The sequence below is a fragment of the Pelophylax lessonae genome (genome assembly GCF_965119305.1).
Source record: "Pelophylax lessonae genome assembly, chromosome: 10".
NCBI classification, from domain to species: Eukaryota; Metazoa; Chordata; class Amphibia; order Anura; family Ranidae; genus Pelophylax; species Pelophylax lessonae.
In genome coordinates this window covers 232,581,350-232,725,528 of record NC_138777.1, presented here as the reverse complement: position 1 = coordinate 232,725,528, position 144,179 = coordinate 232,581,350, and the positions used below count along the sequence as shown (strand labels likewise).

Sequence of the window (144,179 nt, the reverse complement as noted above, 5' to 3'; positions counted from 1 at the left end):
GTCTTATCAATCACCATCAGGCAGATCAATGAAACCGAACAGCTGATGAGGCATATAGCAGAGACAAACAGGTTGGCCGTGTGAGAGCAAGTTCATGCAGCAAAGGGTTTAAACAAATAAATGTACAGACCTTGGATGGGTTCACTCAGTTCATAGCAGCGTTCACCTACAACGCTCTACATGACACATGGCAATCAAGGCTATACCTTATTTTCATGCCGCATGCACGCCAAAGCTGAAGGATGGATCTTCTTGGCTCCTTCCGGATATATTGCTCTAAGGAATATCCATAGCCTCCGCAGTGCCAGCAGATGCTCCCTATGTTACGCCAATGTGAACAACCCTACGCCTCAAAGGAAAGTCCCAAGGCAGCTTCCCACATCGACAGACTGGCGAATTTCAGCCCAGGGGGCAAGTACAAACCGGAGAACCGCGGTGCAGCGACCCAGCCCCCTCCCAGTTTCCCTCACCCCCTTCCTCTCTCCAAATCCTCCTCCTGACCCCCATTCCCAACTGAAGCTCCGCTCCAGATAAGCTCTACTTACTGGCTGAATCCGGGTTCCAGACCTGGCCAGCAGGGGGAGGTGTGGGGGAGCTGGGACAGCTCAGTTGGGGATGGCCGGGCCAGAAGGGTCTCCAGTGAGGCATGGAACCGGCCTCTGCTCAGGCACAGTTTACACCATCCATGCACTGGGAGGAGGCCTGCGCTCTGTCCTTGTCTTCATCCCACACTCAGTAGGCCAGCGGTGGGGATGAAGACAAGGACAGAGCGCAGGCCTCCTCCCCCAGCATGGATGGTGTAAACTGTGTCTGAGCAGAGGCTAGTTCCATGCCCTTCTGCCCCGGCCAGCCCCAACCGAGCTCTCCCACACCTCCCCCTGCTGGGGAGGTGTGAAGGCAATGCAGCCTTTTTTACGGGGAATCAGAGTGGCCCAGGGGGCAATTGCCCCCTGTCCGAGTCCTCTCCTGCACGTGGACAGATCGTATGGGGTGTGACTGGTGGCGTGCGCACACCTACATGATGTCAACGCATTTCACCGGAATCACAGCTTCTTCAGGACGTAGCACCCCCCCCCAGCTGGGATGTGTTTAAATACACCTTTACGCCCAGCTTGTCAATTTAATTCAAAGGGGACATATATCGTTTTTCACAAACATCAAGTAAAACATCCAAATCCTAGCAATCACCAGACGTTCATAATTGGCGGATGGACATGCACAACATATGCCCACAGAGATATACAATCAAAAACTATAAAGTAAAAAATAGCAAAGCAGGAAAACACCTACGGGACTTATCCTCCATAATAAGTAAGTATACCTCAACTGGAGACAGGAGGCCAAAACTGAATAGAGTAATTGATTAGCTAGTCCAACAATATCTGTAAATTAAATTCTTTATTGAGGCCATTGGGTGCAAGAGTTTTTAATTTATAAATCCAAACATTTTCTTTTTTGTAGAGAATTTTATGAAAGTCATCCCGTCTATTACTTAATCTAAGAGAAGGAATACCTTTTACTTTCAAGCCAGAAGTACTAGTTACACAGTTACATAGTTAGTGAGGTTGAAAAAAGACATCCGTCCATCCAGTTCAACCTATGATGTGTGTGTGTTTTTGCTGTTAACCGTACATTGTATACCCCTGTATGTTGTGATCTTTAAGGTGCCCATCTAATAGTTTTTTGAAACTATCCATGCTCCCTGCTGAAACGACTGCTTGTGGAAGAGAATTCCACATCCTTACCGCTCTTACAGTGAAGAACCCCCTTACGTATTTTAAGGTTAAACCGCCTTTCCTCTAGTTTTAGTGAGTGGCCACGTGTCTTACTGTATTCCCTTTCTCTGAATAGGTTTTTCCATATGCTAGGGTTGCCAGTACAGTATTTGTACATTGATATCATATCCCCCCTCAATCGTCTCTTCTCCAGAGAGAATAAGTTCAGTGCTTGTAGTCTTTCCTCACAGCTGATGTCCTCCATTCCCCTAATTATTTTTGTATTTTTGTTGCCCTTCTCTGGACTCTTTCCAGTTCCAGCACATCCTTCCTGAGGACCGGTGCCCAGAACTGGACAGCATACTCCAGATGTGGCCGGACCAGAGTCTTGTAGAGCGGGAGAATAATCTCTTTATTTCTGGAGTGAATCCCCTTTTTTATACATCCCAGTATTCTGTTGGCTTTGCTTGCAGCGGCTTGGCATTGCATGCCACTGCCAAGCCTGTTGTCTACCAGTACCCCCAGGTCCTTTTCCATCCTAGATTCACCCAGAGACCCCCCCCCCAAGTGAGTAGCTTGCTTTCTGGCTTCTGGCACCCAGGTGCATTACTTTACACTACTAGGTTGATGAAATTGAAGGAAGTGCTGTGCTAAGGGACTGTCTGGTTCTTTCTTTCTAATATCACTGAGGTGCTCACCAATGCGGATACGTAATTGGCGCTTAGTTTTGCCTATGTAAAATTTATTACACGGACATTGTATACTGTAGGTCACTCGAGAGGTGGCACAGTTAATCAAACTTTTAATTGAATAAACATGCAAACTATCCTCATCAGTGAAAGCCCCAGTTCGTTCAACAAATGTACAAATTTGGCAGGATATCATCAATGTAACGTACCCACAAGGCCACTGACTTAACAAAAGAGTTCAGTTTATATACAACTGTTTCTTCCCACATGCCCAAATGATGGCATGTGTAAGATGGTGCCCAGGGAGCCCCCCATGGACGTGCCTGATATCTGTTGGTAATTGATCCCATCAAACTGGAAGAAAGTTGTTGTCAAGTGCAAAACTTAATAGGTCTATAATGGATTCATTCTGGTGGGCCATCTCCGGGAAACACTTCTGCAGAAAATGATCAATGGCTTTTAAACCCCAAATATGAGGTATTGACATATTTAGTGATTCAACATCAATGCCCACCAAAATCCAGTCTTCCTCAACAGCAAATTCATCCAGCCTGCAGAGCACATCCTTGGTGTCCTTAACAAAGGATTTTAATGAAGGCACCATTGTTTTTAATGACTCATCCACATATGCACTTTCAAGAGGGCCATTTGTTGCAGATACAATTGGCCTCCCTGGGGGGGGGGGGGGTTAAAAAAATCCTTGTGTAATTTAGGGATCACATATAAAACTGGGGTATTGGATTACTGTACCTTCAAGAAATTCACCTCCTTTTTAGTAAGAAGTCCCACCTCTTGAGCCATGTGGTGCTTACAATTACGTTCATCCACTGAAGATTTAAAGGGGGAGGACTCAAGTTTAACATAGACATCTTAGTCTTAATAGTGCATAATAACCACATTTCCTCCCTTATCACTATTTTTTTTAAAGATAATCCCCTAAGCTTGATTTAATTCATGCAGTGCCAATCTTTCAACTCTAGAGAGATTGTCAAATCCTTTATATTCCCAATCATTTTTCTTGAGATCATATTTTACCTGCTCGAGGAACTGATGTATCCATCCATTTTTGGAGAGGGGGGTCATTTTTTTTATATTTTGATGATTAAGTCTACCTGTCTCAGGGCAAGGGTGTTGTCCTCATCTACGTACTTCTCATCCAGAGTCCCTTCATCTCAGAGGGCCATGAGGTCATTCAATGCCCTCTGGTCATCCTCCGAGAGAGGTATTGACACTCTTTGGTCCAGATTCCTCTGTTCATGTAGATGACGAAATAAAACCTTACGTATAAACAGGCTGACCTCTTGTAAACAGCCTTATGAACCCCTAATGCCCCCTGCACAGCTTTTCTTACCCCTACACCCCATGCCGTGTGTGTGTGTATGTATGTATGTATGTATGTATGTGTGTATATATATATATATATATATATATATATAATGTGTGTGTGTGTGTTTGTGTATGTGTGTGTATATATTTATATATAAATATATTTATATATGTATATACCGTGTGTGTGTGTATATATGTGTGTGTGTATATATATATATATATATATATATATACCCTGTATGTGTGTGTATATACAGTACAGACCAAAAGTTTGGACACACCTTCTCATTTAAAGAGTTTTCTTTATTTTCATGACTATGATAATTGTAGAGTCACACTTCAAGAGGGGTCACCTGAAATGGTTTTCACTTCACAGGTGTGCCCTGTCAGGTTTAATAAGTGTGATTTCTTGCCTTATAAATGGGGTTGGGACCATCAGTTGTGTTGTGCAGAAGTCAGGTGGATACACAGCTGATAGTCCTACTGAATAGACTGTTAGAATTTGTATTATGGCAAGAAAAAAGCAGCTAAGTACAGGAAAATGAGTGGCCATCATTACTTTAAGAAATGAAGGTCAGTCAGTCCGAAAAATTGGGAAAACTTTGAAAGTGTCCCCAATTGCAGTCACAAAAACCATCAAGCACTACAAAGAAACTGTCTAACATGCGGAGCGCCCCAGGAAAGGAAGACCAAGAGTCACCTCTGCTGCGGAGGATAAGTTCATCCGAGTCACCGGCCTCAGAAATCGCTCAGATTAGAGACCAGGTCAATGGCACACGGAGTTCTAGCAGCAGACACATCTCTAGAACAACTGTTAAGAGGAGACTGTGTGAATCCGGCCTTCATGGTAGAATATCTACTAGGAAACCACTGCTAAAGAAAGGCAACAAGCAGAGATTTGTTTGGGCTAAAGAACACAAGGAATGGACATTAGACCAGTGGAAATCTGTGCTTTGGTCTGATGAGTCCAAATTTGAGATCTTTGGTTCCAACCACCTTGTCTTTGTGCGACGCAGAAAAGGTGAACGGATGGACTCTACATGCCTGGTTCCCACCGTGAAGCATGGCGAAGGAGGTGTGATGGTGTGGGGGTGCTTTGCTGGTGACACTGTTGGGCATTTATTCAAAATTGAAGGCATACTGAACCAGCATGGCTACCCCAGCATCTTGCAGCGGCATGCTATTCCATCCGGTTTGCGTTTAGTTGGACCATCATTTATTTTTCAACAGGACAATGACCCCAAACACCTCCAGGCTGTGTAAGGGCTATTTGACCAAGAAGGAGAGTGATGGGGGGCTGCGCCAGATGACCTCCACTGTCACCGGACCTGAACCCAATCCAGATGGTTTGGGGTGAGCTGGACTGCAGAGTGAAGGCAAAAAGGCCAACAAGTGCTGAGCATCTCTGGGAACTCCTTCAAGACTGTTGGAAGACCATTTCAGGTGACTCCTCTTCAGGTGACTCCTCTTGAAGTGTGACTCTACAATTTTCATAGTCATGAAAATAAAGAAAACTCTTTGAATGAGAAGGTGTGTCCAAACTTTTGGTCTGTACTGTATATATACCGTGTGTGTGTGTGTGTGTATATGTATAAATGTAACATGAATATATATATAAAATAAAAAGGAGCAGATTTAATGAACCACTTGGTCTTTTTTCTGCCGTCACTCTCCTATGTTTCTTCCATGCAGCACTCGTTGGCTTACCAAGCCCTTTTTTAAATAATTCCAAATATTTTGCTTCTAGATAGGAAAGTCCATGCTGTGGAGTGGGGAGTGTTCCTCCTCCGTGTATTGTGTACAGGGATCACCCGCTGATCTCCGCTCACTGTTTTTTTTTTTTTTTTTGGAACCTGCCTAAAATAATCCCATTTTTTTCAGAGCAGAAACAAGCTGGGTGCGTCTATGGGAAACACAGATTCCCATACAATGTATCAATTGCAGTGCAGATTACAATGTATCAACTACAGTGAAGGGTAAGCCAACTGTCATTTTCCTCATTCCTCACAACAGTTCATTCTCTTTTTCAGGTCTGACTATGGTGGACTCTGGGCCCTATCCGAGCGATGGGGAGGGTCGCCCCTCCAGGAAACACAGGCATGACCAGAGGAGCGATCGAACGGGTGCACAGGACAGGGATACTGAATATCACCATGGACACGGCAACGGCAGGAACCGGGAGGAGCGGAGTCAGAACAGAGACAGACGCCAGGGCCGCGAGGACCGAGGAGCGCGCAGACCCAGAGAAGATGTAGGGAAGGAGCAGAACCGCGAGGAGAGGGGGCAGAGCAGACAGCAGAGAGACCGGGGAAGAGACAGGGAGGACAGAGGGCACAGCCGCAGTCACCCCGAGAAATCCCGGTATAAGGACAGAGAGGACTATCAGTCCGAGAAGAGCTACAACCAGCACCAGGGAAGAGATTACCAGTCAGAGAAGAGCTACAACCAGCACCAGGGAAGAGATTACCAGTCAGAGAAGAGCTACAACCAGCACCAGGGAAGAGATTACCAGTCAGAGAAGAGCTACAACCAGCACCAGGGACGAGAAGACTATCGCAGGGAGAGAAGCCAAAACCGATATGAGGAGAGGGAGAGACAGCATGTGCACTACGCAGACAGTCTAGACCGACGGAGTTATCCAATGGACAGCAAAGTCCCATCAGAGAGGTGAGTGCAAGACCCAATAACTAAAATGTAACATAGTTCAGTCCTGGATGATATACCTGCATTAGTTTTCTTTTTCTCTGCACGTTCTCAACCTTAAACTGGGTAGAGGGTTCTTTACTGTCAGAGCGGTAAGGATGTGGAATTCTCTTCCACAAACAGTGGTGTTAACAGGTAGCATCAATAGTTGTAAAAAAAACTATTCGATGGGCACCTTAACAATCACAATGTACAGGGATTTGGGATATTCTATTGACATACACAAGCACACTCACACATCACGGGTTGAACTGGATGGACTGGTGTCTTTATTCAACCTTACCAACTATGTAACAACTTCAAAAGAAATATTAGAGACTGTAAAAGTGTACTCACTTCAGAAAAAACGAAACAAAAAGTCAACTAACACTGTACACTCAATGCCCTGACTCTCTGCCCCCTTCCACCTGGATCACATTGCTGCCTTATACACACAGTTCTCCGGCTCTCTGCCCCCCTCCCCCTGGATCACATTGCTGCCTTATACACACAATGTTCCGGCTCTCTCACCTCCTCCCCTCGGATCAATCTGCGGCCTTATACACAAAATACTCCGGCTCTTTGCCCCCACCCTCCCCCTGGATCACACTGCTGCCTTTTACATACAATTTTCCCCTCTCTCTGCCCCCCTCCCCCTGGATCACATTGCTGCCTTATACACACAATGCTCCGGCTCTCTGTCCCCCTCCCCCTGGATCACACTGTTGCCTTATACACACAATGCTCCGGCTCTCTGTCCCCCACCCCCTGGATCACACTGCTGCCTTATACACACAATGCTCCGGCTCTCTGTCCCCCTCCCCCTGGATCACACTGCTGCCTTATACACACAATGCCCTGGCTCTCTGTCCCCCTCCCCCTGGATCACACTGCTGCCTTATACACACAATGCTCCGCCTCTCTGTCCCCCTCCCCCTGGATCACACTGCTACCTTATACACACAATGCTCTGGCTCTCTGCCCTCCTCCCCTCGGATGAATTTGCTGCCTTATACACAAATGCTCCAGCTCTTTGCCCCCAGCCCCCCACCCTCCCCCTGGATTACACTGCTGCCTTTTACATACAATTTTGCCGCTCTCTGCCCCCTCCCCCTGGATCACACTGCTGCCCTATACACACAATGCTCTTGCTCTCTGCCATCCTCCCCTCAGATTAATCTGCTGCCTTATACACAAATGCTCCAGCTCTTTGCTCCATCCTCCTTCTGGATCACACTGCTGCCTTATACACACAATGCTCCAGCTCTCTGCCCCTCCCCCTTGGATCCCACACTGCTACCTTATACATACAATGCTCTGGCTCTCTGTTCCCCTCCCCCTGGATCACACTGCTGCCTTATACACCCAACGTTCCAGCTCTCTGCCCCCCTCCCCCTGGATCACTCTGCTGCATTATACACAATTCTTCAGCTCTCTGCCCCCCCCCCCCGTTCACACTGCTGCCTTATACACACAATGCTCCGGCTCTCTGCCCCCCTCCCCCCGGCTTACACTGCTGCCTTATACACACAATGCTCCAGCTCTCTGCCCCCCTCCCCCTGGATCACACTGCTGCCTTATATAAACAATGCTCCGGCTCCCCTTCCGCTCTCTGCACTACTCCCGGTGCCTCCCTCTGAGTTTACAGGAGCTGGAACTACAGAGGAGACATCAGGTATCAATACGCTCTGGCAATATTGACTGTCAGCCCACACAGAACAACACCGGAAAAAACATTGGGCGGTATACATCTGCCACAATGCTCATTTGTGGCAGAACCCCTGGGGACCACCAAAATATTTTCGGGGACCCTCAGTGATCCACAGACCACTGGCTGGCAACTGCTGGACTATACCTATGTGGCCCGTTTTAGACAGCAGCTTGGACACAAACATAAGATTAATATTCCTTCTTGTTTTTGTTGCCCCGTAGATCGTTTCCTCCCAATGGAGACCAGATGCATGAGCTAGAATATTATGAAGAGTCGGGGGGTGGAATCCTGGACTGCCACAAGTGCAAATACCTGTGTACGGGACGAGGTAAGGAGGACGAATTCTTACTGCTGCCATGTGATCTGAACATAATGTGATGCTTGCACAGCCCCATCTCCCTCCCTGCAAGTCCTAGCCCCATAGGTTTCTAATTACTGTCTGTGCTGGTCCAGCTCCCCTGCCCTTCCACCCACCTCCAAACATAACCTTTTTTGTAACTACCAGGGGAGGATAATATTCCCCTTCTATAAAGTGTCACTTGAGTCCAGGGCTGCTGACATCACATCCAAGATGGTGGCACTCAGCAGTAGTCTCTGGGCTTTTTGAGGGTTGAGTTTTCCAGGGTAAATAAAAAACATGAAATATAATAAATGCACATATACTATATCTCACAAAAGTGAGTACACCCCTCACATTTTTGTAAATATTTTATTCTATCTTTTCATGTGACAACACTGAAGAAATGACACTTTGCTACAATGTAAAGTAGTGAGTGTACAGCTTGTATAACAGTGTAAATTTGCTGTCCCCTCAAAATAACTCAACACACAGCCACTAATGTCTAAACCGCTGGCAACAAAAGTGAGTACACCCCTAAGTGACAATGTCCAAATTGGGCCCAATTAGCTATTTTCCCTCCCCGGTGTCATGTGACTCATTAATGTTACAAGGTCTCAGGTGTGAATTGGGGGCAGGTGTGTTAAATTTGGTGTTATCGCTCTCACTCTCTCATACTGGTCACTGGAAGTTCAACATGGCCCCTCATGGCAAAGAACTCTCTGAGGATCTAAAAAAAAAGAATTGTTGCTCTACATAAAGATGGCCTAACCTATAAGAAGATTGCCAAGACCCTGAAATTGAGCTGCAGCACGGTGGCCAAGACCATACAGCGGTTTAACAGGACAGGTTCCACTCAGAACAGGCCTCGCCATGGTCGACTAAAGAACTTGAATGCACGTGCTCAGCGTCATATCCAGAGGTTGTCTTTGGGAAATAGACGTATGAGTGCTGCCAGCATTGCTGCAGAGGTTGAAGGGGTGGGGGGGTCAGCCTGTCAGTGCTCAGACCATACGCCGCACACTGCATCAAATTGGTCTGCATGGCTGTCGTCCCAGAAGGAAGCCTCTTCTAAAGATGATGCACAAAGTCCGCAAACAGTTTGCTGAAGACAAGCAGACTAAGGACATGGATTACTGGAACCATCTCCTGTGCTCTGATGGGACCAAGATAAACTTATTTGGTTCAGATGGTGTCAAGCGTGTGTGGCGGCAACCAGGTGAGGAGTACAAAGACAAGTGTGTCTTCCTACAGTCAAGAATGGTGGTGGGAGTGTCATGGTCTGGGGCTGCATGAGTGCTGCCGGCACTGGGGAGTTACAGTTCATTGAGGGGACCATGAATGCCAACATGTACTGTGACATACTGAAGCAGAGCATGATCCCCTCCCTTCGGAGACTGGGCCACAGGGCTGTATTCCAACATAACGACCCCAAACACCTCCAAGATGACCACTGCCTTGCTAAAGAAGCTGAGGGTAAACGTGATGGACTGGCCAAGCATGTCCCCAGACCTAAACCCTATTGAGCATCTGTGGGGCATCCTCAAACGGAAGGTGGAGGAGCGCAAGGTCTCTAACATCCACCAGCTCTGTGATGTCATCATGGAGGAGTGGAAGAGGACTCCAGTGGCAACCTGTGAAGCTCTGGTGAACTCCATGCCCAAGAGGGTTAAGGCAGTGCTGGAAAATAATGGTGGCCACACAAAATATTGACACTTTGGGTCCAATTTGGACATTTTCACTTAGGGGTGTACTCACTTTTGTTGCCAGCGGTTTAAACATTATTGACTGTGTTGAGTTATTTTGAGGGGACAGCAAATTTACACTGTTATACAAGCTGGACACTCACTACTTTACATTGTAGCAAAGTGTCATTTCTTCAGTGTTGTCACATGAAAAGATAGAATAAAATATTTACAAAAACATGAGGGATGTACTTACTTTTGTGAGATACTGTAATCTTAGGGTAAGATTGTTGTTGAAATGATTAGTTTGGTGACAGGGTCCCTTTTAAATGTCTCCGTATTTCTAATCTAATGCACTCCTTTATACGCCAGTGGTTAGAAGAAAAAAGTTGGTGTCCATTAAGACTCCCTCTTGGGCCATCCATGTTGGCCCGATTATGGTTATTTCTCTTGCTGCTATGCGAGTAGGGATGAGCTCAGGTTTGGTCCGAACCCACAAGGAAGTGGTCACTCCCGCCCAGCCACCTGGGAACATGGCATTCCCCGTCCTACAGTTGCACGGTACAAAGTGACAGATATGCTTGCCACATCGTTGACCCAATATGGCCACGTGGCTTTGTTAGGTCAATGTCATTGCCATGTGGCCATATTAGATCAATGCTAATGCAAGCATCCCTGCCCCTGGTATGTACATAAAGCTGCAGAACCAGGAATACCCTGGCCACTGTTGAATGGGTAGGAGTGACTACTTCCTTCTGGGTTCAAGTTCGGGCCAAAACCAAGCTCTCCCCAATGTGGGAGCATCAAAGGAGGCAATGAGATTGATCTACTAATGCTGGGGTCTCCAAACTTTCTAACTAAAGGGACAGTTTACTTTCTTTAAAAACTTAGAGGGGGTGGATTGTGGTCAGTGGGAGTAGAAATGCCCCAGCATCAGTTGGAGCAAACCATTTTTTAGGCTTGGTGGTCAGCAGGAGTAGAAAAAATAGTAATAGTGCCCCATCATTGGTGTCAGTGGGAGGAATAGTGCCCCATCATTGGTATCAGTGGGAGTAACAGTGCCCCATCATTGGTGTCAGTGGGAGGAATAGTGTCCCATCATTGGTGTCAGTGGGAGGAATGGTGCCCCATCATTGGTGTCAGTGGGAGGAATAGTGCCCCATCATTGGTATCAGTGGGAGTAACAGTGTCCCATCATTGGTATCAGTGGGAGGAATAGTGCCCCATCATTGGTATCAGTGGGAGTAACAGTGCCCCATCATTGGTATCAGTGGGAGTAACAGTGCCCCATCATTGGTATCAGTGGGAGGAATAGTGCCCCATCATTGGTGTCAGTGGGAGGAATAGTGCCCCATCATTGGTATCAGTGGGAGTAACAGTGCCCCATCATTGGTGTCAGTGGGAGGAATAGTGTCCCATCATTGGTGTCAGTGGGAGGAATAGTGTCCCATCATTGGTCTCAGTGGGAGGAATAGTGTCCCATCATTGGTCTCAGTGGGAGGAATAGTGCCCCATCATTGGTGTCAGTGGGAGGAATAGTGTCCCATCATTGGTATCAGTGGGAGGAACAGTGCCCCATCATTGGTATCAGTGGGAGTAACAGTGTCCCATCATTGGTATCAGTGGGAGTAACAGTGTCCCATCATTGGTATCAGTGGGAGGAATAGTGCCCCATCATTGGTATCAGTGGGAGTAACAGTGCCCCATCATTGGTATCAGTGGGAGTAACAGTGCCCCATCATTGGTATCAGTGGGAGGAATAGTGCCCCATCATTGGTGTCAGTGGGAGGAATAGTGCCCCATCATTGGTATCAGTGGGAGTAACAGTGCCCCATCATTGGTGTCAGTGGGAGGAATAGTGTCCCATCATTGGTGTCAGTGGGAGGAATAGTGTCCCATCATTGGTCTCAGTGGGAGGAATAGTGTCCCATCATTGGTGTCAGTGGGAGGAATAGTGTCCCATCATTGGTGTCAGTGGGAGGAATAGTGCCCCATCATTGGTGTCAGTGGGAGGAATAGTGCCCCATCATTGGTGTCAGTGGGGGGAATAGTGCCCCATCATTGGTGTCAGTGGGAGGAATAGTGCCCCATTATTGGTATCAGTGGGAGGAATAGTGCCCCATCATTGGTGTCAGTGGGAGGAATAGTGTCCCATCATTGGTGTCAGTGGGAGGAATAGTGCCCCATCATTGGTGTCAGTGGGAGTAATAGTCCCCCATCATTGGTGTCAGTGGGAGGAATAGTGCCCCATCATTGGTGTCAGTGGGAAGAATAGTGCCCCATCATTGGTGTCAGTGGGAGGAATAGTGCCCCATCATTGGTGTCAGTGGGAGGAATAGTGCCCCATCATTGGTATCAGTGGGAGTAATAGTCCCCCATCATTGGTGTCAGTGGGAGGAATAGTGCCCCATCATTGGTGTCAGTGGGAGGAATAGTGCCCCATATTTGGTGTCAGTGGGAAGAATAGTGCCCCATCATTGGTGTCAGTGGGAGGAATAGTGCCCCGTCCTTGGTGTCAGTGGGAGGAATAGTGTCCCATCATTGGTGTCATGTCAATGCAATTCTGCCAGTGCTGTGCGGAGTCCCTCTGGTAGGGTGGCGGATGGCACTTGTAGTATTGTTGGTAGACATTAGATGATAGAAGAATAAGTGGGGTTTTCCAGCATGCTGCACCCTGCGATTTTAGTGTGTGGGGGGGGGGTTGGGTATGCTCCTTGTAACCATGCCCATGCTTCTTGTTGCGCCTTGTATATGGTGGTAACATGAATTGTGGATTTTATAATGGACTGAACCTTTCAGCCAGTTCTAAAGGCAAAACATTTGATTTACCTTCATGCATTCTGTGTATTCGGGTAAAAACCCGTCATGTGCCTCCCTCCCCTTCACCCCTAATCCCTCACCCAAGCCCCACGTTCCTGGTTGGAAATGTCAGACAGATTCCCCATTGTGTGCGTAGAGCGAAGCCTTTCTTCACATTTACAAACCTTGCTCTGATTTATGGTAAAACAAAAATTGTATTTCAATCGTTCGATAAAGAAAAGATCGCTCTCTCATTGGTATAATTACCCTAAAGAGGACCTGTCACTTTGCATTGAAAACAATGCTGCAGAGGAGGAGAAAGGACACTTTGGGTCTTTTTGTTGGGAAGATTATTTGTGAGTTATGGAGATGAAATCCCGGTTCTCTTTGCTAGGAGGTTAGGTTGTGGGAGATTTAGGTGTGATGGCTGCAGGTGTTGTGAAGATCTTGGTGGAGCTACAAATAGAAAACCTGAGTTGCAGACTCGCCACTTCCCACCAAATTTCTGTCTGGGTCCATCTTTTCCCTGCCGCTTCACAAGTGCCAGCTCACCTAAACCTAACCTCCTAACACAGCTTTGGTAACATGTATACATAAAGGGTGGAAACTTAGTCCCTCTCAGGCCAAACTGAGGTCATCACAGAGACCATTGAGGTCTTACTGTGTCAGAGGGGAGAGCCAAGCGGTCACCTTGATTCATTTCCTCCAGATGTAGGGTGCCCCATTGGATTATACACTATATTACCAAAAGTATTGGGACGCCTGCTTTTACACACACATGAACTTTAATGGCATCCCAGTCTTAGTCTGTAGGGTTCAACATTGAGTTGGCTCCGCCCTTTGCAGCTATAACAGCTTCACCTCTTCTGGGAAGGCTGTCCACAAGGTTTAGGAGTGTCTATGGGATTGTTTGACCATTCTTCCTGAAGCGTATTTGTGAGGTCAGGTACTGATGTGGGAGAGAAGGAATGGCTCGCAGTCTCTGCACTAATTCTTTTCAAAAGTTTTCTATTTGGGTTGAGGTCAGGACTCTGCGCAGGCAATTTAAGTTCCTCCACCCCAAACTCGCTCATCCATGTCTTTATGGACCTTGCTTTGTTCACTGGTGTGCAGTCATGTTGGAACAGGAAGGGGCCGTCCCCAAACTGTTCCCACAAAGTTGGGAGCAAGAAATTGTCCAAAATGTCTTGGTATGCTGACGCTTTAAGAGTTCCCTTCACTGGAACTAAGGGGCCCAACCCCTGAAAAACAACCCCACACCATAATCCCCCCTCCCAAATGATTTGGACCAGTGCACAAAGCAAGATCCATAAAGACATGGATGAGCGAGTTTGGGGTGGAGGAACTAGACAGGTCCTGACCTCAACCCGATAGAACACCTTTGAGACTGAAGAATGCAAGTCAGGCCTTCTCGTCCAACCTCATTGACCGACCTCACAAATATGCTTCTGGAAGAATGGTCAAAAAATCCCATAACTTGACGAAGCGCATGCGCCGCGAAACACTTCGTCACGACACCATTCCTCCCCTCTGCGTTCCAGGCGGGCTCTATTGGCATCCTACTCCGGTCCTGCACTTCCACCTTCGCACTGTTGTGACGTCACACGGGAGTGCCGGTGGGACCCGGCTTGGCTCCTGTACGTCTGTGGCTTCGCGTGAGTGGCTGTCAGCCTGTATATCATGGCGGCCTTGTTCCATCTTGCTCCACCGGTCTAGTGGCCATTAACCCATTCACATCTGGACCCACTGGCCTGGTACTGTATCAACCTTTTATGATGAAAGCTTTTTAACGTTATTTATAATAAAACTGCATTAAGACTTTCTATTGGCTCCATACATCCTATATGGAGGCAGGGTTCAATATCCCATCCAGATAGCGCTGTCTCACCCTCTGCTTGCCGATTTTAGTAATTCCCATAGACACACTCCTAAACCTTGTGGACAGCCTTCCCAGAAGAGTTGAAGCTGTTATAGCTGCAAAGGGTGGGCCAACTCAATATTGAACCCTACGGACTGAGACTGGGAATGCATAAAACACGTGTCAAACACAAGGCCCGCGGGCCGAATCCGGCCCTCCAGGCCATTTCATGTGGCCCCTCACACCTCTCCTAGATCTGCAGTGTAGCTCCAGCCCTCTTTTGGGCCTTCTCCAGACCCTGCAATTTCTGCTTCCCAACTCCGCACCCAGCTTCTTCCCAGCAGCAACACAAGGTAAGGGGGTGCACTTTGATGTAAGGGAGGGTGGGGGGGGGGACTCTTGACATCTGATGTAAAGGGGGTGGGATACTCTGGATATCTAGTACTACAGATACAACCGGCCCTTTGAGGGCAATCATAATGCTGATGTGGCCCTCGATGAAGTTAAGTTTGACACCCCTGCCATAAAAGCTCATGTGTGTGTAAAGGCAGGCGTCCCAATACTTTTGGTAATCTAGTCTATGGCCAGTTGGCCAGCTCTGATTAGAAGGGGAGGGTTGTCAGTGGTGACAATGTGGCTAACCCTCATCCTCTGATGATGCAACCATGTGAGGCTGCTGAGGGTGACAACTCTGCAGTGTTGTCACACCTTTGGAGGAATAGGGAGCCACAAGCAGGATCACTGGGTGTTTATTCATGTTACTCTAATTTAATTTGAAAAGTGCTTTTATTGTAAAGAGTCTTTGCACAGATTTTTTTTCAACAGTTTGTAGGGTTGTTCTTTAAGAAGAATGGGATCTTTAAATGGTAAAAAAAAAAACTTAAAAGTAGAACTAAAGACAGAACTTTTTTTAGTGTTGGATAGAGTGGAGAGGGATTCGACCCCCTGTCAATTTTTATTACTGTCTGTGCCCCCGTTAGGGAGATTCCCCCTCTCTATTTCTCCTGTTTACCTTTATCACTGAGAGTGAAAGTAAAAGAAAATCCCAAATTTTGGGTTGTCCCCAGAAAAGTAATAAAGGGAAAATCTTCCAATGGGGACACTAGGTCTGGTGACCTGGGGGGTCCCCAAGGAATTCCCTTCATTTGCAGGGATTTGCTCTCCGTTCCTGTTTTGGCTATGGGACCGGAAGTGAAAGGGAAATCTCCGCAAATCGGACAGAGATGGTAAAAAAAAAAAAATCTGACCGGGGTTATAACTAGGGATCGACCGATTATCGGCAAAGCCGATGTATCAAGGGCCGATATGCACTTTCCCTGATATATCAGAATCGGCCCCGGAGGTTACCGATATTTCGGGAAAGTGCTTGTACCGGAGTGATGGCTGCAGCTAGAGACATCACCCCGGTACCGGCGTCCATAGCCGACGGTCGGCTGTCTTGTAATGACAACCGATGCGGCTGAGAAGCAGCTCGGCTGTCATTACAAGGAGTTGGAGGGGACGTTCCCCCCACCCCCTCCCGCCGCCTTCCGCGGTTTGCCTGGGTCTCTCGTCCCACCGGGAGACTCGGGCAACCAGCATGCACGGCCACCAAAGACCCAATCAAAGCCGCATTCGGCTCATGAGTGACGTCACTTCCGGGTACTGTCTGGCGCCAGATTAAAAAAAATTAGCGTTTTGAATGCTTTTAAGTGCAGAGGAGGGATTTGGGGTATTTTATACCCCCAGATCCCTCTACAAAAGTACTCAAAAAAAAAAAAAAAAAATGTTTTAAATGTACAAAAATATCACCCCATATTGGCCAATACTGATATCCATTGGCCAAAATATCGGTATCGGCAATGAAAAACAATATCGGTCGATCACTATTTATAACCCTCCCTTGCTCTATCCAAAATGTAAAAATACTTTTGCCTATAGTTCTTCTTTAATAAGAGGGGGGGGATCAGATACAAACCTTACTTTCCACCACCCCACCCGGCAGGATTTTTGTCTATTTCAAAGTGACAGGTTCTCTTTACGACCCTTAATTTGACACTGATCTAAACTGCTGTCCTCCCTTCTTACTCTTTCCAGCATGCTGTCAGCTTGTGGAGGTTCTCCTGAATATGCTCATCCTGATCTGCTGCTCCGTATCCTACAACTCCACGGGGGGGTACACAGGCATAAGCAGCCTGGGAGGAATCTACTATTACCAGTTTGGGGGGGCTTACAATGGCTTTAGTGGTGCGGATGGAGATAAGGCCCAGGCGTTGGACGTTGAGTTTTACAACTTGAAGCTGCCTTCTGTCAGAGCTTCCATGGCCTTTGGGGGAGCCCTCATGGCCTTCTGCTGCTTTCTTGTCCTGCTTGGGGTGCTGCGGGTTCCTTGGCGGTGGCCGGTATGGCTCTTGGTAGAATGTGTCTTGGATATCGCCATTGCTGTAGGCTACATCCCCGCTCTTTATTTCTACTTCCAAAGGCTACAGGAAGCTTATAATTCTCAAGTGTGCAAAGACCGTGAGACTCTCTATAGCAGTAAAGGGTACAAAGGCTTCTCCTGTGGTTTCCATGCCGCTGACATTGCTGCTGCTCTCTTCGCTTGCGTGGCCATCATTGTCTTCTGCATGAGCGCTGTCCTCGCCATTAAGGGCTTCCGGACTGTCCGCCAGATGAAAAAGAAGCCAGTCGATGTGCTTGAGTTTTAGCCTAAATAATCTGAATTCTGTAAATTAGGGCTGGACAAATCTACATGGAACTTAGGAGGCAGCTGGGCCAAACTAAGAGTCATTGGGCAGGCTTAAATCACACCAGTAACTTTATAGTTGAATATATTATGGCAGCTCTTGGAGGTTAGGTTATAGTAGAGTTAGGTGTTGGAATGAGGTTATGAGAAGTTAATTCGTGGTTAGAAGACTAGAGAGAAAAACCAAGCCACGTCTCTTTTTCTCTCCAGCTGTCTTCTACATCATCTCTGTTCCTGGTGTATCTAACTTTCCCAGGACAAACTATGAGAGTTGGAACCTTTGTTCTCTGAAGAAATCCTTGAAATAGTGTTCGGGTCTCGGGGAGCTCACAAAAATGATTATATCTACCAGTTCATGGAACACTGGCCATGCCACAATGGTGGCCAGTGAGAAAAAGCCCTATAAACTGGTGGTCAGTAGGAAGAATGCTCATTACAATGGTGGTCCATGTAGTGCCCCTGGGGGTCAATTTGATGAATACTGTTTACAATGGGGGCCAGTGTAGTGCCCCCGGTACAATGGGGGCCAATTTGATGAATACTCATTACAATGGTGGCCAGTGTAGTGCCCCCAATACAATGGGGATCAATTTGAAGAATGTCCATTACAATAGTGGCCAGTCTCGTGCCTCTGGTACAATGGGGGTCAGTTTGAAGAAAGCTCATTACAATGGTGGCCATTGTAGTGCCCTCGGTACAATGGGGGTTAATTTGAAGAATGCTCATTACAATGGTGGCCAGTCTAGTGCCCCCGGTACAATGGGTGTCAGTGTGAAGAATGCTCAATACAATGGTGGCCAGTCTAGTTCCTCAGGTACAATGGGAGGCAGTTTGAAGAACGCTCATTACAATGGTGGCCAGTGTTGTGCCCCCGGTACAATGGGGGCCAATTCGAAGAAAGCTCACTACAATGATGGTTAGTGTTGTGCCCCCAGTACAATGGGGGTCAATTTGAAGACTGCTCATTACAATGGGTGCCAATGTAGTTCCCCCGGTACAATGGGGGTCAATTTGAAGAATGCTCATTACAATGGGTGCCAGTGTAGTGCCCCCGGTACAATGGGGGTCAATTTGAAGAAAGCTCATTACAATGGTGGCTAGTGTAGTGCCCCCGGTACAATGGGGGTCAATTTGAAGAATGCTCATTATAATGGGTGCCAGTGTAGTCCCCCCCCGGTACAATGGGGGGTCAATATTAAGAATGCTCATTACAATGTTGGCCAGTGTATTGACCCCGGTACAATGGGGGTTAATTTGAAAAATGCTCATTATAATGGGTGCCAGTGTAGTCCCCCCCCCCCCCACGGTAAAATGGGGGGGGTCAATATGAAGAATGCTCATTACAATGTTGGCCAGTGTATTGACCCCGGTACAATGGGGGTTAACATGAAGAATGCCCATTAGAATGGTGGCCAGTCTAGTGCCTCTGGTACAATGGGGGTCAATTTGAAGAATGCTCATTATAATGGGTGCCAGTGTAGTCCCCCCCCCCTCCCCCGGTACAATGGGGGGTCAATATGAAGAATGTTCATTATAATGGGTGCCAGTGTAGTTCCCCCCCACCCCCCCCCCCGGTACAATGGGGGATCAATATGAATAATGCTCATTACAATGTTGGCCAGTGTATTGACCCCGGTACAATGGGGTTAATTTGAAGAATGCCCGTTACAATGGTGTCCAGTCTAGTGCCTCTAGTACAATAGGGGTCAGTTTGAACAAACGCTCATTTTACAGTGGTGGCCAGTGTAGTGCCTTCCGGTACAATAGGGCTCCGCTCCAAGCAATTTTCCCACAATTCTCTGGTGATTCACATCAGTACAGGGTGCCGGTGCCAAGAGAGCCTGTCCGAGCTCAGTGCACACACTGGGGTGAAGAAAATGGGACGCCACACTCCAAGACAACGGCTCAGGTGTTGGAAAAAATTAACGTAGTTTTAGCCTGACTCATCCCGAGCCACACAGTCACACCCTTTGATGAGTTTTGCTCCAACCCGTGTGAGGCAAAACGCGTCAGTAGGTGTGGCCTGGGGCAGTCCTTGGAGTGAGGCATCTCATCTTCTTGACAAAAACCTACTTGTAAACACATTTTTGATGAACAAAGTTCAAACTTCTCTGTCCCCCAACCTTTTCTTTCATAGTATTGTGGTTACTGTTTACTGGTGTGCTTTAAGGAGCTGCATGCTTTCATTGATGACAACAAAAAAGGTCCAAAAAGTCAGCAATTGCTCAATATTGGATATTTGGTTCCTGGGATTTGTCCAGCCCCATTGTAAATAAATGTAAATGATATGCTGGAGATCACAGCCCTTGTTTTTTAGCATTTGTATTAAAGCAATAAAGATATTATTGTATACAAAACCGAAAACTTGTTCACTAATTTATTCAGCATAGAAATTATAACGTTTCAATCATAATGAGGAGCACAGGGTAGAATTCATTAGAATATATGTATGTAGTTGCAATGTGATTTTTAAAAATTTTTTTTCTCACCTGAATTTTGGTGACGCACCATGTGTATCGCCTAGCTTCAATTCTTTATGTAGGAAAATCAAGCAAATGTACAAATATAATCTCTCACTTTATTTCCTTGCTCTTGCTGTCCTTTTAAATCTGTACTAGCCTCATCATGAGTCTTACTAGGTTTCAAATTTTATTCTGTTCATTGATAAGGTTGTCTCAGGGAAATTACCAACAGGATCCATTTAGATTTAGAAGTTTTCCAGCAGGAGAGGACTGGAAACAATTGGTCTGGGGGAGGGGCGAACACGACCCGCTAACTTTCATCGTATGGGGTAAAGAAAGTGTGCAGTGATTGTTGGGAATGGTTTATTGTGACGCACCTTCACATCTTCCAGCATTTGCTTCCCTTACAGCTCTCAACATGAAATTTCAGAGCCACAAAGGCAATCTGTAGTGGAAGACTTCCCTCTGTCGGATACTCTAAGAAGGGGGAAATGGGGGGTCCTAAATAATGTCCAGCATTTGTTACTGATTCCAGATCCCGCTCTGATCAGTGACCTAAAGCTGAGTTCCAGGTATGGATATCTTTATATACCGTATTTACTTTGTTTCAGCTTGGACCAATGTAAGGATGTATGTGCCATACATGTGGGATCCCTCTAGATCAGGGCTTATCAACCAGGGTTCCTCTGCAATCTGTCAGTCTCGGGTAGCTGACGGGTAGATCATGCCCCCCACTGCTGACACATATACTGTAGAGCGACGCAGGGAAGCGGTTGCGATAGTGCTAGTTGTGGCATGCTGTTCTCGGTCACCCCCTCCTCCCCATCTCAGGTGCCTGTTATGTGACATCACATGGGATGGACAAGAAAGGAGGGGCCTGCGGGGAACAGCATGCCACAAGCAGATCTATTATAGCCGCTTCCCTGCGTTGCTCTGCATTTGAAGGAAACCGCTACCATAATGTTCCCCCCTGTACACTGCTTATCTTAAAGTTCCACCCAGAATTGAGCATCTGTGCAGAAAAATGCCAGCACAAGTTTAGCAGTAAATAGATACATTTTAATATTGATTCTATTTATTCTATTGTCTAGTGAAAAAGTACCACGCTAAATCTATATAAAAACCAAACAAACTTTAAGAGCCGGTTCACGACTTTGGGCGACTTTGAAGTCGCCCGTGCAGCACGACTTCATCGCGGCTTGCAAACGACTTCTCATAACAGAAGTCAATGCAAGTCGCTCCGACTTCGCCCAAAAATAGTTCAGGAACCTTTTTCTAAGTCGGAGCGTCCAGGCAGCAAGTGTTTTCCATTTGAATGAGTTGGAAAGGCGGGGCGATGATATCACACTCTCTCCACCTCATCTAATCAGAGAATGTTTTGCTTTCATTGAGAAAATGCAAAGCATTCCCAGAATGCACAGGACCCAACACCTAGTGGAGATCACTGGAGTAGTGGTGTCTAATACGATGCTTTCCAGTTTCTAGAAGGATCCCACAGGTATGGCACATACATACTTCCATTAGTCCAAGCTGGACCAGTCAGGCCACATCTGGAGTATTCCGTCCAGTTCTGGTCACCAATCCTCAGAAGGGTTGTGCTGGAGCTAGATAGAGTTAAAAGAAGGGCAACTAAACTAATATGGGGATTGGAGGACCTTAATAACAAGGAGCGACTACAAGCACTAAACTTATTCTCGCTGGAGAAGAGACGCCTGAGAGCGGACATGATCGCAATTTACAAATACCTTAATGGTGATCCCAGCATAGGAAAAAACTATTCAGTCTCAGGGAGTGTAATAGGACACGAGGCCACACATTGAGATTGGAGGAGAAGCGGTTTAACCTTAAGCTGTGTAGGGGGTTTTTCACTGTCAGGGCGGTAAGAATGTGGAACTCTCTTCCACAATTGGTGGTGTCAGTGGGGAGTATTGATACTTTTAAAAGACTCTTGGACATGCATCTCAAAGAACACAATATACAGAGACATAGGAAGTGATTGTCGTCACTAACACTCAAGCACTTACACAGGTTGAACTGGATGACCTATTGTCTTTATTCAACCTTAACTACTATGTACATATGTAACCAGTGTAACTGTAAAACATCCATACCTGTAATTATTCTTTATTGGGAAAGTATCCAGCCACCAACCCAACATATTTCATTAGTACTGTCCTGGTGGGGCCTCAACGGCCAGGTCATCTCCTGGTTCCCAGGTTAGTTCACGAGATTGGCAGGGATGAGCAAGAGCTTCTGTTTGTGGATTGTGGGGTTTGTAAATTTTCCCCTCTCCCTCCTTAATTTTGTTGGTGAAAATCTTTCATTACATAGGGCACATTACAGTATTGGTTTCCTTCATATGCAGAGCATGGCAGGGAAGCGGCTGTTATCAATCTTCTTGTGACCCTATGTTTTCCATGGCCCCTCCTGTCCACCCCAGGTGATGTCATACAAGCACCTGGGATGGACAGGAAGGGAGGAGGGGCCAGTGGGAAACCGCTTGCCACAGCTAGCACTCGCACAGCCGCTTCCCTGCCTAGCTCTGCATGTGTTAGCAGAGGGGATGCATTCTCCCCGTCAGCAGCCTATGACTGATGTGTAGACTGCAACGGAACCCCGATTAAGAAACCCTTGACTAAATTAATGTCTAAACTGTCCTAACTCTCCTGCTGCCCTATAGGTTTAGACAACGGGTGAAATTTTACTCTGGTCTCCTTTTAGTTTGACATTGGTCATGTGGTATTTACCAAAGGGGTCCAAAGAAGTTAAATATGTAGGCAACGCAACCAACTGGGCAATCTTTGGCTGAAGGTCATATTCCTAAACCCAATCTGCAAAAAAACCCCATAACAAGTGCTGTGGAATAGTTCACCAGGAGGGTTACAGTAGGTTTGGACATTCATTTCGGCTGTATGGCCTCTGGAAATTCTTAGCTGTAAAATTTAGCTGAAATCAACATAATATTCTTTTCCTGCTGTATACTTTCTTGGTCTTTTCATAGCAAGCGTCCAGCAAGCAGTTTTGCGCACATCCCTGATTGATGGGTGTCATGCTGCAGGACCTGGAAAGCGGGTTCTTAGCCTTTTTCTTTCTGTCTCATCTCAGGTGTTCTGCAGATGTTGGAGGTGGTCCTCAACGCTCTGGTACTGATTTGCATAATCTCCTCCTATTTCGTCCTTTCTGGGTTCAGCTCCAGCATGGCAAGTGGTGGCTTTGGAGGAGGGTATTACCCATTTGAGGGCCAGGAGCTCCAACAGGTGCGTCAACTGGACCAGGAATTCTCACTGCTGCGGTCCCCCTTGCTCTATGGTGGCCTGACGGTGGCACTTCTGATGGGGACTCTGACACTTGCCATCCTGGCCGCGGGATCCAAACATCTGCTTAGCCTCTCTGGCAGGTGGCTCGTGATCGAGACTGTTTTCAGTGTGGTGGCCTCTCTTGCTTACGTTGCTGCGGTGGGGGTGTTTTTACACTTCGCCCTCCAGATCAATGCCACAGACGTGTGTAAGAAGCGAGAGAGACTGTACGCCAGAAACGGCCTGACCTGGATGAACTGCAATTTGGCGGGCACTGATGGAGGCGCAGCAACATTTGCCATCTTACTGGTTATATTATATGGTGTCAGTGCTGTGTTGGCCATCCGGGCCTACAGAGAGAGGCAATCTCTACAGCAATAACCTTGAAGGCAACTATGGTTACAATGATGGTAACTGCCAATCTGGCTTATGCCACAAAGGTGATCTGAACAAATATGGTATCGGGACATCCATATTTTATACATATATATGGTTTTTATGCTATAATATTGAGGCACATAATACTAGGACATATTTATGAACGTTGACATTTCATAGATGTGGGCAACCTAAATTGAACTTCAGGAATTCTATTACTTTGGTCTGGTATGGCTTTATCGAATTACATCCGCTAGGCCTCTGGGGATCTTGAAAATCACTGTAGAAGCCCACGCTGCAATGAGAGCCCTTGATCTCCCTTCTGCACACCGATATGGGGGGGGGGGGGGGGTCACTTGCTTGGCACCTCCACCATTCATAGAACGCATTGTATTTGTTTAATGAATACAAGCCATTGGATTAGGTGGAGAGGAAGGGCAATGTCGTCACATTCTCCACCTTGTCCAATCAGAGACATGAATAAGCATTAAGGGCTCATTCACAGAACATTTTCTAAGGTAGTTCTGACCCTTGCAAGGCACTGTGCATACATTGGGGTTGATTTACTAAAGGAGCGGAGCATGTTTACTTTTCAAGGGAATTTTCACTTCGCTTTGTGAATGTGGTGAAAAACTACCCCACCCGATCTCATGCAGGGAAACGGAATTTTGGCTTGCACACGATTGGATGATGGAAAGTCAGCAGAGTTCCATCTCATTCACTAAGCTAAGGGAAAATTCACTTTGCTAAATGACCAGCCTACCTGCCTTTAGTTAATTGACAACATTGGAGTGTTTTGAGCCATATGGCTGTGGGCGGGGTACTTTAACAGTCCAATATTATCTGCAGTGACTGGGTCATGGCTACCTTTGTTCTATATCAGCCATTCTCAACCATTTCAACACAGAGGAACCCTTGAAATAATTGTCTGGTCTCGGGGAACCCCTGCTAAAAATGAAAAATCTACAACTCATGACACCTTAGTGTGACAGTCAGTGGGAAGAATGCTCCTTACTTTTGTCATCATTGGGAAGAATTACCCCCTTGAAGATAGCTAAAAGGAACAATGGTGTCATTGGGAACTTATCTGAGAGGCAGAAATTGCCTATTGCTCAAAGAACCCCTAGCAACCTCAGGAGGAACCATGGTTGCTCAACCTGTAGCCCTCCAGCTGTTGCGGATCTACAAGGACCATGAGGCATTGCAAGGCTCACAGTTGCAAGCATGACACCCCCCCAAAAGGCAGAGACATGATGGTAGTTCTGCAACAGTTGGAGGACCACAGGTTGAGCACCCATGGTCTATATCAGGGATCTCCAAACTTTGGCCCTCAAGATGTTGTAGAACTACACGCACCATGAGGCATTATAAAACTCTGACATTCACAGACATGACGGGAATTGTAGCTCCTGAACAACTGTAGGGCCGTAGTTTGGAGATCTCTGGTCTATATGGACAGCAGCCAATGGAGTGTGAACAAGACCCAGATCCTCTAACAATATGATGGCCACCGTCATGTGACTGGTTCCTAACAAATAGATGGACTGTGTTCTCATATTTAATCCCTTCACTTAGAAACGTGGTAAATATGTACTCCATACAAAACTGATTTGTCTGAATGAAAAGCGAAGCCCAGCTTTTCAGCCAATAGACTAATGTCCCAAGAGAGTTCTCTATTTCTAAGGAGAATTGATCACACAACATATGTGCCATGCGCCTTCTAGTGGAGAACAGTGGTAAGAACCCAGAGGAATCTCTTTTGATTCAATTATTGTAATGCTGCTTTTGATGATCTGTTTTTATCTTTTAGATTTAAATTGTTACTAAACCCAGGACTCTGCATTCACTATATCTGATCTCCCCGGGACTCTGCATTCACTATATCTGATCTCCCAGCACTCTGCATTCACTATATCTGATCTCCCCAGGACTCTGCATTCCCTATATCTGATCCCCCCCAGGACCCTGCATTCACTATATCTGATCCCCCCAGGACTCTGCATTCACTATATCTGATCTCCCCAGGACTCTGCATTACTATATCTGATCTCCCCTGGACTCTGCATTCACTATATCTGATCTCCCCAGGACCCTGCATTCACTATATCTGATCTCCCCAGGACCCTGCATTCACTATATCTGCTCTCCCCAGTGCTCTGCATTAACTATATCTGATCTCCCTAGGACTCTGCATTCACTATATCTGATCTCCCCAGGACCCTGCATTCACTATATCTGATCTCCCTAGGACTCTGCATTCACTATATCTGATCTCCCCAGGACTCTGCAGTCACTATATCTGATCTCCCCAGGAATCTGCATTCACTATATCTGGTCTCCCCAGGACTCTGCATTCACAATATCTGATCTCCCCAGGACTCTGCATTCCCTATATCTGATCTCCCCAGTACTCTGCATTCACTATATCTGCTCTCCCCAGTGCTCTGCATTCACTATATCTGATCTCCCTAGGACTCTGCATTCACTATATCTGATCTCCCCAGGACTCTGCAGTCACTATATCTGATCTCCCCAGGAATCTGCATTCACCATATCTGGTCTCCCCAGGACTCTGCATTCACAATATCTGATCTCCCCAGGACTCTGCATTCACTATATCTGATCTCCCCAGGACTCTGCTTTCACTATATCTGCTCTCCCCAGCACTCTGCATTCACTATATCTGATCTCCCCAGGACTCTGCATTCACTATATCTGATCTCCCTAGGACTCTGCATTCACTATATCTGATCTCCCCAGGACTCTGCATTCACTATATCTGATCCCCCCAGGACTCTGCATTCATTATATCTGATCTCCCCAGGACTCTGCATTCACTATATCTGATCTCCCCAGGACTCTGAATTCACTATATCTGATCTCCCCAGGACTCTGCATTCACTATATCTGATCTCCCCAGGACTCTGCATTCACTATATCTGATCTCCCCAGGACTCTGCATTCACTATATCTGATCTCCCCAGGACTCTGCAGTCACTATATCTGATCTCCCCAGGACTCTGCATTCACTATATCTGATCCCCCCAGGACTCTGCAGTCACTATATCTGCTCTCCCACAGTACACAGAACATGGAAATGCAATCATTTTAGTAAATATAAACTGCTAAATACCTTTTCTCATCAGCAGTATATAGCAGTCTTCTATCAGTGTCTGGTCAAAGCTTGTAGGAGGAGTTTTCATTCTCCTCTGACTATCCTATACCTATGAGGCTGCAGGACCCCTGACCCTCTGTCTGGACAGTGCTGATTGGCCCTGTTCTGATCACATGCACCCCCCCCCCCAAAAAAAAAAACCCAAAAAAAAAAAAAAAAAAAACCTCTCTAGCAATACACACCAAACTGAGCATATGCAGAGTGACTCCAAAGGCTCTGTCTTATTGGGAGGTGGATTGGGGACAGTGGAAAAAGGGGGAGGATCAGAGAAGACAGGATCAAACCGCTTTTATACACAATGCGGAGGATTAACCCCTTAGGTTTCACAATGAGTATACCAAGCATGCTTTACCACATATACAGACTGATTTTACTGTTGTGGGTTTAGTAACACTTTAAGTTAATATGTAACTTTTCTGTTTAAAGTAACATTTCTGAAAGTCCTATAACATTTCATGAATGCTGTTAAAATATGGAGAATAAATGGCATACAATGCTACTACTTGTGGCCTTACCCAAGCAAACACATAGGCCTCATGTATACAGGCGATTTGAGGCTTAAATTATGGTCTGTCATGAAATCCTGTCCAGGGAGATGTGAGTGGCATATACGGCCAGCCATAGAACTTAATGATAGCGGTGATTTAATTACCTACGGAGCATGAATCTTTTTTTATATTTTAATTGCTGCCTATGTTCCAGTTTAGGCTGGTGCCATGATCACTGCCCCAGGTTTTCTGTTGCAGGGTGGCTCCTTTCTCTTGCAGCGGCCTATGGAGCCACCCTGGCATCCAGGGACTAGAGTTGTGTCTCCCTGCACTGTGTGCATCAATAGTAGTCTGTAACCTAAGATGGCAAAACATTCCCTTGCTCCTCCCTCCTCCAAGCCAACAGACTAGCTCCAAACTGCACTGACCACGGTTCAAAGTGAAGTATGGGAATCTTTTTTTATTTTTGGGAATCATACTTACCTAGGTAGATGCAGCGATACCCCGCTGGCTCCAAGACTGGGAACTGAGCGATCAAACACCACCAATCGCTCAGTTCTCAGGGCTCCCTGAGCAGAGAGCTGGTCACTGTCAGTCACTGGCTATCTGTCCTGCCCCCTCCACGCTCACTGGAGCGCTGGGCTGTGGAGGGGGTGGGAGCGGCCAGCTCAGGCTCTCAGCGGCTCGCTGAGAGGGTGAGCCAGGTGCCGGTCCAGGCATGTGGGTGAATCTCAACCATATGGCCCGCTCTGTGACTTCAGCCCGCTGTCAGCTGAAAACGGGTCACAGGAGTGCAGAATGTGACCTGTGGATCATAGGAGTGCAGAAAAGCCAAGCAAGCTTTCCCTGTACTTTTCCTTTAACTCTTTCTGGTAAAGACCAGAAGTTAAGGGAAGAAGCACAGAGAGCAGGAACAAGAATCACTGAAAGTTGTAAACTGTAAAAGCTGGGGTAAGAATCTAAACAAATAATTTGCTAGATGTTTTTCTCTTTTAATGTGCACAAAAAAACTAGGGTAAATACTATTTTATTGGCTGTGTGAGGCCGTACTCGGGTATATGCCGATGTTCTCATGCATGCATAGATAACCTATTCCCGGAATGCAGAATTCCTGCATGCACAGGCTTACGCCAAATACCTGATTATGGCCGCATACAGCCAGTCACTTCTATGGAAAGCTGTACATACCCCACCTGTGGCCCTCCGGGCAAGGAAAACTGCCAGGATTTTTTTTATACTTGACCATATTGTAAGCCTCAAACTTTCCATGTGCAGGAGGCCATAGTAATATGTAAACAATCTTCTACAATTTACACCTTTCCCCAGAAGACGTCTTTTGATGACAAAATGCGTTGGGTGAAGCCTCCAACTGATGTCATCATGTTCCAGGAAATGGATGTCTATGCAGGCTCAGTGATTATATTTTTACATGCACTTGTTTTTTTAATCCTATGTGAATGCAATTCTTTACATAATAAAAGTATTTTAAAAAGTTTTTTACACTATGTAGAGGCTCTTCTTCTCTTGCCTTACATGCATGACTATGCTGTGAATCGGGTTATGTGTATCCAATGGACGGTGTTCCTGGTCAATACTGAGGGTGACCCCAATGTCCAAGGAGATTATATAAGTGCTTTGTGACCACTCTTGATTTAAGGGGGTCATGGAAAGCTGGTAAGTGTGTACCCCGTTATCCCTTTGGGTGATGGTGTTTAGTTGTGGCACTTTAAGATATCAGAAAGAAACAATTCTTCACTTGCCAGCACATTTTGGATGGGATTCTTCATATGGACATTTCCTATTCACTTATTATACACTGCTTAACAAATGAAAGGAATACTGTGAGAACACATCAGATCTCAATGGGGAAAAAAATCTCATGCTGGATATCTATACTGGTATGGATTGGGTAATGTGTTAGGATCTATACTGGTATGGACTGGGTAATGTGTTAGGATCTATACTGGTATGGACTGGGTAATGTGTTAGGATCTATACTGGTATGGACTGGGTAATGTGTTAGAATCTATACTGGTATGGACTGGGTAATGTGTTAGGATCTATACTGGTATGGACTGGGTAATGTGTTAGGATCTATACTGGTATGGACTGGGTAATGTGTTAGGAACTATACTGGTATGGAGTGGGTAATGTGTTAGGATCTATAATGGTATGGACTGGGTAATGTGTTAGGAACTATACTGGTATGGAGTGGGTAATGTGTTAGGATCTATACCGGTATGGACTGGGTAATGGGTTAGGAAGGATGCCACACCGTTTGATGGAAATTAAAATTATCACCATACAGAGGGTTGAAATCAAGGACGCCCCAGAAACCAAAGTGAAAAAATGATGCGGCAGACTAGTCTATTTTGCTGAAATGTCATTGCAGCAACTCAGAATGGTCCTCAGTAGTGTGTATGGCCCCCCACGTGCTTGTATGCAGGCCTGATAATGTCGAACATGCTCCTAGTGAGACATCGGATGGTGTCCTGGGGTATTTCCTCCCAGATCTGGACCAGAACATCACTGAGCTCCTGAACAGACTTAGGTGCAACCTGGTGGCGTGGGATGGACCGGAACATAATGTCCCAGAGGTGTTCTTTTGGATTTAGGTCAGGTGAGCGTGGGGGCCATGCAATGTTGTCAATTCCTTCTTCCTCCAGGAACTGGCTGCATCCTCTCGCCACATGAGGCCAGGCATTGTCGTGCACCAGCGTAGGGTCTGACAATGGGACCAAGGATTTCATCCTAATACCTAATGGCAGTCATGGTGCTATTGTCTAGCCTGTAGAGGTCTGTGCATCCCAAGACCATCACTGACCCACCACCAAACCGGTCATGCTGAATGATGTTACAGGCAGCATAACATTCTCCATGGCTTCTCCAGACCCTTTCATGTCTGTCACATGTGCTCAGGGTGAACCTGCTCTCATCTGTGAAAAGCACAGGGTGCCAGTGGTGGACCTGCCAATTCTGGTGTTCAATGGCAAATGCCAATCAAGCTCCACATTGCCGGGCAGTGAGCAGAGGGCCCACTAGAGGACGTCAGACCCTCAGGGAGTCGGTTTCTGATTGTTTGGTCAGACACATTCACACCAGTGGCCTGCTGGAGGTCATTTTGTAGGGCTCTGGCAGTGCTCATCCTGTTCCTCCTTGCACAAAGGAGCAGATACCGGTCCTGCTGATGGGTTAAGGACCTTTAGTAACTGCCTGTCTCCTGGAATCTCCTCCATGCTCTTGAGACTGTGCTTGGAGACACAGCAAACCTTCTGGCAATGACACGTATTGATGTGCCATCCTGGAGGAGTTGGACTACCTGTGTAACCGCTATAGGGTCCAGGTATCTCCTCATGCTACCAGTAGTGACACTGACTCTAGCCAAATGCAAAACTAATGATAAACAGTCAGAAAAGATGGGCAGGCCAGTCAAGTTCCTCCACCCCAAACTCGCTCATCCATGTCTTTATGGACCTTGCTTTGTGCACTTGTGCGCAGTTATGTTGGAACAGGAAGGGGCCATCCCCAAACTGTTCCCATAAAGTTGGAAGCATGAAATTGTCCAAAATGTCTTGATATGCTGATGCCTTAAGAGTTCCCTTCACTGGAACTAAGGGGCCAAGCCCAACCCCTGAAAAACAAACTCACACCATAATCCTCCTCCGCCAAATAATTGGACCAATGCACAAAGCAAAGTCCATAAAGACATGGATGAGCAAGTTTGGGTTGGAGGTCCTGACCTCAACCCGATAGAACACCTTTGAGACTGGAGACTGCAAGCCAGGCCTTCTTGTCCAACCTCAGTGACTGACCTCACAAATGTGCTTCTGGAAGAATGGTCAAACATTCCCATAACTTGACAAAGCGCATGCGTGCAAAACGCTTCATCACGACACCATTCCTCCCCTCTGCGTTCCAGGCTGGCTCTATTGGCATCCTATTCCGGTCCTGCACTTCCGCCTTCGCACTGTTGTGATGTCACACGGGAGTGCCGGTGGGACCCGGCTTGGCTCCCGTAAGTCTGTGGCTTTGCGTGAGTGGCTGTCAGCCTGTATATCATAGCGGCCTTGTTCCATCTTGCTCCACCGGTCTAGTGGCCATTAACAAGCAAGGTCAGTCAAGTTCCTCCACCTCAAACTCGCTCATCCATGTCTTTATGGATCTTGCTTTGTGCATCAGTCCACATCATTTGGTGGAGGGCAGATTATGGTGTGGAGGGGTTTTTCAGGGGTTGAGCTTGGCTGGGGCCAAAAAAGGTATTTACCCAGATCAACTGGATTGTACTAATTAGTGAAGAACCGCTGTCAAAAAAAGAAGATTTCTGATTGGTTGATGTGGGTCCCTGCAGTGTACTTGATCTCAGTAAATAGGAGTCTCTGGCTGCACTCCATAAGTTAAAAAAAAATAACAGGCAATACAAATTAAAAGAAACACAACACGAATCAGGTTCAGTTTTAATTTAAACATAAATTAGGAATTTCAGAACGGAATAATCAGCAAGGGTTTCTAGGAAGGGCAGCACTGTAATAACAATTCAGGGAAACCTCTTGGGTGGGGTTATTTTTTTTTTTTGTTTTTGTTTTTTCCTAGACCAGCAAAGCCTATAAATCAAAACTTGTACATATATACACATTTATTGCTTTTGCTAAAATAAAATGTACAAATAATGGCTTTAGAGGCTCTCACTTCTTTGGCTTCCCCCCAATGGGGCAGTGTCACAGCTGCTATGATTGGGTCATGGTACAAGCACCGCCCCCGCGGTGCAGGCTCCCTTCAGAGAACCATACACCATTTCCTTTATGAGCAAACCCATCATTGAATGTTCATTGTTCATAGATTCAGCAGGGATCTGGATGCTTCATAGCACAAAAAGAAAAGAAAAGACAAACATTGACACGCTCTGCAGTGCATTGGTAAATTCAAGATTCAGTGCTACAAGGAACATTGTGTTATACACAGTCCGACTCTCACACAATGTACAGCAATCTGCTTCAGTTACATGCAATGTAAAACCTCTCACTGCATGTCATTTCTGGAACATGGCCACAAAATCCCCCCCCCCCAAAAAAAAACGTGCTCACCAATTTAAAGAGGACCTGTCCCTTTTGAAATAACTTATTAATTTTACAAAGGTCGGGAGAAAGAAGCTGACACATACATTTTTTTTTTTTTACATGGCAGGCCTATAGTCAAGTGCCCCGCCTATTAAAGTTTTAAAAATAATCTGTCAAGATGGAGATATGGGAGATGCAGTGGTGGTTTTAAAGTGCACGCTTCTTGCTTGGGAGGTATAAAGGAAAGCTGCCTGGAAAATGCATGCATGTAAGAAGTACTGCCAGAGCCACTGAGAGATTGTCTACATAGCTCCTCCCTCTTCTGATCTTCATAACATATGAGGGAGATGTTCTGTAGTCCAGCAGGGACCAATTAGCCAGGGCTGATTATGCTGATTGGGATGCCAGCAGTGGCTGAATTTATAGTTTGCTAATGCAAGTTAGGAGCTCGCCGGATTTCTGGCAGGACCACCAGGTATTTTTCTGTACTGGCAGCGCTTTTAAAGAGACAAAAATATAGGGAAATGCGAATAGCACGGGTTTTCTTTTATTATGCCAAGACCTACACTTCAACCACTTGCAGGAAGGTAATTCAATAGGCTAGTGTCAAACTGGTGGCGCCCCCCCCAGCTGTTGCGGAACTACAAGTCCCAGCATGCCTCTGCCTGTGTGAGTCATGCTTGTAACTGTCACCCTTGGAATGCCACATGGGACTTGTAGTTCCGCAACAGCTGGAGGGCCGCCAGTTTGAGACCTTTGGGAGCTACTCAGAAGGTGTCTAGATGCTCAAATCTCTAGCAAATGATTGCAAGAAATACTAATTGACTGCGAAAACAAATGCAACAATTGGCTGCCTATGAAAAAAAAAAAGCTAAACAAGTAGCATGCAAATATAATCTTGGACCATTGAAGCCTAGTGTGGTCCTTTGAAATAATGGCAAACCCTGGCACACCAGATGTTTTGGAACTACATTTCCCATGATGCTCATGCACTCTGCAGTGTAGTTGAGCATCATGGGAAATATAGTTCCAAAACATTTGGGGTGCCAAGGTTCGCCATCACTGATCTAGAGGATGTTACTGCTTTTTGTATAGTTCACTCTATAGGAAGCCTATTGATCCACCTGTTTATTGATTATCTGCCACTGCTACTGATTATTTGCTTGTGATTGTAGTAGCATTAGTCGAGCTGCTATTTGTCCCCTATTTTAGCTCTCCCCTCATGCACACAGGCGTATGGAAATGTTGGCTGTATGCATGCAAACATTTCTGCAAGGTTTGCATACATACAAGTGTATATAGCAAATGTGCCTTTTGGTTGCAGGACACTAGGTGGCTTTAGCTGCCTACATCCTAGCAACGAAGGATGCTAGTTGGTTAGATGCCACCTGTATCCTAACAACCAAGGGTGCCAGTTGGTTAGAGCCACCTGCATCCTAGCAACAAAGGATGCCAATTGGTTAGAGCCACCTGCATCCTAGCAACAAAGGATGTCAGTTGGTTAGAGCCACCTGCATCCTAGCAACAAAGGATGTCAGTTGGTTAGAGCCACCTGCATCCTAGCAACAAAGGATGCCTGTTGGTTAGAACCACCTGCATCCTAGCAACAAAGGATGCCAGTTGGTTAGAGCCACCTGCATCCTCGCAAACAAAGGATGCCAGCTGGTTAGAGCCACCTGCATCCTAGCAACAAAGGATGCCTGTTGGTTAGGGACACTTGCATCCTAGCAACAAAGTATGCCGGTTGGTTAGAGCCACCTGCATCCTAGCAACAAAGGATGCCTGTTGGTTAGATCCACCTGCATCCTAGCAACAAAGGATGCCTGTTGGTTAGATCCACCTGCATCCTAGCAACAAAGGATGCCTGTTGGTTAGAGACACCTGCATCCTAGCAACAAAGGATGCCTGTTGGTTAGAGTCACCTGCATCCTAGCAACTAAGGATGCCTGTTGGTTAGAGACACCTGCATCCTAGCAACAAAGGATGCCAGTTGTTTAGAGCCACCTGCATTATAGCAACAAAGATTTCTAGTTGGTTAGAGCCACCTACATCCTAGAAATGAAGGACACTAGGCGGCTTGAGCCACCACCTGCTGCCTAGTTTCCTTTGTTGCAAGAAAGCTGCCTAGTGACCTCTGTTGCTAGGATGCAGGTGGCTATTGCCACATAGCAGACTCTGTTCCTTAGGATGCAGGATTGCTGCCGCTAGTACGAAGGCACCAACCCCTGGCTCTTGTGCTGCAATAGACATTTGTATGCATCTAAGTTTTAGAACAAGCATTTAGATGCATACGGGAAAAAACACTGATACGTTTGCTCCATGGGGTTTTGGGCTTTTTTTTTTTTTAAACACCCCTGAAGCATCTAAATGGCAGAATGTGAATGGGCACTACGGCTATCATATAGCTGGGTTCGGAGGAGTGGGTCCGATGTAAAAAAGGGCCCGTTGCTCTGCAAGAGAGATCAATGGAAAAGGGGGATAGGGCAGGTGATTATAAAGCCTCTTATTTTGTAGGCCATTTAACCAAGTGACATTAACGTGACAGTCAGCACTTTCATTCAAGTTTAACATCTCCATACTGGATTTTTTTTTAAGTTTTCTTCATCAGGCCTCAACAAAGCCGCTGAAAGTTGTGCCAAAGCTAGCTGTACACAAGCTGAAACCTGTGTGTACAAAACATAAATGTCTCCAACAGGAGACCAAATATCCGGGTATGTGAAATATTCGGCAATTAAAGTATGAGCATACGAAACATTTCATCCCTTCCATTAAACCGGTTGCTTAAAAGATATGTTAAGTCAGAAAAACTTAAAAAAAGTGTAAGATGTGGTTTCTAGGGCAACATTTTCTTTTTAATCACTTCTAGGCTGGAAGGTTTTGCCCCCTTAATGACCAGACCATTTTTTGCGATCTGGCACTGCGTTACATTAACGGACAATTGCGCGGTCGTGCGACACTGTACCCTAATTAATGTCCTTTTTCCCCACAAATAGAGCTTTCTTTTGGTGGTATTTGATTACCTGTGCAATTATTATTTTTTGCGCTATAAACAAAAAAAGAGCGACAATTCTGAAAAATAAAACCTAATATTTTTGACTTTCTGCTATATAATGGCGCTTTTCCACTGCATGGAACCGAACAGTTTGGCTCGCTTTTGCGATTTTCCACTGCATGGTACGGTGTTGGAACGATTCAGTACGGCGGCGCTTTTCCACTACATGGAACCGAACGGTACGGCTCGCTTAAACAGTACCACCTCGGTTGTGGTTCCAAGAGGGCCGTACCGATACCATATCCCACAATCCTTTGCATGCAGCCTTGACTGTTTGTCACTACTAGCCACTGATCGGTCAGAGTTTACCAGGAGGGCCAAGATCTACACAGAACTTTAGAAGGGGAGCCAAGCTTGAGTTAAACAGCAAGGACAAGATCCACACCGAACTTCAGGAAGGGAACCAAGCTTGAGTTTACCAGGAGGGCCAAGATCTACATAGAACTTTAGAAGGGGAACCAAGCTTGAGTTAAACAGCAAGGACAAGATCCACAACGAACTTTAGGAAGGGAACCAAGCATGAGTTTACCAGGAGGGCCAAGATCTACATAGAAATTTAGAAGGGGAACCAAGCTTGAGTTAAACAGGAAGGACAAGATCCACACCGAACTTCAGGAAGGGAACCAAGCTTGAGTTTACCAGGAGGGCCAAGATCTACAGAGCACTTTAGAAGGGGAACCAAGCTTGAGTTAAACAGGAAGGACAAGATCCACACCGAACTTCAGGAAGGGAACCAAGCTTGAGTTTACCAGGAGGGCCAAGATCTACATAGAACTTTAGAAGGGGAACCAAGCTTGAGTTAAACAGGAAGGACAAGATCCACACCGAACTTCAGGAAGGGAACCAAGCTTGAGTTTACCAGGAGAGCCAAGATCTACACAGCACTTTAGAAGGGGAACCAAGCTTGAGTTAAACAGGAAGGACAAGATCCACACCGAACTTCAGGAAGGGAACCAAGCTTGAGTTTACCAGGAGGGCCAAGATCTACACAGCATTTTAGAAGGGGAACCAAGCTTTAGTTGAACAGGAGGGCCCAGATCTACACAGAACTTTAGAAGAAGAACCAAGCTTGAGTTTAACAGAAAAGCCAAAATCCACACAGAAATTCAGGAGGGGAACCAAGCTTGAGTTGAACAGGAGGGACAAAATCAACCCAGAACTTTAGGAGGGGAATCAAGCTTGAGTTGAATAAGAGGGGCCAAGAGCTACACAGACCTTCAGGAGATGAACTAAACTTGAGTTTAACAGAAGGGCAAAGATATACAAAGAACTTTAGAAGGGGAACCAAGTTTCTCTTACGTCCTCCGACAGTCGCCGCCTCTTCATATTCGTCACATATGGGGTATTAGACTTTGCTCCGAAGGAGTAGCTAGGCAACAGAATATGTTAACAATAAAGCTTTAACATATCCCACCCTCAAGGGGTGGTCCCCTCAGTCAATACCCTCCTACTTCCTGCAACCATATCTCAGTTTTAATGTCTAGCTTGTCAGGAGTGGCTGGCTCTCTCTGTGCTGGGACTTTTTGTCCCAGACTCTTTCTTCTTTTTGATATTTTGTTTGAGTTTTCTCTCTACCTTTACTTAGCTGTTATTTTTGTCAGCATTAGTTAGTTCTTCGGACGAAGAGGATCATGCGGACTGGGTCTCGGGCTGATCCCCCTGGTCGCAGGTCGTGGGTCAGTGGCTTCCCAGTCTGCCATCGAGCGTTCAGCCAGGTAACGCTCCTGGCACAGTGAACGACCCATCCCTGTTCGGTGCAGGGATGATTGGTGAGGTGGCTACCTCACCGGACGCTGTGCGGTTTCTGAACCGCCATTGTGTGCGTCTTGAATTGCGACTCTCCCTGCCTCATGTGCAGCGGCTTGTTCGCCTGTGCGGGTTCCCCACGCCATGTGAGGTAAGTGTATCTATGTGGGGGCCTGTCTGTCTGGGGGGGGTCTCAGTCTGGGACTGTGTAACCTGCCTTTAATCACACTGCTTGTCTCCCTATCTCTCGGCTGCATGCTGTGGGCTGCAAGGGGGGGGGGGAGCTGTATGACACTGAGTATGTCAGGCTGGGCAGTGTGAGGAGCTGTGTGCTGTGGGGCATGTTTTTAATGGCATGTTGGGGCATATACAGCGATCGCTGCGGCGATCTAACATGTATCCATATAATGGGATAATATTGTGTGTGATTTTATGCACTGTGGAGCGGCGATTTCGGCGCCAAACGACGCCATTTTACCGGCGCCCGCTCCGGCCGCATGGTTTACATGCACGGCGGCCATTTTCTTGTAGCCTCCATAGGCTTACATAGAGCGCCCTGGCAGCATCACTTCCTCTCTCCTGGAAGCACCGATCGAGGCAGCAGCAGCAGCGGAGTCTCCTCAGGTTTTATCCTTCTATTCCTGTGTTCCATTGCCTGTATTCAGTCTGTATATTCCCTGTGGGGGTCTCATTGTGCCTGAGTGTGGTGCGGTGGGCTGCGCTTGCCGCGCTTGCTGTAAGGGGGCAGTTAACCCTTGGTTGTCTGGCATACAGGGGCAATGGATTCTCAGGAGGGCAAGTTTCCCACAGTATTGGTGGAAAGCCAGGGGACCGCTGTTTCCCCCCCAGGGGGGGATTTAGCCACTATTGTGGCTGGCCTTGCTGCACAGGTGCAAATGCTGGTGGCTGCTCAATCTACTAAACGGCCCAGAGTTGCTCTGTCCTCTGATTCTGAGGGTGAAGGTGATGGGGCTGTTCTGGCGGGGACCCCCCTATCGGGGTCCCGCTCCTCTCTTGATCTAGTGGGGTCTGAGGTAGAGGCTGAAGTTGAGGGGGTTGATAATTCTCCCCCTGGCTCGCCTGAAGAGCTTGCAATCATGGATGAGTTGATTGCTTCCATTAAGCAGACGCTACGTTTGCAGGACGAGGTGTGTCCCCCAGCTGCCTTGGCGGCTTATGGGACGCAGAGAAAACGCAGGACGCCGCAGGTTTTTCCCTGCAATGCTGATTTTCAGCGCGCTGTTAAGGACCAATGGCGCGATTTGCGCAAGCCTTTTGCGGTACCAAGTAAATTTAAGCTGCGTTATCCTTTCTCGCCTGCCACTGATGAACGGTGGTGTGTGCCTCCGCCAGTGGATCATGCTATTGCGGTTTTGAACAAAGCCACTGCGATCCCTGCAGAGGGATCCCCTGTTTTCCGTGATGCCACGGATAGGAGACTGGAGTCTCTTGCCCGTCATACTTATTCTGTTACGGGTTCTATGCTAAGGCTCTGTTTGCTTCTCTCATGGCGGCCCAGGCGATCGCAAGTTGGACGCAGATGCTTAGGCGCGTCCTAGTGGCCGATTCGGCCTCGGCGGCGACCCTGGATATGGTGGATCAGATCCACCAGGGTGTCATGTATCTGTGTGATGCGGACCTGGACCTGATTCCGTTGGCCGCGCGTGTGCACAGCGTGGCGGTGTTGTCTCGCCGCCTGGTTTGGTTGAAATGTTGGTCGGTGGACCAATCTTCACGTAAAACCTTAGCCAATCTGCCTTATGATGGGTCTCGCCTTTTTGGGGAGTCCCTGGATGTGTTGATTAAGGGGATTACCGGGGGTAAGAGCACTCTCTTGCCCCATTTCCCCAAGGCTAAGGGGGCTTCTGGGAAGAAGCATGCTCATTTTCGGCCCCCTCAGGGGTCCTTTCGTGCCTTTCGGCCGCACTACAAGGGCAAACCGTTCAAGGGCCAGGGCTCTCAGAAGAAACCCTGGTCTGGGAAACAGAAGTCCGGCCAATCCGGACCTGCGGCCCATAACAGTTCGGCCTGAAGGGGCGCCCTCACCCAGTTTTGGGGTGGGGGGACGCTTGCTCGGTTTTCTTCAGCCCTGGTTGGCCCGTGTGCGGGACAGATGGGTTCTGGAAATCGTTCGATCTGGTTACAAGATCGAGTTTCTCTCTCGGCCAGAGAGCAGATTTTTTCCCTCAAATCTACAACTGTCTCCAGAGCGTCTGCGGGATCTGCACCTGGCGGTGCGGGACCTGAGGGCTCAGGGAGTGGTGGTTCCGGTGCCTCATCGGGACAGATTTCGGGGGTTTTATTCCAATCTGTTCACCGTGCCCAGAAAGGAGGGCAAGGTTCGTCCAATTCTGGACTTGAAAGCTCTGAACCGCTCTGTGCGGGTTCGCAAGTTCCGCATGGAATCCCTGCGCTCGGTGGTGGCTGCCCTGGTTCCGGGGGAATTCATGGCCTCCATCGATTTGAAGGATGCGTATCTTCACATCCCCATATTCGAGGGTCATCAGAGATACCTTCGATTTGCCATTGCGGAGGATCACTACCAGTTCGTGGCGTTGCCCTTTGGGCTCGCCTCGGCTCCGCGGGTCTTCACCAAGGTGCTTGCACCGGTTCTGGCATTATTGAGAGCCCAGGGCATTTCTGTCCTGGGGTATCTGGACGACATTCTGATTCGGTCTGCGACCAGTCAGGGTCTGGAGAAGGACCTGTCTGTCACGATGCAAACTCTGCAGGAGTTCGGTTGGACGATAAATGTTCCAAAGTCGACACTGAGTCCGTCGGTTCGTCTTCCCTATCTGGGAATGATACTGGACTCGGTGCAGGCGAGGGTCTTCCTGCCGGAAGACAAACTCTGGACTCTTCAGGAGGAAGTCAGGTCCCTCAGGGACGTTCCGAACTCGTCTCTGCGGACGTGTATGAGATGTCTGGGATTGATGGTCTCGGCTTTCGAGGCGATTCCTTTCGCGCAGTTTCACACGCGGGGTCTCCAGGCGGAGATCTTGTCCAAGTGGGACGGGCGACCTCAATCTCTGGATCTTCAGATCTCGTTGAGTCATCGCACCAGGGAAAACCTTCTGTGGTGGCTCCAGTCCCCGTTGGTGTCCGGGGGCAAGTCGTTTCGTCCGATCTCGTGGACGATAATCACCACGGATGCCAGCCTGTCGGGCTGGGGTGGTGTTCTGGGCGTTCTGTCCGCCCAGGGGACCTGGTCGGAGGGGGAGTCTTCCCTCCCGATCAACATTCTGGAATTGCGTGCGATAAGGCTCTGTCTTCATCGCTGGACGGACCGGCTGCAGGGCTGCCCGGTTCGGGTGCAGACGGACAATGCCACGGCGGTGGCCTACATCAACCACCAAGGGGGCACCAGGAGTGCCCGAGCGGCTCGAGAAGTGGCCGACATTCTGTCTTGGGCCGAGACTCATGTCCCGGCGATAACGGCGGTTCACATTCCGGGAGTGGAGAACTGGCAGGCGGACTATCTGAGTCGCCAGACCCTGGATCAGGGGGAATGGTCTCTCCACCCGGCTGTCTTCCAGATGTTGTGCGCGAAGTGGGGTCTTCCAGATGTGGACCTGTTCGCGTCTCGCCTCAACTGCAAGGTGAAGAGGTTCGTGGCAAGGACGCGCGACCCTCGGGCAGACGCGTCGGACGCGTTAGTGGCCCCGTGGCATCAGTACAGGCTGATGTACGCGTTTCCACCGATTCAGTTGCTGTCCCGGTTCCTTCGCAGGTTACACTCGGAACGCAGCACGGTGATTCTTGTGGCACCGGACTGGCCTCGCCGGTCCTGGTACGCAGACCTCGTGAATCTGGCGGTCGACGCCCCCTGGCGTCTGCCTCTTCGGGACGATCTACTGTCTCAAGGACCGATTTACCATCCTGCTTTACAGTCGCTGGCTTTGACGGCCTGGCTGTTGAGACCGAGGTCCTGAAGGAGAAGGGTCTCTCTCCAGAGGTTGTTCATACCTTGATCAACGCGAGGAAGTCTTCCTCGGGAAAGGTTTATTACCGTACTTGGAAGGCCTATTTTGCCTGGTGTGAGTCCAGGGGGTTTTCACCCCGCACGTACTCGGTTTCCCGTGTGCTGTCTTTCCTTCAGACGGGTGTCGATCAGCGTTGGGCGCTGGCTACGATAAAGGGTCAGGTGTCTGCGCTGGCCGTTCTGTTTCAACGCCCCGTGGCTTCCAACTCCTTGGTTGGCACTTTTATTCAGGGTGTGCGGCATCTGGTTCCTCCTAGGAGGGATCCCTTGCCCCCTTGGGACTTGAATCTAGTCCTGTCTGTGTTACAACGTGCTCCTTTTGAACAGATCAGGGAGATCTCGTTGTCTATGTTGTCCAAAAAGGTCGCCTTTTTGGTGGCGATCACTTCGGCTCGCAGAGTGTCGGAACTGGCGGCTTTGTCCTGCAAGTCTCCGTACCTGGTTGTTCATTTGGATAAGGTGGTCTTGCGACCTAATCCTTCTTTTCTGCCGAAACGAGTTTCGGAATTCCATCTTAACGAGGATATTGTTTTGCCTTCGTTGTGCACGAAGCCTAAACATCCAAAGGAGGTGAGATTGCATTCTCTGGATGTTGTTCGGGCGATTAGGGTTTACCTTAAATCGACTGAGTCTTTTCGAAAGACGGACTCCTTGTTTGTTCTTCCAGAGGGTCCTCGGAAGGGCATGGCGGCTTCCGCCTCTACCATTGCCAAATGGATCAGGCAGACCATTGAACAGGCCTATGCCTTGCAGGGGAAGGTTCCCCCTGTGCCTGTGAAGGCGCACTCTACTAGATCTCTGAGTACGTCTTGGGCCTGTCGTCATGGGGCTTCTGTAGCCCAGGTGTGTAAGGCGGCGACTTGGTCGACCGTACACACTTTCACAAAATTCTACAAAGTAGATGTTCAGGCATCGGCGGATGCGTCCTTTGGCCGCAAGGTTCTTAGTGCGGCTGTTCCCTAGGGTCCCTTGTTGGGGACTCCTGGCTGTTGGGATAAGTTTTGTATCCCCTGGTTTTTTGTCTTTTCCTGGGTTGTTGCTCCTGTTGAGCACTTATTTTTGCTGTTGCCCAGCTGGTTTCCTTCCTTTGGTAAGGTTCCTTTCTTTGATGTGGAGACTGCGTTGCCTTTCGGCGCGGATGCGTTTCCCACCCCTCATGTTTGCACTGCTTTGGGACGTCCCCATATGTGACGAATATGAAGAGGCGGCGACTGTCGGAGGACGTAAGAGAAAACGGAATTTTTGTAAAATCTTACCTGTAAAATTCCTTTCTCTGAGTCCTCCGACAGTCGCCGCCCCCGCCCCTCTTTTGGGGTTTGAATGTATACTCTACTGCTATTCCACTAAAACTGAGATATGGTTGCAGGAAGTAGGAGGGTATTGACTGAGGGGACCACCCCTTGAGGGTGGGATATGTTAAAGCTTTATTGTTAACATATTCTGTTGCCTAGCTACTCCTTCGGAGCAAAGTCTAATACCCCATATGTGACGAATATGAAGAGGCGGCGACTGTCGGAGGACTCAGAGAAAGGAATTTTACAGGTAAGATTTTACAAAAATTCCGTTTTAATATTAACAGGAGGGCCAAGATCTACACAGAACTTCAGGAGGGAAACCAAGCTAGAGTTTACCTGGAGGGGCAAGATCCACACAGAACTTCAGCTGTTTAGATCTTTGCATCTACATATTGTTTTTATATGCAGTTTTAGTGGGGAGACTTCTGCTGATGTATTTTTTTCATTTGCTCATCTTTAATTGCCCAAGATAAAGTCAGATTTACATTTTCAAAGCCCAGCCATGGTGCTGACTTTCAATGCTTTGCTTGTAAAAGTCGCTCTTGTCCCATTGACAGTCAACTGACAACACACTATACCTAAAACTGCTGTTAGTCCACCCTGCTACACACACAAACCAACAGTCCACTCATTGTAAAACATTCACTCTCCCATCAAGTATCTGTGCATTATTTAGAAATTTTACATGAAAAGAAAAGCTGAGTATATTCTAAGTGATCAGCAGTGACAGACAGCCATACATATCAAGCAATTAGTGCAGCTTGGACAAATTCATAGCAATATCGCCAACGGAAAAGACCCCGTCCATGGCAAAGGTTTCAGCCTACATTTTCTGATTCTTTGCCGTCTTCGGGCAGGGACAGGAAAAAAAAGTGCATCTAGAGCTAAAAAGACCTCGTTACCTTTTCTTCTGATGGGTTCTGGGACAGTGGTTAACGAAAAAAAAATTCAAGGAAAGGGTTGACCTCTTCCTTTATAAATAAAGTAGACATCTCTTTGATAATTTAGCTTTCGTCAAGTTTGTGACTCCCCCCCCCCCCAACCTCCCAATATAGCTTTAAAAACTATCATCAGGTATAACAGATATTCATACAATTCAAATACTTTAGACAGTAACGTGTGTATCAATCAGTACAGCTTCACAAGGAATGTACACAAAAGCCAAACCTTTTAAATGTTCTCGGCTGTTGTGATACTGTTTTCCCCGTTTGCTGCCTCATTTACAAGAATAATTGGGGGGAAAAAAAATAAAATTCATTTAAAAGTGCTTAAGAGATAAGCGGCTTTGATGCAGCAGATCACGAAGGTCTCTGTTCTCTTAGAGAAAATAAGCAAGGCAAGCGCCTTGGTCAATGTGAACCATAGAAAAGTTTATGAAATGTTCCTTGTTCGTAGCTTATTAAGAAGTCCCCCAAAAAGGGGGAGCTTGCGTCAACCATGCTCCGTCACATCTGCCCTTCTGCTCAACCGTTGCCTTCCAAAGTGCTTCTTCAGCCATTAACGATTCACGGGCAAGCAAGTCAAATTTTGAAGCACTGACTTCTGGGAATTCAATCTGAACAGTCCAGTGCTTTAGGCGTTGGCAGAGGGTGACTTGGGAAAGTGCAGGATTCCAATGAGTCAGCCCGTTTTGGCTTTATCAGTGTTGAGTAAAGTGGAAAAGACCAACTTCTGGATCTTGGGGTCTACAGAACCAACCTCACTGTGATATTTCTGAGACATTTAGTGTTGGGAATACTGCTGTCCCAGACTGTGGCAAAGGGACCTTAAATCCAGGCTTGGTAGTGATATGTGGAAATTATCCTTTCAGACGAGTTACTGCTGTCACCAGCCTACAAGCTCGAGATGTTCCTTCAGAGAATCCACCAGAGGATACAAGTCAAGAAATACTGTATCATGAACCCTTTAGTGGATTTTGCATGGAAACATGGTTTAAGCCCAGTCAAAGTAGACCTCCCAGCTCAGGTTGTGAATAAAACCAAGCTGTGGTTGGGGTCTAAACCTTGTCTAACAACCAGAATAAAGGAATTAGTCTTGAGTGGAATTTTTATTTTTGCTGTTTGTATCCAAAGCCAAACTTTTTTTATTTTTAGGTATGGTTAAGAGTGGGGAAGAGTTCAAACCTCTTGCTGCTTTTGATTGATGTCCATGTCCCCACTGGGAAAAACTGGATTTTTGTAAGAACTTACCGTAAAATCCTTTTCTGTGAAGTCCATTGACAGACGCAGATCCTGTGCTTCTTCACTATTGGGTTATGCGCCACCTACAGGAGTAGACTAGGCAGTGAAAAGTTTTCACTTGACACGCCTATAGGGGCTGTCCCTCACAACATTACCCCAGACACTCTGTGCTCTCATATCAGTTTCATAGCAAACAGTGAAAAGAAGACACAACCATCCCCAAAATAGAAGGGTGGGTGCTGCGTCTGTCAATGGACTTCAGAGAAAAGGATTTAATGTTAAGTTCTTACAAAAATCCAGTTTTCTCTATCGTCCATTGACAGATCCTATGCTTCTTCACTATTGGGACGTCCCAAAGCAGTATAGGCATGAGGGGTGGGAAGAATACAGCCAAAACTGTTAACATATTTCCTCAATATAAAAACTGAGACCGAAGTCCCAGCAGGAAACCTAGGTCCTACTCCTTCACCAGGCAGCAAGAAACTGATATGAGAGCACAGTGTATCTGGGGTTATGTTGTGAGGGACAGCCCCTATAGGCATGTCGAGTGAAAACTTTTCACTGCTTAGTCTACTCCTGTAGATGGCGCATAACGCAATAGTGAAGAAGCATAAGATCTGCGTCTGTCAATGGACGATAGAGAAATTTACACTCTCTTTTTGTCTTGGTGATCATAGCCAATGGGAATGGAAGGTAAGGGCAGATTGAGAAACTGGAGTTCAAACAAGGAAAAAAAAAAAGACTACTCCATAGGGATGGGTAGCCAAAAAAACAGTTGGCAACCAGCTACCCTATGTTGGTGATGCTGCTGAGTGTACAGACGAAAGTGCTCCATCTAGAATGCAAACAAGAAAAGAAGACCACAGCGCAAACACTCCATAGTGTAGTAAATGTTAAAAGCATATAAATTTATCAAACAATAAAATTCCACTCACAAATGTGACTGATAACAGGTGGGTAGTGCGGCAACCTTAAATCTGAAGCCTCTCCAGCCTCAATCATAGGCAAAGAACAGCATTAAAGTCAAGCACTAATACTGCTGTGGGTTCCCCTGGGTGGCATCCAAAACTAGGAAGAGTGGCCAAGGACACAAGGAAATCCCCCATCTGACGTCACACCTCCAATATGCACAGTCTGGAACATGTTTTGAGGCATTAACAACTCTTCAACAGAGGAGGTGCATATCTGAGGATGTCAAACAAGGGAGTTCCTTGTGTCCATGGCCACTATTCCTGGTTTCAAATGCCACCAAGGGGACCCTACAGTAGTATCAGTGCTTGGCTTTATTGCTGTACTAAGCCTGTGGCCAAGGTTGGAGAGACTTATCATTTGAGGTTACCAGCTATGATGTTTAAACAGAGTCCACACTACCTGCCTGTTATCAGTCACCTTATAAGTGCAATTTTATTGTTGATAAATGTATATACTTTTAATATTTACTACACTATGGAGTGTTTGTGCTGTGGTCTTCTTTCCATGTTTGTATTCTAGATGGAGAGACCTCTCCTGCACACGCAGCAGCATCACCAACATGTCTACAGGACAGGAAGTTAAGGTCAATCTCTCAAACGGGACACATAGAAAATGGCTGGCAAAAAGCTTTAAAGTGCATTTTCACTAGGGGTGAACAAAAATGAAAATTCATGACCGAGACCGAAAATTCAGGATGCACTTGGCCGAAAACCGAAACAGAGTTTTTTTTTTTTTTAATATCTTTTTATATATAATTGTATTTTATTTGCTTTTTTTTTTTCTAATATCATGAATTTAAAAGAAATTTATTTTTGACCAAAATGAAAATTCAGGACCGAAACCAAAAATTCAGGATGCACTTGGCCGAAAACCAAAACAGTTTTTTTTCTTTAAATATCTTTTTATATAAAATTATATTTTATTTGCTTTTTTTTTTTTTTCTAATATGAATTGAAAGGAATTTATTTTTGGCCAAAATAAATATATTCAGGACCGAAACCGAAAATTCAGTATGCACTTGGCCGAAAACCGAAACAGAGTTTTTTTTTTTTTAATATCTTTTTATATATAATTGTATTTTATTTGCTTTTTTTTTTTCTAATATCATGAATTTAAAAGAAATTTATTTTTGACCAAAATGAAAATTCAGGACCGAAACCAAAAATTCAGGATGCACTTGGCCGAAAACCAAAACAGTTTTTTTTCTTTAAATATCTTTTTATATAAAATTATATTTTATTTGCTTTTTTTTTTTTTTCTAATATGAATTGAAAGGAATTTATTTTTGGCCAAAATAAATATATTCAGGACCGAAACCGAAAATTCAGTATGCACTTGGCCGAAAACCGAAACAGAGTTTTTTTTTTTTAATATCTCTTTATATATAAATTGTATTTTATTTGCTTTTTTTCTAATATCATGAATTTAAAAGAAATGTATTTTTGACCAAAATGAAAATTCAGGACCGAAACTGGAAATTCAGGATGCACTTGGCCGAGGGACGGAAGCACAGTGGGGGGGGCAGGGGAGCACAGAGGGGGGGGGGGGGGGCAGGGGAGCACACAGGGGCCCAGAGACAGCAGAACACAGGTGAACTAGATAGGAGGAGTGGCAGGGGCAAAATAAAGAGGAACCAATCTCCTCCATTTCCCTCCTGCAGCTACAGGAGGAAAAAGGAGGACAGTGATTTCTCTACATGCTGCCTCCGCCACACCTCCTGTCCAGATGTAGAGTAGACCTGCACAGGCCCCCTGGATTATGGGGCCCGGTTGCAATTGCAACCCCTGTAGTTACACCCCCTGGGGAACATGTAACTAATATAAAGTAGGTGTAATCCCAATTTGGCTTCAAAAGTGGAAATACCCTTTAACCATACCCTACTCTATTCAAAATAAATTAAACTTTGGCTTCAGATATAAACCAGATGCTAGGGAGCAGCTTTTGGAGATAGCAATTCAAAAAAAAAAAATACATGTTCTTTGAGTCTGAGTGTGCTTTCTATAAGCACCAATATAACGCATTTGTTCTAAAAGGAACAATATGTTCAAGTGTGTTTCTGGACGAGGATAAAAATAGAATTCAGAAGACCTTTTTTTTTTTCTTGTCCAACGATGGCCCCCCTCCCCCCCGCTTTAGGAACCATCTTCCTATAATATGCCAGTGAAGGCAAAGGTCTTCAGGACGATTCCCAAGGACCAAGCCATGGTTGAGGGCGTCATCGCTTCACCCAGGGACCGAGCCATGGTTGAGGGCGTCATCGCTTCAGCAGATCCATTTCGTTCAAAATATAAATATTTGGATTTGATTCACATTTGTTCATTGGCTCAACAACCAGGAATTTAAAACGTGTTAATAAATTAAATGCACAAAAAAAAAGCTAAACAAAACATTTGGTGTTAAAAAAAGGGAGGGAGGATTTGAGAGGTATGCTGTGATTGGCAGATCCCTCAACCATGTAGAGGCTAAATAAGCGTTTTCATCGTTTCACAGAAAAAAAAAAAGTTGCACCTTTTTTTAGCAAAAGGTTCAGTAGTAAGAAGGTTTTTTTTTTCTTTGTTCAAACTGGCAATATTTAGGTTGTAAAATGTGCAATTTGTGGGATGGCGCAGACCATTGATCCTGGGGGGTTTCGGAGATCCATGAGGTCACAAGGCAGTGTCGAACTCCTCGGGGATGTGGATTCTCTCTTCTGCTGCCGACTCCAGATCGTTCAGCTGCTCCCTCACCTCGTTTTCCAAGTGTGGAGGAACCACAAACTGGTCCTCAGGGTCCAGCTGGGAAGGAGCAGAGAAATAGCCAGTTTTTCTCTTTGGAGCTTCAGAAGCGACCTCGATTAGGTTGAGCATTTCTTCCAGCGGCACCACAGAGCCATTGGAGTGCTTCTTCTTATATAAACTCAGCCCAGACATGGAGGAAGGCAGTTCATCCTTCTCTTGGCTTGGGTTGTGGTTTATGGTGTTCTGTTGTAGAATCTGCATTGAAATTCCACAAGCGTCCTCCTCTAGACTCTGGAAAGTGCCAATACCTGAAGGTTCTGGGGAATGTTGCCTGCTGCAGTGAATGTCCACCTCCACCTCCAGCCGGCTGCCCATGATGAGGCCCTCAGCCTGCAGCTCATCGTCGCTGTCCAAACCATTTTCCGACTGGTTGCTGGAGAAGGTAGCGCAAGACGGCTGCCGCTGAAAAGTGCTGGCTGAGGGAACGGGGTGCAAGCTGCACCTGCGCTCGGGACGCAGGATGAGACCTCCTTCTAGGCTGACTATAGCGTGCTCATCTGAAGCCGTAGATCCAACTTCACTACTCACCTCCGACACGGACATTTCGCTGCTGAATTCAGAGGCGATGCCACTGCTGGAGGATGGAGTAACTGAGTCGGGAGACTCTTTTGTCATCACTGCGGAAGCCAAACCGGATGGATTAGGTAACGTCAGTGTGTGCATCTCACAAGTGCAGGTGTCCTCTCCAATAGTGAGACACACCACCAAAGCGGCTACATTGTCCTGGCAGCCATAGCTTTGCGCCAAAGTACAGAGCTTCTTAGCAGCGGCCAGCGGATCGGGAAGGTGGCGGATGGTTTGAACGGCCTCTGTTGCCGGTACGTACTCCCACAGTGCTTTGCTCCCCAGGATTAACATCTCATCCTGCACGGTCAGTGGCAGCGTGGTGATATGAGGGTCTGGGAGCACCCACGGATGTAGATAGGTGCAGCCCAGCAGACGGGTACAGCAGGTGACACCATTTACCTTGTTATCCTGCAAGACAAAGACCAGTTAAAGAATGGATTAGCTGAGAGAGAAATAATGGTCTGTTGCCCGTAACAACCAAATTCCTAAACCGATGTCTTAAGAGCATGAAAGGAAGGATATGTGTCATGGACTTACAATAGTGTTTGGCAGCTTACCTGTCCCATCATGTCTGTATTAGAGGCCATACTTCACTTCTGGTTCCTTTTTATCATCTCTCCTTCCTGTTCCTGCCCCACCCCAGGTCATCACAGGAAGTCTATATTAACCAGTGCACTGCAGGTCTGCTTTGCTGTTCAACAGTGCTTGTTAGTTGTTTCCTGTCTGCCGTGTGCTTGATCTACCTTTCTGTGTACCGACTTTGGCTTGTCTCAGACTATTCCCGTTTGCCTGTTACCCTGACCTTTGGCCTGTCCCTTGGTTACCTTTGTCTGCCTGTTACCCCGACCTCGGCTTACCCATCACCATTCCGTGTGTACTGAGTGGCTGCTTCCCTTCTCTCCCAATGGAGCGTGACCCGGGGGACCCCAGGGGCCGCGACCTGGGCCCAGCTGCAGCCAAGTCCATCCTCAACACTAGAGGCTCTGGTGAACACCTGCTGGGTCTTAGACTCCGCGCCCTGGGGAATCTTGGGCTCACGTTCCGGTCCATCCGCAGCAGTCTGCTATCGGGTTCACTACCTTGCGATGCACCCCTGCCTCCTACAGGGTGCAGTTGTCACCTGGCCACAGGTGACCTGACAATATGTTTACAAAGTATAAATCTCAAGATTCTGTACTTCTAGGAATTCGGCTCCATTGTAAAAAGTGAAGGCACACAATGAGTTGCATGACACCTCTAGCGCTTGGCTCTATTATTTATATCTGACAGTTCTGTAGTACACTCGGAAGACGGCTATTGCTCTAGTTCCGGGACAGTGATGCTGATCTTTCTGAGCTCTGCATCTTGAACAGAAGAGTTGCTGCAGTTCCTATGCCCACCCCTCCCCTCCTGCCCATTCACAGAAGCCTTTGTATTATGTGAAAAAATTTGCAAAATACAAAGGCTTCTCTGAATGGGCAGCAGAAGGGAGAGGTATATCTGCTCTATGTGCCTTTCCCCTCTCTCACAGTCTCCTGAGTGCAATTCCCAGCAGAGCAATAAACTTGTTAGATATAAATAATAGAGATAAGCCCAGGAGATATCATGCAGCTCCTTGGATTTAAGATAGGCCATAGACAGCGCAATTTTCTTTCAAGCAACCACGATTCCCCCATTAACACAGACAGTGTGGACAGGGGAAACCCTCCCGCCGAGCAATTGTCCGCTGGGGGAAGACAATGATTATCGCTAGCGGCTATAGCAGCCGCTAGCGATAATTGTCGGTGTATAAAACAGGATGGTTGTACCCAAGGTGATCGATTAAATTAGCCTGCCCATACATGGTTCGAATCTCGGCCAGGTCCTGCTGAACTATGGCCGGCCTAACTCAAAGTGCGCCTTCACTTTTTAAAAGTGGCTGAATTCCTGGAATTCAGCTTTATATATAGAAAACTAGTGAGCCTCAAACTTCATGGACATCCTGCCTGCGCTGCACTGAAATCCCAAGCAATTCTGTTTTCCCTAAGTTCTCCCCAGTTGGACTACAGAACAACCCCCCACCCCCCAAAACCACCACCTTATCACAGTATATGAAGATGAGGAGGGGGGGGAGTTTCTGTGGTCTAGCAAAGAAGAGCTAAGGCAGAGATGACAACACTGCTTGGGATTTCAGTGCAACAGGGGTAATGTTATCAGCTCACTACAGGAAATAAGGAGCTGACTGGATTTCTGGCAAATTTCTGGGTTGTTTTTTTGTTGTGTTTTATTTTGCCCAGACATACAGTTTAACAACTATCGTTGTATAGAACAAGGGTCCCCAAACTTTCTAAGCAAAGGGCCAGAATAGCCCATTATTGGTGTCAGTGGGAGGAATAGTGCCCCATTATTGTTATCAGTGGGAGGAATAGTGCCCCATCATTGGTGTCAGTGGAAGGAATAGTGCCCCATCATTGATGTCAGTGGGAGGAATAGTGTCCCATCATTGGTATCAACGGGAGGAATAGTGTCCCATCATTGGTATCAGTGGGAGGAAAAAATGCCCTATCATTGGTGTCAGTGGGAGGAATAGTGCTCCATCATTGGTGTCAGTGGGAGGAATAGTGCCCTATCATTGGTGTCAGTAGGAGGAATAGTGCCCCATCATTGGTGTCAGTGGGAGGAATAGTGCCTCATCATTGGTGTCCGTGGGGGAAATAGTGCCCTATCATTGGTGTCAGTGGGAGGAATGGTGCCCCATCACTTGTGTCAGTGGAAGGAATAGTGTCCCATCATTGGTATCAGTGGGAGGAATAGTGCCCCATCATTGGTGTCAGTGGGAGGAATAGTGGCCCATGATTGGTGCCAGTGGGAGGAATAGTGGCTCATCATTGGTGTCAGTGGGAGGAATAGTGCCCCATCATTGGTGTCAGTGGGAGGAATAGTGGCCCATCACTGGTGTCAGCGAGAGGAATACTGCCCTAACATTGGTGTCAGTGGGAGGAATAGTGCCCCATCATTGGTGTCAGCAGGAAGAATAGTGGCCCATCATTGGTGTCAGTGTGAGGAACAGTGGCCCATCATTAGTGTCAGTGGGAGGAATAGTGGCTCATGGTTGGTGTCAGTGAGAGGAATAGTGGCCCATCATTGGTGTCAGTGGGAGGAATAGTGGCCCCATTATTGGTGTCAGTGGGAGGAATAGTGGCCCATTATTGGTGTCAGTGGGAGGAATAGTGCCCCATCATTGGTATCAGTGGGAGGAATAGTGCCTCATCATTGGTACCTGTAGGAGGCATGTCACCCCATCATTGGTATCTGTAGGAGGCATGTCACCCCATCATTGGTGTCTGTAGATGGAATGGTGGTGCCTCAAGGGCCAGATAAAGACAAGCAAAGGGCCACATCTGGCCCGCGGGCCACAGTTTGGAGACCAGTGGTGTAGAACAACAAAGCAGAGCCTGCATATAGAATGGGCAAAAATGGATGCCCCTATGTACATACTTTGACAAGTTATACGTAGAATTAGATCTTAAAGTAATAACACATACTGATAACAATACTTACATCAAGCTGATGTCATCTACAGTTATCTAAAACATTTTTTGGAAAACTCTGTACATAGCCTTCTCAGGAACAGGTAAGAAATGATTCTGCATACCTCGGTGAGGATTGCCTTTTGCTCCTTGATCCGTAAAAGTTCCTCCGGACATTGCTCCAGGCTAAAGACTCTGGACAGAGCCCGAGGCTGCCCATTCCGACACAACACGGCCTGACAAGTCCCAACGTTGGCAACGGTCAAGGAGAAGCTGTGATCGGCTGCACCACGTCCAACGTAACACAGAAGGGCAGAAGAGCCCAGTTTCTGGCCTGCGGTTCCCAGCTTTCTGTGGTAAGAAACAGAAATAACCGATTACTGCAATCACTTCCCGAAACATGCTGGAACCCATCAGCCTATTTGAAGATTTAAACTAAAAGTCCAAGGTATGAGCAGGCAGAGGGGGAGAGAGATATGTGTTAGGAGGGGAGATTGAGGGGGGAGAGGATTTGTGCTAGAAGTGTGCTAGGAAGGGTAACTTTGGGGGGATTTGTGCTAGAAAGGGGATTTTGTTTTTCTTTTGGGGTGGGATTGTTAGGAAGGGAGATTTGTGCTAGTATGGATGATTGTGGGGGGGGGGGGGGGGGGATTTGTGCTAGGAAGGGAAATTTGGGGGGGGGGGGGGTTTGTGCTAGGAAGGGAAATTGGAGGGGGGGGGGGATTTGTGCTAGCAAGGGAAATTTGGAGGGGGTGATGTGTGCTAGAAGGGGTGCTTTGTGCTGTGGGGAGGTTTTGTCCTTGTGGGGAAAGGGGGGGGGGGATTTGTGCTAGTAGGGATGATATGAAGTAGTTTGTGCTAGGAGGGGAAATTTGGGGGGGGGGAGGGGGATTTGTGCTGGAGTGGCGGATTTGTGCTTGTGGGGAAAGATTTGTGCTCAAAATGGGTAATTTGAGTGGTAGAGGATTTGTGCTAGGATGGGTGATTTGGAGGGGGGGGGGGGGAGTAATGTGCTAGGAGGGGAGATTTGGGGGGAGGAATGTGTGCTAGGAGGGGAGATTTGGGGGGAGGAATGTGTGCTAGGAGGGGAGATTTGGGGGGAGGAATGTGTGCTAGAAGGGGGGAGATAGGGGGATTTGTGCTGGGCGGAGGATTTATGCTAGGAGGGGAAATTAGGGGGGATTTTTGCTGGAGGGGAGGATTTGTGCTTGTGGGGAAATATGGGGGGAAAGATTTGTGGTCAAAGGGAAAATTTGAGGGGTAGAGGATGTGTGCTAGGATGGGTGAATGGGGAGAGGGGGTGGTGAGAGTGGGGAATATGTGCTAGGAGGGGAGATTTGGGGAGGGAAAGGATTTGAGTTGTGGCTTTTAAAGGAAATCTATGCTTAGGGGGATAGCATGCAGACTAGCGCTTTATTTATTTTTTTTTGGGAAGGGGGGCTTTGGCATCTTCGCCCTGGGTGCTAGATGACCTCGTCCTGGGTGGGGGAGTTTGCTTTAAATAATAAATTAGTGCTAGGTGGGGTAGGGGGTTATTATGTCTGTTCTAGGAGGGGAGAGAGAATCTGTGCAAGGGGATGATGTGGAGGGGGGGGGTGGGGGTTTGGGACGGTGCAAGGGGATGATGTGTGGGGGGGGGGGGCTTGGGACAATGCTAGGAAGGGTACCTGGGGGGGGATTTGTGCTAGTAAGGATTTTTTTTTTGGGGGGGGGGGGGGGATTGTGTTAGGAAGGGGATTTGTACTAGCAGGGATAATTAGGGGGAATTTCTGCTAGGAAGGGAAAATTCGGGAGGGAGGTTGTGCTGGGGGAAGGATTTGTGCTTGTGGGGAAATTGGGGGGCGGGTTGTGTTGAAGGGAAGGATTTGTGCTAGTAGGAAATTTGGGGGAAAGAGTTGTGCTCAAAAGGGAAATTTGAGGGGTACAGGATTTGTCCTAGGATGGGTGAATTGAGGGAAGGGTGTGAGAGTGGGGGGTATGTGCTAGGAGGGGACATTTGGGGAGGGGGGGCAATGATTTGTGGCTTTCAAAGGGAATCTATGCTTAGGGGGTTAGCATGCAGATTAGTGCTTGATTTATTTGGGGAAGGGGGGGGGGGGATTTGGCATCTAGATGACCTTGTCCCGTCACTGGAAGGGGGAGTTTGCTTTGAATATGTGAGCTGTCTTCCAGATTTCCCATCTATGAAGAGATGGCGGCTCACCTGTGTGACACCAGGAATGTGTGGCACATGAACGTTCGGTCGCAGTTTGACTGCTGCAGTTCCTCCAGCAGCACATCTCCCATAGTGCACTGCAGCAGACGTGGCACCTCCTCGTTCTTATCCCCGTCAAACATGCCGTACAGAGCCTCCACGCCATCGGCAAAGTCGCTCACCGCCAGCGAGGAGACGCAGAGCCTGCAGGAAGGACGGACAACGATCAACATTGCCGCAGTCACTAAAAAACAGAATTTCACATCAAAGACGATAACGGTACTCACTTGTTCCGCTGCCCGGACATCTCTGCTAAGCCGTGATTGCAGGAGATGGAGGACGCTGGTAGGTCAGAATTTGGCAAAGGTTTGTTGTCGATTTTCAGGATGGGGATGTGACTATACAGAGAGATCAACAGAATACGAGATTTATAAAAAGTTTTACACTGACTAGGGGGGTATGCCTGTTGGTTTTACGAAAATAAATAAAAGCTGTAAGCACCCCTGTCAGTGGTAAATGGTTTTTCTCAACCATCTAACTGCTACATCCAGCCCCAACCATGGCACCTACACCATGTTGCTAGGGGCTTCTAGCGGCAATACTGATAAAATCTGTGGACAGTGATGTCCTACTACCTGAAGATGTCATGTAGCTGATGGTCCAGCACCAGGTCAACGTTCCCTTTCAGGTCCAGCTCGTGAAGGACAGGGGGCAGGCTCTCCGGGGCCGCAATCTCCACCAGGCTGTTACAGCTCAGGTCAACCAGCTGCAGGAACAAAGAGCAGCAACATCTCATGCCATAGGCCGAGTGAGTGACAATGAGATGACACCATGTACACAAGTCTACAGCTGTAGCACAGCCTGCAGGGGGTAAGAGAGGGGAAGGGAGGGGGAGACATAAAAGGGGATCAGAGCGAGAAATGGACAGCTGGGAGAGGTCATGTAAGGTTGGAGGTGGAGTAAGACCTGGATCAGTGGCAGGTTGAAGATCTCTGGGAAGACGCTGAGGCAGTTGGAGTGGGCGATGAGCGTGTGCAGCCGCTTGCAGTTGGACACCGTGCTGGGGATCGACTTCAGCCGATTACCGCTAAGGTTCAGCTCCTCCAGGAGCTCCAGCTTGTTGAGCTTGCTACAAAAGGACAGATTATGGTTGAGGACACTAGAATCAGAACCAGCATGGCTACAACATTTTCTATACAATTGTCTTCAAAGTAGACCTTCTGACTTATAGTTGTCACCAGTTTATGGGTAGAGCAGAAATATCTGTATGAGGACACCAGTTCCAATGACAATGGTCTGAGGTTTGACTAACATTTATTTTTAAGAAGATGATCTCCACTCCCTTCCTGCCACATTGCTGGAAGTTACGGGAGATATTCCTGATTGGGTCCCATTAAGCAATAAATACTTGGCACAGGTTATAACCCTTCCACATTCCGGAAAACTCTCAAGTTGAAGATTTAAATTTAGACAAAGTAAGTGAATTTAAAGAAGGGCAAATTCTAAATCTGGATTTGCATAATGCATTGTGACTCTTTAAAGAGGCCATTTGAATTACCCCTTCCCCACCTCAACACCAGTGAGTTTATCTATTAAGAACACAATGTGTGGTATGGACTATTGGTATAAGACAGCTTGGTTTCCAAACTGTGGTCCACGTGCCAGATGTGGCACTTTGCTTGCCTTTATCCGGCCCTCGTGGCACTATTCCTCTCACAAATATGAGGCACTATTCATCCATCTGACACCAATGATGGGGCACCATTCCTCCCATTGACACCAAGGATGGAGCACGTTCCTCCCATTGACACCAAGGATGGAGCACGTTCCTCCCATTGACACCAAGGATGGAGCACGTTCCTCCCATTGACACCAAGGATGGGGCACCGTTTCTCCCATTGACACCAAGGATGGGGCACCATTCCTCCCATTGACACCAAGGATGGGGCACCATTCCTCCCATTGACACCAAGGATGGAGCACATTCCTCCCATTGACACCAAGGATGGGGCACTGTTCCTCCCATTGACACCAAGGATGGGGCACTGTTCCTCCCATTGACACCAAGGATGGGGCACTGTTCCTCCCATTGATACCAAGGATGGAGCACATTCCTCCCATTGACACCAAGGATGGGGCACCGTTCCTCCAATTGACACCAAGGATGGGGCACCATTCCTCCCATTGACTCCATGGATGGGGCACCATTCCTCCCATTGACACCAAGGATGGGGCACCATTCCTCCCATTGACACCAAGGATGGGGCACCATTCCTCCCATTGACACCAAGGATGGGGCACCATTCCTCCCATTGACATCAAGGATGGGGCACCATTCCTCACATTGACATCAAGGATGGGGCACAATTCCTCCCATTGACACAAAGAATGGGGCACCATTCATCCCATTGACACCAAGAATGGGGCACCATTCCTCCTATTCCTACTGACCACCAAGCCTGCGGCATTATAAAAATGGATTCTGGGACATTTTTTACTCTTAATGGCCACAGTCCAGCCCCCTAATGTCTGCTGGCACTTTGTTTAGAAAAATTGGATGCCCCTGATATAAGTCCATAATAGAAATACAAGTTCCCATGGTCTCACCTGGCTGGGAAGGTCTCCAGCTGGTTATAGGCCAGATGTAGGACCCTGAGGTTTGTATGGATGGTCAGGAAAGGAACATACTGGTCCGTTAGTTGGTTGTTGGTTAGGTAGAAAGCTTGCAACCTGGTCCCACTCTCCTCTCCACTAAACATCGACGGGAGGCTCTCCAGAATGTTTGCTGATGCGTTCAGAAACCTGAGACTGACAACAGACACTCACGTAAGTGGACACTTGGAAAGTACAACAGATGTAGAGGTACGTACCACAAATGAAAGGTTGAACACGATGTCTTTCAGAAAAATTTCTAGATAGAAGTCTGAATAATATGAGGAAACGCCTGTTCAGTTAACATGAGAGATTTCCCCCTAGTTTGGGGAGATTTGCTCATGCATTCCCGTGTTATCAATGAGGGGTAAGTACTCCAAGGGGACACAGGCAGCAATAAGAACATAGAACCCTTCACAATCCCATCCAAAATAATACAAGCTGTAAGAGTAAAGAGAGCCAGAACATTGTAAAAAGTCCTGCTACGGGAGTACCCAGGAAACCAGAAAATTGTTATCTGTCCTCTTTCTAATATAGTGCTACCCTCGGAGGAGCTGCTGGTAGTTTGGCCCTATTTCCCTCCTCAGAGCTCACACAGCCAGGCACACAGCATTTTTTTATCTTTTCTTCCACTGGCTCAAAAGATCAGTCTAGAGTTTTTTTTTAAAACACTAACTTGGATAGGGATGAAAGCAAGGAATACCCCAGAACTGTAGGACTGCACAACCTGAGGACTGCTTGACTTCTGCCTGTGAAGTACAATATTCTGGCAGTGTTTCACATGCTTTGTGATATGCCTTTAAATGTTATATGTGAATTATTCTTCTGCCCCTGGTTCCTCCTCTCACCTTAGCTCAGTTTATCCTATACAGATAGCTCCACCCCTTTGTTCATTTTTCCCAGTAATGCATCTCAGCCTCATGTCTCATGGAGTGGATCACATTATGATCTTTTGACCTATCCGAAATTCATTGTTCTAAGATCCTCACAGTTTATGGATTAAACTTCACAAGATCTTCAAGGTGTCGTCTGGATCGAGTCACTGTCTGTTAATTCAGCTAAGACTGAGAGTTATCGCTAACTCATCACAACTATAAGTTACAGAGATCACACTTTCAATGCTTAGACTGGTGAGGCAGAACAGGCAGTATTGCACAACTCCTGGCTGTACTGGACTTGCAAAAGAAAAATCCTGCAGAACTTCTTGCACTGATAGTGGCCTGTACTCCCCTTAGGAGATCAAGGCACCCCGCTGTCACTTCTCCTCTGTAAAGGGGGGTCAATTGTCCACTCAGCCACAGGATGATTGGACTTTTTCCCACCAACTTCTTTAGTGCTCAGCTCAGTCTATGGACACAGGTCCAGAGCTGAGACCCCCATTATCTTCTCAAGGGTTTCTCTAGTTTTCTCTGCCCTATGAACAGAGCTCCTGCACAGGGGTCTCCTCCTGTAGAGACAAGAAAGGGTGAGCACCTCTATGTGTAATCGGTAAAATAATTTATTGAAGTCTATAAAGGGGCCACTCACATGTAAGTAGCTAAAATAGGCTCTTCATTCTGGTGGGCATCTGCTTAATATTGTCAGGACACTCACAACATGCTGGGTATCAGCCATACAACCGAGAAGGAACGGCAGCCACTCTCTTCCGAATAGTAGGCTGTCAGAAAGTCAGTGAAGTGCAGAATGGAATGCAGCACCGACCTAGCGTGAGGATGTCACAAGACAGGGAAGGTGCAAGCCGGTTAGCTTGAAAAAGGAGTGCGCATGCCCGGAGGTGGGACTGCGCATGCTCCGAAATACATTGCACTTTCTCATCTGGTGAGGTCATCACGCTACAACAGTGCTGCGTTCCATCCTGCACTCCACAGGCTGATAGCCTGCGACCCAGAAGAGAGTGGCCGGCGTTCCTTCTTGGCTGTGCGGCACCCAGCCTGTTTTGGATGTCACGGCAATACGAAGCAGATGCCCACCAGATCGAAAAGCCTGTTTTAGCTACTTACATATGAGTGGTCCCTTTATAGTTTTTAATAAATTAGTTTACCTATTACACGTAAAGGCACTCTCCCTTTCTTGTCTCTGCATATCATTCTACAGAGCTGACTTCCTCTCTGGATGAGCTTGTCCTAAGTGAATGGACTTCATAACTGGATTTAATAAGGATTTTTAAAGGACTATTTTCCTTTTTTTTTTTTATATTGTTTATGTGTATAGAATATTAGCCTGCGCCTGTTGTTAACATTCCCCATGTGCCTACAGTACTCGTCTCCTCCTGTAGAACTGGACCCAAGAACATTGCCCCCTTGCTGCCAGGTCTCAGACTATTTATGGGCTCTCCCTCCACCTCCTGGGAACACCTCCCTAGGGATTGGTTGGAGTTATAAATATCCAGACTGCCTGTCCTGTTCTCCCTTCCTCTATACTTTCAGAACACTCTAGAAGTCAGGGGGAAATAATAGTACAGCAGCCTGTGAAACACTGAGCAGCCCTAAGCAATCAACCCCCTCTACTGTTTACGGAGGAGCTAACTAAATGTACCTAGCAGTGTACTCTGAACTAGAAGGGTGCTACATTAAAATGACATAGTCCACCAGCATCTGACCAAATCTCAGTGTTTAAAAAGAAGGAAAGTCACACGCGATTGCAAAGTCTGTGGATGCAGATTGGGCAAGGCATTCCCCAGATACTGCCAGGTCAATGTCAGGGATAGGGAGCAGCCAGGTCCCCGTAGAATGCACAGCGCTCAATATCAGTGGCGTCACTAGGGGTGGTATCGCCTGGTATGGTAAACCATTGTGTCACCTCCCTTTACATTACACAGCCACCTGCACCTCTGGCACCTATTTACATTACACAGCCCCCTGGACCTCTGGCACCCTTTACATTACACAGCCCCATGCACCTCTGGTCCCCTTTACATTACACAGCCCTCTGCAGCTATTCCTCCTCTATCATATTACACAACCTTTGCAACTCTGCCCCTTCCTACTTTACTCGGGCACGCATAGTGGGAGACATAGCAGCCCTGAATAGAGGGCGGGAGCTGCTGGAGTTAATATTTCATATTACCAAGCTGGTGATTGGTTGCTAGGATCACCTCCACCAGAGGTGCAGGGTCTCACGCCCTCTTTTAAGCACTGCTGTGTCTCTCGCTGTGTGTACAGAAGTGTTCTTCCTCCTGCTCTCCGCATTGCTGTGTTAGTGACAGCGACGGAGGCAATTCGGCCCTTGGTGTCACCCACTGGCGGGTGTCACCCGGGTGCACTTTGCACCCCCATAGCAACACCACTGCTCAATACTGCCAGCTGTGTCAGAGGTGCTTGAAAATGTAAAGTCAGTTTCCAGCACAGTAGGGTGCAAAGTGGAAAACTAAAGCCAGCCTTACTTACAGGTATGCAATTACCATGTATGAGTATGCAAGTATGCTTATCTGATTAAATAGCATGGGGGGGGTGTAAGGAAAGGGGGGGGGGGTTAGGTAGGGGGATCCCTTTAAAAATGGACTTCCACCAATCTATAATAACTGCTCTTTTTCAATGTCTATGGTCACAGTCCTTCTCCCTGGTTCCAGATATGTCTGCCTCCCACGGACACTTACTTTAAAGCTACTGTAAAGAGGGAGTCTGGAAGGTGTCTCAGCATATTGTGCTGCACATCCAGGGTCTCCAGAGGAATGGACTCCATTGGGCAAGGAAGGCTCTTCAGCTGGTTGTGTCCAAGCATCAGTCTTCGCAGACTAGAAGAGCCCATTATCCTGCCAGGGAAAGAACAAAGTTAACAAAAGACAGATATACAATGAGATCCATAACAAGTTCAAGCCGGCATCTCGGTATAGTCCATAAAATCCAAATCTTTATTGGCTAAATACTAAAACAGTTACATCAGGGAGAATGACAGGCGGCTTTGTTTACATCAGCTGCCTGCCTTTCTCCCTCTCCAGCGGGAGATCGCGAGTGGCCGGCGGACATCGGAGGCGCCGGTCACTTGCACGGGGATGCCCGTGAATGAGCGGGGGCGGGAGCGCTTCCGGCGGCGCGCGCTTGCCCCCTGCAGGCTCCTGGGAGAGCGACATAGTACTACGTCGCATTGCCCAGGAGGGGCTGACTGCCGCAGTAAATATACTGTGGGCGGTCGGCAAGCGGTTAATATTACCTGAGAGGCAGCTCTGCGATCGCGTTCCAGCTAAGATCAAGAGCTTCCAGCTTCTTGGCCTCACATATCCACTCCGGCACCGATGCTAAACAGTTCCTGTAATAGAGACACCATGTTCAAGAATCTCAAGGCTTAAATAAATGCACTGCTTAAAGGGGAATTATCATGAGTTCAAACATATATGTACAGAATCTAACCCACTCCTAAGCAATCTGTAAAGTAAGGATTCCAACACCCAATAATGCTCACCTTAACCTCTTGCCGACCGCCGCAAGTAGATTTACTGTGGCGGTCAGCCCCGGCCAGGCAGAGTGACGTTAATTAACGTCACTAGCCAGGGAGGGTCTGGGGAGCGAGCGCGCGCGGTCACGGTCCCCCACTCGGCGATCGTCGGGGGAGAGGGAGAAAGTCAGGCGGCTTGTGTAAACAAGCCACCTGTCATTCCCCTCAGTGTAAAAACACTGATCAGACGGATCTACACCTCAAGCCACAGCCAATCACAGTAGAAAGCACGCCCCTAGGGACACACATAGCCCCGCCCTTTAAAAAAAAAGTTAACCCCTTCACTGCCAGTGTATTTTTACAGTAACAGTGCATATGTATAGCACTGATTACTGTAGAAATGTCACTGGTAACCCCAAAAGTGTAAAAAATGTCAGTCAAAGGTCCGATCTGTCCGCCGCAATGTCGCAGTACCGCAAAAAAAATTACAGATCGCCGCCATTATGCGTTAAAAAAAAAAACAAAAATGACAAAAATCTTTCCCTTTGTTAGTAAACGCGATAACTTTTGCGCAAACCAATCAAAATACGCTTTTTGCGATTTTTTTTACCAAACATAGGTAGGATAAAACAAATTGGCCGAAAATGTTAAAAAATTTTGATTTTTACATTTTTTTTTTGGGGAATTTCATATAAAAAAATGTGAAAAATATTGTTATTTTTGCAAAATTTACGCTCTTTTTTTGTTTATAGCGCAAAAAGTAAAAAGCGCACAGGTGATCAAATACCACCAAAAGAAAGCTCTGTTTGTGGGAAAAAAAGGACATCAAATTTGTTTAGGTACAGCGTCGCACGACCGCGCAATTGTCCGTTAAAATCACGCAGTGCCGAATTGCAAAATACCCCCTGGTCGTTTAGCAGCCAAATCCTCCGGGGCTTAAGTGGTTAAAGAATAAGTTCATCTTTTGGAACATGCTACACGCTTCACCTGTATTCAACATGTAACTTGTTCCAGTTCCTGCCACCAGCTTAAAGTAGAACTAAAGTATTAGTACTGGATAGTGGAGAGGGATTAGAACCCCTGTTAGTTTTTATCACTGTCTGTGTCCCTGTTAGGGAGATTCACCCTCTCTATTTGTCCTGTTTACTGTTATCAGTGAAAGTAAAAGAAAATCCCAAATTTTGGGTTGTCCCCAGAAAAGTAATAGAGGGGAAATGCAAAAAAGAAAAGGGGGGCAGTGAGACTTTGATTGAGGTGAATGCAGTCTCAAAATAATCCAGTTAAATAATTGGTAACCAAATATAAATTTATTAGTGGCTACATGATGAAGCACAATCACGCAGCACATGTCAATATCAGTGCCCATTCACACTACCGCGACTTGTTAGGCGACTGGTCACCCTGACAAGTTGCGGTCCATGCTGTGCAATGGAACCGTTCAAATAGGAGCGACTCAAGTCGCTCCAACTTAGAAAGTAGTTCCTGTACTACTTCGGGGCGACATCGGAGCGACTTGCATTGACATTCATTATATGAAGTCCGTGCAAGTCGCGCCGAAGTCGCGGTCCATGCAGTGCTACGGGAACCGTTCTAATAGGAGCGACTCAAGTCGCTCCGACTTAGAAAGTAGTTCCTGTACTACTTCGGGACGACATCAGAGCGACTTGCATTGACATTCATTATATGAAGTCTGTGCAAGTCGCGGTGCACCCCGAAGTCGTGCCGCGGTAGTGTGAACCGGCACTCAAAGACATATTGGTCAATACATAAATAGACAAGACAAGAGGGGCACGGACATGGATACCATGGAGAGGAAAACATCTCACAGCATGTATGTGTACAATGCATATAACATCAATATATTGGCAGATAAAAAAATATCATACACCGGCACATGTACATATAAAATACACAATATATGATTGCTTTCCAAATCGAGAATAAATATCAAAATATGAAAAAAAATCTGCATATCCAATAACTCAACATTTTTTTTCCATGAATACTCCATGAATCCGTATCCAGATCAATCATTTAATAGCTCTACGCGTTTCATGGAGTTTACATCCACTCTTCATGAGCTTTGTAAAAATAGCCTGTAGATACAGAGGTGTAATTGTAGTAGAAAAAATACACCGGTAAAGTCAACTCTAGAGCATCAAAAATCTGAAAAGCTGATACTTACAAAAACAGGGTTATAATATACAGAGAATCAACCAGAAAATCTCCAAGAATAAACTGGGATTAAAAGGTAAGGAAAAAAAAAAGTCGTTCCTCATTGTTGAATGCACCAGAATGGATAAACGCCTGATCGCCTGCCTGCACTTTGGTTTTCAGACCATCACTCTTTTGTCATCCTCACTTTGTAAGTGTTTTATCAATATCCCATCACTATGCACTTTCACTTTTTCAATATTTTCTACAAAACGCGTAAAGCTATCAAATGATGGATCTGGACACGGATTTTTATCTGCCAATATATTAATGTTATATGTATTGTACACATACATGCTGTGAGATGTTTTTCTCTCCATGGTATCCATGTCCGTGCCCCTCTTGTCTCGTCTATTTATTTATTTATTGACCAATATGTCTTGTATATTCAAACAAAAAAGGGGGGGGGGGAATTGGGGAATTTCTGCGCTAAAAAATGATAGAAAATGATGTAAAAAAAGGGGAAAAAGCTGCTGACACTAGACCAACAGACAGTGATCCAAAATGCATAAAAGTAAAAAATAGTGTAGCACTAATACATAAATCACATGTGAATATATAATGAATATCATATAATAAATAAATATGAATGATAATTGATAAGAGTCCAAAGGAAAAGACCAAAAAATAAATAAAACGAAAAAAAAAAAAAAAAAGACCAAGACCTTTGTGTGCATGAATTTTGTTTGGTCTTTTCCTTGGACTCTTATCACTTATCATTCATATTTATTTATTATACGATATTCATTATATATTCACATGTGATTTATGTATTAGCGCTACACTATTTTTTACTTTTATGTCTTGTATATTGACATGTGCTGCCTGATTGTGCTTCATCATGTAGCCACTAATTAATATTTGGTTATCAATTATTCAACTGGGTTATTTTGAGACAGCATTCACCTCAATCAAAGTCCCACTGCCCCCCTTTTCTTTTTTGCATATAGTTCCAGGGATGGAGGTTTCTGCTGCGATGCTTCAGATCAATTTGATTACATACAATTTTTGGGTGGAAGAGACCCGGTTGCCCCCTTTGATCTGTTTGCATCAGTCTTGTACAATACACCGGTTGAATTCCTTAAGTAGCTATTTAATACATTTTGATTCCGCTTTTGTTTATTGTTGCCCCTATGCGGGTTAGATTTGCTTCCTGATTGGCCGAAAGGAGAAGCCATGCTTTTGGCCAAGGAGGAGGTGGAGGGAGGAGATGCAGGGGAAGCCCGACCCATGGAGGAGACTGAGGGGTAAGCCGCCGCCGCCTGCCCTCCACATGGGGGGGGGGGGGGTATGGTGTGGTACAGATGAGTGAGTCGGGGGGGGGTATGGTGTGGTCTGGGTGAGTGAGCCGGGGGGGGGGGGTATGGTGTGGTCCGGGTGAGTGAGCCGGGGGGGGTATGGTGTGGTCCAGGTGAGTGAGCCGGGGGGGTATGGTGTGGTCCAGGTGAGTGAGCCGGGGGGGTATGGTGTGGTCCGGGTGAGTGAGCCGGGGGGGGTATGGTGTGGTCCGTCTGTCGCCCCCCCCCCCAAGAAGACTGTAAGCAGGCAGGCAGGCAGGTTTCTAATATTGCAGAAGAGAATGCTGCAGAGGGTGGATGAAGTTGGACAGCCTGGTAGGGAACTGTCACTGCCCACAGTTCCAACACCTAAGGACTGATAATGCTCGGAGTGGATTGACCCTGTAAATAAAAACATGCAAACACAAATGTAAAAGTGTCTACAAACCATCCGCTGTCCACTTACCTAGACAGGTCAAGAGTGTGGAGCGCAGAAGGCGCCAGGTAAACATTCACTGAGGTCAGCCCTGCAGAGGAAGACAACAAATACAGATACACAGTGAGTAATAGGAAGGAGCACAGTGGGGATACAATGAAGAAGAATGTGAACACCTACTGTTGGAGCCGGCATATATTGCCCGAAGGGAGAAGCCGCACAGCCTCAGCTCCCTCAGCAGGTTCCGTTCGCAGTGCAGTTGCTCCAGGTTCCCCATACAGCCAAGGTCCAGGGAGGACAGCTGGTTATCTCGCACATCGAAATGCGTGATGTGGTTTATTCCCTCCATGCTGGCGGTCACTTGAGTCAAGTGATTCATCCTGTGCAAGTAATAGATGACAGAGTTTCATAGTAGGTAAGGTTGAATATAGACAATAGTCCAGTTCAACATGTGTAGGTGTATGTGTGTCCATGTCGATAATTATTTCCCATATCCCTGTATATTGTTTGTGTTCACTAAGATGCTCGTTTAAGAGTCTTTTAAAAATATCAATACTCCCTGCTGACACCACCAATTGTGGAAGAGAGTTCCACATCCTTATTGCCCTGACGACAGTGAGAAACCCCCTACGCAGCTTAAAAGCGGAGCTCCACCCAAAAGTGGAAGCTCAGCTTATCTGCCTCTGGGGGTACCTGTCCCCACGTCTGGGTGACTTCACCACAGCAAGATCACTCGGATGTTCGCCCCCCTCCTCCGTTCCCCATTGGGCCATTCAGAAAGCCCAGCGTGCTTTGCACATGTGCAGTAGAGAATCAACTGAAAAGCCGCCCGGTTTTCCCATAGAAGCAATGGCAGTGGCAGCACCTGAGAGCTGATGTAAAAATCAGCCGGGATCCCTGGACAGGTAAGTGTCCTAACATTAAAAGTCAGCAGCTACAGTATTTGTAGCTGCTGACTTTTAGTTTTTTTTATGAAGGAGGCTGGACCTCCTCTTTAAAGTTAAACTGCTTCTCCTCCAATCTCATTGTGTGGCCACGTGTCCTCTTACACTCCCTGAGATTGAAACGTTTTCTACCTACGCTGGGATCACCATTGAGATATTTGTAAATCGCCATCATGTCCCCTCTCAAGCGTCCCTTCTCCAGGGAGAATAAATTTAGTGGTTGTAGTTGTTCCTCATAATTGAAGTCCTCCAGTCCACTTAATAACTTAGTTGCCTTTCTCTAGACTCTCTCCAGTATAGGTTCAACTCACAAGGCTAACACACCTGGACATGGATCCTAAAAGATAAATCTGTAACTGTACCTAAGCATTCCCCTGAAAGATATACCTCCCGTTTTAAATTCATCCTGAAAAATAGCAGACATGTGATTTTGCCTAGGCACTGCTGTTCTGATCCCTTTTTGCTTCAGGGTGAGATCTTTAAAGGCACTCGTGCTTCTAAATGCAAGCCTCACCAGATATGGATTGATTTGTTCTCCTTGCTGGAGAGGAAGCTGCACCTGAGGACCTTCAGTGCAAGAATCTCCCTGTTTCTGCTTCATTCATTCTGTGTATCTGTGCTTCCTCCACCACTACTGCTGTTTCTTAAATATTATCCCACCAGTCATCGGGGGCAGCTCTGACATGAGGAAGCAAAGCCCTGTCTCTATCAACATGGCCATCTCCACACCGGGAAACAGTACAGAACAAGGAATTGTAATTCAGTAATCAATGATCAGGAGCAGGAAGACCACAGGCAATACTGCCGACAAGTCCTTTGTCCTCTGCCCGCCTAATTATTGGCACAGCTTCCACAGTTCAGGTCCTCCAAATACAGAAGGAGCAATAAGCCAAGCTGAAGAGACTTCTGTGGACTATATGCATTAAAATATACATGATTTAATGACTTTCATACATGTCCTGCTACATTTAAAGAACCCAGCAGCTTACCGCAAGTCTATGACCTTCACATGTGTCATGGTCACGAGTGCCTGCAGGTTAAGAATCTCCAGTCGGTTGCCCGCCATACACAACTTCTCCACAGAAGAAAGATTATTAAACGCCTTGGGAATGGTCGTCAAGTCATTGAACGCAAGGCCAAGGCTTGTAAGCTGCGGTAGAGAACCCAGCTCGTCCGGCAGCGATGTCAGGGAGTTCCCGTCAAGGTTAAGTGTCTGCAGGCTGCAGGTGAAGGAGAAAGAAATATTTTATAACTTACAATATTTTAAAATGATTTCTATACTCAATGTTTTTATCCAGCTGCTGCGTAGCAATTCAAATAGGCAATAGATGAATCCAAATGGACTGAGGTTTGAAGGACTACATGAGTTAAAGCGGAGTTCCACCCAGGTAGTAATAACCCCCTGACATGCCACATTTGGCATGTCATTTTTTTTTTTTGGGGGGGGGGGCGGGTACCTAGTTATGACAGGTACCCGCTCCCACCTCCGCTCGGAGCCCCGCGGCGCCCTGAACGGAAGTTCTCCTCTCCCCCTCCCTCCCTACAATCTTCTGGGACATGTCAGAGGTCCCAGAAGATTGCTGGCCAATCAAGACGCGCAGCGCAACTCAACGCATGCGCAGTGCGTACCCGGCTGTGAAGCCGCAAACTGTCACAGCCGGGTGCCCACACCAGTGATGCCGGCGCCGCTGAGACCAGAGGGAAGAGGATCGAAGGCATCGGGCGGGCGCATCGCTGGACCGTGGGACAGGTGAGTGAAAAGGCTGGAACTCCGCTTTAACGGGATTGTATTTTAACACCTTTCCGCTTTGCCTATAGCAGAATGACCGGGAGGTGGCCTTACTGTTCTGAGTGGCCATCGTATGATGTCCTCTCAGAAAGCGCCACGATCTATCACTTGCTGCGTCCACTAGACCCAGCCGATGACTGATCAGTTTACCGTCTCGCTGCGGGTACCATGTGACCAATCACAGCAGGTCACATGACAGTTTTAAACAATGGATGGCTTCCTTTCATGCCATCCATTGTGTACATTTGTCTTGCTAGCTGTGATTGGTCAATGTGATCACATGGTACAGACAGGGCTAATCACAGCCCATCTGTACCATGTGATTAGCTTTGACCAATCACAGCTAATTGCAACAAAACTAACTGAATGAATCAAATTTATTCAGTAAAATGCTTGCTTATAGCAATGTAATTCACTGCTATAAGCAATCACAATGTGTACAAAAACAAAAAATCCTGATCACTTTCCCAGAGTAGTACAATGTTACTACGGTAACATTAGATTGCTCTGGTCACAGCGTGTTAAAAAACAATTTGTAAAAAAAAAAAAAAAGATAAAAATAAAATGTAATAAAAAAATAAAATAAAAAAAATTATATATATATATATATTTTTTTTTTTTTTTTCATACTGTCACAAGTCAGTGTCCCTGTTCACTGCCACACCAGTTATATGATGATGCTGTACTGCACTGGTGACTGTATGTAAAAAGATAAATAAAAATTGTGAACATGTGTTTTTTAAATTTCTTGATTTTCCAAAAAATTATGACAAACAATTACAACTTCAAAAAACTCGCCATGCCTCTTACTAAATCCATTGGACTGTCGACTTTCCAAAAAGGGAATATTTGGGGGATATTTGTACTGTCCTGGCATTTTTGGGCCTCAAGAAATGAGATAGTCCGTCAGTACATCAGGATTGATCAATTTTCAGATATATATCCCATAGTTTGTGGGCTCTTTACCTTTCCTACAGACTAAATAATATACACTGATTGAGGTTATTTTTACTAAAGAAATGTAGCAGAATACATTTTCACCTAAATTTATGAAGATCGATTATTTATTTGCAAAATTTTATAACAAAACGAAGGAAAAAAAAAAGAGTTTTTAAAACAACCTTTTTTTGGTTTATTTAGCAAAAAAAACCCAGTAGTGAGTAAATACCATAAAAGAAAGCTTTAGTTGCGTAAACAAAACAATAAAAAATTTAGTTTGGGTACAGTGTAGGGATCGACCGATATTGTTTTTTTCATTACCGATACTGATATTTTGGTCATCGCGTATCGGATATTTTCGTACATTTTTTTTTTACTTGACAGGTACTCTTGTGGAGGGATCTTGAGGTCTAAAAGACCCCAAACCCCTCCTCTGCACTTAAAAGCATTCAAAAACGCCAAGTTTGGCTGTTTTGAATGCTGTCATTTTTTTGAATCTGGCGCCGAGTACCCGGAAGTGATGTCATGACATCACTTCCGGATTTTTGCATGGAGACCCGATCAGAGCCGAATGCGGCTTTGATTGGGTCTTCGGCGGCCGTGCAGGCTGGTTGCCCGGGTCTCCCGGTGGGACGGGAGACCCGAGCGAGCCGCGGAAGGCGGTCATGCAACACTGTACTAGTGATCGACCGATTATCGGCAAAGCCGATTTATCGAGGGCCGATATGCACTTTCCCCGATATATCGTAATCGGCCCCGGAGGTTACCGATATTGCCGATATTTCGGGAAAGTGCTTGTACCAGAGTAATGCCTGCAGCTAGAGGCATCACCCCGGTACCGGCGTCCATAGCCGACGGTCGGCTGTCTTGTAATGACAACCGATGCAGGTGAGAAGCCGCTCCTTGTAATGACAGCCGAGCGGCTTCTGAGCCGCATTGGTTGTCATTACAAGACAGCCGACCGTCGGCTATGGACGCCGGACCTGGGGTGATGACTCTAGCTGAAGGCATCACTCCGGTACAAGCACTTTCCGAAATATCGGTAACCTCTGGGGCCGATTCCGATATATCGGGGAAAGTGCATATCGGCCCTCGATAAATCGGCTTTGCCGATAATCGGTCGATCATTAGTACAGTGTTGCATGACCGCGCAATTGTTATTCAAGGTGCAACAGCGCTGAAAGCTGAAAATTGCTCTGGGCGGGAAGGGGGTCAAAGTGCCCCATATTGAAGGGGTTAATTTATTAATCTGGATCTCTTTGTGAAAGGTAACTTACCTGAGCAACTGTCCAATTTGGGGAGGTACCCGTGTCAGCCCATTACAGGAGACGTTGAGCTCTGTGAGGGTGGCGATCTGGCATAACTCGGAGGGGAAATCTCCCATCTTGTTCTGTGACAGATTGAGAACTTTCAGCTGGGAGAACCTAAGGAGAAATATACAAAGGACAGGTCAGCTTTAGCCGGGTCATCCTCAGTGCTTATCCCAGGCAGAGCAGTGCAATGTCTAGGAGTACCTGCAGAGACTGCTCACTCCTGCTGGACCCTGCAGCTGCAGGAAGTTATGTCGGAGGTTCAGGGACGTGACGTCCTGGCAGTAGAATAGGTGCTCGGGAATCTCTTCTAGGCTCTGACACGAGAGGTCAACGGTGCTCAGCCTCTGCGATACCACCTGCAAGCCAATCACACAACGACTCCTAAATATAATCTTTCAAGAAGTAAAGCGGTTAAAGATTTTATTTGTCTGTGATCCCTTTTGGGGGATTTCCCCTTTGATTCCTGTCCCTAGGAGACCTGTGCAAGAAATAGGGGGTGCAATCATCACCAGGCAGAACGCTCATACAACAATAAAAATCCATTGCCAAAAACAAACGCTTTCCCCCTGTAATAAAAATATGTCACCATTGGAGAAATTCCCCATCACTTCCGGTTTTAATAAGAAGTACAGGCATACCTTGTTTTACGTACACTCGTGAGTAGACACAGCTTGGTCAGCTTGGCATGACACTACTCCAGATTTTTATCATTAGCGTCTATGGGAAAATCTTGGTCAGCTTGACATGGCACTGCTCCCGAACCATAAGTGACAGGGACACTAAACTTGGGGAGCATCGAGAGGGAACCCAGGACTACAACATATCCTATTGTTGCTGGCCAGCTTGCCTAGGTAATCTACCATGTCATAGTCCTGGGTCCCCTCTTGGTGCTCCTCAAGTTTGGTGTACATGTCACTTATGGTTCGGGAGCCATGCCAAGCTGACCAAGATTTCTCATAGAGAAGTGTAAAAATGTATTGCATCACTTTAAGTACATTTTCGTTTTACATACAAGTAGGGTATGCTGTAAACCATTATCAAAATTCCCCTTGGGGGTGGGACTAAGTACTAAAAAAAGGAAGAAAAAAGCACTAAGGACTAAAAAATGTGAATAAAAATCAATTTTAGTTAACAACTACAGTAAAACCTTGGATTGCGAGCATAATTCGTTCCGGAAACATGCTTGTAATCCAAAGCACTCTTATATCAAAGCAAATTTCCCCATAAGAAATAATGGAAACTCAGATGATTCGTTCCACAACCATTCATTCATAAATCCTTCAATTTATAGTCCATATAAAAAGATTATAGCATTGCGATAGGTTATATAACCATAAAATGTCCATCCACAAATAGTCGCTTCCACAAGGGGATTAGAAGCAAAATCCAGCAGGAGCTACAGAGTATCAAAGAGAAGAGAGGCGCCTCTAAGTGTAGCAATATGGTTACATTTAATGAAGGTACAACATTTAGCAACTCACATGGTTGATGAATAAAACAGGCACATCTAAGTATGCAGGCATCCGGGGTAAAGCTGTCCACATAGACTATCTTCTGCACCGCCGGCTGCCAGTCTGTAATCCTGACCAGGAAGACCACCCTGCAGTAAAGCGATCTGAAAGCGAGGGGCAGCATGGAAGGGATGATGTAGATGGCGGTGCGGAGGACGGTCTATGTGGACAGCTTTAGCCTGGATGCCGGCATACTTAGATGTGCCTGTTCCAATCATCAACCATGTGAGTTGCTAAATGTTGTACCTTCATTAAATATAACCATATTGCTACACTTTTATACTCAGCTGTGACTTGAGGCTACTTGTATATCAAGACATCGCTTGTATATCAAGTCAAAATTTATTTGAAAATTTTGCTTGTCTTGCAAAGCGCTCTTAAACCAAGTTACTCTCAAACCAAGGTTTTACTGTACTTGCTGACCGCCCGCCGCATATACTGAGGCAGGCTGCTCCCTTACCGCCAGGGGGGTTAAGCGAGGCGCAAACTGTTGGCGCTATAAAAATCCTGTATAATAATAATATAAAGCAATTAAGTCTGCAGTTTTAGGCTACAGTAGCCATTTTGGAGAAGACCGCATCTTTAATGGTCATTGCATCCAGGAGTGAGCAGTATTGTCCAAAGAAATAGGAGATGAGCGCACACTTCTTTCCAGTAATGCCCTGTGATCAATGATCCACCCCGCTCATCACCCCCGCTCATCACCCCCGCTCACCATCCCCGCTCATCACTCCCGCTCACCATCCCCGCTCATCACTCCCGCTCATCACCCCCGCTCACCATCCCCGCTCATCACTCCCGCTCACCATCCCCGCTCATCACTCCCGCTCACCATCCCCGCTCATCACCCCCGCCCATCACTCCCGCTCATCCCCCCCGCTCACCATCCCCGCTCATCACCCCCGCTCATCACCCCCGCCACTCATCACTTCCAAGGTCCAATTTAGACATGTGCAGAACAAAACACATTGTTTCATTTCGATACGTTATTTACAGAGGTTTAATTCAATTTGTTTAAATTCATTTAATTCGTTTTCGGAATTCGTAACGATTTGAATTCTCCGAACTTGGTAGAACTGAACTCAATTCGACTGAATTCGGAAAATTCTAATCGATTTGAATTTCATTCATATTGGAATCTAATTCCATTAGAATTTCATTCAAAATAAGATGTATTCTTTTCGAAATTCGAATTTTGGAAGATGGTTATATTCTTTCTATTCCATTCTATTCTATTGTTTTTTTTTTCTATTCTATTCTTTTCTATTAAATTATTGTATTTTCTGTTCTATTATTTTCTATTTGAATTTATTCTATTCGGAATTTGAATTTCAGGAGGTGTTTATATTCCATTTTAATGGTAGAACTGAACTCAATTCGACTGAATTCGGAAAATTCTAAATCGATTTGAATTCCATTCATATTGGAATCTAATTCCATTCGAATTTCATTCAAAATAAAATGTATTCTATTCGAAATTCGAATTTTGGAAGATGGTTATATTCTTTCTATTCCATTCTATTCTGTTGTTTTTTTTCTATTCTATTCATTTCTATTCAAATTTATTCTATTTGAAATTCGAATTTAGGAAGATGGTTATATTGTTATATTCTTTCTATTCAGTCCTATTCTATTGTTTTTTTTCTATTCTATTCTATTCTTTTCTATTAAATTATTTTATTTTCTGTTCTATTCTTTTCTATTTGAATTTATTCTATTCGTAATTTGAATTTCAGGAGGTGGTTTTATTCCATTTTAACTTTCAAAATATTTTATTAATATAAAGAGTAAGGTTACAAACAAGAGCAAAAAAAGAACAGGTGGTATGCAAGTTGGGATTGCAGAAGCAACTGGGTACAGGAATACAATGGGCTTCAAGGGAGTGCAATTCAAATCAAAATAGACATATAAGAAAGTTATATTCCATTTTATTCAATTTATTTTCTATTCTTTTCTTTTATTTTCTGTTCTATTCTATTCAAATTCAAAAAAAATTTCTTATCGAACTTTCGGAAATATTATATTTCACTCTATTCTATTGGTTTTCATATTCTATTCTTTCATTTTCTACTCTATTCTATTCCATTCCAATTTGAATTTATTTCATTTGAATCTGAATTTATTCTATATGAAATTCGAATTTTGGAAGAAGGTTATATTCTATTTTTTTTATTTTCATTCCTATTCTTTTTTCTATTCTTTTCTATTCAAATTCTAATTTATTCTATTTAAAATTCCAATTACAGAAAAAGGTTATATTCTATTCTTTTTTTATTATTCCACCTCTGCCAGTGGAACCAGACATGAGCAACTCCTTGGGCAGCCGTTCACTCAGCTCCTCACCTTGGGGAAGTGATGATTGGACAGTCCGTCAGCCTCTCCCCTCTCCATCACCTGTAGCTTCCTACCCCAATTTGGTCCTCCCCCAATCAGGAGGGGAGCTGGGGACAGCAGCTTCTGTGATTGGCTGGCTGGGAAGATGACAAGGACGGCACGCACAGGAGCCGACAGGGAGCCCTGGCTCTGCTATATGGCTGAGAGTGACCTGGCCGAGCCCTGCAGGGAGGGGGCCCGAGATGGGGCCCAGGAGCTGGCAGGACTCTACTCTCCAGGTAAGTGGAGACACCCCAGGGGCCCCACCCACAGTGTAAAAAAAAGGGGGGGGCACGGTGTGAAAGGAATGTATGGGGGAGGGGGGGCACGGTGTAAGAGGAGTGTATGGGGGACACTGTGTGAGAGGAGTGTATGACTCTTACACATTGTCCCAGCAATAGGTGTTCTCACCTGATGTGTACTGCAATAGTATGACAGCCAGTTTAGAGACCCCCCCATTAGATCAGAGTCCCTTTATGTTAGCCCCCCCCCATTAGATCAGAGTCCCTTTGTTAGCACCCCCGTTAGAGATCCCCCGTTAGATCAGAGTCCCTATATACTAGCACCACCCTTACAGACCTCCCCTCTAAATAGATCAGCACCCCCCTTAGAGACCCCCCCCGTTAGATCAGAGCCCCTTTGTACTAGCACCCCCCTTAGAGACCCCCCTCCCATTAGATCAGAATCCCTTTGTTAGCACCCCCGTTAGATCAGAGTCCCTTTATACCAACACCCCCCTTAGAGACCCCCCCCGTTAGATTAGCACCCCCCTTAGATCATAGTCCCTTTGTTAGCACTACTGTTTGAGATCCCCGTTAGATCAGAGTCCTTTTATACTAGCACCCCCCTTAGAGACCCCCCCCCTCTGTTAAATCAGCACCCTCTTAGAGACCCCCCCCCCCCCCCCCATTAGATCAGAGTTCCTTTGTTAGCACCCCCATTAGAGATCCCTGTTAGATCAGAGTCCCTTTATACTAGCACCACTCTTAGAGCCCCCCCATTAGGTCAGCACCCCCCTAAGAGACCCCCCCCCCTCAATTAGATTAATCCCTTCATTTTGGCACCCCCCTTAGAGACCAGCCATTATATCAGAGTCCCCTTGTATTAGTGACCCCCTTTAGAGATCAATGGTTGGCCATCTCTGTCGCCGAAAACAAAGCCCTGCCAGTCATAAAAAAAAAAAAAAAAACTGTCTCCTAACTTTTTTAGCTGGTTCAGAGATTCAAAGCAAATTTGTCAAACCTGCTTTATTATTTCCTCCGCCTCCCTTACCTTAGTCGCCTGTCGGTGCCATCTCTGGTACTCCGCGGCAGAGTCGAAGCTGACGTGGTAGGTTGGAGCTTGTGCTTCGGCAGAGCAGAAGGCCAGGCAATGCGGTCTCCTCTTCACCTCCTCTATCTGGAAGGGGGAGAAGAGCAAACCAAGATTATTCTCCTCTTCACCTCCTCTATCTGGAAGGGGGGAGAAGAGCAAACCAAGATTATTCTCCCCTTCACCTCCTCTATCTGGAAGCGACAATTCGGGAAAAAAAATAACATTATTTTTCACTTTTTGCTATATAAGATTCCCCCCAAAAAAATTAAAAAATGATTTTTTTTTTAACATTTTAAGCCAAATTGTTTTCTGCTATATATTTTTGGTAAAAAAAAAAAAAAAAATCGCAATAACCATATTTCCATTGGTTTGCGCAAAAGTTATCGCGTCTACTAACTACGGGAAAGATTTGTCATTTTCATTGTTTTTTTTTTTACTAGTAAATCGCAGCGATCTGCGATTTTTAGCAGGACTGCGACATTGCGGCGGACAGATCGGACCCCTGACTGACATTTTTGACACTTTTGGGGGGACCAGTGACATTACTACAGTAATCAGTGCTAAAAATATGCACTGTTACTGTACTAATGACACTGGCAGGGAAGGGGTTAACACTATAGGTGATCAAGGGGTTAAATGTGTACCTGGGGGGGTGTTTCTAACTGTGAGGGGGCGTGGCTTGTGAAATGATCATAGAGACCTGTGTTCCTATATAGAAGGAGCACCGGAGCTCTGTGATCATTCCAGGGAGAAGAACGGTCAGATGTGTTTACAACAGCCGACCGTTCTTCTCTCTCAGATGGGAGCGATCGCGGGTGTCGGACGGCAATCAGAGCCGCCTTCCCCGTGCATCGGCATCCCCGCTGACGAGCGGGAGCGGGAGTGTGCCGCTGCCGGTGCACGCTCACCCCCTAGCTGCCACCAAGCGACTGACGTAGCCCTACCTCGGTTTGCCTGGGAGAGCCACCTTGCCCCGCAGTAAATATGCGGTAAGCGGTTGGCAACCGGTTAATGTATTTTGTTACGTTCTTAGAGAAATATTCCTTGCATCTAAAACACGGGTGTCAGACTGGCGGCCCTCCAGCTGTTGCGGAACTACAAGTCTCATAAGGCATTGCAAAGCTGACAGTTACAAGCATGACTCCCACAGGCAGAGACATGATGTGACTTGTAGTTCCGCAACAGCTGGAGGGGAAGTGTGAAGTGTTACTGTTGATCCATTACGCCATCTTGTGATTCATGCACCAAGTTATCAAAATCATATGTGGCACACTGACTCCCATGTGACTTATGATTTATCTATGTAGTAAGATGGTATGATATATTTATAATGTGTATCCTCCCTGTGGCACGTTGAAACTCCCACTTTTGACTCCCCTCTTCACCCCTCCCCCAAATGGTGAGAGAGTGGGTAGTATGTTGTATTTTCTTAATTTTTTCCCTGCCCACAGTAATTGAACTGCGGGCGGCAACTGCAGCCCAGGCAATGTCACGGCCTTTCCTCCGGGTTGAGGGCGCACATACGCGCCCCCACCAGCTGACGCGCTGTGATTGGACACAGCACGACTTTGCAGCTGATTTCGGCTTTGGTCACTGACACACAGAGTTCTGTGTTTACAAAAACACAGAACTCTGTGTACTGTGAACAGCGATCTGGCTGCTTCTTCTCCCTGCAAAGCAGAGGTGAATAGAACTGAGGGATCTGTGAAAGACTCTTATGAAGAGTACCTAACTATGCCTTCCCCTTCCACCCAGCACTGGGGCTGCACCGCAAAGGGTGTGCAATACACAAATTTGTAGGGTGGTGGTGCAGGGGATGAAACAAGCGGTGAGGAGGAGACATAATGACTTTCTCTCCTCCTGTCAAACACCCTTAATTATGAAGAGCGTCTACAATCTCTTAATTTATTCTACCTGGAGAAGAGACGCCTGAGAGGGGACATGATAGCAATTTACAAATACCTCAATGGTGATCTCAGCATAGAAAAAGCTATTCAGTCGCAAGGATTGCATGAGGACTCGAGGACATACAATGCGATTAGAGGAGAAGCGTTTTAACGTCAGGCAACGCAGGAGTTCTTTACTGTTAGGGCTACAGGATTGTGGAATTCTCTACCACAAGAGGTAGTTTATGCGGGAAGTATGGCTACTTTCAAAAGACTTTTGGACATACATCTCAAGGATCAGAACATTCAGGGGTATGAGAGATGATTATGGCCATACACACCTACACAGGTTGAACTGGATGGACTATTGTCTTTATTCAACCTCAACTACTATGTAACCATGTAACCCTCTGAAGAGTGATCCACCACAGAAAAGTGACAATTCAGATTGCTACAAATGCCCACAGGTTCTCTTTATTAAGTAATAATATATACACAGGGTATATTCAGCTCACCTTGCCACCCACAAGGGGCAGAATGTGCATTTTCCCAGTCTGACAGTCCTTCACAGAAGAGACGATTAAGCAAGTCCCGCACAGAACGACCAGCCGCTCCGCCCACTTATGGAGCTGAATTTTACCTTTACGTACGTTAAAAACACCCGAAAGCAAAATCCGGTCCAACTGCTCCATAGAGCACGGCTTCTCTGAAAAGAAAAAACAGGGATAACATTGATATGTACAGTGAAAGTAGATTTATCCAGCGCCCTCCTGACATCTGTGTACCCAATGGGAAAACGTTCGATGTGAATCCACTCCTCATGTTTCTATGTACTGAAGTTTTGTGTTGGGTTTCTGTTGAACCTGCTGAGGCCTCAAATACTCCCTTCCCCTCCACCAATCGGATATCTACGGGCTCCTTTGCTGGTGCTGACATCTTCTCACCAGTTTCCTTCAGGTGATGGTACTCACCGTCACTGGGAGTGAAAGACAGATACTTAATGGTTTGGATTGCTTCAAGTGGGACAGTAATATTTGTCAGCAAATTGCCTTTAAGAAAATATGAAGATTTAATCCCACTTCACACTGTGAGACCTATAGCCTGTTGCCATGAAGTCTGACTCCTAAATAATCATAGAAATACGTAGATGTGTATTCCATGTACTTCAATGTAGGAGACAGACAGACTGTCATTGGCAGTCTTGTTCTATTGTCTGTTTTGAAGTGGGATGTGGATTGTGTTAAGTCTGCCTGTCCCATTATTAAATGTTAATGACCTCACATTGTTCTGTCCAGATGGCTAGATAATTAGTTCAGGTTAATTCTGTTTCTGTATACAATTTCAACCACATATGATAATGTAATCAGGCAACCCCTGACCTGTGTGTGGTAATCTGATCAGGAGGGGGAGGTCCATGCTGTATATAAATTCTGTGTGACTGTTCAATAAAGTGTTATTCCAGTACAAGCTAAGTTGTTGGCTAGCTTTGTATGGGGCGGCTGGGAAAATCTGGTATATATGTCCATGACTGCAAGGAAGCCGTATACTGACGGAAGAATTTAATATGTAAATGGCCTTAGTACAGACACACAAGGTGACACACACATAATTAAAGGTTAATTTCCCACATCTGTTGCTTTTAGTACAAGGGTCTGCCTGATTGCATACAAATTGAAGGTGTTTAGGTTTGACCTCATATTATATGGTTTTGGTAAACCTAAAGGAAAAAAATCTAAAGATCATTGTATAGTGTGTATCCAGCTTAAAGCGGGGTTCCACCCAAAAGCGGAACTTCCGCTCATTTGCTTCCCCCCCCCTCTGGTGCCACATTTGGCACGTTTCAGGGGGGACGGGGGGGAACAGGTACCTGTTTTTGACAGGTACCCTTCCCCACCTCCGGGAGACAGCGCCGTGGAGCTGTCCCTCTGAAGTTTGGCCCCCTCCTCCTTTCCCCCACCGCAGAGCAAATTAGAATGTGCAGCACGCTTTGCGCATGCGCAATAGGGAACCGGCTGTGAAGCCGAAAGGCTTTATTGACGGTTTCCCTTAGAAAGAATGGCGGCGGCAGCACCCAGCAGCCGATCTGAAAATCAGCTGGGGTGCTGACATCGCAGGCTCCCAGGCAGTTGCGGCTGGTGCTCCATGGGCTGGGGGGGTGGCGGCAGACGGACCACACCATACCACCCCCCCATCCAGACCACAGCTGCTCGCCCGCACAGCATACCATCCCCCCCTCCTGTCGCCGGCTCACTCACCCTGGACTAAGTGGAGAGCAGGCGGCGGCTTCCCCTGCGTCTCCTCTCTCCCTCCTCCTCCTTGGCCAATAGCATGTAATAGCTGTAATAGCATAGCCCAAGGAGCAGCAGCCGGCACTGCCTGGGAGCCCACGATGTCAGCACCCCACCTGATTTTCAGATCGGCTGCTGGGTGCTGCCACCGCCATTCTTTCTAAGGGAAACCGCCAATGAAGCCTTTCGGCTTCACAGCCGGTTCCCTATTGCGCATGCGCAAAGCATGCTGCACATTCTTCTTTGCTCGGCGGCCAATCAGGAAACAGGTCTCAGGACCCGCTTCCTGATTGGCTGGGATGAGGATCCGTGTGATAATAGTGAATATTCATTCGCTATTGTCACCCAACTGGGTGGGATCAGGGCGCAGTACTCTTTATTGAAGCCTATTAGAGTCTCTGGCTCTAATCACGTGCTTCAAAAAAAAAAAAGAAACCCATTGGAGTCCATGCATCCGGTGCTCTGCATGTAGATTAGGGGGCCAGACGCATGGATAGGGGGGGCGGTGCCCCTGCGCCCCCAATGCACCAGCCGTCACTGCTCCCAGGACAGGTAAGTGACCTAATACTAAAAGTCAGCAGCTACAGTCTGTCTACAGTATTTGTAGCTGCTGACTTTGAATTTTTGGAGGGGGGAGGCTGGAACTCCGCTTTAAGACATTTGATGGCAGGACCCACAATGAAGGATTATTCTGCGGTCTACAAATAATCTCTGCCTGAGCCGGTACAAGGAAGCGCAGGTCTGAATGTGTGCTAAACCCTTGTACACACTGCCAATAATACAACCCAAACCTGATCTGCTACATTGTTGTGTCTTCAACTTCCTGTCCTGTCTGCTCACATTAAAGGAAAATTACAGCCAAGGACGGTGAAAGGTTTATGGGGAAAGAACATGTGATTGACCCCTATTTGTCTAGTCAGCTCCGCCATTCACTGTCAGACGGAGCAGCACCTGAAACTTTTTTACAAGTAGCTGAAGGTCTCAGGCTGCACAGGAACGTCCAATCACCTGCCGGCTGTAAAGAGATTTCTGCAGGTGTGCCGGACTCAGAGCCAACTGTGTGAAAGTGGGAGCAATACGTGACTGATCCGTATGAACAGCACCGCAATCAGGAGGAGCAGCTCTGCTACATTGTAGCTGTGTTTGTATATTATACTAAAGGATAAGTTCATGACATTAGAACTGGGGATGTGAAATGAGGAAAAAGTGTGGCTGCCCCTTTAAAAAAATGAAAAACTCACTTCTGAAATATGAGGGTAATGAACCAATAAGTGGAATCAAAGGGGAATATAAATGTGCAAAAGAGAGTAATTGCAGCCAATTTCTGTAGTGTCACCATATACAATAAATATTATAACATAGAAAAAATCAGCGCTATAATAAGCAAATATCATTGAAATAAGGACCAACATAAAATGTGTTCAAATCCAATAATGTGCTAATATGTGGGGAAAAAAACAAGCGTGAAAAAAATATACAAGCTGCACACTCACTACTTTACATTGTAGCAAAGTGTCATTTCTTCAGTGTTGTCACATGAAAAGATAGAATAAAATATTTACAAAAATGTGAGGGGTGTACTTACTTTCCTGAGATACTGTGTGTATGTGTATATATATAAGTGATCGACCGATATCGTTTTTTTAATGCCGATATTTTGGTCATCGGATAATCGGTATTGGGCGATATTTTCAGACATTTTTTTTTTTTTAGGTACTTCTTGTGGAGGGATCTGGGGATCTAAAAGACCCCAAACCCCTCCTCGGCACTGAAAATCATTCAAAACGCCAAGTCTGGCTGTTTTGAATGCTGTCAGTTTTTTTAATTTCGGCGCCGAGTACCCGGAAGTGAAGTCATGACATCACTTCCGGGTTTTTTACATGGAGACCTGGGTCTTCTTTTCGGCAGCGGTGGAGGTAGGATGCCCGGGCGAGCCGCGGAAGGCGGCGGGAGGACGTCCCCTCCCGATCCTTGTAATGACAGCTGAGCGACTTCTCAGCAGCATCGGTTGTCATTACAAGTCAGCCGACCGTCGGCTATGGACGCCGGTACCGGGGTGACGCCTCTAGCTGCAGGGATCACTCAGGTACACTTTCCGAAATATCGGTAACCTCAGGGGCCGATTCCGATATATCAGGGAAAGTGCATATCGGCCCCCGATATATCAGTGTTGCCGATAATCGGTCGATCCCTAATATATATATATATTTTTTATTTTTTTTAGGTACTCCTTGTGGAGGGATCTGGGGATCTAAAAGACCCCAAACCCCTCCTCTGCACTGAAAAGCAATCAAAACGCCAAGTCTGGCTGTTTTGAATGCTGTCAATTTTTTGAATTTCGGCGCAGATATTTTGGTCATCAGATATCGGTATCAGCTGATATTGGCAGATATTTTCAGACATGAAAAAAAAAAAATTTTTTAGGTACTCTTGTGGAGGGATCTGGGGATCTAAAAGACCCCAAACCCCTCCTCGGCACTGAAAAACATTCAAAACGCCCAGTTTGGCTGTTTTGAATGCTGTCAGTTTTTTTAATTCGGCGCCAAGTACCCGGAAGTGAAGTCATGACATCACTTCCAGGTTTTTTACATGGAGACCTGGGTCTTCTTTTCGGCAGCGGTGGAGGTAGGATGCCCGGGTATGCCGGTGGGATGGGAGACCCGGGCGAGCCGCGGAAGACGGCGGGAGGACGTCCCCTCCCGCTCCTTGGAATGACAGCTGAGCGGCTTCTCAGCCGCAACGCTTTTCATTACAAGACAGCCGACCGTCGGCTATGGACGCCGATACTGGGGTGACGCCTCTAGCTGCAGGCATCACTCCGGTACAGCACTTTCCCGAAATATTGGTAACCTCACGGGCCGATTCCAATATATTGGGAAAGTGCATATCGGCCCTCGATATATCGGTGTTGCCGATAATCGGTCGATCTCTAATATATATATATATATAGTGTGTCTATGGGAATGTATCACCATTCTCCCAGAAGTGCATTTGTGAGGTCAGACACTGATGTTGGATGAGAAGGATTCCGATATATCGGGCAAAGTGCATATCGGTCCCCGATATATATCGGTGCTGCCGATAATCGGTCGATCTCTAATTTGAATAAATGTAGATTATTGTACATGCCGTAAATAAATAAGACATCCCCTGAAAATAAGCCCTAGTGTGTTTTTTTTAGCCAAAATTATTATAAGACCCGTTCTTATTTTTGGGGCATCCATTCCATCATACTATGCAGCAAGATCATTGGGCCATAGTTCTGTGAACTTTCAGCTCTTATGGATCTCGGCGTTTAGATGGGAATTTTCCATTTGTATTGTGGGTTATACAGCTACCAAATTTTGGGATCTGCCTATTGTTTTTACTGGAGGAGGCAAATTCCCTTCTTGGGTGGATTGTATTTTTTGACATCTGCATTGAGGGTTTCAAGTTGCCCTTCTCCCTAATATATCCCTTATTATATCCCATATGGTATTTTCATCCATACATATATATATAATATCACCCATACTAGGCTTTTGTGCCTATGCTATTATTATACCACCACCTTTATGATCCCCATATATTGGCCTCCCGTCACCTGCAGAGGAGATATCCCTTCATCTTGTCCGTCCTATTTTGAGTGCAGTACCTATTTGGTCTTGGCAATGCCCTGATGAAGCAATGAATGCGAAACGCGTCGGCTTATCCAGGGACCAATAGTCTGCAAAATATATATTAGGATCCAGTAGTGTGCTATTTTGGTACACAATTATCATACACACACGGACCGGTATATCTTTTTTGTACTGTATGTCTTGTTGTCATGTTTTTTATTCTTTTGTAATAAAAATGAATATATTTGTTATACATATACGAGTCTTGTATTTGTATTCCTGCAACCACCAGTTATGCCGTTATAGTCCCGCTTTCTTGGGTCCTCTCTTGGCCCCTACTACCCCTTGTTTTTTGTCCTAGTTTTTTTGAGAATACTTCTCACATTCATTGCACTATTCATGTGTGATTTTTTTCCCCACATATTAGCATGTTTTATATGCACAATATTGGATTTGAGCACATTTTATGTCGGTCCTTATTTCAATGATATTATTTGCTTATTATAGCGCTGATTTTTTCTAGGTTATTAAACTTATTAAACTTCTGAAATATGAACATCAATAGGTGTTGGTGCTCACAATGTGGGATGCTATTCAAACATACGCAACTCTTGTGCAATTAAACAATTGATGAACAAGTGATCAATACAATACACACCCCAACCTGATAGAACACCTTTGGGATGAATTAGAGCAGGGACTGTGAGCCAGGCCTTCTCGTCCAACATCAGTGTCTGACCTCACAAATGCGCTTCTGGAAGAATGGTCAAAAACTCCCATAGACACTCCTAAACCTTGTGGACGGCCTTCCCAGAAGAGTTGAAGCTGTTATAGCTGCAAAGGGTGGAGCCAACTCAATATTGAACCCTACGGACTAAGACTGGGATGCCAATAAAGTTCATGTGTGTGTAAAGGCAGGTGTCCCAATACTTATATCTATCTATCTATGTGTATATATATAACACACACACAGTATCTCACAAAAGTAAGTACACCCCTCACATTTTTGTAAATATTTTATTCTATCTTTTCATGTGACAACACTGAAGAAATGACATTTTGCTACAATGTAAAGTAGTGAGTGTACAGCTTGTATAACAGTGTAAATTTACTGTCCCCTCAAAATAACTCAACACACAGCCATTAATGTCTAAACTGCTGGCAACAAAAGTCAGTACACCCCAAGTGTAAATGTCCAAATTGGACCCAAAGTGTCAATAATTTGTGTGGCCACCATTATTTTCCAGCACTGCCTTAACCCTCTTGGGCATGGAGTTCACCAGAGCTTCACAGGTTGTCACTGGAGTCCTCTTCCACTCCTCCATGATGACATCACAGAGCTGGTGGATGTTAGAGACCTTGCGCTCCTCCACCTTCTGTTTGAGGATCCCCCACAGATGCTCAATAGGGTTTAGGTCTGGAGACATGCTTGGCCAGTCCATCACCTTTACCCTCAGCTTCTTTAGCAAGGCAGTGGTCGTCTTGGAGGTGTTTGGGGTCGTTATCATGTTGGAATATTGCCCTGTAGCCCAGTGTCTGAAGGGAGGGGATCATGCTCTGCTTCAGTATGTCACAGTACATATTGGCATTCATGGTTCCCTCAATGAACTGTAGCTCCCCAGTGCCGGCAGCACTCATGCAGCCCCAGAACATGACACTCCCACCACCATGCTTGACTGTAGGAAGACACACTTGTCTTTGTACTCCTCATCTGGTTGCCGCCACACACGCTTGACACCATCTGAACCAAATAAGTTTATCTTGGTTTCATCAGACCACAGGAGATGGTTCCAGTAATCCATGTCCTTAGTCTGCTTGTCTTCTGGGACGACATCCATGCAGACCAATTTGATGCAGTGTGCGGCGTATGGTCTGAGCACTGACAGGCTGACCCCCCACCCCTTCAACCTCTGCAGCAATGCTGGCAGCACTCATACGTCTATTTCCCAAAGACAACCTCTGGATATGACGCTGAGAACGTGCACTCAACTTCTTTGGTCGACCATGGCGAGGCCTGTTCTGACCGGAACCTGTCCTGTTAAACCGCTGTATGGTCTTGGCCACTGTGCTGCAGCTCAGTTTCAGGGTCTTGGCAATCTTCTTATAGCCTAGGCCATCTTTATGTAGAGCAACAAAATTTTCTTTCAGATCTTCAGAGAGTTCTTTGCCATGAGGTGCCATGTTGAACTTCCAGTGACCAGTATGAGGGAGTGAGAGCGATAACACCAAATTTAACACACCTGCTCCCCATTCACACCTGAGACCTTGTAACACTAACGAGTCACATGACACCGGGGAGGGAAAATGGCTAATTGGGCCCAATTTGGACATTTTCACTTAGGGGTGTACTCACTTTTGTTGCCAGCGGTTTAGACATTAATGGCTGTGTTGAGTTATTTTGAGGGGACAGCAAATTTACACTGTTATACAAGCTGTACACTCACTACTTTACATTGTAGCAAAGTGTCATTTCTTCAGTGTTGTCACATGAAAAGATAGAATAAAATATTTACAAAAATGTGATATATATATATGGCGCTCTCTCTCTCTATATTATATATATATATATATATATATCTCCCCTCTCTCTCTCTGTATATATATATATATATAAAATATCTCTCTCTCTCTATATATATATATATATATATATATCTCTCTTACACATACACACAACGCATGGCATTATATGTACACAGTGCACACCGGCCGGGGATGTGAATGGGCCCTTTGTTTTAGGCTGTCCCTATAACTGATATATTGATAAGGTTCATTAGAAGGGAACTGATGAATGTCTGGCTGATAGCAGTCAAATTGGGGAACAATTATAAGGGGGGGGGGGGCATTATCTGAAATGAATACTCAGATTGGCAATGCTCCCCCAGGTGAAGACAATGCGGGGGGATGGGGTCTGCCCAATACATGAACATGCAAGTTTGGCCAAGGCTTCCACCATGGTCATACCACAGACTGATCACCCATTGGATGGATATTGTGCCCCCCCCCCCCCGGTCAGTTCCCACCTATAACAGTGATTTGGTACACAAAGACTTTACCGCTATAGAACCGGATCATGCAGCTGAGGTCGGAGTGGGCCGCCTCCTCTTGTATCCTCAGGGAGTCCCGGAATCCCAGCTCTGAGAGGTACCTGTAGATGATGTGTAGGGGGCGCTCCTCGGGTTCCAGCCTCCTGTAAGGGAAATGACATTGAGTTTATCAACAAGATCCAGAAAGCGAGTCCCAGTCCTGAGGACATTGGATGTAAAATAAGCTTTTTGTGTTTTTATTATTTTTTTTGAACCATGGGCTTTCCATTTACAATCCTATGGCTGGGGGAGGCAAGGCAGGAGGCCTGCAGTTCAGCAATGCTTACCGGTCTCCTCCCCACCCCCACCCCGTGACTGGACAGTGAAAGGAAAATCAGAAGATGGATGAGCCCACCTCTCGGTCTGGCACTCTGCTCTCTACACCCATAAGCATGCTTCTTGCTCTATGGCATTGCTGATTGTCTTCTTGTGCTGCCTCTCCCTCTCCCTGTCTGGGCTCTGCTATACTGGGATTGGAAGAAGCAGATACCAACTCAAGTTTAGGGAACTGTTTGCACTTAGAAACACATTTAAAGTAGAACTTACAGTGAGATTAAAGTGTTTTACTTCCTCTCCTTGGGTCCCTCGCCGGCTCTCTTATCTCCTTCCTCCTGTTACACATGGCCCCGCCCTCTCCATCTCCTCATTGGCTTACTGGATGTGGCTCCCACTTCTGCCAAAAGACAATCAGGAGTGCGAGTCCCCAGAGAGAGGCAAGGCTCTCATGCACATCACTGGATCGAGATGGGGCTCAGGTAAGTATTAGGGGGGCTGAGGGGGGTTAGAGCAGTGAGGGGTTGGAATTGCTGTCAGGTTTTTAATAGGGAGGGGGGGGGTTGACCAATATTGTTTTCAGGCCGATATTAGGTGCCAATATTCTGTATATTTAAAGTTTTGGCTGGTTGGTACCCTGCTGTGGGTTTTGTGGGTGTCTGGCTGGCTGGCACCCTGCTGTGGGTGGGAGGCTAGCTGGGACTTTGCTCTAGGTGGGTGGGTGTCTGGCTGGCTTGCACTCTGCTGTATGTCTGGCTGGCTGGCACCCTGCTGTGGGTGGCTGGCTAGCAGCCTGCACTGGGTGTGTGGCTGGTTGGCACCCTGCTGTGGTTGGCTGACTGGCACCCTGCTGGTGGGTGGCTGGTTGACTGGCACCCTGCTGTGGTTGGGTGGCTGGCTGACTGGCATCCTGCTGAGGGTGGCTGGCTGGCAGACTGCACTGGATGGGTGGCTGGTTGGCACCCTGCTGTGGTTGGCTGACTGGCACCCTGCTGGTGGGTGGCTGGTTGACTGGCACCCTGCTGTGGTTGGGTGGCTGGTTGACTGGCATCCTGCTGAGGGTGGCTGGCTGGCAGACTGCACTGGATGGGTGGCTGGTTGGCACCCTGCTGTGGATGGCTGACTGGCACCCTGCTGTTGGTGGGTGGCTGGTTGACTGGCACCCTGCTGTGGTTGGGTGGCAGGCTTGCACCCCTGCTGTTGGTGGGTGGCTGGTTGACTGGCTGGCACCCTGCTGTGGGTGGCTGGCTGGCTGGCATGGTGCACCCTGCTGTGGGTGGCTGGCTGGCTGGCATGGTGCACCCTGCTGTGGGTGGGCGGCTGGCTGGCATGGTGCACCCTGCTGTAGGAGTGTGGGTTGGGTGGCCTGGCTACCTGCTATGGGTGGGTGGGTGGCTGCTGGCTGGCTTGCGTGTCCTCTCTGGTCCGTGGTGTGCACTGTCTGAGGCAAGGCAGGCGGCGGCCTTTGCCCTATTTGGGTAGAAGAAGCCAGGACTCAGTCAGACTGTCAGAACGTTTCCATTCCCTAGTGCAATGCAAACCTTCGGAGTCCTGGATTCTTCTACCGGCCCGGGTAGATATAATAGTGGGGGAAACCAATATCGGGAAAATCTGTAAGTTTGTGACCAATATTGATTATTTTAAAAATGTGAATACTGGCCCCCAATAATCGGCCGAACCGATAATCGGTCGACCCCCTAGTTTTTAATACTATCTGTGTACAATATACTCTCTCCAACTGTCCTGATCACCAGGAAGGAAGGTTAAAGCGGAACTTTACACATAACAGTTTGATAACAGTGCATGCTGTAAATTGCCTCCAGAATCGCTCCCGTTTCTTCTTGCTGGAGGCCGCCATTTTGTTGAAGCCCACAGCAGTCACTTCCTTACTGGAAACTCTTCCTCTCTCCTTGATCTCCAAAAACTATATATCACTAAGAGGACAAAAAAAAAAACAAAAAAACACCTTACAGGGATTATAACCTCCCTTACGCTATCCAAAATGGAAAAAAAAAAGGTTTGCCTTTAGTTCTACTTCTAGGCCGAGTTCACATATGTGCGGCTGCGGTTTGCAGGCCAAGGTCTGCTGCGTTTGTGTTTACCGACTCAGGTGCGATTCTGGGGTGAATTTTCCCCTGACTTTGCACTTGAACAGGACCTAAAAACGCACAGAACCCTGCAAGAACAAGATTCAATCACATTTTTTTGGTTGACTTTGATATGGTATTGTGGATTCTTATACTTGCATGCAGGGATATTATGTTAATTTAACCCTTTAAGTGGACTAATTTAATTTAAGTAGTTTATACGTTCATGACCACCTCAGCTTTGGAAAATTTTACCCCCTTCATGACCAGACCTTTTTCTGCTGTTTGGCACTGCGCTACTTTAAGTGGTAATTGCGCGATTATGCAACATTGTACCCAAACTAAATTTATATAAATTTTCTCACACAAAGAGAGCTTTCTTTAGGTGGTAATTACCACTGTTTTTTTATTTTTTATTATATATAAAAAAAAAAAAAAACAGGATTTTCTACATTCTGTTCTAAAACAAATCCAATAAAACATTAAAAAAAAAAAAAAAGAAATCACATTTCTTCATACATGTTGGCCAAAATGTATTCTGCTATATGTCTTCGGGAAAAAAAAAATTCCAATAAGTGTATCTTGATTTGTTTGTGTGTTTTACAAACTATGGGCTATACACTGGCATTTTTTTTTTTTTTTTATACTAGTAATGGCGGTGATTGGCAACTTATAGTGGGACTGTGATAGTGTGGCGGACAATCTGACACTAGCGATGGTGGCAACTGACTAATTGACACTAATGGCGCTTTTCCACTGCTGCATGGAACCGAACAGTTCGGCTCGCTTTTGTGCTTTTCCACTGCTGGTACCGCATGGTACGGTGTAGGAACGGTTCGGTACGGTACGGCGGCGCTTTTCCACTGCATGGAACCGAACGGTACGGCTCTCAAAAAGAGTACCACCTCGATTGTGGTTCCAAGAGGTACCATACCCGGTACCATATCCCACAATCCTTTGCATGCAGACACTACTAGCCACTGATTGGTCAGAGAATCCCACCCACCCCGTTGTTATCCCACCCACTTAACTTTAGTACTACTTTAGTGGAAAAGCAAACCATACCGTACCGAACCGTTCCAACACCGTACCCTGCGGTACCAGCAGTGGAAAAGCAAGCAGGGCCGAGTAGAGCCGAGCCGGTACTTGCAGTGAAAAAGTGCCATAACATCACCAGTGACACTTATACAGTGATCAGTGGTAATACTATACACTGTCACTGTACTAATGACACTGGCTGGGAAGAGGTTAATACATCAGGGGCGACCAAAGGGTTAAACGTGTGCCTAACAATGTGTAATGTGTGCTGCTTTTTACTAAAGATCTCCGTGTTTCTTATCCCTGCTTTGCCGGGATAAGAAACAGAGAGGTAATTCCCTCTGTACAGAGCTCTGTGTAGATTGACAACACAGAGCTCTGGGCTGTGATTGGACACAGCAGATCAGCAGGCCCCCCGCCATGAATCATTGGCTGTGACCTGCTGACAAACTCCTCTCAGTGGGTGCCAGTGAGGGGGGGGCGCAAGCACATGCCCTTAACCCAGAAACAGGTAGCGGCGTACCAGTACGACGCTGTGCCTGTATGGGGTCGCCAGTCCACACTACACTGATGGTGTGCGGTCCAGAAGTGGATATATAGCAGGGATCCTCAAACTACGGCCCTCCAGCTGTTGCAGAACTACACGTCCCATGAGGCATTGTGAAACTCTGACATTCACAGACATGACCAGGCATGATGGGAATTGTAGTTCTTGAACAATTGGAAGGCCATAGTTTGAAGACCCCTGATATAAAGCAAAGTTCATTTCTTTTAATATTTATTGATTCATTTAAAGGGAGAGGGCTGCACATTTTTCTATGAAAGGACATCAATTATTCATAAACTTTTTTTTTTTTTTTTAGTGGCACCAAATATGTTACAGAGAGGAATTTCGAAACAGGTGACTATAGATTGAATATCAAGTGTGAGACTATAAATAGAAGGATCTACCGATAATAAAGCCTCATCTGTCATCACATTAAATCCCATATCAGCTTCAGACAAGACGCCAATCTGATCTCTAAACATCTCCACGGGGACGCGGCAAAAAATTCAGGGCAAACAAGGCGGTCAAATATTTGCTCGGGGAAATTAGATCACTTAGTGATGTGGATTACAAGTGATACAAATGTTCATCTAACGACACAATGAAAGAGCGCTTTACTCTGCCCGAGCAAACAAGAAAAATGTCTTATCGTATAAGCCGCAGGGAGCGTCCATCATTTATCACGCTCCCTTACCAACAAGGAAATCACTAGCGGTACTGGAGTTCTTCCAGACCTTGCGTGAATTTTATCCAACATTCTAACAAGTGCAAATGATAACTGTAGACAAGACAACAATTTGGAGGAGAAGATAGAAATGGCTTTTGTCCACATCATCACGGAAGCACTAATGATATTTGTTGGCCTCACCTGACCAGGTCTCCGTTGAGCTGTATGTACAAACTCTCCATTCCTTCACATGAGCAGATCTCGGAGGTCATCGTGTCCACTGTACAGAGCACAACATGGAGGTCAGGAACAGAGGAGCCGTGATCTGATCCGTAGACGAAGACGCATCCGCGGTTTGGGTCTTCCCTCAGCCAGTCTCGCTCCCGGGAGCCCAGGCAGCACCTCTGAGTCAAGCAGTTCTTGCTCGTACTACGCTTCATATTCCTCTGTAGAAGAACAAAGTGGCCAAAAGTCATTACTGGGCCAGATTTTTTTGGCATCTCTAAACATTCCCAAAACAGAACAATAAAGTAAAGTATAGTATATCACAAAAGTAAGTACACCCCTCACATTTTTGTAAATATCTTATTATATCTTTTCATGTGACAACACTGAAGAAATGACACTTTGTTACAATGTAAAGTAGTTTGTGTACAGCTTGGCTAGGCGACCATGGCGAGGCCTGTTCTGAGTGGAACCTGTCCTGTTAAACCGCTGTATGGTCTTTGCCACCATGCTGCAGCTCAGTTTCAGGATCTTGACAATCTTCTTATAGCCTAGGTCAGTGATGGCGAACCCTGGCACCCCAGATGTTTTGGAACTACATTTCCCATGATGCTCACCTACACTGCAGAATGCATGAGCATCATGGGAAGGTTCTTCATCGCTGGTAGGTCATCTTTATGTAGAGCAACAATTCTTTTTTTTTTTCAGATCCTCAGAGAGTTCTTTGCCATGAGGTGCCATGTTGAACTTCCAGTGACCAGTATGAGAGAGTGAGAGCGATAACACCAAATTTAACACACCTGCTTCCCATTCACACCTGAGACCTTGTAACACTAACGAGTCACATGACACCGGGGAGGGAAAATGGCTAATTGGGCTCAATTTGGACATTTTGACTTAAGGGTGTACTCACTTTTGTTGCCAGCTGTTTAGACATTAACCAGTTCCTGACCACCCGCCGCCTCTCTAGTAGGGCAGGGTGGCTTGTACAGGCAAAACGACGTAGACCTACACCGTTCGCCTAAGAGGAACTGTGGGGGGGCGAGCGCGCGCCGGCGCACTCCTGCCCCCGATCGTCAGAGGGGAAGCCAGTGTGTGTGTCAGGCGGCTCCGATTGCTGCCTGACAATCTCGATCGCTCCCCGCTGAGAGAGAAGAACGTTTGGCTGTTGTAAACACAGCCGACCGCCCTTCTCCCTGGGATGATCGCAGAGCTCATGTGATCCTTCTATATAGGATCCCATGTCTCTGTGGTCATCTCAGAAGCCACGCCCCCCACAGTTAAAATCACTCCCCTAGGGTCACATTTTACCCCTTGATCACCTATACTGTTAACCCCTTCCCTGCCAGTGTCATTAGTACAGTAACAGTGCATATTTATAGCACTGATTACTGTAGTAATGTCACTGGTCCCCCCAAAAGTGTCAAAAATGTCAGTCCAAAGAAAGCCAACACCAACCACACTGCCTCCTAACCCAAGATGTGGACCGCCTGTAAGGAAGGTCAAAATGGCATGATAGTATCCTTGGCAGTTAGAAGCCCCTGACGATGTCATCGCTGATGAAACGCGTAGGGAGGAGGTTAGTTTTGTGACGTCATTGTGCACCCGGACGTGGCGGTCATCCTTCAGGTTTGAAACAACATAGGTTTCCTGAAAACAACTACGCTTTTACATCTATAAGAATGTAAGTTTATCACCTGATTATTCTTGATAAATCTACTCTTATTTGAACGTACTACCAATGAGTGTCCCTCTTTAAATTTATGAGCCACACGAGCCTCTGGATCAAATGAAGAGGATTTTTTGCCATTTAAGAAGGATCCTTGAGGAGTGAATGGTGTTTGAGCTTCTAACTGCCAAGGATACTATCATGTTATTTTGACCTTTCTTACAGGAGGTCCACATCTTGGGGTAAGAGGCAGTGTGTTCGGTGTTGGTGGTGGCTTTCTTGGGATATCTACTTGATCAACCCTCGCATTTGCTTCTACCTTTACATTTTTAATCTGATTCGATTTTATACTTTTATATACTTATAAGCTCCACTTTTCTTTGTTATTGTTATATTTATGCTTTTATTCCTGCATACATGTGCCAGCAGCTTGATTTCAGCGACCATTTGATTTATGAGCTATTTATGGGATCATCTGATTTATGAGCGATTTGTTATCCTAGCACAACTTTTTGACATTTTTACATCTACAGTATTAATATTGTTCTGCTATTATTTGTCTTATTACTCTTTTGTAGGCTTTTTATAAAAACACTTCAACAATCAACCGATTACAAAACTAGGCACTATCTGGCCAACATCTGTAGACACCTGACTATCACACCTATACGAGTTTGCTGGACATCCAGTTCTAAAACCAAAACTGAATTTAGGCCTTTCAGGTGAAGGGTGAATTTTATGCTACAGCATGCAAAGATATTTTAAACAATGCCAACCTTCGTAGCTACACTTTGTAGAAGGCCTTTTTCTGTTCCAGAATGGCTGTGCCCCAGTGCAAAAAAAAACAGCTCCCTAAAGGCATGGTTTGATGAGTTTGGTGTGGAGGAAATTGAGTGTCCTGCACAGAACCCTGACCTCTTCCCTACTGAACACCTTTGGGATGATTTGGCACACAGATGGTGAGCCAGGTGTTCTCAATATCCAACATCATTACCTCCAAGTTCCTCTGTCTTTGTGGTAACAGTTTGGAGAAGACCCTTTTCTGTTCTCGTATGATTGGGCCCCTGTGGACAAAGCCAGCTCCATAAAGACATGGTTTGATGAGTTTGGTGTGGAGGACCTCCATTGGTCTGCACAAAGCCCTATCCTCAACCCTACTGAACACCTTCGAGATGAGCAGGAATGCCAAATGCCATCTAAGGTCTTCTCATCCAAATTGAGTATCTGACCTCAAAAATGTTCTTTTGGCTGAATGGACACAAATTCGCACAGACACAATCCAATGTCTTGTGAAAAGCCTTCCCGGAAGAGTGGAGGCTGTTATAGTTGCAACCCTATGGTTTTAGAATAGGATATCCAACAAGTTCATATAGGTGTGATGATGGTCCTGTTTCCAAAAACCTTTGTCATTGGTATGCACAACACTACTGACCCAACATTATCTGACCACTAGGGATGATCATCATAAAGGGCAGCACAATGGTGTGATATGGGGGATGCTATCCATCATGGTAGATGGGTTTTTGAAGTGAGTTCACGTCAGTCTAAACAATGTTTAAGGGCATACTTTTATTAAAAGAGAAAAACAAAGCAAAAGTCCATCACCAACCAGTTACCCAACTGGCTCTTCAGTGAGCAGTGCTGCTCACTCCAGTCTCTCGGACCTTGTGCTCCTCAGGCTCATTAGGTCTGTGTTTGCAGTACCTTGCTTCTCGGGCCCACTCCTGGCCTCACTGGATAAGGTTCTTCTAGCACCTCGGGCTCTCCCACTTCTCAGAAACACTGGACTCCCTCCAGCCCCCTCTGAAGACTCAGTAGTCACCTCAGCTTTCCTGTTCTCTCTGGACCCGTATAGCTGTCCTGACTCTCCCAGTCCTATGGGCAAAAAAACCCCACAACATAGGGTCAAGTCTCCCAAGTAGGTCACCCCTTCTGGCTGGATCACACCACTATCTTCATACACTGCCTGCGTCTCTGAATGGCAGCAACTGCCCTGAGCTATGCTCAGATCTGGCTTATAATGATCTTGATCACCTGTGCGCTCACCCAGACACAGATCTATATGGCCATGGAGCATATCGGATCTCCTATTATGTCTGGGTTGCTTTGGGAATCCCGTGTGTCTTATTTCTTCCTTTTTCCGCTTATTCCTTCCCCATATTATCAATAAGGTTCTCATTGGCCGCTTGGTCCAACCCCGCCCACATCATTGGCTTCTTAATGCTTCCGGTTGCCAGTTGCCGCAACTTGACAAAGCTAGGTATAGCGAAACATGTAGTTGTGGCAACCAGAAGCTTTCAGAAGCTCTCGTGATATCTCCATCGTCCCGCCCGGCTTCCTGTTTATCGCCTCGGCGTCACTTCCGGTGACGTCATCCATGCGCCATTTCCGGTCCTCACGGAGAAGGCGGCTACGGAGAACACATCGGCTGCGGTTCAGTGTAGCGGCCGCACACAGGACCGTGTGAGCCTCTACCATTGGATGCTGAGATTTATCATCAGGGATTACCTTTTCTTCATCTTGGGTTACCAGATGCGATTTGATTCCCATAATTACCACCAGGGATCCCCACAGCACCCCAAGGAGACTCAGAGGCTTCAGGGAATGGTTTGGAAGTATATTCATTCATTTTAATCTGTTTCATGTTTATTAAACCTTTAAGGCTCACTATGAGACTATTTTTGGGGGTCATCATTTATATTTGATTAACCATATCTGCACACAAGAGTGCCATCCTTCTTTTTTGTTTTAATTGTTTCCATACACCATCCCGTGTTAAGGATTGGGCAGCCGTGTTGCAATTGATGTACAGTTTCTACAGTTTATCAACTTCTGGGTTCATGACTTAACAGGAAAACTGCATCCAGGACTAGCGCTTGAACCTTTTTTGTGTTATATTTGTCCCACCCAATACTCTTTGGAACCTTCAAGCACCTGGCCCCGAACAGGAATTACCAAATCTGGTGAAAACAGAGCATAGCTTTCTCTATTAACAATAAACATGAAAGAACTTCTCAAACTGCACATTTAAGAAACCAGCGTCCTTTTTATACCAATTTACTAAATTCTCACTGTGGCAAGGCCTCGCACTGTCGTAGTGGCTAAGTGGTTGGCACTTGCTGTTTCGAGCTTGCAGTTCCCACCCAGGACTCACGTCTGCATGGTGTTTGCATGTTCTCCACTAATTTCCGGCTTGTGGGAGGAAACAGAAGCAAAGGGAACATACAAATTCTATGCAGATAGTGTTCCTTCATGGGACTGAATTCACGATCCAGAGCTAGGTCCTAACTACTCAGCTACGGCACAGATTACTGCTACAAACTTCCAATACCATAAAAGTGACCTGTGACCCATACAAAGAGGGACAGACAAGGTCAACGAGAAGATATTCTCAACAGTGAGAGGACCAATAAAAGCATTCCACCTTTGGCAGAGCTGCTGTCAGGATGGGCATGCCAGTAGACAAGATGGCTCCTCTGGGTGGAATTCTGTGCACATTCTAATACTCATCCGTGAAAATTTGTCTGTGTGTGTCGGCGTGCTCACGTGCACCCATGACAGATAGTGCCGCCAAATGGGCTATTTAAAGAGGAGTCCCGCCCCCTCCAAAAATTAAAACTCGCAGCTACAAAGTACTGAAGCTGCTGACTTTTACGAATAGAGCACTTACCTGTCCAGGCATCCCAGCGGTGTCCCAACCCGAGCCAATTCTTGAATCGGCTCTTGGGTGCTGGTGCCGCCATCATGACTAAGGGAAATAGGCAGTGAAGCCTTGCAGCCAGTTTCCTACTGTGCAAGCGCGAATCGTGCTGTGAATGGGCCGGCTGTGGGGTGGGAAGGGGTGAACAGGAGTGCTATGTGCTGCCATCGTGCCATGTGTCCAGTATGCCCCAGTACCTTTAACGAGGATTGGGCTATCTCCAGACCCACCTGCCCCCATCTATCCATTAGAGTGCATGTGCTTCCACTGTGGAGTCGCTCATAAACTTACAGGAGTTAGGACTGCAGGTAATACAGGGTGCCGTGAAGGGGCCTTGCAGCTTACACATGCATTTGTAAATGTGTTCAAACTAAACCCCTGGATAATTTAGTCGATTGCAGGCTGGCTGGTAAGCTGAGCTGGGAATTTCTTTGGCTTTGTTTTGCATGAGTTGCCCTTCCATGTGCACCTTGCAGTGAAGGCCAGTTATAGGTGGGGGCAGGGGCCATTTTGTTTGTTACTGATGTAATAGTGGACACCGGCTCTGCTACTGGCAAGACCTACAAGCACTGGTGTCACTCTGCACTCCTGCGCCTTCTGTTCAGCCTATCAGGGGACCCGAGTCAGAGATGTAGGAGATCAGGCTCTGCTACCAGGTATATAAGAGACAAATCTGGGTGCCATTATCAGTTGACATGCACGGTTTATATAATCCGTGAGTTGCACTTTAACTACAGTCGGCAGGGGGCGCCCGCGGGTGTGCCCAAACCCAGAAGGCTGCCCCTTTGACATCATTTCCTGGTATTTGTGTTCCACCCTGGTCCCAGCAGCATGGCCGTCCTTCCTGGTTCTTTCTCCTGCGGTCCCCTCTGCTGGTTGGTTGGAATCTTCACCATCGAGCTGCACATTGGAACACCCCTGGGATCACCTGTCACTGGATTCCTTTCCACATCCTATGATGAGCCTGGTTTATTTTAATGCTAGTGAGTGCATTTTTATCCTTTGGCAATAAAAGTCATTTGTTTTCTGCACTTAGAGGCGCCTTCTGTTTTCTTTGTACCAGAGTTTGCTTCCCTCTTGGAGTTGCTGCCCTAGTCCTGCTTGTCTGTTCTGTATCCAATCCATTGCGGACATCGCCTCTGAACAGAATCCACTATCCAGAGCGCCCTCATAAAAGTAGTGCAGGAACTACTGTTTGAAGTCGGTGTGGGACTGCAAAGTAGGCGTTGCCCCGATTTATACAGTTCCATTGCTGACAATAGGGTGTGACAGGTCAAATCGCATGACAAGTCGCACCAATGTGAATGGGGGCTTAAAGCCGACTCATGTAAGGGCTCCAAATTCACAGACAATTCTAAGTTGTTCTTTTTCTTTATAAGACTGGATGGAACAAGTCCAACAGGCAACCCTCAGGACTGAACTTTACACCCACAATCCATTAGCAGGTAATTACAGGACTTCAATCGAGGGAAGTTCCAAAGGATAATAAAAGATTACAGATTAATCCGGTTATGTATTAATTACAAATCTAGAAATGCATGATTAATACGGCTCATGTAAAGTCATTTATTTTCTGTAATGTCCCACATGCCAGGACTCAGATTGGGAGAGATGGGGTAAGCCCCCTGATAAGCTGGCTCTCGGTGCTTGCTGGCAGAAGGAGAGTGCAGAGTGATCACCTCATTGGGCTTCATTTACACCTGCGCTGCTCTCTGAAAAGAAAAAAACAAACAAAAAAGAGAGCAGTAAAGGTGTGGCTTTTTGACAGCTGAATGGGGTTTTTCAATGGGAATTCCATGCCTCAGTCACAAGCTTAGCATTGCGGCACGGCCCTATTCACTTCAATGGGTCGTGTTAGATGGTGATTCTGGCCTATGAATGCAACAGAGGGTTTAATTTTTTCCACACCATGAAGCATTGTCGCTACAGCATTTTACAACTCTGTCCAGCTGCCTTTACAGCTTAAGGAGGGTAAAAACGACACCAATGAATGGGGCACTATTCCTCCTTCTGACACCAACGATGGGGAACTGTTCCTTCTGCTGACACCAATGATTGGGCACTATTCCGCCCACTGATACAAATGATGGGGCACTATTCCTCCCACTGACACCAATGATGGGGCACTATTCCTCCCACTGATACCAATGATGGGGCACTATTCCTTCTGACACCAATGATGGGGCACTATTCCTCCTTCTGACACCAATGATGGGGAACTGTTCCTTCTGCTGACACCAATGATGGGGCACTATTCCTCCCACTGACACCAATGATGGGGCACTATTCCTCCTTCTGACACCAATGATGGGCAACTGTTCCTTCTGCTGATACCAATGATGGAGCGTTTTTCCTTCCACTGACACCAACAATGGGGCACTATTCCTCCCACTGACACCAACAATGGGGCACTATTCCTCCCACTGATACCAATGATGGGGCTCGATTTCTTCTGCTGAAACCAAGGATGGGGCTCAATTTCGTCCGCTGATACCAATGATGGGGCACCATTCCTCCCATTGACACCAATGATGGGGCACTATTCCTCCCACTGATACCAATGATGGGGCACTATTCCTTCTGACACCAATGATGGGGCACTATTCCTCCTTCTGACACCAATGATGGGGAACTGTTCCTTCTGCTGACACCAATGATGGGGCACTATTCCTCCCACTGACATCAATGATGGGGCACTATTCCTCCTTCTGACACCAATGATGGGCAACTGTTCCGTCTGCTGATACCAATGATGGAGCGTTTTTCCTTCCACTGACACCAATAATGGGGCACTATTCCGCCCACTGATACAAATGATGGGGCACTATTCCTCCCACTGATACCAAGGACGGGGCACTATTCCTCCTTCTGACACCAATGATGGGGCACTATTCCTCCTTCTGACACCAATGATGGGGAACTGTTCCTTCTGCTGACACCAATGATGGGACACTATTCCTCCCACTGATACCAATGATGGGGCACTATTCCTCCCACTGACACCAATGATGGGGCACTATTCCTCCCACTGATACCAATGATGGGGCACTATTCCTCCCACTGATACCAATGATGGGGCACTATTCCTTCTGACACCAATGATGGGGCACTATTCCTCCTTCTGACACCAATGATGGGGAACTGTTCCTTCTGCTGACACCAATGATGGGGCACTATTCCTCCCACTGACACCAATGATGGGGCACTATTCCTCCTTCTGACACCAATGATGGGCAACTGTTCCTTCTGCTGATACCAATGATGGAGCGTTTTTCCTTCCACTGACACCAATAATGGGGCACTATTCCTCCCACTGACACCAACAATGGGGCACTATTCCTCCCACTGATACCAATGATGGGGCTCAATTTCTTCTGCTGAAACAAAGGATGGGGCTCAATTTCGTCCGCTGATACCAATGATGGGGCACCATTCCTCCCATTGACACCAATGATGGGGCACTATTCCTCCCATCGATGCCAATAATGGGGCACTAATCCTCCCACTGACACCAATGATGGGGCATTATTCCTCCCACTGACACCAATGATGGGGCACTATTCCTTCCACTGACACCAATGATGGGGCACTATTCCTCCTACTGATACCAATGATGGGGCACTATTCCTTCCACTGACACTAATGATGGGGCACTATTCCTCCACATTGTTTACTCCCACTAACGTCAGGACATTTTCTACTCCAATTGGCCACATTCTGGCCCCCTAAAATCTGAAGGGCAAAAAACTTGTCCTTTATTTAGAAGGTTTTGAAATCCCCTGGCTTTATATATTTGGTAAAAAATTCTAGACGATTGTTTGAAGCTCCTTCTGGGAGGGGCTCCTGTTTTGGGAAGAGAAACCTAGGCCACTGGGCGGAGCTCTGTACTTATATTGGTTGGAGAGTCATGAATGTCCATTTTCTAGCCCCCACCTCTCATGGGAATACAAGTCCCTGGTATGTACGGCGGGTGACATTTATTACAGCTGTGTGTCTTGGTTTTGGCTTTATTGGCCTCCAAGGAGTGACGAACAATAAAAGGAAAGGATATAAAGCTTGTCAACAAAATGCCATCGTCATGGGACAAGTAATTTCTCCTCAAGGAGAGTCACCGATCCGGGGATCACCCTCAACTGACCTCACACACCAATGATAAAAAAATACCTCTGCGCAAAAAAAAAAATCTGTAATGTGGTAGCCAAATAATATGTAATAATAATGATATGTGCTCAAAATTAATGCCAGGTGTGGTTGCTCCAAACACCACACTGTGTTCCCACCAGTAATGGAATACTGGTGAAGCCATTCCTGCGTTGATTTGGATGTATGCTTTGGGTCGTTGTCACGCTGAAAGATGAAGTTCCTCTTCATGTTCAGCTTTCTAGCAGAAGCCTGAAGGTTTTGTGCCAATAATGACTGGTATTTAGAAGTGTTCATAATTCCCTCTACCTTGACTAAGGCCGCTGTTCCAGCTGAAGAAAAACAGCCCCAAAGCATGACGCTGCCACCACCATGCTTCACGGTGGGTATGGTGTTCTTCTGGTGAGTTGCAGTGTTGTTTTTGCGCCAAAACATATCTTTTGGAGTTATGGCCAAAAAGTTCAACCTTGGTTGTATCAGACCAAAACACATTTTCCCTCATGCTTTTGGGAGACTTGTTTTTACGAAATTTAGCTGAGCTTGGATGTTTTTCTTGGTAAGAAAAGGATTCCGTCTTGCCAGTCTACCCCATAGCCCAGACATATGAAGAATACAGGAGATTGTTGTCACATGAACCACACAGCCAGTACTTCCCACATATTCCTGCAGCTCCTTGTTGCTGTAGGCCTCTTAGCAGCCTCCCTGACCAGGTTTCTTCCCGTCTTTTCATCAGTTTTGGATGGACGTCCAGTTCTTGGTGATGTCACTGTTGTGCCATATTTTCTCCACTTGATGTAGACTATCTTCACTGTGTTCCATGGTATATCTAATGCCTTGAAAATTCTTTTGTACCCTTCTCCTGACTGATACCTTTTAACAATGAGATCCCTCTGACGGTTTGGAAGCTCTCTGTGGACCATGGCTTTTGCTGTAGGATGCGACTTAGGCCCCTTTCACACGGGCTTTCCGATCAGGTCCCTGTCAGGTTTTCAGGCAGACCTAATCGGATGCTTCATGCATCCCTGTGGAGCAGCGGATGTCAGTGGACACATCTCTGCTGACACCTGCTGCTATCCTATCCGATCCTGTCCAGGAAATCCAGACGAATGGAAACCATATTTTCCATCTGTCTGGAGGATCGGATAGGATCGGATGAAAATGGACAGGCGGTCCGTTTTCATCCGATCTCTCATATCCGATCTCTCATAGAGGAGACTTTCAGGTCGTAAAAGTGTGGAAGGGACCTTATGAGTAATCAAATACGCTTTTGATTACTTCGAGAAGTCATCCTCCATCGATAATAGCACCATTATGGTCCTTTTTAGTTGATTTGGATATCTGGGGTGGTGCCCTTAAAGCTCCCTCACATGCATATGATCTCCAAACATCACTTCTGGTATGGGATGCCTACGCGTTACGTCACACCCACATGACTTCATCAGGACATGACGTAACGCGTAGGGTTATCCAAATCAGCTGAAAAACACTACAATTGGGCTAGCAAAGATGGAGGATGATTTCTCTATGTAATCAAAAGCGCATTTGATTACTCATTAAGGTGAAAATACTGAGAGCACTTAGGAGTCACGATCAGGTGGAAGTACACCATTTGTTTTTATGTTGTCACCAGTGCTGAGACAAGGTCATCTAGAGCCCAGGGCGAACATGTCAAACTGCCCCAAAGATGTATGAGCATTATGTGTTAGCAAAAATCCCCCCACAAAATCACTGAGCACTAATATGCAAGGTACCTCCTAAACATAAATCCCCCCTCAGTACAAATCCACCCCCCATGCTGAAATCCCCCCTCACAGCTTTTCCACCCCCCCCCCCCCACAAAAAAAAAGAAACACTCTGCCTAGCACAAATCATTTACCCCTAAAATTTCCCGCCTAGTACGGGACACATCTCCTTTCTCCAACTTTACATACCCCCTCCCAGCACAACACAAATTACCCCCAAATCCCTCCTCCTAGCATTAATTTTCTTCCCCTCACCCCCCCCCCCCCAAAAAACAAATCCTCCTAAATCACTACTCTTAGCACTCCCCAAATTTCCCCAACTAGAACAATACGTACCCCCTGCCACCCCCTAAACTCTCTTCCAGCACAAATCCCCCCCCCTCAATCTCCTTGTGGTGCCCCTCCACTTAACATGATACCACAGCGCCCAGGGCAGCCGCCCCTCCTGCCCATCCCTTGTCCCGGCTCTGATTGTCACACTGAAGCGGCCTTCACTGAAGAAAGAGAACGGTTGGATACTTTACTTTTAGCACATGTGCATGTCACTTTAAATGAATTACTATAATGCACTTTTTTGTGACTTTATCTTTTTTGATGACTGACCTCACACACCGTCTCCCAGCTCTTGACTACACATAACAGAATCAAACAGCAAAGCTCAGAAGTTGTTTCCATTTGTCTGAGCTGTGGGGTTGTGTTATCTATCACTGCTATGCAAACTTAGGAGCTGAGAGACACTGGGGGTTATTTACTAGAACTGGAGTGTGCAAAATCTGGTGCAGCTCTTCATAGAAACCAATCAGCTTCCAGGATTTATTGTCAAAGCTTCATTGAACAAGCTGAAGTTAGAAGCGGATTGGCTTCCATTCATGGCTGCACCAGATTCTGAGTGCTCCAGTTTTAGTAAATCTCCCCAGGCATCTACAGGGCAGCGAGTCTTAGACCTTCCATAACTCCTACATGTTACCATCCCCTGACCGTCCACCAAAAGCCTAACATGGCAGTAGGAAAGGATCTTGCATGTCGCAAGTTGATCTTGGCCTAACCAGTTCGATAAGTGTGCTGCTTCTCTTTTCACTGTCCAGTCACAGCGCAGGGAGGAGACCTGTAAGTGAAAGTGAAACAGCAGCAGAAAAAGATCAGGGCTGTATTCATCTTCAAACATGAGGGACAGAAATAAAAATCCTTTGGCGGGTAAAAGTTGTTAGTCTGGAGTTTACTTTCAACCATTCCATCAACTGTCTAGATCGGGGGGTCTCCAAACATTGCAGTAGGAGGGGCCGGATTATACATTTTGCACATATTTGGAGGCTGAACAAAAAAATCTGATTAAAAAATGAATGAATAGAATAAACGAATGAAATGAATAAAAACTCTCGAAGAAATAACTTCACATCAGAAGCCCCCCCATAACATCAGGGTCCCCCACCAGAGTCAACCTATCTATATGGGTCCCCATCAGAGTCCCCTGGACATCAGGGTCCCCCACTAGAGTCAACCTATCTATATGGGTCCCCATCAGAGTCCCCTGAACATCAGCGTTCTCCACCAGAGTCAACCTATCTATACAGGTCCCCATCAGAGTCCCCTGGACATCAGGGTCCCCCATCAGAGTCAACCTATCTATACAGGTCCCCATCAGAGTCCCCTGGACATCAGGATCCTCCACCAGGGGCACCCCTTACATCAGGGTCCCCCACCAAAGGCTCCCCATACATCAGGGTCCCCCCACCAGAGGCTCCCCATACATCAGGGTCCCCCACCAGAGGCTCCCCATACATCAGGGTCCCCCACCAGAGGCTCCCCATACATGAGGGTCCCCCACCACAGGCTCTGTCCCCCACCAGAGGCTTCCCATACATCAGGGTCCCCCACCAGAGGCGCCCCTTACACAAGGGTCCCCCACCAGAGGCGCCCCTTACACCAGGGTCCCCCACCAGAGGTGCTTCTTACACCAGAGTCCCCCACCAGAGGCGCCCCTTACATCAGGGTCCCCCACCAGAGGCACCCCACACATCAGGGTCCCCCACCAGAGGCACCCCATACATCAGGGTCCCCCACCCAGAGGCGCCCCAAACATTAGGGTCCTCCACCAGAGGCTACCCATACATCAGGGTCCCCCACCAGAGGCACCCCATACAACATGGTCCCCCACCAGAGGCACCCATTACATAAGTGTCCCCATCAGAGCCTCTCGTTAAATCAGGGTCCCCATTAGAGTCCTGCTACATCACGATCCCCCTCTGAGTCCCCCCATACATCAGGGTCCCCTACCAGAGTCCCCCCTTACATCAGGGTCCCCAATCAGAGTGCCCCTTACATCAGGATCCTCCATCAGATTCCCACCTTGCATCAGCTTCCCCGACCAGAGTACCCCCCATACATCAGGTTCCCCATCAAAAGCAGAACCAAACTGATCGGATTCCTCAGTTTCTGCATTAAGTCTGAGGATTGGCAACTAATCCTAAGTGTGGGAAGCGGGCCGTAGTTTGGAGACCCCGATCTACATCTAAAAATAAATATTGTGTCTATAGACACACATTAAGGGTCTGTGTGCACGAGGCCTGAAAAGGTGTGGTGGTTGGATGGTGGGGATATCTAATACTTTCCCACACATGCCTACACAGTTCTAATGATTTCAGAGGAATAATTTAATTCCGGAATAAACCCGGCAGTGATCACTTCTTTAGGATTCTGAGAAAGTTTTCGGTCTGCCCTTTCTCTTTCATCAGACCGGAGGGACTCCGGGTCCTGCAGAGGACGCTCGGCACACACAGGCGTCATTGTAGATCTGAGCTATTAGCCGGCTAATTACACGACTTCAATCATTGGAAGTGTAACACTGAACTCGCTTCCATACAAGTAATGAGGAAAGACAAACAACGCCAAGCTTATCGGGCGCAAAGAGTGCAAAGGTCATCACCAATCACAGAGCTGTCCGGGCTGAATGCTCAATATTCCAACAATTAGCAAATACCGCGATAAGAGAACCTGCCCGGCTCAGGACACACTGCGCCAACGGTCAGCGCCAAGATCTCCGCCATACGCAATGGCGCCCTTCACACCTGAAGGAGGAAGGTATACAGTGGCGCTAGAGGGATGTGTTAACCACTTAAGCCCCAGAAGATTTTACCCCCTTCCTGACCAGGGGGTATTTTGCGATTCGGCACTGCGTGACTTTAATGGACAATTGCGCGGTCGTGCGATGCTGTACCCAAACAAATTTGACGTCCTTTTTTTCCCACAAACAGAGCTTTCTTTTGGTGGTATTTGATCACCTGTGCGATTTTTTGATTATGCGCTATAAACAAAAAAAGAGCGACAATTTTGCAAAAATAACAATATTTTTCACATTTTTTTATATGAAATTCCCCCCCAAAAAATGTAAAAATCAAAATTTTTTTTAAATTTTTGCCCAATTTGTTTTCTGCTACCTATATTTGGTAAAAAAAATCACAATAAGCGTATTTTGATTGGTTTGCACAAAAGTTATTGCGTTTACTAACTAAGGGAAAGATTTCTGTCATTTTTGTTGTTTTTTTTTTTTAACGCGTAATGGCGGCGATCTGCGATTTTTTTTGCGGTACTGCGACATTGCGGTGGACAGATCGGACCCTTGACCGACATTTTTGACACTTTTGGGGGGACCAGTGACATTACTACAGAAATCAGTGCTATACATATGCACTGTTACTGTAAAAATGACACTGGGAGGGAAGGGGTTAACTTTATTGGAGAGGGAGGGGTTAAGTGTGTCCCTAGGGGCGTGTTTCTAACTGTCATTGGATGTGGCTAGTGGTGTAATAGCACAGATCAACGGTCCTACATAGCAGGACCGAGTGATCTGTGCTTTTACACAGGGGAGAATGACAGACGGCTTTGTTTACATTAGCCGCCTGCCTTTCTCCCTCTCTACCCGACGATCGCGAGTGACCGGCGGACATCGGGTCCGCTGGTCACACGCGCCGGCTTCGTCGGGTACGAGCGGGGGCGGGAACACGCCTCCGGCAGCGCGCGCTCACCCCCTATTCGCTCCCAGGCTAGTGACGTACCGGTACGTCACTTTTCCTGGGGAGGGGCTGACCGCCGCCGTATATAGTCGGGCGGCGGTCAGCAAGTGGTTAAAACATATATCAATACCAATACATATATCAATGCCACTCTATAAGGAACAACAAATTGTTATCAATACATAATCCTGTGTAAGGATTGGTCAGGCAGCGCCTAACATTTGCGGTCCTGCTGCGCACAATCACGTACATGTACGTGATTTGCCTTCCTTCCTGGAAACTGTAAAGAGGTTTGAGTAAAAACCCTGAAAAAGTTCAGAAGTTGGGACCAGGACAATCACCCCTTAAAGTAACAAGTCTTGCACTGCCCCCAAAGAGACCCTGTAAGCGATCTGGGGACAAGTGCAGGTTGGAAGGGAAGAATCTTTCCGGAGGATAAGTCTGAACTCGATCTTGTAGCCTGACCGAATATCTTTGAGGACCCACTCGTCCTGTACCAGGGAGGTCCATGGATCTGGAAACCAGCGAAGACATCCCCCCACACCAGGTAGGGGTGAGGGCGCCCCATTCATGCAGAGGCAGCCATGGCCGCAGGTCTGAAAAGAGTCTGCTTCTGGCTTGCCAGACCAGGTTTTCTTGGAACTTCCGGGAGAGGCCCTGACTTTTGATCCCTTGTCTTGAGACTTTGAGGGACGAAAAAACCTCTCATGAGCTGAGGAGAATGGCCCACGTCTACGATGGAGCTCCTTGCCCTTGGTAGCCCCCCCTGTGAGACCCTTAACAATGTCATCTAAGGAAGCTCCAAACCGGCGATCCCCAACAAGGGGGAGATCAGATAAGGCCTTCTTAGAAGTCTGGTCTGCAGACCAGCGTTTAATTTATGGCGCTTTTCCACTGCATGGAACCGAACGGTTCGGCACGCTTTTGAGCTTTTCCACTGAATGGTACGGTGTTGGAACGGTTCGATACGGTACGGCAACGCTTTTCCACTACATGGAACTGAACGGTACGGCTCGCTTAAACAGTACCACCTCGGTTGTGGTTCCAAGAGGGCCGTACCGGTACCATATCCCACAATCCTTTTCATGCAGCCTTGACTGTTTGTCACTACTAGCCACTGATTGGTCAGAGAATCGTTGTTATCCCACCCACTTACTACTTTAGTGGAAAAGCAAACCGTACCGAACCGTTCCAACACCGTACCATGCAGTGGAAAACCAAACCAAGTGGAGCCAAGCCGGTACTTGCAGTGGAAAAGTGCCATTAGATAATACGCCGAAAGGACCATTGCTGATACAGACAGCCTAGAAAACAAAGGAGCCACATCCAAAGAAGCATCACAGATAAACTATAGCCCTCTGCATCAACTGATCTGCCAGCTCCGCATGACAACGGGGAGGAAGCTGTTTCCCCTTCAGGTCCCGAAATAAAATTTTAGCCCACTTAGTCAGAGTTTGCCACACCAGGACCATAGTAAATACTGGCCTAAGTGCCGAACCAGCCACAGCGAACATATGGTGGTCCAGAGCCTCCACCCTCCTATCAGCTGGATCTGTAAAGGCCGGGGACTCTTTAACCGGAATGAAGGTAGCTTTATTCAACCTGGAAACCGACGAGTCCTCTACAGGTTGGACCGGCCATCTTTTAAGCAGTTAATCCTCATAGGGATACCGCAAGGCAAAAGCGCTTAGGAACCACTGCGTTTTGGACAACCCCACAGTTTTGTTGTCAAAGTAAGCAGAAAGGGGAACACCCTCGCCGCTTTGGAGGGCCTGTGGGTGCCGAAAGGGACCAGCGCCTCCGATGGACCATCAGCTGCAACCTCCATTTTTAAAATTTCACGTACTGGCACAAAAAGAGCATCCACCAGCGCCTTTTCATGCGTGGCTAGAGGAGCAGAGGAATCATCCTCGTTACCTGAGCTACCTGCGTGGACGCAGACCCCAGCAGGGCGAAAGACCCACAGTGACCACTGAAAGTTTAGAGGGGCTGGGGGGGGGAGGAGGGAAACCCAGGGTCCCAGTGTCCCAGGGAGGGGCCCATGTCCACCCCAAAACCCTCCAGGAGTAGAGGGGGGGGGACAGCTACTTACCATACCAGGAACAAAGTGGGCACTGCTCCAGACAGACCACTGCTCAATCAGAATGTGGGTGCCTGTCGGCCAGGAGGAAAGCTGCCACTCAGACCAAGGCCAGGTCCTATGCGACCTCAAGAGACGTTTAACTCACAGGCCAGCCCCCGTACAGTGGGGCTTTGTCGCGGCCAACCTAGCGCAGAGCTGAGGCCCACGCGCGCGCGCGCGCTGGCCAGACTGAGGGTACCCTCTGGATCTAGATTATCCAGTCTGTCGCCCAGATTGGCAATTGATTGTAGATTCTCACAGGAACAAAATAACAAAGATAGGAAATAATTCCATTAAAAAAGAAAAAAAAATTGCCAGGACCAGAGATCCTAGCAAGGAACTAGGCCCTTACTCCTGACTAGGCAGAAAAAAAACTGAGTGCCTATAGCTGAAAGTGGGTGTATACCCCCTGGGACTTCCCCATAAGCGTGGTCAAGCTTTTTCCTGTCTAGTGTCCTTTTCCTGTAGGGGGCAGTATAACCCAATGATTAAGATGAATCAGGAGCTGTGTCCGTCAATGAACGAAAGAGAAATGGCCTGGTCAATGGGTAAAACCTTCCGGAGCTGAAGTGGTTAAAAAAACATAGTTACATAGTAGGTGAGGTTGAATAAAGACAATCGTCCATCCAGTTCAACCTGTGTAGGCGCGCGTGACCGTAATCATCTCTCATACCCCTGAATGTTCTGATCCTTGAGATGTACATCTAAGAGTCTTTTGAAAGCCACCATACTTCCTGCAGAAACCACCTCTTGTGGTAGAGAATTCCACAATCTTGTAGCCCTAACAGTAAAGAACCCCCTGCGTTGCCTGAGGTTAAACCGATTCTCCTCTAATCTCATTGTATGTCCTTGAGTTCTCATGCAATCCTTGTGACTGAATAGATTTTTTTCTATGCTGAGATCACCATTGAGGTATTTATAAATTGCTATCATGTCCCCTCTCAGGCGTCTCTTCTCCAGGGAGAATAAATTAAGAAATTGTAGATGCTCTTCATAGTTAAGGTCCTCCAATCCCCTAATTAGTTTAGTTGCCCTTCTCTGGACTCTCTCCAGCTCCAACACATCCCTCCTGAGGACTGGTGACCAGAACTGGACAGAATACTCCAGATGCGGTCGGACCAGAGTTTTATAAAGTGGAAGGATTATAGTCTTATCTCTGGAATACATCCCTTTCTTTATGCATGCTAATATTCTGCCGGCTTTGGCAGCTGCCGCTTGACATTGCATGCTATTGCCTAATCTATCATCAACCAAGACTCCCAGATCCTTCTCCATTCTTGACTCCCCCAAAGGTTCCCCCCTAACGTGTATTGTGCTTTTATGTTTTTAGTCCCCAAGTGCAAAACCTTACACTTCCCCACATTAAACCTCATTTGCCATGTCGTTGCCCTCTCTGTTATTTTGTCCAGGTCATTCTGTAGGATATCTGCTTCATGCTGTGCAGTTATTGCCCTGCCCAATTTTGTGTCATCTGCAAAAACTGATAACGAACTACTGATCCCGTCCTCAATGCTGTTTTTGAATAAATTTAACAAGGTTGGTCCCAGGACTGAGCCTTGGGGGACCCCACAGGTCACCGGTATAATGACACTAACAGCTGTATACAGGTGTATGTCTAATATAGAACACCTGGACACAGGTAGAGGAGGGTTGTCTTTGTATCGATTGGCCCCCTGTAAATAGATATGTCGCTGAAAGAGAGAACACCTGTATACAGGTACATTACAGGTATATGGCAGTGACAATGACAGGGCACAACTACAAATAAAAGCTGGAGTGTCTCTACTACAGATAACCCGCTACACAGGTACAAGTGTCCCTGGGCTCAGGAAGACCTGTATACAGGTATAGGACAGCAGTCTCTACAACACCTCCCACCTGTACACAGGTATAGGACAGCAGTCTCTACACCACTTCCCACCTGTACACAGGTATAGGACAGCAGTCTCTACAACACCTCCCACCTTTACACAGGTATAGGAGAGCAGTCTCTACAACACCTCCCACCTTTACACAGGTATAGGAGAGCAGTCTCTACAACACCTCCCACCTTTACACAGGTATAGGACAGCAGTCTCTACAACACCTCCCACCTGTACACAGGTATAGGACAGCAGTCTCTACAACACCTCCCACCTTTACACAGGTATAGGACAGCAGTCTCTACAACACCTCCCACCTGTACACAGGTATAGGAGAGCAGTCTCTACACCACTTCCCACATGTAAACAGGTATAGGACAGCAGTCTCTACAACACCTCCCACCTGTACACAGGTATAGGACAGCAGTCTCTACAACACCTCCCACCTGTACACAGGTATAGGACAGCAGTCTCTACACCACTTCCCACATGTAAACAGGTATAGGACAGCAGTCTCTACAACACCTCCCACCTGTACACAGGTATAGGACAGCAGTCTCTACAACACCTCCCACCTGTACACAGGTATAGGACAGCAGTCTCTACAACACCTCCCACCTTTACACAGGTATAGGAGAGCAGTCTCTACAACACCTCCCACCTTTACACAGGTATAGGAGAGCAGTCTCTACAACACCTCCCACCTTTACACAGGTATAGGACAGCAGTCTCTACAACACCTCCCACCTGTACACAGGTATAGGACAGCAGTCTCTACAACACCTCCCACCTTTACACAGGTATAGGACAGCAGTCTCTACAACACCTCCCACCTGTACACAGGTATAGGAGAGCAGTCTCTACAACACCTCCCACCTTTACACAGGTATAGGACAGCAGTCTCTACAACACCTCCCACCTGTACACAGGTATAGGAGAGCAGTCTCTACAACACCTCCCACCTTTACACAGGTATAGGAGAGCAGTCTCTACAACACCTCCCACCTTTACACAGGTATAGGACAGCAGTCTCTACACCACTTCCCACCTGTACACAGGTATAGGACAGCAGTCTCTACAACACCTCCCACCTGTACACAGGTATAGGACAGCAGTCTCTACAACACCTCCCACCTTTACACAGGTATAGGACAGCAGTCTCTACAACACCTCCCACCTTTACACAGGTATCGGACAGCAGTCCCTACAACACCTCCCACATGTAAACAGGTATAGGATTGCCTCCTCTACATTTGCCACCTGTACACAGGTATAGGACAGTTGTCTCTACAACACCTCCTACCTGTACACAGATATAGGATTTGCCACCTGTACAAAGGTATAGGACAGTAGTCTCTACAACACCTCTCACCTGTACAAAGATATAGGACGGCGCTCCCCATAACACCTCCCACCTGTACACAGGTATAGGAAGGTAGTCTTTACAACACCTGCCACCTGTACACATGAATAGGATGGTGGTCCCTACAACACATCTCATCTGTACACAGACACCTGTCTGAGACCAGCAGGTATATGGATGTTGCCGGCAATAGATTAGATCTGTAGATCGCTATATGACTGTCTATACTACAGATAACAGTTATTCACCCGTATATGGTACATTATATGATACATATAATAAATTAGTACACATATGGTTGTCTGAAATATTAGGGACACCCAGAAATAGCAACACAGCAGTCTCTATATAAGATAAATACACACATTGCTGCTTGTAGTACAGAGAACACCTGGACACAGGTATGTTATGGTGCACAGGTATGGTGTTTATAATAGTTCTGTAAACACATGACTGTAGTACACCTGAACATTGGTTCACAATACAATAGATCCCTGTACGCAGGTGTATACACAACAGATCCCAGCATACATGGCTGCCTGTAGTACAAAAAACACTTGAACACAGGTATATTGTGGTTTCTATCACAGATTTGTGCACATATAGCTATATAGTACAGGTGTATAGGGAATAGATCCCAGTATACAGGTGTATATAGGATAGATCTCAGTATACAGGTGTATGCAGAATAGATCTCAGTATACAGGTGTATGCAGAATAGATCTCAGTATACAGGTGTATGCAGAATATATGTCAGTATACAGGTGTATATAGAATAGATGTCAGTATACAGGTGTATATAGATGTCAGTATACAGGTGTATATAGATGTCAGTATACAGGTGTATGTAGAATAGATCTCAGTGTACAGGTGTATGCAGAATTGATCTCAGTATACAGGTGTATGTAGAACAGATGTCGGTATACAGGTATATGTAGAATAGATCTCAGTATACAGGTGAATGCAGGATAGATCTCAGTATACAGGTGTATGCAGAATAGATCTCAGTATACAGGTGTATATAGAATAGATCTCAGTATACAGGTGTATGCAGAATAGATCTCAGTATACAGGTGTATGTAGAATAGATCTCAGTATACAGGTGTATGCAGAATAGATCTCAGTATACAGGTGTATGCAGAATAGATCTCAGTATACAGGTGTATATAGAATAGATCTCAGTATACAGGTGTATGTAGAATAGATCTCAGTATAAAGGTATATGCAGAATAGATATCAGTATACAGGTGTATATAAAATAGATATTAGTATACAGGTGTATGCAGAATAGATCTCGGTATACAGGTGTATGTAGAATAGATCTCGGTATACAGGTGTATGCAGAATAGATCTCGGTATACAAGTGTATGTAGAATAGATCTCGGTATACAGGTGTATGCACAATAGATCTCAGTATACAGGTGTATGTAGAATAGATCTCAGTATACAGGTGTATGTAGAACAGATCTTAGTATACAGGTGTATGCAGAATAGATCTCAGTATACAGGTGTATGCAGAATAAATCTCAGTATACAGGTGTATGTAGAATAGATCTCAGTATACAGGTGTATGTAGAACAGATCTTAGTATACAGGTGTATGTAGAACAGATCTTAGTATACAGGTGTATGCAGAATAGATCTCAGTATACAGGTGTATGCAGAATAGATCTCAGTATACAGGTGTATGTAGAATAGATCTCAGTATACAGGTGTATGCAGAATAGATCTCAGTATACAGGTGTATGCAGAATAGATCTCAGTATACAGGTGTATGTAGAATAGATCTCAGTATAAAGGTATATGCAGAATAGATATCAGTATACAGGTGTATATAAAATAGATATTAGTATACAGGTGTATGCAGAATAGATCTCGGTATACAGGTGTATGCAGAATAGATCTCGGTATACAAGTGTATGTAGAATAGATCTCAGTATACAGGTGTATGTAGAACAGATCTTAGTATACAGGTGTATGCAGAATAGATCTCAGTATACAGGTGTATGCAGAATAGATCTCAGTATACAGGTGTATGTAGAATAGATCTTAGTATACAGGTGTATGCAGAATAGATCTCAGTATACAGGTGTATGCAGAATAGATCTCAGTATACAGGTGTATGCAGAATAGATCTCAGTATACAGGTGTATGTAGAATAGATCTCAGTATACAGGTGTATGCAGAATAGATCTCAGTATACAGGTGTATGCAGAATATATATTAGTATACAGGTGTATGCAGAATAAATCTCAGTATACAGGTGTATGTAGAATAGATCTCAGTATACAGGTGTATGTAGAATAGATCTCAGTATACAGGTGTATGTAGAATAGATCTCAGTATACAGGTGAATGCAGGATAGATGTCAGTATACAGGTGTATATAGAATAGATGTCAGTATACAGGTGTATTTAGGATATGGAGGATATATTGGCACACATGGCCGGGTGGGTGTCCTGGACTGGCAGTGCCCGGCCTCCGTCACACAGCCCCCGCTCTCTCCTCACCTTTAGCACTCGGATGGCGGCCCCCCGGGCTCCGTTGGTCCGGTTGGGCTCCGGCCCTCCCTCCCCGGGGGGTCCCGGCACCGACCTCCGGCCGTCCATTTCCACGGCTCCGCTTACTGAACGACTGACAGCAGGAGGCCGTCCCCGCCCCCCAGCCTGAGCACAGCGACCAATGGCGAAGCAGCGAAGCCCACGCTCTGCCAATCTCCACCAAGTCTCCGCCCATCTTGCGTAGTAGCCATTCTGCAGGTATCTATGCCCGCGGCGGCCATGTCTGCTGAGGGCACGGCGGGGGGCACCCTGTCAGCCTCCCTGCCCTTCGCCAAGACGTCAGAGGAGCGCCGGAAGCGACTGCTGCCAGGCAGCTGGAGGACAGGGGGGCATGGGGAAGCTGGCTGTCAGAGTGGTCAGATCCAGTCCTGCGACAATTAATGTCTCAGTGTGTCACATTCTTTTTTTTTTACCCTCTCCCCTAAAATGCATGATCATTTAACCATTTTGCTACCAGAGCTAGTTTGCATTTTTTTAAATTTAATTTAAAATACATTTTAAAATACATTTTTTTTAATTAATTAAAACCCCCAAACATGATTTTTTTTTTTTTCTAATAGCAAGCGTAAAATGGTAATTGTACCATTTTTTTTTTTTTTTTGCACAACAGTTTATAAAACACAAAATTTCAGTATAATATTTCAAATGATTCAAATAAAGTTTATTTTATAGAGCTCAAACACAATATAATACCCAATGTTTAGTAAAAATATTAAAAGATGAGGATGCTCAGAGTAAATACGATACCCGCCATGTCCAGCCTTAACCACTTTAGCCCCGGAAGATTTGGCTGCTTAATGACCAGGCCCCTTTTTCAACTCGGCACTGCGCGACTTTAACTGACAATTGCGCGGTCGTGCAATGCCGTACCCAAACAAAATTTACATCCTTTTTTTCCCACAAGCAGAGCTTTCTTTTGGTGGTATTTGATCACCTGTGCGATTTTTATTTTTTGCGATATTTATAAAAATAAAAAAAAATAAAAAAAAATAAAAAAAATTTGCGAAAAATTGACATTTTTGTCATATATTTAGGCCAAAATGTATTTAGCTACATGTCTTTGACAAATAAAAAATTCTCAATGAGCGTATTTTTATCCACTTTAAGTCCTGAAGATTTTAACGCCATTCTTTTGCGATTCGTCACTGCGTTACTTTAACCACTTGCCGACCGCCGCAAGTACATATACTGCGGCGACCAGCCCCTCCTGGGCAAAGTGACGTATCGGTACGTCACTTGCCTGCGAGCCAATAGGGGGCGAGCGCGCCCTGCCAGAGACGCGCTCCCGCCCCCGCTCGTTCACAGTGATCACCGCGCGTGTGACCGGCTGCTCCGATGACCACCGGTTACTCACAATCTCCCGCTGGAGAGGGAGAAAGGCAGGCGGCTGATGTAAACAAAGTCGCCTGTCATTCTCCCTGATGTAACAGCAGAGATCATACGATCCTGCTATGTAGGATCATATGTCTCTGTGGTTACATCAAAAGCCACGCCCCTTGACAGTTAGAATCACACCCCTAGGGACACACTTAACCCCTTGCTCTCTAATAAAGTTAACCCCTTCTCTGCCAGCGTCATTATTACAGTAACAGTGCATATTTATAGCACTGATTACTGTAGTAATGTCACTGGTACCCCCAAAAGTGTCAAAAATGTCAGTTAGGGGTTCGATCTGTCCGACGCAATGTCACAGTCCCGCAAAAAAAAAAAAAAAAAAAAAAAAAAAAGCAGATCGCCGCCACTACTAGTAAAAAAAAAAAAAAAAAAATTACAAATCTTTCCCGTAGTTAGTAAACGCGATAACTTTTGCGCAAACCAATCAAAATACACTTATTGTGATTTTTTTTTTACCAAAAATATGTAGCAGAAAACATATTGACCTAAAATGTTAAAAATTTAGATTTTTAAACTTTTTTTTTGGGAATGTTATATATCAGAATGAAAAAATATATATATATTTTTTTTCAAAATTGTCGCTCTTTTTTTGTGTATAACGCAAAAAAATAAAAAAAAAAAATAAAAATCGCACAGGTGATCAAATACCACCAAAAGAAAGCTCTGTTTGTGGCAAAAATATGACATCAATTTTATTTGGGTACAGCGTTGCACGACCGCGCAATCGTCTGTTAAAGTAACGCAGTGCTGAATTGCAAAATATGGCCTGGTCATTAAGGGGGAAAATCTTCCGGTCCAGAAGTGGTTAACGAGGAAGTAAAGGCTTACCTACAGGTACTGTAAATATCTCCTAAATCGTGTACCATTTTGGCCCCTTTCACACTTGTGATTTGGGACTGCAAAGTCGCATGACAAGTCATCACTCCATGATTTCCAATGAGTAGCGTTCATATCTGTACGACTTAAAGTTGCAACGACTTCAAAGTAGTCCCTGCACTACTTTGGTCCGACTTTGATGCGTTTTGAGGTCCATATACATAGACATTGCTTCAAGTCCAGTCAAAATCGTGGCAAGATCACATCAAAATCGCGCGACTTTTAGGATGAACAAGTGTGAAAGGGGCCTTTAGGAGTTATTTACATTACATGCAGCTGATGACGTCATCGGTGCATGCGCTCTGAAGGAACGCCCACCCGCGCCGGTCCTTCAGATATCTGTGCCTTGAATCACGGCTCCGCTGCGAATGCGCGGGAGTGACCTCATCACTGATGTCACACAATCGGAGACCGCAGACCCAGGTGAAGATGGACGCTGCCTCTAGTGATTACATTGCATTGCTGGAGGGCTTCATTTGCAGGTAAGTTGCAGGTAATGTGTTAGTATGCGATGCATACTAGTACATTATGCCTTTAAAGAAAAAAACAGCGGTTTACAACCGCTTTAAATAGACAAAACATAAGAAAATATGCAGGTATTATTACCATGATGAGTCTGCATATTTTCTTTTTGCACAGACATTTACTTTAACAGTTTCCCAGAATTGCTGAGAGTTGCAAAAGGCTTGAAAATGCTGGTAGTGTAGTCATAAGAGGTTTTATTTCTTTGATCTTTGACTTCCATTGAGGCGCATAGGAAGTCTTTCACCTTTGTATTATACTGCTGCCTACAGGAGACTTGGACATTTTCCTACCACCTTTTTTTTTTTTTCTTATTCTTCAAGATTTGACTTCTTGAAGACTCTTCTCTACATCGCTATTAAAGCTGGACCTCTTTTATTGCAGCTATCTGGAGCAGGCTTCCTAAACTTGTTTTCTACAGGGCTGCAGCTGGACTGGACATTACGGGGATAGCCTAGAAGTGACCTTCGGGCACTGGGTTCCACACAGGGCTCATTCCAGACTGTTTTGGTAAAAGCAAGTGGTGGATCACTTCCCAGTCCCACTTTAATGGGGAACCCTAAGCTCCTCCCAGTCCTGGGGTTGATTGCATTGAGTCCCCTAATGCGGACCTCTGCAGCCAGGAATCTTGTTGCTTTCTTCTCACCTAGAGTTTATTCCAGGGTTTCTCAACCAGGATTCCGTGGAACCCTAGGGTTCCTCCTGAGGTTGCTAGGGGTTCCTTGAGCCCTTCTCAACCTTTTCAACACAGAGGAACCCTTAAAATAAATTTCTGGTCTCGGGGAACCCCTGCTAAATATTTAAAATCTTCAACTCATGACACATTAGGGTTTATCAACCAGGGTTCCTCCTGAGGTTGCTAGGGGTTCCTTGAGCCCTTCTCAACCTTTTCAACACAGAGGAACCCTTAAAATAAAATTCTGGTCTCGGGGGAACCCCTGCTAAATATTTAAAATCTACAACTCACGCAGGGTTTCTCAACCGGGGTTCCTCCTGGGGTTGCTAGGGGTTCCTTGAGAAATGGGCAATTTCTGCCTCTCAGATAAGTTTCCAATGACACCATTGTTCCTTTTAGCTATCTGTAAGGAGGTAATTCTTCCCAATGATGACAAGAGTAAGGAGCATTCTTCCCACTGACTGTCACACTAATGCATCTTACTCAACCCTTTCAACAAAGAGGAACCCTTGAAATAAATTTCTGGTCTTGGGGAACCCCTGCTAAAAACTAAAAATTTACAACTTACGACACATTAGTGTGACAGTCAATGGGAAGAATGCTCCTTAACAGGGATAGACCGATTATCGTCAGGGAACTGGCCAATATTGCCGATATTTTTGTGACGTCATTCTGCCTTCTTAGGCCGCCTCCCTCGTCTTGGACAGCCTTGTCTGGAGTCGGTACTAGTTTCACGGGAGTGTATCACAGCCATACACCCACCCACAGCAGCCCGGTGCCAGCCAGCCACCCACAGCCCCTGTGCCAGCCACCCACAGGCCCTGTACCAGCCACAGGCACTGTACCAGCCAGCTGCCCACAGGCCCTGTACCAGCCACCCACAGCCCCTGTGCCAGCCAGCCACCCACCACAGGGTGCCAGCAAGCCAGCCATTAAGCATTAAACAAAAATTAACATGATCAGTACCAGATTTGTGTCAAAAATTGTCTATTTTTCAAAACTTTAAATGTACAAAATATCGGCCCATACCCATACACAATGGCCAAAATATCGGGATCGGCCCTGAACAAACCATATCGGTCTATTCTTACTCCTTATTCTTATCATTGGGAAGAATTACCCCCTTTACAGATAGCTAAAAGGAACAATGGTGTCATTGGGAACTTATCGGAGAGGCAGAAATTGCCCATTTCTCAAGAAACCCCTAGCAACCTCAGGAGGAACCCTGGTTGAGAAACCCTGCACTAATGTGTCATGAGTTGTAGATTTTAAATATTTAGCAGGGGTTCCCCGAGACCAGAAATGTATTTCAAGGGACAAAAATGATATTGGGGGGCACACCCTGAAAACGCACAATTCTCTGGTTGGTGCTGCTAAAAGACCAATGACTTTGAAAACCATTTCTTTCTGTGTATGTGTGCGCTATTATATTGTTCAACATTGGTCTTTTAGCAGCACCAACCAGAGAATTGTGCGTTTTCAGGGTGTGCCCCCCAATATCATTTTTGTTTCATGTATAGTCCTGACCAGACTTATGGGCGGAGCACCCCACTCTCCCACACCAAAACCTCATCAGCATGGTCCACCTGTAAGTAGTTCCAGGAGGTGTCCCTTCATTGCAGTTTGAGCAGAGGAGTCTGCATCCTGCAAACTTTTCCTATGACAGGAGTGAGTATTGCCCTATGGTTTTGAGAAGTGGGATTATCTTCTCTATGAATAGTGTAGGACCCACTGAAAATGGGGGTACTTTGACGTAGTGGTGGGCTTAAGCACAATATGGCCATATGGTGGGACTAAATCCCCATATTTAATATAGAAGAGCAGGTGTTTTTAAATAGCCTTGCAAACTTTGAAAACCATTTCTTTCTGTGTATGTGTGCGCTATTATATTGTTCAATATGTATTTCAAGGGTTCCTCTGTGTTGAAAAGGTTGAGAAAAGCTGGCCTATTCTGTCACCAGAGTCCTCTTTAGCTGTATTGGGTGACTGCTTCTTTTGTTTTTTTTTTTCAGCTGAGGTTTTTAACTACAGACATGACAGACTTTATGGCCCAAAGCACCCAGGTTTTTGCAGATTCTGCTGGCAGAGATCACAAGCGTGCTTCCGTGCCTTCTTCTGCATCTGATTACCCACAGCATTAGAGGCTTCTGAGCCGACAAGCCACTAAAACTCTTATTCTGAGTCTTTGACTGACTGGCTAGCCCCTTAGTTGCAGGCCCACTGATAAGGGGGTAGCACCGGCCATCCTGTACAAGGCCCAGGCCCAATAAGTTCAACAGGGGAGCATGGAGTCTTGAGTCCTTTAGAGCCTTTAGGATGCAAAAAAGAACTTTCACATTTATTATAAACTCAATGCACTCACATAGATCAAAATTGATTCAGCATATCACAAAATGACAGAAGTTTCACACCAACAAGATGGGCGCGATCTTCTACGCGAGGATACTACACGCGTAGATCGACCCTACGCATTTCGTCATCAAAAAGACGTGTTTTGTATGAATCGCTCTACACTCTATCCATAGGTACAAGACTTAATACATGCTTGGGGTGCAAAAAAATATATTTTTGGCGGTTTCCAATCTCTGTGGAGAAAGAGTTGGAAAAAAGGGTCTTTACTACACTAGATGGTGGCTTTTTTCCTATTTTGATTTCTATGTTCTAGAGAAGTAACTCTTTGCTCTCGTGGAGCGAGACCATCACCCTGGGAGTTTGCCTGCGATACCCAAGTGTCAGAGGATTGGGATCCTGAAGTCTGATTATCTGTGTAGACATCAATCAGCTTCCATGTTTTTTTTTTTTTTTGGCAAAGCTTAATTGAACAAGGTGAAGTTAGAAGCCGATTAGCTACCATGTAGCGCTGCACCAGATTTTGCACTCCAGTTTTAGTAAATCAATCCATGTTGGTTAGAGGATAACTTATTTTTGGCATCAGTGCATGGTTTTGAGCACACTCAAGGTGGTTCTAAATGGCTATTCAGTGGACATTTTCGAAGGACTGCTTTGGAGGACTTTCTTGTTCTCTGTTTAAACATTTATGTTTGTAATTTTTTGAAAATTTTGTCAGGTGCTTTTGTATTTTTATTTTAGTATAATGTCTGATCACGACATGTTTCGCCGATATTGGCTTCTTCAGGGGATTTGGAGACCACTACTAGTCTACAGAGCAAAGGACCACCACTGTGGGCCAGTCAGACTTTCATACCATAAAGAGGAGAGGGCACTGTTTGGCCATAGAAGACACAATAAGACGAGGATGTGTATAGTTTGCAAAGAGCAAAAAATTAGTTGAAAAACTAGTAATTGGGGCTATAGCGGTGCTGTATACTCCCGTCCCTGGAGACAAAGGATAGCAAGACAATATTATTATAAAAAGTCGCTTTATTTCAAATTACAAACATTAAAATGACAATTAACATATAAACATAAATACAACCCCCAACACATATCAACCAGACCATAAGTGTGGGCCTCTATAGGTCACCTTACTCACACCCAACTCCACATATAGATAAAGCTAGCCTATAGTGGTGCAGGGTACGGGTTACCAATGCATTTCGCCTCAAATGGCTTCTTCAGGGCAAAATAGGTGCCAGAGACTCGTTGAGGTTCATGGGGCTGTTAGTAAAATCAACTCAAAGTGTTGTCACATAGATACAAGGGCCAATGGGGCGTCCAAAAACGATTGTAGATTGAATCATCCACAGATGGAGTCCAAATATCTCAGAAGGACTTAATGTATGTCACCAGAATTATAGTAAGTTTAAATCCATGGCTGCCCAAAATAGCAAGGGGAAATATAGAGAGATGGCCGGGGTTAGTTAGGTCAAAATGAATTGATCCACAGAAAAGAGCAGAACCCCAATCCTTCTGAGGACAGCAATGTCACTGGAAGGTCCCAGTTCAGACTATCATAGGGTAATGGGATTGCTAGTGTGGATAGGAATGTCCCATGTAGCAAGTCATTCCAGCCAGTCCAATAATCAACGACACATAAGAGTTTTTAAAGCCCGTCTGGTCCGCTTGCACAGCAATCTCATTTGAGGCGAAATGCATTGGTAACCCGTACCCTGCACCACTATAGGCTAGCTTTATCTATATGTGGAGTTGGGTGTGAGTAAGGTGACCTATAGAGGCCCACACTTATGGTCTGGTTGATATGTGTTGGGGGTTGTATTTATGTTTATATGTTAATTGTCATTTTAATGTTTGTAATTTGAAATAAAGCGACTTTTTATAATAATATTGTCTTGCTATCCTTTGTCTCCAGGGACGGGAGTATACAGCACCGCTATAGCCCCAATTACTAGTTTTTCAACTAATTTTTTGCACTTTCAGTCTAGGGGTGATGGTGCTGTTGGTTGAATGACTGAACGTTCATTTTTATAATTTATAGTTTGCAAAGAGTTAATGTGAGGGCGCTTAGATTTGTAGCAACAGCCAACAACAAAGATGAATAAGCTAGTTGGGTAAAAGCAGTGTTGTATAGGTCACCCTCACCATTTCAGCAGAACGTACTAAATAAAATATGTAAATTTTTATATTCAGAATTTGTCTTCTACTTTATGGCACAGGCTATAATCCCATCAAATACCGGTTTCATATACATTACTTTAGGGGTGAGTTGCCTAATCTAAAGCTGTCACCTAGCCGCAAAAAAACCCCCAAAACAATTCTGGAACTTTGTTTTTGCTGGCAGGCCCTGTTCTTCATCCCATCATAGCTGTGACTCTACCATGTCAAACCATGGCTTACTGATGAAAAACATTTAAAGGAGATCTTATTGTAGTTGATCCCTCGATTATACAACAGATGGATGGCTAAAGCTTTAAACTTCGGTTTTGATGTTGTGGTGGAGGCTTCCTAGCAGATCTCTTACATAGGTCTCCTGTCAGTACACCTGTGTAGGTTAAAGTGCTGGACTGCAGAATCCACATCCTTGAATTCCAATTCATCCGCAAGGTCTGCGTCTCAAGATCTGCCAAACCCTCAGACGAGCCTTCCTCGGCATGAAAATGCACCCCAACTTTCCAGAGTAGTGGGCATCGACTAATCTTTGTGGACACTCAGCCAGCTTCCACCTCAGATGCTTGAGTGTGGAGACGATATTTTAGAGTTATAAACTAGAGTTTTGCTCTCTGCCCCCTTCTCAGTTTCTTACCTCCAACTATCCAGTCTCACCACAGGGATTAGCAGATCTCCATCAAACCTTCTTGGGTCTTCTGATCTAAGATGTCATCACCCCACTTCATGTGGCAAGGATTTTACTCCCGTTTATCTTTCCCTAAGCCAAAGGGGGTATCTACCCTGTGACAGACACAACGGTGATAGGGGCTTTTGGAGGGGAGTGCAGGGTAGCCTCTTGCCTATGAGCTATGGGCCCTGACATTTGAAGGAGCTACAAAGAATTCAGGAAGATGTCCTGTTTTTAAATGCAAGGTGACTTTACCACATTTAACAGTCAAGGAAGCCATGATAGTCTCTGCAAACCTGAAACTCAGTGAGAAGATGGATGTGAAAAAGCTTGTTAACGAGATTTAGACAGCCCTGGGTCTTCTTGAATATTGGTGACGAATTGTCTGGGTGGGCACAGACCTGAGTCACATAGTCTTGTCTAGGTGACTAGTTATTCGTTTACGGATTAATTAGATTGATGTTCATTGGATGTACTGACATTACTGTTTACAATTTGCATTGTTTAGGATAACGTGATTAAACTCTTACCTGATTTTGTGGGGTATATATTCTGTGTGAATTTACAGTAACGTCACTTCCAGTTTGCATCTAAGCTAGTGTCGTCTTGTTCTTGAGTACAATTCTTCAGCTATAATACCTGGTTTCAGAATGAAGGAAGCTGTATCTTGGCAGAGGCACCCAGGCTGGGTGCCAGGCAGTCCATCACATACCCCATCTTGGATCTCAAAGTCTTAATTTGAGTTCATACATTCTGCATAGAATCTACTGAGTGTTATCACCTCGCTTCACCAGGGAGACTTTTTAGTTTCTGTGGACATCAAGGACGTGTACCTACATGCTCTAATTTGTTTTTTTAGCATATCGGTGTTTCAAATGCTTTGCTGTGAGCCCCCTAAACTACCAGTTCCTGGCCATGTACTTGACCTCTAGTCTTCACCTCGGGTGTTCGCCAAGTTGCTGGTGCCTGCAATAGTCCTACTACGTTCTTGTAGCATCTCCATTGCAGGATACTTAGACAAGCTCCTGTTGAGGAAACAGCTGGCATAGGCTCTGTCAGAAAACATGGCTTTGACTGTCCAGATATTTCATCGGTTTGAATGACAATTTAGAGCATCTGGGTCTATTACATGACACAGCTCAGACCAAAGTTTCTTTTGCAAGAGAAAGACTTCTGCATAGAGTTCTTCAGTCCAGAAAGTTCAACTTGCCCAATTTCACTCCAGACCTCCACAATGGAACATTCGGTCACCATGGGACAGATCAGTCAAGTCTTTTAAGACAGATTTGTTTGGAACCAAAGGACCAAGTTCTTCTGTTTAGCAATCCGGCTTTGGAATCAGGGAAGTCCTGGAGAAGCCTGTTAGACTGGGGAGGAGTCCTGGGCATTTTGTCAGTGCAGGGGACTTGGTGGTTAAAGTTTAATCTCCTGATTAACATCTTGATGTTTCGGGCTATTTGGCTGGCTCTGCAGTGCCGAACCATCTTGCTCAAAAGCCATCTGATTCAGACAGACAATGCCACGGTGGGGGTGTAAAGCAACCATCAGGTAGGAATCAGATGTGAGGAAGATTGGAACCTGTTCTGGGCAGAATTTCACATTCCTGCCTTGTCCACTGTGTAAATCCCAAATATAGACAAGAGATTTCCTCTTACTACTTGGACCCAAGATTTGTGTCCCAGGTGCGGGATGCTGGATGTGGACCTCCTGGTCACCTTACAGGTTTGTTTCCAGGTACAGGGATCCTCTAGCAGAAGCAGTGGATGCTCTGTTGGATTAGTACACCCTGGTCTACACCTTTCCTCCCCTGAAGCTTCTTGATTGTTTGGCAGGATCGAGATGGAGGGCATTCCAATGACTTTCATTGCTCAAGACTGGCCCCGTCAGACACCGTACACCATCCTGGTAAGATTCCTGACCAACTCTTTGTGGTCTCTTCGAGATAATCTGGATCCCTTGTAACCAGGACTGATTAAGCATGCTGCTTCAGGTTCACTGACTTTAAAAAAGTATGGATGTTGAAGCCTAGGTTTTGAGAGAGGCGTATCTCAAGCTGTGATTCCTCTGTTAAAAGGTAGGAAAGTCTACTTTCTGCAAGGTCTATCATCGAATGTGGAAAGCGTACTTGGATGGAAGCCATAGGAATTACTTCAAGTGGTGTTTCTCTGTGGGACAAATCATCATCTTCCTACAATTGGGCCTGGACCAGCATTTGGGTCTCAGTACTATCAAATGCCAGGCTTCTGCCCTCTATATACGGTTTGAGAACTCATTGGCCTCTTACTCCTTGATTTAAACATTTTCACAGGAAGCCTCCCATTTGTTCCCCTGTGGGATCTGAATCTGCTTCTGCCTGTACTTCAGAAACCGATGTTTGAACCCAATGGACACATTCCTCTTTCTACGCTCACCAACAGCTGCTGGATTTGGGTTCACACATTCTCTAAATTCTACCATGAGGCCTCATATGATGCCATCTTCAAATGGAAGGTCCTTCAGGTAACTTCTGAGGTTTATACAGTCCCCAGTTTTTTTTTTGTTTCCTATTGGGCCTCTCAATGTGTGTCTTGTGTTTCTTAACCCTTAGTTGGTTTGCTTTTGGATGTCTCAAAAGTTAAGCCTTCCAGTCACCTTCAGAGGTCGAGAAAGAAATAAAGCTATTGTAAAATAGTTAATTTCAGAGTCCATCAAGGAACTCAGGAAGTCTTTTTGTCAATTGGGTTATAATGACCCCCTAACAGAATGTTTTGAGAAAAAAAAAAAAATAGGCCAGCCCAACCTCTCCTACCACGAGCAATGCCTTAGTTCTGATAAAGCCCAGGCCCCGGGAGAAACGCGTATAGGGACGGAGCCACGTACCTGATGCAACATTCTCTGCCTGGTGGTGAGGCATCCATTGTAATACATACATATTTCTAGCGCGAGACCTCCTCTAACTCTAAACTGGTAACCCGCAAAACTTTTTAGGGCATGGTCTACGAGCGTGCTCAATTTGAAAGCGTGACATGTTTGGTATCCATTTAGGCTCCTTTCACACGGAGCCCGTTCTGCTTAGCGGGGGATAGATTCGCCGATCCCCGATAAGCAGAGGCAGATGGCAGCTCCGTCTCTGCTCTGTGTACAGAGATGGAGCTGTCAGATCACCGCTGTCCTCTATGGGGAGATCGGATGAGAACGGACCGCCTGTCCGTTCTCATCCAATCCGATCCTCCAGACGGATGGCAAATAGGGTTTCCAACTGTCCGGATTTCACGGACCAGATAGCAGCGGGTGTCAGCGGAGAGGTCTCCGCTGACACCCGCTGCCCCATAGGGATGCATGGAGCATCCAATCAGGTCAGCCTGAAAAACTGACAGGCAGATCGGATCCCCCGTGTGAAAGGGGCCTTACTCAGCGTAACATCATCTTCTTTATGTTACCAAAAAATTGGGTTATATATTGTGTTTTTTTGCATTAAAATTCATTTAATTGTATGGTTTCCCAAAAGAATGCGTTTGAAAAATTGCTGCACATATACCATGTAATACAAAAAAATTAAAAAAAAGACTGCCATTTTATTCTCTAGAGTCTATACTAAAATATATATATATGTGTTAGGGCAGATCTGAGTAATTTTCTATTAAAAAAATTATTTTTACATGTAGGAGAGAAATGCCAGAAATGGCCAGGTAGTAAAGTTAACCACTTGCCTACTGTGCACTTAAACACCCTTCCCATCCAGGCCAATTTTCAGCTTTCAGCGCTCTCACACTTTGAATGACAATTGCGCGGTCATGCTACACTGTACCCATATGAAATTTTTATCATTTTTTTCACACAAATAGAGCTTTCTTTTGGTGGTATTTAATCATCTCTGGGTTTTTTATTTTTTACAAAAAAAAAGAAAAAAGACAGAAAATTTTGAAAAAAAAAAAAAAGTTTTTCTTATTTTCTGCGAGTAAATTTTGAAAATAAATTTTTCTCCCTCACTGATGTGCGCTGATGAGGCGGCACTGATGGGCACTGATAGGCTGCACTGATGGGCACTGATGAGGTGGCACTTATGGGCACTGATGAGGTGGTACTTATGGGCACTGATGAGGAGGTACTAATATGCCGCACTGATGAGCACTGATAGGCGGCACTGATAGGCGGCACTGATAGGCGGCACTGCTGGGCACTGAGAGGTGGCACTGCTGGGCACTGAGAGGTGGCACTGCTGGGCACTGAGAGATGGCACTGCTGGGCACTGAGAGGTGGCACTGCTGGGCACTGAGAGGTGGCACTGCTGGGCACTGAGAGGCGGCACTGACGGGCGGCACTGATAGGCGGCACTGATGGGCACTGGCGGATGGCACTGATGGACACTGACGGGTGACAGTGATGAGCACTGACGGGCGGCACTGATGAGCACTGATGGGCAGCACCATCAGTGCCCACACTCAGTGCCCATAGTGCTGCCAGTCAGTGCTCATCAGTGCCTAGATGAGCAGGCACTGATGGGCACTGACTGGCAGCACTATGGGCACTGATTGTGGGCATTGATGGGGGCACTGATGGCGGGCACTGTGGGCACTGATGGTGGGGGCAGTGTGTGTGTTTTTTTACCTTCAGTAATCAGGGCACTGGTGATCAGTGCCCTGATTACATTTGTCTGTGTCCCCAGCGGCTGTCGGCTCCCCCTCCTTCCTCACACTGCAGTGTCTGTGTGAGGAAGGAGCGCCGGCGATGAGAGATGATCTCATATGTTTACATATGAGATCATCTCTCATTGGACGGCTTGATCACGTGGTGAATGGCCGCTGTGATTGGCCATTCACCACGATCTGTGATCGGCCGTGTCCAAGGGACACGGCCGACACAGATTCCCCCCGATGCGCGCTCGCAGGAGCGCGCGGGGGGGCGTGTCACTGGAGGCCGTTTAAAAACGGCCTCCCGAAAATTCGAGTCCGCGCTGCAGCCGTATATAGGCTGTAGCGCGGATGGGAAGGGGTTAAATAGTGGCTGCATGCAAGGCGGATTAAGGGAAGAATCGTGATCTCGTACTCACATTGGTGATTGGAGCACAATTTTATGGACATTTTTGTTATTTGTTGCAGTGCACCAATTATTATTTTATTTCGTTTTTTTGGTGAATACGCTGCAGGGAAAACAGAACTAGACAAAACTACAATAACCAAGGTCACTTTTGTTTTTTAATTCTTTATTACTCACTTTTTCATAATTTGTTTCAACCAAAAGACGATAATACACAGCAGTCTAAGTAACCCATGAAAATGTTTACACCCTTAATGCTCCCCAATGACTTATTTTTTTTCGTAAATTTTTTACAAGTTTTAGCTTTTACATCTCAAAAATAAGTCTGCGGTAATCAGCAGTTCATTATCCACCCCACTCAAAAGATGGAATCTAAATGTTCCTTTCAATGAGATCAGCAGGGGGCATCTTAAGATTGTAACTTACTGAAATAGCAAAAGAGGGAAAAAAAACAGGAAAAAAAAAAAAAAAAAATTTACAGAAAAAAAAAAAAAAAACAGATAGAGTACCAACATGTGGCAATTTAGGGGCTGCTAAGCCGGCGTCCACATTTGGATGGAGAACAGCACTAAGCAGCACTTAGCTCCCCCCCTACGCTTGCAGCGAAGCCTTTGTTCCTATTTCACGGTCCGAGATCTTGTTCCACTTTTGCAACAAAAAAACGTTAAGAAAAAAGGCATGTGGGCTTTAAATACTATACAGGTTCACAGTGGAGGGAGAAGCCAGGAACGTAACTCTCTACTATACCCCCACCCAATACACCGGAACTGGCAAGTGTCCCTCATTATTAAGATAATAATTTCATTTGGGACATATTGGGATTTAAAGGGTCAGTGCAATCAAAGCTGACATTTCCACCTAGGGGAGATGGCTGGCGGGCTGAACTGATCTACAGCTTCTGGTCTCTTCTTGGGAATCCGGCGCAGAGATTTCTGAAGAGTGGATATGCCCCCCCCTGCAAAAGGTGGCCACTTTCTTGCAAGAGGCTGAATCCTCCCACCGCGACAGGTACAGTCACAAGTTTGTGTGGCAAATAATTAGCAACTCCAGTTCTGAAAATCTCACCTGATTTGAAATGTCAATTTTAACCGGACTGACTCTTTAAATGCCACCTGTTAGCGGCTACAGAAAAATCTATAAAACAATTAAGAAATTAGCAGCTGTAACTAGAAAAAAAAAAAATATTGGATACTGCGGTGAGTGCCGATAGCAAGTGCAACTCAGTTCTTGAAATCACCATCTCAGTACCATAAATGTCACATCTAGCATACAATCCAAGAGGTCTGACATAACTTGCTCCCGAAGAGGCTATCTAGCATTGTGAATGCTTACCTGACCTATGCCGTGCAATGGTTCTCCGTCAGGCATTGTGACCTGTAACACAGCCCATTGCAATAGACAGCAGTAGCATAGAGCACTTAATAAAAAAAAAAACATTTCTGAACCAGGGGCTCACATTAAAGGCTGCAGGACTAGCGTTTCAGGGCGTTTATTCAGGTCTGAATCCAGAGGAAGGTGCAAGCCAGTGTAGGGGAGCAGCGGTCGTCGCTAGACCTGGGAGATTACCATCCTAACAGTATTGTAAAAACAAGTCTCCTTCCGCTCCGGAGAGAGAGAGTAAGAAGAGTCTGAAGGGCGATAAGTGTGAGTGGAAAACATGGCTGCAGGAATGTACAGAAGGAGATGGAGGGGGAGGATAAGAACACAAAAATCCCATGAGATCCGGCCAGGGAATAATCAACTCTAATCCCGGCGGGAAAAAAAGGTGAAGCCTCAAGAAAGGCCCAGCTGCGCCCTCCTGAGTGGAGGAAAAAGGAGAGGCAGCAGCGTCCTTGCCTTGCGCCCGCTGCTTCACTCTGTCGCAGAATGTCCCTCAACCTTTTTTTTTTGTTCTGCTACCCCAAAGGCCCAAAGTGCAATCATTGGCAATCCAGGGGGCAGAGGCTCCAGCCCAGAGTTCCTTCATCTTGGTTGGGGGGGTGGGGGTGAGTGTAGACACGGCGCTGTCTTATTGCCAGGACTGAGGGGGAAAGTTGCTGACTTCGGCGAGGTCCTGCATAGCTGAGCCCTTATGGTTATAGGTCAACTTGATCCGCATGCGCAGTTGTTGCTGTAGAGAAGAACAGGAAAAAAAATAAAATAAAATTAGTATTACGTTAGACAATCGTTTAACCTCTTCACGCCTGCCACACACATGCGGCCCTGTGCAAAGCACTTACCGCGCCGAGAGCGTGCTCCCAACACGGTAGCCAGAGGGTACCAGAAAGCTTCCGATGCATGCTAGTGACTGGAAGCTTTCCAATCATGTGACTGCGGTGACATGCCAATCACAGCGCTCACATGACCCGAATGCCAGCCTCCCGGCTATTTAAACCCTTAAAGAGCTAGGAGGCGGTAGCGGGAAGGGGTTAAAAGAAAGAAAAATAGAAAGGAGGCCCTTTTCTGTACCACCAACACAGTTCCATAAAGACATGGTTTAACCACTTGCTGACCCGCCCATGTAGCTTTACTGCTACAGGGCAGCTGCTCTGCGCAGAATCACTATATACAGTATCTCACAAAAGTGAATACACCCCTCACATTTTTGTAAATTTTTTATTATATCATTTCATGTGACAACACCGAAGAAATGACACTTTGCTACAATGTAAAGTAGTGAGTGTACAGCTTGTATAACAGTGTAAATTTACTGTCCCCTCAAAATAACTCAACACACAGCCATTAATGTCTAAACCGCTGGCAACAAAAGTGAATACATCCCTAAGCGATAATGTCCAAATTAGGCCCAAAGTTTCAATATTTTGTGTGGCCACCATTATTTTCCAGCACTGCCTTAACCCTCTTGGGCATGGAGTTCACCAGAGCTTCACAGGTTACCACTGGAGTCCTCTTCCACTCCTTCATGACCACATCACGGAGCTGGTGGATGTTAGAGACCTTGCACTTCTCCACCTTTACACTCAGCTTCTTTAGCAAGGCAGTGGTCGTCTTGGAGGTGTGTTTGGGGTCGTTAAGTTGGAATACTGCCCTGCTACTCAGTCTTCAAAGGGAGGGGATCATACTCTGCTTCAGTATGTCAGTGCTCAGACCATACGCCGCACACTGCATCAAATTCGTCTGCACATTTGTCGTCCCAGAAGGAAGCCTCTTATAAAGATAATGAACAAGAAAGCCCACAAACAATTTGCTGTAGACAAGCAGACTAAGGACATGGATTGCTGGAACCATGTCCTGTGGTCTGATGAGACCAAGATAAACTTATTTGGTTCAGATGGTGTCAAGTGTGTGTGGCGGCAACCAGGTGAGGAGTACAAAGCCAAGTGTGTCCTGCCTACAATCCAGCATGGTGGTGGGATTGTCATGGTCTGGGGCTGCATGAGTTCTGCCGGCACTGGGGAGCTATAGTTCATTGAGGGAACCATGAATGCCAACATGCACTGTGACATACTGAAGCAGAGCATGATCCCCTCCATTCAGAGACTGGGCTGCAGGGCAGTATTCCAACATAACGACCCCAAACACACCTCCTAGACGTAAGAGAGTAAAGGTGATGGACTGGCCAAGCATGTCTCCAGACCTAATCCCTATTGAGCATCTATGGGACATCCTCAAATGGAAGGTGGAGGAGCGCAAGGTCTCCAACATCCACCAGCTCCGTGATGTTGTCATGGAGGAGTGGAAGAGGACTCCAGTGGCAACCTGTTAAGCTCTGGTGAACTCCATGCCAAAGAGGGTTAAGGCAATGCTGGAAAATAATGGTGACCACAAAAAATATTGACACTTTGGGCCTAATTTAGATATGGTCACATAGGGGTGTACTCACTTTTGTTGCCAGCGGTTTAGACATTAATGGCTGTGTGTTGAGTTATTTTGAGGGGACAGCAAATTTACACTGTTATACAAGCTGTACACTCACTACTTTACATTGTAGCAAAGTGTCATTTCTTCAGTGTTGTCACATGAAAAGATAGAATAAAATATTTACAAAAATGTGAGGGTGTACTCACTTTTGTAAAATACCGTGTATGTATATATATATATATATATATATATATATATACACACACACACACACAGATATGCGGCCTCACAGAAGTGGGTCTTTATCATCCGCAAGGACACATATATGCATACCTGTGTTTGTGCTGGGAGCACGCTGCCAGTGTTCTATCAGAATACCGCTACCTATCAGATTCTGCACCAGGAAGTGATATACGGACGAGACCAACTTATTGCGCATGCGCTCAAACATGGCCGCTATGCGTTCCAATAGGTTTCCTAATGTGACAGAACACGAAGAAGCGGCGGACATCTTCTTACACCCACGCAAGTCTTGAATTTTACATTTATTTTAGCAGTAAACTCACCTTACATAGTGAAATAGACTTTCCTGGCGACCGAGTGAAATAGTCTATTTCACTATATAAATCAGTTTGTGGCTGAGCAGTGCGGGGTGTACCAAGATGGCCGTCGCCACCTTCTACCTGCAGGTTTCTCGCTATACTTACTAGAATAAAATAAAAATATCAATGTAATACTGTGATTCAGTATATAAGGTGAGTTTACTGCTAAAATAAATGTAAAATTCAAGACTTGAGTGGGTGTAAAAAGATGTCCGCCTCTGCTTCGTGTTCTGTCACATTAGGAACCCTATAGGAACGCATAGCGACCATGTGGGAGCGCATGCGCATTAAGTTGTTCTAGTCCGTACGTCACGTCCGGTTGCAGAATCTGATAGTGGTATTCTGATAGAACACCAGCACAGAGACTGGATTCTCACCAAGAGCCCCGGGTCTGAACCTTTGACTCCCAAGTTCTTGATCACCTGATCACAATCATGTATCCTAAGAAAGTGAGTCCTTTGTGAAACGCGTCGGTCCTGTATGTCAAAACTGCGGCAAGCGTGCTGCATATTTGTAGCGTGTATTTTCGTGCATTCCAGGAATGATCAGGTGTGGGGCCTAAAAGTAAGGAATGTTCACATGGGCGTACCACAGCGCACACACATTCAAACCCTGTGTTATGTGCCCCTGTGAGGCCTTACTGAACACCTAGCTGGTTACTACGACTAGTGCTTCTAGTCTGAAGGCCCGTCACAAGAGACTTTTCTTACCTTCTGGGGGTTCAGAACTTTGATGACCTGTGTGACACATCCAGCGCTGAAGGGTGGAAGGACATTATTACTCGGGGAAAGGAGCTGCAGCTGGAACGTCTAACATATAAAAAAAAATCAGATTAAAACACTGCTTGGCATATGGTCAATCCGTAACTCAAGTATCTATAGCAGTGTTTCTCAACTCTGGTCCTCAGTGCACACTAACAGGCCAGATTTTAAGTATTACCTTGGGGAAATGCAGACTAGAATACTGCAATCACTGAGCAGCAAATGATATCACCTGGGATGTATTTCAGTTTTCTTGCAAACCTGGCCTGTTAGTGTGCCCTGAGGACCGGAGTTGAGAAGCAATGATCTATAGTACAAAATGCAGTAACTAAGTTACTGTTTTCCAAGTCAAGTCACAAACATTCATTTTGATTGGTTGCTATAGATTACTGCCCGTTGCCTCTTTTAAAAAATGTAACAATGTACAAATAATTAAGTACAGTTTGAACCAGTTACTTATTAAAACATGATTTAATATATTCATTAATACAAGGTACATAAATAATCTGACTTTATATTCGCTTACTAGTACAGGACCAATCAGACTGGGGAAGGGACTGCAGTCAGTCCAACACTAAGGACATGCTAACAGAGAAGAAGAGCAAAGAGATGAACTTATCAGCCGCCTTCTGCTCCCTAATCAATCAGTAGACCAAATAATCAGCCATCAGATGGGCGAGAACCATTACCATAAATTACAAGAGGGGAGAGGTTTTTTTACAGTTAAAGTGGTTGTTAAACCACTATGTGATCTTTACATCATCCCCTCTTTTAGATTACAAACTGTGTCCTAGTGACTGTGGTGCTTTATTAAAAATAAAAATAAAGCGTATTTCTACCTGTTTTCACAGCTCCTATCGGCGATCACGTGACTCCCGGATCTCTTCTCTCCCCATCTGGTATCTCCAGGGGGCGGGGCCAAGAACTTCCTCTGACGTCAGCTGAGGAGGCGGGGAGTCACATGACGGCCAAGTAGCGCTGTGAAAAACGGTAGAATTCTGCTTTTCTTTTTTTATAAAGCACAGGCACTAGGATACAGTTTGTAATCTAAGAGAGGGGATGATGTAAAGATCATAGTTTTGTAGCAGCTCGGGTGGGAGCAGAGCGGCACTAGTGAGCTGACATGCAGGGAGGGGAGGGGGGACAGAGGAGCGCTGCAGATAGCTGCGGATGACGGAGACATGTATGCTGACCACGGTGTCAGGGCTCAGCAGCCATGATACACCGTGGTCAGTGTACAGGGAGGAGGGTAGAAACTGGCAGGGTCAGCCAGGTTTTTAGGTGATACGGGGGGCCAAATTACACAGCACAAGCACTGTGCTGTATATCATGCTTTAAAGAGGAAGTAAACCCTCCTCTGTGACTTGTACCTATAGGTAAGCCTATGATAAGGCTTACCTAGAGGTACTGTAAATATCTCCTAAACTTGTACCGTTTAGGAGATATTTACCTTACATGCAGCCAGTGACGTCACTGGCGCATGCGTTTTGAAGGAACGGCCGCTCGTGCCGTTCATTCAGAGACCCGTGCCGTGACCGTCGGCTCCCGCGCGCGTGCGCGGGAGTGACGTCACTGCGGCTCCGGCCAATCAGATGGCCGGATGCCGCGATCCCGGAAGACGGACGACTGGACATGTCGCCCATCATACAGGTAAGCTGACGGCACGGCGGGGGCTCGTTCTAAGGTAAGTATTTCATAATGAGCTAGTATGCGATGCATACTAGCTCATTATGTGTTTAACTTGCAGGTGGCAAAAAGAAAAAAAAAAAAACTTTCTATGGGGTTTACAACCTCTTTAAGGGAACAGGATCTATTTTCTTCTTTAGGGGTAACAAACGCTTTAATAGGGAAATTACCTGCTGCTGTTAGAGTAAGGACAGTGTATACATGGAGCACATAAAGTGTATAGAAAGCCCAAATCCCTGAGTTTTGGATAGAATAAGAAATGATTAGAACTAGTGGTGCAACGAAATAAAAATTCTGGACCAAACCCGAAAATTCAGGATGCACTTGCCCGAAAACTGAAACCGGAATAGACAGTTTTAAAAAAATATATATATTTTTAATATATACTTGTCTTATATTTGACTTTTTATTTAATATCATTAATTTAAACTAACATGGTTTTATTTTTGCCCATTATCGGAACCTTTTCAGCCGATAGGCCGCTTTCACAATAAGAAGTTTTGGGAGTGCTTTTGCGTTAAAAAAAAAAGCGCAAGAAAAGCTCAAGAAAAATGCAGCCCTTTAAATTCTGTGTATGTCTTCACACTGGTCTGTTGCACTTCCGTTGCGGTATTAAAAATCCTGCTTGGCACAATTTTGGTGCATATTTGGTCAGTTAAAAGAAAAAAAAAAAAAAAAACACAAAAAACGCACATCCCCATTGAAATGCAGAAAAAACGCGGCACAAACACATCTCTGTTCCTTTTTAGTACAGTTTTTGAGCCACATGACCTATAAAACCGCACTGTAAATGCTGTAAAATCGCAACAATATGGTGCATGCATTTTTACAGTTTTTCAGCAGCCATTATTGGCAACACTCTCACAACTCTATTTTCGGCTGATAATTTTCAGCGGCATCCCTTAATTAGAACCCCTATCAATTTTTAATTTCTGTCTGTGTCCCCTCCCCCCCTTGGAAAAGTCATTCTCTCCATCCGATCTGGTGACCACTGTAGCATAAAATACCTTTGGTACTGCTGCCTGGAACACATAGTCTGTCATCTCGCTGTCTGTGCTGTTGAACGCCTGAGTTGTAATCACAGTCACGCTGGCATTTGTGCTGGACCTCTCAAAGGTGAAGTCTATTTTCAGGCCGTTCTTATTATAAGCAATGATGGGCGGTATACCTGCAGAAAGACAAACCATTAGCTTCCGTTTCCCTCTGCCATAAACAGAGCTGTGCATGCAGACGTCCTGCGACAGCCAATAAAGATGCCCAAAGGCCAGCATTGGTAAATAGATAAGAAAGTAGTATATCATATATACTCGTTTTAAACAATTTTTTGTATGCTCCAATTACTTCCTGGTTTCTTGCCTAGGCAAAATGATGTCATACATCCCAAGAGTCCTCTGGAGGGGTTTTCTCAGCTAAGCACACCCTCCTGCCTGCACGTATGAGATAAGGGCAGATGGATTTCAGGAAGTAAATGCTACAAGAATCATCTGCCCTTAAAGAGGTTGTAAACTCCTTTTGTTTACATTTACCTATAGGTAGGCCTACATTAAGGCTTACCTATAGGTGCTATAAATAACTCCTAAACTTGCACCGTTTAGGAGATATTTACAATGCATGCAGCAGATGATGTCATTGGCGCATGCGCTCTGAAGGAACGGACACCCGTGCCGGCTCCCGCGTGCATGCGTGGGAGTGATGTAATCGCGCCCCCGGCCAATCAGATGGCCGGAGGACGAGATCCAGGAAGCATGTCGGCCGTCCTGTCGGCACTGAGGGGGCTTAGTTTTTAGGTAAGTACTTCATAATGAGCTAGTATGCGATGCATACTAGCTCATTATGCCTTTGTCTTTACAGGTTTTTTTTTTTCAAATTTTTTAAATGGGTTTACTTCCTCTTTAACACAAGATGGCCACAATCATGCTAGGGGTTTGTTTTTCAAAGTGATTGCTCAAGAAAATAAAGCATAACTATGGCTTTGAATAGTCAAAATAAACAGCATTTTTGCTTTGTGGTTCTCAGATGCCGTGTAGTTCCCGCTTTAGGAGCATAATGTGCTAGCATGCACCACATATTCTAAAAGACTTCTCTTTAAAAGCAGCTCTTCAGCGGGGCGCTCTCACCACTTACAGCGCTTCAATTTTCACCTGGTCTTCATTCTGGTTTTGTGGGCTCTGGCTGTTTGGACTGCCGAGCCCTGATGACGTCACTTCCGTTCACGTGCAGGCAGTACAACCCAGCCTCATCAGCTCAACAGGGGGGACCCGGGCAGCTTCACAGTTAAATTGTGCAAAAAAAAAAAACAGGGCTTTCTAATAAATTATACCCCCCTCCTACTAGCTTAAGGAATTACAATTTCCTGGTCTCTTCTGATGATGTGATGGTGAGAGAAGTGGAGAAACTTTTTTTAAAAAAAATTTCGGGGCGCATGTACATTTCGCAGCCGCTCCGCATGTTGCTGGCTGCTCAATTAGTCTTGGCCGGCTGCCACTGCCCATTGCCTTCCCTGGCAGGGTGATCTTGCTCAGCTCCACACAGTTCTCAGTAGCCGAGACGCCGGTGCTTATGTGAGGTGGGCAGGCAGCTGACAGGGAGTAGCAGGAGCTGTATTTTGTGAATGCAGCACAGGTGTGCCCGGGTGATTATCTGATTCTGGATAACTATGATATAATATACAGGCAGAGGTCAGCAAGTTCTCTGTCACAGTTCTACCATAGTGTGTCACACAGCTGACCTTGTTAATGCATTGGTCATAAACTAACAAGGTCAGCACCCAACAGCCATGGGACACACTGTGAGAGAACCATGATAGAGCTGCCTGTGTGTTTATCCTAATGCTGAGGATCATAACCTGTGCTGTGTGTCATCATCAGGCTTCTTTCATGCAGGGAGGAATCCACTTGCTCAGCGGGAGATCTGTTCGCTAATCCCCCCGCTGAGCACACTGGGCAGATGATAGGACACAGCCCACTCTGCTTTAAGGGTGGCCGGTGTAATTGAACTGGCTGTCTGTTTACACCCAACTGCCCTCTAATCTGATCCACTAGATGGAGGGGAGCAGATTCCTTTCAGTTTTGTTTAGTGGATCGGATTGAAGTTAGGTGGGTGTAAATGGACCCAAGAAAGATAAACCTGAAGAGAAACCTGCACTTTGTTTCAAGGCGGGGACTGGGGAGGGGCCAGGGGTGGGGTTGAGAATGTGGCCGAAGGGGGGCTATACGTGGCCCCATGATTTCTATCAGCAGTCCTGAATGTGCATGGGACCACAATCATGGCACAGCGCTCTGAAGGAAGCTCAGTATACACTGGTGTGGTAACCAGCTGCAGAAATCGTGAATATCTCCTAAGCGCTGCACATTTAGGAGACATCTCATGTACCTATAGGTAAGATTTATCATAGGCTTCCCTGTAGGCACAAGTCACCAATTGGTGTTTATTTCCGCTTCAATATCCCCTTGAAAAGAAAACGGAAAACTGACCTGAAATATCATTAAATAGAGGCTGCACAGAAAGGCCATCCAGCAGGAGTGGAGATGCTGGCATCTGGGGAACCGGTGCTGGTGGGCCTGAATAGGCAAAAGTGGAAAAAAAAAAAACAAAAAAAGAGAATAAGGTTAAAAACATCTGCTGAAAACCAAAACAGAGATTACATGTACCTGACCTTACAAATGGGATTCTGGAAGAATGGTCAAACATTCCCATAGAGACACTCCTAAACCTTGTGGACAGCCTTCCCAGAAGAGTTGAAGCTGTTATAGCTGCAAAGGGTGGTGGGCCAACTCAATATTGAACGCTACGGACTAAGACTGGGATGCCATTAAAGTCCATGTGGGTGTAAAGGCAGGCGTCCCAATACTTTTGGTAATATAGTGGAGATTATATATATATATATATATATATATATATATATATATACACACATATACACATAGGGCTCAAAAGTTCAAGTCCTGAGCTACTAGTCAGGCCTTAAGGGTTACTCGCCACCAGTTGCCCCGGGTTTTAATGCATCCACTGACATCAATGCTGGGGGGGGGGGGGTTTAATGCATCCACTGACATCAATGCTGGGGGGGGGGGGGGTAATGCATCCACTGACATCAATGCTGGGGGGCTATATTGCATCCACTGACATCATAGCTGGTGGGTTTGAATGCGTCCACTGACATCAATGCTGGGGGTTTTAATGCGTCCACTGACATCAATGCTGGGGGTTTTAATGGGTCCACTGACATCAATGCTGGGGGTTTTAATGGGTCCACTGACATCAATGCTGGGGGTTTTAATGCGTCCACTGACATCAATGCTGGGGGTTTTAATGCATCCACTGACATCAAGGCTGGGGGTTTTAATGCGTCCACTGACATCAATGCTGGGGGTTTTATTGCGTCCACTGACATCAATTCTAAGGGTTTTAATGGGTCCACTGACATCAATGCTGGGGGGTATTAATGCGTCCACTGACATCAATGCTGGGGGTTTTAATGCGTCCACTGACATCAATGCTGGGGGTTTTAATGGGTCCACTGACATCAATGCTGGGGGTTTTAATGCGTCCACTGACATCAATTCTGGGGGTTTTAATGGGTCCACTGACATCAATGCTGGGGGTTTTAATGCGTCCACTGACATCAATGCTGGGGGTTTTAATGCGTCCACTGACATCAATGCTGGGGGTTTTAATGGGTCCACTGACATCAATGCTGGGGGTTTTAATGGGTCCACTGACATCAATGCTGGGGGTTTTAATGCGTCCACTGACATCAATGCTGGGGGTTTTAATGCGTCCACTGACATCAATGCTGGGGGGTTTTAATGGGTCCACTGACATCAATTCTGGGGGTTTTAATGGGTCCACTGACATCAATTCTGGGGGGTTTTAATGCGTCCACTGACATCAATGCTGGGGGGTTTTAATGCGTCCACTGACATCAATGCTGGGGGGTTTTAATGCGTCCACTGACATCAATGCTGGGGGGTTTTAATGGGTCCACTGACATCAATGCTGGAGGTTTTAATGCGTCCACTGACATCAATGCTGGGGGGTTTTAATGGGTCCACTGACATCAATGCTGGGGGGGGGGGGGGTTTTAATGGGTCCACTGACATCAATGCTGGGGGTTTTAATGGGTCCACTGACATCAATGCTGGGGGTTTTAATGTGTCCACTGACATCAATGCTGGGGGTTTTAATGCGTCCACTGACATCAATTCTGGGGGGTTTTAATGGGTCCACTGACATCAATTCTGGGGGTTTTAATGGGTCCACTGACATCAATTCTGGGGGGTTTTAATGCGTCCACTGACATCAATGCTGGGGGTTTTAATGGGTCCACTGACATCAATGCTGGGGGTTTTAATGCGTTCACTGACATCAATGCTGGGGGGTTTTAATGGGTCCAATGACATCAATGCTGGGGGGTTTTAATGCGTCCACTGACATCAATGCTGGGGGGTTTTATTGCATCCACTGACATCAATGCTGGGGGGTTTTATTGCATCCACTGACATCAATGCTGGGGGGTTTTAATGGGTCCACTGACATCAATGCTGGGGGGTTTTAATGGGTCCACTGACATCAATGCTGGGGGGTTTTAATGGGTCCACTGACATCAATGCTGGGGGTTTTATTTCATCCACTTACATCAATGCTGGGGGGGTTTTAATTCGTACACTGACCTCAAAATGCTGGGGGTTATTAATGCGTCCACTGACATCAATGCTGGGGGTTATTAATGCGTCCACTGACATCAATGCTGGGGGTTTTAATGGGTCCACTGACATCAATGCTGGGGGGGGGTTTTAATGCGTCCACTGATACATAGGCAAGGCATAAGGGGGGGTTGGGACAGCAAAATGATGTTTTGCCTAGGGTGTCAAAAATCCTTGCACCAGCCCTGTTGGCACCCCAGATGTTTAGAACTACATTTCCCATGATGCTCATGCACTCTGCAGTGTAGTTGAGCATCATGGGAAATGTAGTTCCAACACATCTGGAGTGCCAAGGTTCACCATCACTGCATCTATTCATGCGGTCATTTTACCAATCTAACCCCTGCTCCTATCCTTCACTAAAAACCTTATGACTAAAAGCATATGAATTTCATCACGTGATCTCTGCTAAAGTGAACACTGAAGGGCATCTGGAGGAATATTTTCCATAGAAAGGTATGTATTTACGTTCCATTATACTGGTATGTAGTAACCCCCCCCCCCCCACCTCCACCCAGCAGGACTGCTGACACGACTTCACAATCCTGTCATATGTCTCCATGTAATTATTAGCAGAACATTTAACGTTGTATGATTTCATATCATATGCTTTCAAGGAACTGTGATAACCCCGGACCTTTACTGTAAGAGCTTGTCAGCAGTTCCCAAGGTCAGCTCTGGAACAAGAGTCTAAGCAAAGGAACCAACGCAGACAGCAATACCCATTAGAGATCGACCGATTATGGGCAAAGCCAGTATATCAGGGGCCGATATACACTTTACCTGATATATCGGAATAAGCCCCGGAGGTTACCGATATTTCGGAAAGTGCTGTACCAGAGTGATGCTTGCAGCTAGAGGCATCACCCCGGTACCGGTGTCCATAGCCGAAGATCGGCTGTCTTCTAATGACAACCGATGCGGCTGAGAAGCCACTCGGCTGTCATTACAAGGAGCAGGAGGGGACGTCCCCTCCCACGGCTTGCCCGGGTCTCCCGTCCCGCCACGGTCGCTGAAGACCAGATCAAAGCCGCATTCGGCTCTGATCAGGTTTCCATGTAAAAACCGCAAGTGATGTCATGACATCACTTCCGGGTATTCGGCGCCAGATTTAAAAAAAATGACAGCATTCAAAACAGCCAAACTTGGCGTTTTGAATGCTTTTAAGTTCAGAGGAGGGGTTTGGGGTCTTTTAGATCCCCAAATCCCTCCACAAGGGTACCCGTCAAGTAAAAAAAATAAAAAAAAAAGTTTTTAAACGTACGAAAATATCGGCGCATATCAGCCGATACATGATGAACAAAATATCGGTATCGGCAATGAAAAAACTATATCGGTCGATCACTAATACCCATACACGATGGGGTCCATGTCACAGGCTTCATTATACTGGAGTCTGCTTCTAATCACCAATAGGAAAACCATTAAAAAGTGAACCTGTACTGATGTCAAAGCCAGAAAACCACATTCCACGGCCGCTATCTACCTTGACAGTAGGACACTCCTCCCCAATACCCTGCTGAAGGGGTGTTAAAAATTTTTAGGCATGCACCCCATGTGACAATGCTCAGAACTGGGGGGCTTGCTTAGACACCGAGTACTGCATGATGAGGGGGGGGGGGGGGGGGGGGGGAGGGCATACCATAGCCAAGTTTGATTCTTTTACAAGGCTACCCTGAGGATGGCTTCATGCTGTCACCATGCATTATTGCATAATATGCCACGTAACCGTGCATAGCATTAGCACACCAAAATAAAAGCAAGGGCATGCAGTATTTTTAGCAGTGCATTGCCACACATTGTGCTTTAACACATGTATTGTAAGAAAGTGTTTTGGGGTGCCATTCAGAATGTATTGCACAGCACTGCGCCAACATGATTAAGGCTCCGTTCCCACTATCACGGCTACGAAGTCAAGCTACTTATAGCGCGACTTCGTAGTGTAAGTTGTTTGCGGCTTTCAGTGCGACTTGTCCCTCATTATAGAAGGAAGTCGCACTGAAGTCGGCCCAAAAGTAGTGCACAAACTACTTTTCAAGTCGCAGCAGTTAGAAGGGGCCAAATTGAAATGAATGGCTTTTGACTTGCTGTGTGAATTGACTTGTCAAGTCGCACAAGTCGCAATAGTGGAAACGGAGCCTAAAGTGACTGTAAACCTATGCTTTGTTTTTCTCTTTGTCATACTTCGCTGCTCTGTGAAATGATTTTGCACAGATTATCCTCCTTTTCTTAGGTCAACTACTGGAGCTCCTGGCTCCCCACCAAGTACTATGAGGGCACTCGTGCAGTCTGGCTCTGTGTCCATAGACACACAGAGAGCGGCTCAACACCGCCACCGGCTCCCCTCCTCACTGACTGATTGACAGCAGAGGAAGCCAACGGCTCCTGCTGCTATCTTTGGGCCAATGAGGAGAGAAGAGAGCCGCTGCTCTTGTGCACAGCGCTCAGTTAAAGCAGTTGTATACCCCGCTTTATTTTTGCCTACAGGTAAGCCTATAATAAAGCTTACCTTTAGGTAGAATGATTATCTCCTAAACATGCACCGTTTAGGAGATATTCACACTGCATGCAGCCGCTGAGGTCAGCGCCGCATGCGCTCTGAAGGTCCAGCATTTCATGCCAAAACTTCAGAACTTCTTGCTGGAACCGAGGGCTCCATTGCGGCTCTGGCTACTCAACGCCAGAGCCCGAGAACCCAGAAAAAACGTTGGGGGAACATGTCAGCGGTGAACGAGCGCCGCTGCGGTGGCTTCATCCTAAGGTATTTCATAATGTGCTAGTATGCGATGCATTCTAGCACATTAGGCTATTGACATACAGGTTTTTTTTTTTTTAGGGTATACAACTGCTTTAAGTATAAAGGGGGGGGGGTGCACTCCAAAGGTTTTTTCCCTAATGCAGAGAATGCATTAGGGTAAAAAACCTTCAGCCTTTAGAACCGCTATAACAAGCATTACAGTAGCGGGGTATTGTGTGCAGGGCCAGAATCCTACATATATTAAATGGACTAACAAGCAGCCTAAGTTTCCCAAGGGGAAAGAAATTACCATTCACTTCCTGTCCTGAAGAGAAATGCTCCTCATAGTGAAGGAAAATCCCTTCTTAGCTGTCATTGGAACAGGCAGCCACATTGGAAGATTTCCTTTTACTTCCCATTTTGGTGACAACCATATTTATTTGGGATTTTCCTAAACGTTCTATCTTTGTGATCATTGGTCACTGGGACAAAGAGGGTAAATCTCCCCAGACAAGACTCCAACAGCAATTAAAGTGATTCTAAGCTCTCGTTCACACTGAACGCGGCTTTAAAAT

General features: G+C 46.1%; 3 protein-coding genes across 6 annotated transcripts in view; 1 reads left to right on the top strand and 2 right to left on the bottom strand.

Moving 5' to 3' along the window:
- Nucleotides 1-23,723, top strand: part of MARVELD3 (MARVEL domain containing 3) — a 27,749-nt gene extending 4,026 nt beyond the window's left edge. Inside the window, exons 2-4 of one of the 2 annotated variants that reach the window (XM_082269687.1) lie at nt 5,764-6,400; nt 8,348-8,454; nt 23,098-23,723. In XM_082269687.1, the coding sequence (XP_082125813.1) occupies nt 5,772-6,400; nt 8,348-8,454; nt 23,098-23,669 (1,308 nt within the window). In that variant the 5' untranslated portion in view covers nt 5,764-5,771 and the 3' untranslated portion in view covers nt 23,670-23,723. Of the gene's footprint in view, nt 1-5,763; nt 6,401-8,347; nt 8,455-16,881; nt 17,696-23,097 lie in introns of those variants that run through there. The other variant, XM_082269686.1, reaches the window with a different exon arrangement.
- A 24,163-nt stretch (nt 23,724-47,886) lies between these two features.
- PHLPP2 (PH domain and leucine rich repeat protein phosphatase 2) lies at nt 47,887-114,698 on the bottom strand. Its single transcript, XM_082270709.1, has 19 exons — nt 114,583-114,698; nt 91,442-91,686; nt 86,599-86,732; nt 78,171-78,361; nt 75,728-75,853; nt 70,773-70,927; nt 70,536-70,682; nt 67,520-67,750; nt 65,767-65,966; nt 65,617-65,677; nt 61,438-61,533; nt 60,884-61,039; nt 57,244-57,444; nt 55,603-55,765; nt 55,272-55,402; nt 54,924-55,034; nt 54,646-54,840; nt 52,568-52,793; nt 47,887-49,362 (listed from the first exon to the last, which is right to left on the bottom strand). Exons 1-19 carry the CDS (start codon nt 114,679-114,681, stop codon nt 48,256-48,258), a joined length of 3,975 nt encoding a protein of 1,324 aa, XP_082126835.1. The 5' UTR covers nt 114,682-114,698; the 3' UTR covers nt 47,887-48,255.
- A 13,763-nt stretch (nt 114,699-128,461) lies between these two features.
- Nucleotides 128,462-144,179, bottom strand: part of AP1G1 (adaptor related protein complex 1 subunit gamma 1) — a 116,426-nt gene continuing 100,708 nt past the window's right edge. For all 3 annotated transcript variants that reach the window (XM_082269682.1, XM_082269684.1, XM_082269683.1), the window contains exons 20-23: nt 138,636-138,722; nt 136,170-136,330; nt 133,426-133,524; nt 128,462-130,422 (exon numbers count right to left, since the gene is read on the bottom strand). In XM_082269682.1, the coding sequence (XP_082125808.1) occupies nt 130,321-130,422; nt 133,426-133,524; nt 136,170-136,330; nt 138,636-138,722 (449 nt within the window). In that variant the 3' untranslated portion in view covers nt 128,462-130,320. The remainder of the gene's footprint in view (nt 130,423-133,425; nt 133,525-136,169; nt 136,331-138,635; nt 138,723-144,179) is intronic.

Coding starts and splice junctions, on each gene's coding strand:
- PHLPP2 (XM_082270709.1), bottom strand. CDS start 114,681: ATGGACGGCCGGAGGTCGGTGCCGGGACCCCCCGGGGAGGGAGGGCCG. Junction 86,733..91,441: donor CTCAACGGAGACCTGGTCAG/GTGAGGCCAACA, acceptor TTTCCCTTACAG/GAGGCTGGAACCCGAGGAGC. Junction 57,445..60,883: donor CTCTTTACAGTAGCTTTAAA/GTAAGTGTCCGT, acceptor GTCTGTTGTCAG/TCTCAGGTTTCTGAACGCAT.